The sequence below is a fragment of the Miscanthus floridulus genome, chromosome 13 (assembly GCF_019320115.1).
Source record: "Miscanthus floridulus cultivar M001 chromosome 13, ASM1932011v1, whole genome shotgun sequence".
NCBI lineage: Eukaryota > Viridiplantae > Streptophyta > Magnoliopsida > Poales > Poaceae > Miscanthus > Miscanthus floridulus.
In genome coordinates, this window is record NC_089592.1 from 81,959,952 (window position 1) to 82,102,494 (window position 142,543).

The 142,543-nt window shown below is 45.1% G+C and overlaps 10 protein-coding genes, 2 long non-coding RNA genes, 2 other non-coding genes and 4 pseudogenes across 24 annotated transcripts; 9 read left to right on the forward strand and 9 right to left on the reverse strand.

Annotated features, from left to right (window-relative positions):
* Window positions 1-374: 374 nt before the first annotated feature.
* Window positions 375-16,145, forward strand: LOC136500900 (uncharacterized). 10 transcript variants are annotated; one of them, XM_066496367.1, is made up of 13 exons: window positions 375-449; window positions 553-955; window positions 1,072-1,251; window positions 13,323-13,383; window positions 13,515-13,628; window positions 14,016-14,147; window positions 14,238-14,357; window positions 14,520-14,923; window positions 15,001-15,100; window positions 15,196-15,255; window positions 15,349-15,435; window positions 15,539-15,661; window positions 15,745-16,145. In XM_066496367.1, the coding sequence occupies exons 3-13, from the start codon at window positions 1,136-1,138 to the stop codon at window positions 16,042-16,044; spliced, it is 1,617 nt and encodes a 538-aa protein (XP_066352464.1). In that variant the 5' UTR covers window positions 375-449; window positions 553-955; window positions 1,072-1,135; the 3' UTR covers window positions 16,045-16,145. The 10 variants fall into 10 exon arrangements, with proteins under 10 accessions (XP_066352464.1, XP_066352470.1, XP_066352466.1 ...); XM_066496373.1 differs by having other exon boundaries at window positions 14,529-14,923; XM_066496369.1 differs by having other exon boundaries at window positions 1,075-1,251.
* A 156-nt stretch (window positions 16,146-16,301) lies between these two features.
* LOC136500155 (uncharacterized) lies at window positions 16,302-16,973 on the forward strand. The gene has a single exon (XM_066495542.1). It carries the CDS (start codon window positions 16,302-16,304, stop codon window positions 16,971-16,973), a length of 672 nt encoding a protein of 223 aa, XP_066351639.1.
* A 970-nt stretch (window positions 16,974-17,943) lies between these two features.
* Window positions 17,944-19,410, reverse strand: LOC136501494 (transcription termination factor MTERF6, chloroplastic/mitochondrial-like). Of its 2 annotated transcripts, none has more exons than XM_066497019.1 (2): window positions 19,313-19,410; window positions 17,944-19,101 (listed from the first exon to the last, which is right to left on the reverse strand). In XM_066497019.1, exon 2 carries the CDS (start codon window positions 19,084-19,086, stop codon window positions 18,082-18,084), a length of 1,005 nt encoding a protein of 334 aa, XP_066353116.1. In that variant the 5' UTR covers window positions 19,087-19,101; window positions 19,313-19,410; the 3' UTR covers window positions 17,944-18,081. The 2 variants fall into 2 exon arrangements, with proteins under 2 accessions (XP_066353116.1, XP_066353117.1); XM_066497020.1 differs by lacking the exon at window positions 19,313-19,410 and adding an exon at window positions 19,225-19,243.
* A 241-nt stretch (window positions 19,411-19,651) lies between these two features.
* On the reverse strand, window positions 19,652-22,503 carry LOC136502282 (uncharacterized). Its single transcript, XR_010770464.1, has 3 exons — window positions 22,042-22,503; window positions 20,306-20,612; window positions 19,652-20,131 (listed from the first exon to the last, which is right to left on the reverse strand). It is a non-coding gene; the product is annotated as an uncharacterized lncRNA (long non-coding RNA).
* Window positions 22,504-57,878: 35,375 nt separating this feature from the next.
* Window positions 57,879-60,035, reverse strand: LOC136501273 (tetraketide alpha-pyrone reductase 1-like). Its single transcript, XM_066496771.1, has 5 exons — window positions 59,632-60,035; window positions 59,334-59,500; window positions 59,020-59,214; window positions 58,758-58,920; window positions 57,879-58,432 (listed from the first exon to the last, which is right to left on the reverse strand). The coding sequence occupies exons 1-5, from the start codon at window positions 59,750-59,752 to the stop codon at window positions 58,068-58,070; spliced, it is 1,011 nt and encodes a 336-aa protein (XP_066352868.1). The 5' UTR covers window positions 59,753-60,035; the 3' UTR covers window positions 57,879-58,067.
* A 107-nt stretch (window positions 60,036-60,142) lies between these two features.
* Window positions 60,143-64,058, reverse strand: LOC136501272 (uncharacterized; annotated as a pseudogene).
* Window positions 64,059-64,503: 445 nt separating this feature from the next.
* LOC136500472 (chaperone protein dnaJ 10-like) lies at window positions 64,504-69,156 on the reverse strand. Its single transcript, XM_066495822.1, has 10 exons — window positions 68,838-69,156; window positions 68,692-68,751; window positions 67,552-67,634; window positions 66,978-67,137; window positions 66,678-66,807; window positions 65,954-66,112; window positions 65,617-65,795; window positions 65,441-65,521; window positions 65,224-65,361; window positions 64,504-65,097 (listed from the first exon to the last, which is right to left on the reverse strand). The coding sequence occupies exons 1-10, from the start codon at window positions 68,922-68,924 to the stop codon at window positions 65,002-65,004; spliced, it is 1,173 nt and encodes a 390-aa protein (XP_066351919.1). The 5' UTR covers window positions 68,925-69,156; the 3' UTR covers window positions 64,504-65,001.
* A 2,267-nt stretch (window positions 69,157-71,423) lies between these two features.
* Window positions 71,424-77,304, forward strand: LOC136501178 (putative L-ascorbate peroxidase 6; annotated as a pseudogene).
* On the forward strand, window positions 71,512-73,127 carry LOC136500156 (chitinase-like protein 1). The gene is made up of 5 exons (XM_066495543.1): window positions 71,512-71,851; window positions 72,332-72,354; window positions 72,473-72,496; window positions 72,590-72,675; window positions 72,722-73,127. The coding sequence occupies exons 1-5, from the start codon at window positions 71,512-71,514 to the stop codon at window positions 73,125-73,127; spliced, it is 879 nt and encodes a 292-aa protein (XP_066351640.1).
* A 384-nt stretch (window positions 77,305-77,688) lies between the features above and the next one.
* Window positions 77,689-79,493, forward strand: LOC136501417 (uncharacterized). The gene is made up of 5 exons (XM_066496942.1): window positions 77,689-78,306; window positions 78,401-78,446; window positions 78,611-78,696; window positions 78,799-78,857; window positions 79,134-79,493. The coding sequence occupies exons 1-5, from the start codon at window positions 77,851-77,853 to the stop codon at window positions 79,237-79,239; spliced, it is 753 nt and encodes a 250-aa protein (XP_066353039.1). The 5' UTR covers window positions 77,689-77,850; the 3' UTR covers window positions 79,240-79,493.
* Window positions 79,494-79,657: 164 nt separating this feature from the next.
* On the reverse strand, window positions 79,658-79,730 carry TRNAE-CUC (transfer RNA glutamic acid (anticodon CUC)). Its single transcript has one exon. It is a non-coding gene; the product is annotated as a tRNA-Glu (tRNA).
* A 2,514-nt stretch (window positions 79,731-82,244) lies between these two features.
* Window positions 82,245-82,916, reverse strand: LOC136500157 (ethylene-responsive transcription factor ERF016-like). The gene has a single exon (XM_066495544.1). The coding sequence runs from the start codon at window positions 82,914-82,916 to the stop codon at window positions 82,245-82,247; it is 672 nt and encodes a 223-aa protein (XP_066351641.1).
* Window positions 82,917-85,061: 2,145 nt separating this feature from the next.
* Window positions 85,062-90,449, forward strand: LOC136500158 (uncharacterized). The gene is made up of 6 exons (XM_066495545.1): window positions 85,062-85,228; window positions 88,384-88,722; window positions 88,908-88,961; window positions 89,057-89,106; window positions 89,699-89,747; window positions 90,146-90,449. Exons 1-6 carry the CDS (start codon window positions 85,062-85,064, stop codon window positions 90,159-90,161), a joined length of 675 nt encoding a protein of 224 aa, XP_066351642.1. The 3' UTR covers window positions 90,162-90,449.
* A 17,978-nt stretch (window positions 90,450-108,427) lies between these two features.
* Window positions 108,428-108,982, reverse strand: LOC136500160 (ethylene-responsive transcription factor ERF015-like). The gene has a single exon (XM_066495546.1). It carries the CDS (start codon window positions 108,980-108,982, stop codon window positions 108,428-108,430), a length of 555 nt encoding a protein of 184 aa, XP_066351643.1.
* Window positions 108,983-121,107: 12,125 nt separating this feature from the next.
* Window positions 121,108-124,137, reverse strand: LOC136500161 (uncharacterized; annotated as a pseudogene).
* Window positions 124,138-140,802: 16,665 nt separating this feature from the next.
* On the forward strand, window positions 140,803-140,904 carry LOC136502387 (small nucleolar RNA Z278; annotated as a pseudogene).
* A 105-nt stretch (window positions 140,905-141,009) lies between these two features.
* On the forward strand, window positions 141,010-141,111 carry LOC136502422 (small nucleolar RNA snoR97). Its single transcript, XR_010770563.1, has one exon. It is a non-coding gene; the product is annotated as a small nucleolar RNA snoR97 (small nucleolar RNA).
* Window positions 141,112-141,598: 487 nt separating this feature from the next.
* Window positions 141,599-142,097, forward strand: LOC136500448 (uncharacterized). Its single transcript, XR_010770039.1, has 3 exons — window positions 141,599-141,750; window positions 141,830-142,003; window positions 142,081-142,097. It is a non-coding gene; the product is annotated as an uncharacterized lncRNA (long non-coding RNA).
* Window positions 142,098-142,543: the final 446 nt, after the last annotated feature.

Genomic DNA, 142,543 nt, shown 5'->3' on the forward strand with positions numbered 1-142,543 from the left:
GGTGGCCCCCGCCCGGCCGGTGCATGCTGCAGGTACTGGTAGCAACTCGCAACCTAATCGCCATCGCATCGCCAGCCACCTAATGACACCCAGCATGCAGATGCAGTCCCCTCACCTCTAGGGAGTAGGGACTCCTCCTCGCTTTCTTTCAGGCAGCAGAACGCGCGTCATGCATTACTGAGATCCGCTACGGGTCGCCGTCGTCTAGCCCTCCCGCAGGTCACGCTAGCTATTCGCTAACGGCTAACCCTCTCTCCCGGGCCTCCTCCTCACCGTCATCATCGTCATCGCGCTCGCCATTACTGTTCGGACTCAACTCTGCTGGAGCGGGCCGTTCGCCTCTCCCTGCCCTGGGGGGGGGGGGGGGGGGGGGGGGGGGGGGGGGATTAGCAGGGGCAAGGACGACGGCAGAGGGACCCGACCCCGACGACATCGTGATGGCGGAGGAGGTGCCTGCGTTTCTCTTTATTTTCTTTCTTTATTGCCTTCCTCCTTTTCTTAATCTTTTTCCCTGATGAGCGTTGAGCGAGCCCTGGGCGTATCTTCCTGCAGGTTTCATCCCCTTTCTTTTGCATTTGGCCTCGTGCGTGGGCCACCTCAGCAGTCAGCACTCACCGGCTACCTAGCGGGCAAGCGAGCTAATCCTCCACAAATATCAGTCACCTCTAGTTTAAATGCTTAATCCTCCAATCCAACCCACGCTATTGTTATCCGCCTACCGTTCGTTAGTAGGCAGGCAGCGCTAGCTAGCATCATTAGCACACCTCCTGTTCATCGTTTCCGCTGAGCTGCCTCCACCTGCGGGCTCTTGTCCGTTTGCACGATCCTCATCGCCTCACCTTGCCTTCTTCCTCTGCAATCTGCGCACCGTTCGCAGACATCCAAGCAACAATCTTCTTCTTCTTCTTCAGTTGGCAGCTCATGGCACGCATCAGCAAGAGCTCATGATATATATGTGAGTCCAGTTAATTAGCTCTTAATTAGTGTTAGATGGGGATTACATGATCTTTATCCTTATCTGAAGCTTTCCATGCACTATTTGTGTTACCAACTTAGCTTGCTTAATTCCAGCAGTGCATGCTTCTTGGACTTGAAACTTGGTGACTGAAGCACGCAGAGCTAGCATCCATCAGCCATGGAGATGGCCAACGCCGGACGGCTAGAGGCGCTCAAGGAAAGAGGCTTCCGCGACGCAGAAACACCAAATGGGGGTCACTCATCTTCGTACCTGCAACACCGACACTCAAGAAGGTTAGCATCAAGCACTCCTTCAATCAGCGTCAGCATATATTCTGTTTTTTTTTCTCTCTCTTCTTTTTTCAGCAAAAAGTGGCCATATATTCCTTCTACACAATTCAATTCCAGTGGTTTCCATTGACCTTTTTTCACTCCCTTGGTGTTACCGTTTTATCCTTATTTGATTGCACAAAATTAAAGTGGGCAGCATGGGTTTTTTTCTTATTTTTTTTTCACGACCGGGTGTGTACCCGTTTTTCATTAAGAGGAAGAGAATTTAAACCATACACAACCGAGCGCGGGGCCGTTGATTTGGCGAGCGGCCTCAAGCAACGTCTAGCTAAGAGTCCTACCTGACTACTGGATCCAAGGTTTGTGATTACATGCCCAAGGAATTTTGTGACCAATACAAATGAAGTGCGGCCAGAGGCGCGAAGCCCACCAGCGCCCAGTCTTCGCCTTCCTTGATCGCCGCTCTGACGACATCGAGAACCGAAGATAGCCCTCTACCAAAGACTCGATGGAAGCTCCTAGCATCAAGGGACCACAGAGCGTTTATCACATTCATGATGTCTTGCTTGATGATCGGCCACGCAACCTTGTAGAATAGGCCGTTAAATCCATCAGGACCCGGGGCACGGTCGGCGGGCATCTCTCTGATGGTGTCCCAGACCTCTTGCTTGGAGAAGCAGGCATCAATGCCGGACAGATCAAGATGTGGTAGCAAGTCTTCAAGCTCAATGGTGTGCTGAGACTGGCCTGATAGGTGGGGGCTTCTTCCACCTTATATGTTGTGCTCCCTCACCATTGTTGGAACCGGTGGTGACCACCGAGTTCTCGATCTTGGAGCTGGCTAACAGCCGGCCTGGCTCGTTACCACGAGCCTGCGCTTCCACAGGTCCCAGGTCCACCGGAGCTACAACATATAAGGTCTTGGGCCTTTCCAACCCAAAAGACTAGCCTGATAGGTGGGGGCTTCTTCCGCCTTATAGGTTGTGCTCCTCCACCATCGCTACATGATGTGGGACTAAACTCTAACAATCTCCCCCTTAGTCACACATCGGGGTGCCCCCGCCATATGTGTGACACTCGAGATTTTTTATTGGGTTTAGCTTTTCTGACCATGGGCTCTTGATACAAATTATTGGAACCAGTGGTGACCACCGAGTTCACGCTCTGATACCAATTGTTGGAACCGGTGGTGACCACCGAGTTCACGCTCTGATACCAATTGTTGGAACCGGTGGTGACCACCGAGCTCTTGATCTTGGAGCTGGCTAACAGCCGGCACGGCTCGTTACCACGAGCCTGCGCTCCCACAGGTCCCAGGTCCACCGGAGCTACAACATATAAGGCCTTGGACCTTTCCAACCCAAAAGACTAGCCTTATAGGTGGGGACTTCTTCCGCCTTATATGTTGTGCTCCCCCACCATCGCTACACGATGTTGGACTAAACCCTAACAACCATCGCTACACGATGTGGGACTAAACCCCAACAATCTCTCCCTTAGTCACACATCGGGGTGCCCCCGCCATATGTGACGCTCGAGATTTTTTTATCGGGTTTAGCTTTTTTTACCATGGGCTCTGATACCAATTGTTGGAACCGGTGGTGACCACCGAGTTCACGATCTTGGAGCTGGACGATCTTGGAGCTGGTTTACAGTCGGCCCGGCTGGTTACCACGAGCCTGTGCTCCCACAGGTCCCAGGTCCACCGGAGCTACAACATATAAGGCCTTTGGGCCTTACTCAACCCCAAAAGACTAGCCTGATAGGTGGGGGCTTCTTCCGCCTTATATATTGTGCCCCCACCATCGCTACACGATGTGGGACTAAACCCTAACAATCTCCCTCTTAGTCAGACATCGGGGTGCCCCCGCCATATGTGACGCTCGAGATTTTTTATCGGGTTTAGCTTTTTTTTTACCATGGTCTCTGATACCAATTGTTGGAACCGGTGGTGACCACCGAGTTCATCATCTTGGAGTTGGCTTACAGCCGGCCCGGCTCATTACCACGAGCCTACGCTCCCACAGGTCTCAGGTCCACCGGAACTACAACATATAAGATCTTTGGGCCTTACTCAACCCCAACAATCTCCTCTTTAGTCACACATCGGGGTGCCCCCGCCATATGTGATGCTTGATATTTTTTTTATCGGCTTTAGCTTTTCTAACCATGGGCTCATGATACCAATTGTTGGAATTGGTGGTGACCACTGAGTTTTCGATCTTGGAGCTGGCTAACAGCCGGCCCGGCTCGTTACCACGAGTCTGCGCTCCCATAGGTCCCAGGTCCACCGGAACTACAACATATAAGGCATTGGGCCTTTCCAACCCAAAAGACTAGCCTGATAGGTGGGGGCTTCTTCCACCTTATATGTTGTGCTCCCTCACCATCGCTACACGATGTGGAACTAAACCCCAACAGTTGGAACGGGGTCCCGAGGATGCCGTTGAAGTAGTCGTAGCTCACCCCAGACTTAGCTTCATCGCTAGAGAACCAGACACCATTATGCAAAATCGACGGGATGTGGTTCTTGCGGTTTCTGTGGCATGCCTGCAGATGGAAGAACTTGGTATTGGCGTCTCCCTCTTCTAAGAATCTCAGCATCGAACGTTGCCGTGCGATCGTTCTTGCTAAAGATGCTAGACCCAGGCTGATTAGCTTAAGCTGCTTGCGTAGCGTCTGCTCATCGTCGGATAGCAGACGGTGCTCTTGCGCCGCGTCGAACTGGGCGATGAGCTCACGTGCCATGAACAGCTGAGAGCGGACACTGCCGATGTTCTTGATACTCCAGCTCTGTAGCGCCTTGGCTGTCTTCCTCAGCTTGTGGTCGAGGACCCTGCAAGCATCGGCACCCTGCAAGTGGCAGTCCCAGGCCTGCTTGACTGCCTCCTCGAACCCATCTAGGCGCGCGCACCCAGAACGACTCAAAGCGGAACCTGGGCATAGCCCAAGGCTGAGTGCACAGTTGCAGCAACAATGGTGCATGGTCCGAGCAGTCCAAAGATAGGCATCTCAAGTGGTGGCTTGGGAACGCTTCAAGCCAAACCAAGGACGCGAACGCGCGATCAATGCGCTCAAGCGTCGGCCTTTGCCTCTCGTTAGACCAAGTGTATAGCCTGCCATGCAGGTATAGCTCCTCAAGCTGACAGTCATCAAGTAACCGACGAAAACGCCTCATGTGCCTGAGATTGAGGCGGCTGTTGTTTTTGTCAGCGGCGCGGTAAATCTGGTTGAAGTCGCCGCATATCAGGAATGGCCCCGAGGCCTGGACGCGGACCTCACGGATCTCGTCGAGGAAGGCCTGGGCGAGGACGTGGGAGCGATGGAGACCGTGACCGAAAAGGCGCGACAATTGCGATCAGTCACCACCCAGACATCACGTGATCAGGCAAGCACAATCCCGCCGGAAGCTTCCACAGAAGGCAAGCACACATAGTCAAACTCAGCTCCCATTAACAGCCTGTTCGTTTCGGCTTATACGATCGTGGATTATAAGCTGCAACGGTATTTTTCTCTCACCTTAAACCAAGCAGCAGTACTTCTGACTTATAATCCACGATTGTTTCAGCCGAAACGAACAGGCTGTAAATCAGTGGCTAAGGAGGGGGACAGTACATCGAGTTTCGTCTCTACCAAGCACAGCGCGGAGACGCGTTCTTGCGGCAAGAGCTCGCGTACGACAGCTCTACGCGCGCGCATGTTCAGCCCTCGTACATTCCAGACAAAGACGTTCTGACTTAACATGATAAACTATTGTAGCGACAGGGGGGACAAGGGTTCACTGGGTGGCGCAAACGGCACCGAGTGCCCGCTGCTTCCTGCCCGGGAACAACACCTTCATCGCTTGACGCTTGGACGACGAGAGCGGTAGCTGAAACGCGGTCTGGAACTCGTCAAAGGATGCTTCATCTGGGAGCTCCGTCTCGACCTCGAAGCCCAGCTTCTTCATCATGACCTTCCTAGCTTTTGCCTCAGGTTTCTCAGCTCTGAATCTGCTCTTGGCGGCCAAACGGGCACTCCTCTTGGGTATCCAGTCCTCATCGTCGCTGGTCGTCATGGCTTTGGTTGAGCGCAGGCGTGGCGTCGATAGTATGGGCTGCTGGAGTGGCTTCTTGCAGGAGGCGATGAACTCCTCTATCGACGAGACGACCGGAGCACGGCGACGGATGGCCTCATCGTTTTCAGAGAGGCCGGGGCAGGGATCTGTAAGGAAGAATTGCCAGTAACTCGAATGTATGCCAGAACGGAAAAGTCTGTTCGCGCGATGGCCGGATTCAGAAAAATGAAACTAGGTTTACTGTTTTCTCTCCATGACCCCTCTTCCTCTCTTCCTGGATTCTATATACAACAATGACTCATACTCGCCACATTGGGCCAGTGAATCTTGTACTGGGCCGTCGCAGCCTCCTGGGCCTGTTGTCCGGAGCGGCTTCCTCTTCAGACCCGGACACGCCTTCTTCTCCTGTCAGTGGCATCGGCATTGGCAGGTTGCTGACATTCCCCCCATCTTCAGAACCTGCATGCCCCCATGCTGGTGCTCTTGGAAATTGTTGGCGAAGTTGCTCAAGCGGCTCCCAAGTAGACAACTCCGGAGGTGAATTGGACCACTGGATCAGGCCTTGCGCCACCGGCCGAGATCCAGCTGTCCAGCGGCGTTGCAGCACCCGGAGCGGAAACTGGTACTACTGCAAATCCGAAGGAAGCGATGGAGATACCTGCTGGTTGCCAGGAGACGAACGCAGCTGTGATACGTGAAAGACCGGATGAACAGCAGCACCTGGTGGAAGGAGCAGTTTATATGCAACAGTGCCAATCTTTTGGATAACTGGAAAGGGGCCAAAAAACTTGAATGACAGCTTGTTGTTAGAGCGGTGAAACAGAGATGACTGAATGTAAGGTTGAAGCTTCAAGAACACCAGATCACCCACAGAGAATTGACGCTCAGAACGGCCTTTGTCAGCTTGGCGCTTCATGCGAGCCTGGGCACGGAGCAAGTGTTGCTTGACGACAGTATGCATGAGGTTGCGATCAGCCATCCACTTGTGAAGTTCAGGAATTGGAGCTACCTCATCCAAGTTGATTGACAACAGCCGAGGAGGAAAGCCATACAATACCTCAAATGGGGAACGACCCAGTGCTGAATGGGGTGATGTATTATACCAGAATTCAGCGAGGGATAGCCAGCGGCTCCACTGAGCTGGGCAAGTGTGCACAAAGCAGCGAAGAAATGTTTCGACGCACTGGTTGACACGCTCGGTCTGGCCGTCCGTCTGAGGATGGTACGCGGAGCTGAACTGCAGCTCAGAACCGGTTGCCTTGAACAGACACTTCCAGAAGTTGCTTGTAAAGATGCGGTCACGGTCTGAGACAATGGCGCGAGGAAGGCCGTGAAGTCGGTACACTTGGTCCATGAAAAGCTTGGCGACCGAAGCTGCTGTGAAGGGATGACGTAGGGGGATAAAGTGTGCAAACTTGGAGAATTTATCCACCACTACTAAGATGGCATTGAAGGAACCAGATGGAGGCAAGCCTTCTATGAAATCCATTGTGATCACTTCCCAGGAGACAGATGGCACTGGAAGTGGCTGCAAGAGACCTGGGTAGCGTGATCTGTCTGGCTTTGCTTGCAAACACACGGCACATGACTGAACATAGGACCAAATATCAGATTTCATACCAGGCCAGAAGAACAAAGCCTTGATTTTACTGTATGTTGCTGGTGCTCCTGAGTGCCCACCCAAAGGGCTGCTATGCAGTGCCTTCATGATTTTAAGTTGCATTGGCTTATTAGAACCGAGCCACAAGCGTTTCTTGTATCGGATGACGCCTTGGACCAAAGAAAAGGGTGGGTGGCTTTCTGGGCTAGCAGCCAATTGAGATAACAAGGTCATAGCAGCTGGATCAGCAGAGTATCCACGGACGACTTCTTGGAGCCAAGTGTTGGAAACTGAAGACATAGCATAACTCTGGAGTGTGGGCACTCGGCGGGATAGAGCATCCGCCGCGCCGTTCTCGGAGCCTTTCTTGTACAAAATCTTATACTGTAACCCTAGCAGCTTGGAGAAGACCTTCTGTTGCCATGCCGTATGGAGCCTCTGTTCGTTGAGATGTACTAAACTGCGATGATCAGTATGGATGAAAAACTCACCCTGAAGCAAATAGTGACGCCACTGTTCGACAGCCAACAAGATTGCAAGATACTCCTTCTCATAGACTGACAACCCTTGGTTCCTGGGACTTAGAGCCTTGCTGATGAATGCTATTGGGTGCCCATTCTGCTGTAAAACCGCGCCAATCCCTGTACCTGAAGCATCGGTCTCAATGTGGAAAGGTAAGTTGAAATCAGGCAAGGCCAATATAGGTGCAGAACAGAGTGCCTATTTAAGGACCGAGAAGGCAGATTCGTGGTTTGTGGTCCAGACGAACAACTGATCCTTCTTCAGGAGATCGGTTAGCGGCTTGGCAATAATGCTGAAGTGTCGCACAAACTTGCGGTAATAGCCGGCAAGGCCCAGAAAACCACGGAGCTCCCTAACGGAAGACGGAACAGGCCATTCGAGGACTGCTTGCACCTTTGCTGGGTCTGTGGACAGACCTTGGCTGCTGATGATATGACCCAAGTAAGAGATTGATTCCCGGGCGAAGGTACACTTTGAAAGCTTGAGCTTCCACTGATCAGCGCGTAACCACTGAAAAACTTGACGCAGGTGATGAACATGGGCTTCAAAAGTTGGGCTGTAGACGAGGATATCGTCGAAGAAAACCAACACAAAGCGACGTAAACCCGGAGCCAAAGTACCATTCATGGCACTTTGAAATGTGCCTGGAGCACCAGTAAGCCCGAACGCCATGACTCTGAACTCATACTGACCCAAGTGAGTCTGGAAGGCGGTCTTGAACTCTTCACCGGGCTGCAAAAGGATTTGATGAAAACCAGCTCGAAGATCCAATGTGGAGAACCATTTAGCGTGAGCGAGCTCATCCATCAACTGGTCAAACACTGGCACCGGAAACTTAGACTTTCTTGTCAGCGTATTGAGATGCCTGAAGTCAACACAAAAGCGGTAGGAGCCATCTTTCTTTTTGACCAGCAGGACCGGTGAGGAGAAAGAGCTGGAGCTCGGCTGGATGAGTCCTTGTGACAACATTTCCTGAACCTGGGCTTCAATTTCATCTTTCAATTTGGGTGGGTAGCGATAGGGTCTGATGAAAACAGGTTGAGCACCAGGCAAGAGAGGAATTTCATGGTTGCAAGCACGGGAAGGAGGGAGAGAAGTTGGTGGATGGAACAAGTCGGAAAACTCGTCAATTAACTGACTGATCGGAGCTGGAACAGAGACGGCATTATGTTCTGAGGACGAAACCGGCTCTGACTGTTCAAGTTGCAAAAGCAGCTGGTCTGGTTCATCAGGAAGGACACCTTGTAACACCTGAGTATGGCCCTGGTATGGAATTGCCAACCACTTCAAGGCCCAGTGAACTTGCATTGGGCTGTAAGATTCGAGCCAATCCATGCCCAGAATGGCGTCAAAATTACCCAACTGCAGAACCCTGAAATCAGTGTGAAAGGTGCAGGAGCCCACTGCCCACTGAACTTGTCGAAGCAGCAGAGAACTCTGTAAAACACCTCCACCAGCAACTTGCACACAGCTAGAAATAGAGACTGAATCCAGGTGATTTAACTGCACAGCTGTAGTGTCACTGATAAATGAGGAGGAGCTCCCTGAATCCACCAAAATGCGCACTGGAATACCTGACATGGATCCCAACAGCTGGATAGTACGAGCAGCAGGAACCCCAGACACCGCTGACTTAGATATGGCGAGAAACACTTGCTCAGGTGGTTGATCCTCAGATGTTGCAGCAGCTGGTACCACCTCCGGATCCAATGATTCCCAAAGAGCTTCGACCGCATGCAAGACCTCTGGTGAGCACCGGTGATCCTTACTCCACTTGGCGTTGCACTTATAGCATAAGCCCAGGGCTCGACGATAGGCTTTGACAGCAGCCAGAGCACCAGGTGCCGAAGAAGTGGCAGAGGGATCGGCAGTTGCAGGCTTGACCACGGGCTTGTCGACACGAGGCGGAGGTGGAGGTAGCGGCAGCGCGGTTCGTGGTTTCGGAGACCACTCAACCGGAGCCGACGAACGGAACGACGACTGGACACCCGAGTGGGCCCCGACCTCCTCCTGCACAAGAGCCATGCAAATAGCAGCATCGAGTGTTTGGGGCCTGGAAACCAGGATCATAGCTTTGAGGTCGGGCCGAAGGCCATCGACAAATCGCATGGTATAAAAGAGGGGATCAGTAGAAGCTGAATAGGATTTGAGGCGATCGATTAAGACAGAGAAACGCTCGACATAATCCGACACCGTAGAAGTTTGTTTGATGTGGAATAATTGGCGAATTAAGGCTTCCTTCTGATCGCGATCGAAGCGATCGTGCAAGGCTTGACAGAAGGATGTCCAAGTGGCCGTAGCTGGAGTGTTTTCGATGGATTCATACCAGCCGGCAGCGGCACCTTCCACATACATGGTGGCGACGCCAACCCAAAGGGAGGGATCTACGGCGTACATAGTGAAATATCGTTCACAGCGAGAGCGCCAGAGGCGTGGGTTTTCGCCATCGAACTTAGAAAATGGAAGTTTAGGGAGGCGTCCCGTTGGATGTTGCATGTCAGTGGTGGCCTGAGGAGTTGGGTGGCGAGGAGTAAAAAGTGGCGGACGCGGAGGGATGTATAATGGAGGGGGACGCGGTGGATGAGGAGAAGGATGTGGGTGTGGAGGATGGTGTGGAGAAGGATACGGTGGAGCTGGTGGCCGGTGCGGAAGCGGAGGTGTCGAGCGCGGATGAAGGGAAGGAGGAGGGGGAGGGGGAGGCGGAGGTTCTGTGTGCTTACCCATGACCGGGACATGAGTCCAGACCGCCCCGGTCCCGAACCCACCATCCCGGAGAGACGCTGCATCGCCGTGCCCATTGGGCGCAGAGGACGAAGAGGCGAGCACAGGGGGCCACTGAGGCAAAACGTCGAACACCTTGGAGTCGCGACCTTGGGTCATCTTCTGCATCTCGAGCCGCAGGTCGTCGACGAGTGCCTCCATCTCCGGGCGCCAAATACCGAGATCCGTGGCAGCGACCTCGAGGGCGGTGACGCGGTCGTCGCGCTCGTCGGTGGTGGGGTCGACCCGGACGGCCTCCAAATCAGCGACGCGCCGGCCGATGGTGTACGCCGTGTCGGCGGCCGCGAGCTCGATGGAATCGAGGCGTTTGTCGACGGCGGAGTCGCGGGTGGTGCGGGCGAGCTCGAGATCAGCGAAACGCCGCTCCCATTGCTCGTTGTGCTCGTCAAAACGGCGCCCGAACTCCTCCTTGGACTTCTGGATCTCCTCCAGAACCAACTTGAGAGTCGGATCCATGGCTCCCAGAGAGCGTTGCAGACGGGTAAAATGGGGATGAGGAGGATCGAAGGCCAGGACGCGAACAAGAATCTGATACCAAATGTAAGGAAGAATTGCCAGTAACTCGAATGTATGCCAGAACGGAAAAGTCTGTCCGCGCGATGGCCGGATTCAGAAAAATGAAACTAGGTTTACTGTTTTCTCTCCATGACCCCTCTTCCTCTCTTCCTGGATTCTATATACAACAATGACTCATACTCGCCACATTGGGCCGGTGAATCTTGTACTGGGCCGTCGCAGCCTCCTGGGCCTGTTGTCCGGAGCGGCTTCCTCTTCAGACCCGGACACGCCTTCTTCTCCTGTCAGTGGCATCGGCATTGGCAGGTTGCTGACAGGATCTGTGGCTTCGACTCCTGCCGGCGCAGAGGCCAGCAGCTAGTCCCCATGTAGGTCGGCCCATCAGCAAAGCTCGGCGAAGGCGGCCCAGAACTGAGGGCCTCCTCAGTGCCCGAAAGGCAAATATCGACTTCGTGGACGAGGGTGGAGTGGTCCATCATGCCCGGTGCACTGGGCTCAAAGAGAAACGAGGGCCCATCGTCTTCTCCAGCAGCGTAGCAGAGGAGCGGCCCATGATGAGATCAGGGTCGCCATCAAGCATCCTCCCCACGACGCCCCGATGCCCACTCCATGAGGTATGGGCAGGCTTCCTCGGGTCACGGTCGAACGAGTGGACCGAAGTGTCAGATAAGCTGGCAGCAGCTTTCGGCGTGGCGTAGAGGCCCACGGCCAGCGACATGCCCTTGGGTGCGTCAACGGCAGGAACCGCGGGCTCAACGACTAAGTGCTCCGGCGTTGGAGGCTGGCAAATCGGCGGGACGGACGGCGCTCTACCCGTTGACGCTGAACGGGCCGAGGCCGTGTCCGCTGGTGAGGCGCGACTCGGGGAGGAGCGACGCTGATGGGTGCCCCGCCTCCGACTGGGCAACCGACCAGGCGAACGTCCCCGTTTGCCCTCCCAAGCGCCAGCCGCCGGCGGCGATGGGCAGTCGCGCGCCTGTTAACCAGCATCGTTGTAGTTGAAGCACCTGGACTGAGACTTACAGTCCGCCTTGACATGGTCACTGGCGAGGCAGTTGAAGTATTTTCCCACCAAGTTGGCCAGCACCGGCCGTCGCGGAGCCGCGGCACGACGCCAACGACGGCGGCTCTGCACAGGCCTAAACCCCTCCACGTCCGGCTCCACAGACAAGCGTGGGGGATGGACGACAATGGACGCCAAGCGACGCTGCGCCGGGGAAGAAGGGCGCGGGGAACGGCGCGCATCACCCATGAAGTCCCCACGGCGCGGACGGCGACGATGACGGCGGTGCTGGCGCCGCGGCCGGGCGGCCCCCTTCCCGCGGTCCGACGGGGGTTGGGCCTCGGCGTCGCTGAAGGAAGCTTCCGAGTCCGAGAAGTGCAGCCTCGCCCCGGACCCGCCTGGGGAAGCGATGAAAGGTTCGGCGTCAGGGTCGAGGGAGCTCACCTGAAGCACAAGGGCAGCATGGGCGGCCGCCTCAAGCGGCAGTAGTTCAAAGGGAACGGGTCCCTCCGCGCGACGGGAGGACTCCTCCGCCTCGACCTCATCCGCCCAGGAGAGGCGGGAGCACGAGGCGGGGTCCATGGGAGCCGGCGCACAGGCGGGGAGGGTTGGGGTGGAGGGTTGGTGGGTGGACGCCGAGGCCGGAGTGGCCACCGGCGGTGGAGGCTGGTGGACGCCGGGGCCGGAGTCCTACATCAAACCTCTGGTGCTCTGCTCACTTGCAGCAAGGCGATGGAGCTCACTGGCTACAATGCTAATCTAGGTTGATGCTCCTTTTTTTCTTATTTCGTCCACTCTTTATAAAAATATAAGGAAATGCTATACAACACAAAACATACATGGATTTTTTTTTATCTCTCGCCCTCTCTCTTTCTCACCGGTGACCACCGGCGCGCCGGCAACCGGCGAGCCTCCCCGCGCCCGCGCCGGCCATGGAAGTGGCGGTTGCAGCGGCGCCCGCGCCCGCGCTGGCCATGGCAGCGGCGGCGGCGGCGGCAGATCTGTGATTTGTCCTTCCATAGAAAAAAAAAATCTGTGATCTGTGATCTGTGGAGGCTGGAGGCTGAAGGTAGAAAAAGGGTGGAGGCTGTTGGATCTTAATCCTACGGTGCAAAAAAATTCATGTGTTGAAATTGCATAAAACACGTGGCTGTGGAGTAGATACACTCAAAAATAAACTTTTTTTTTCTTTTTTTTTCAATGGACCCATTTCAAGTGTTTCCTTGTGTTACAGTGCTCTGTCATTGTCTTCAGTTCACCAGATAACTTCACTTCAGGTGATATGTACTGCGAGTAATGCTGAAAGTTTCTGTTCTAGGCTTACTTGCAGCCAGAGCGCTCTTCCCTTTTCTGACAGTGAATAATAAAGAATCTAGAATAGCAATACAAACAGTTCAGTTGTACTTCCAAAATCATTTTCCAGCACCGTATCTGTTGGCTACTATGTTTCTGGTCTCCTTTGACTGAAAAAGAAAGGATCCATCTCTGCCTGAAAAACTATTCAGTTTCAGTAGCCTGCCTACCCAAGCTTTCAATTACACTGCAATTCTCTGATTCAGTGTCTTTCTAACCTCAACCAATCGTTGTATTTTCAGTGCTATGATCACATATGTAAATGTTCCTGACGTGTCACCGCGACTCTCCGATCACATACCTGTGGGTAATCTAATTTGTCTTTGGTTCTTGCTCATACTTGTCCTGTTCATCAGACAGTACATGTAAAGATTTCTCCAGCTGCAATTCTTGCTCATACTTGTCCTTTTCCACACCATTTCATGATTGTGCAGGCAGTCAATCGCAGCAAGATGTCCGACAGAAGATATTCACTCAACCTCCCTGAACAATTGCCCGAGCATCGCATCATCACAACTGCAGAGAGAGCTGAAAGAAGTATTTCAAAGGTTAGTTCTGGACACTTAACAAAATTAGTTCATGATCTCGAGGGCCTAGTTGTTTCCAAAAGCTGAATAAAAGCTGTTACAATGCAGGTCTTCCGTCCATACTTTATGAATCACGTTCCTGTTCTTAATAGTTTAGTATATCTATCCCTGATGCCAACAGAATGATGCTTTATCATATCTAGGGAGAAGTGACAAAAGTCATGAGTTATCATTATGCTTCTTTTTTTCTTAATGATGTACTACTAGTACGTGCTATAGTCAGAAACTGTGTCTCCATTCCAAATTTTGAACAGCAATTAACAAGAAAGAGAGAGAGAATAGTACAGATCCAAGTACGAATTAATTACGCCTTTTATTTATTGATCCCTGATTTTGTTTTGAATGCAGTCAGTTGCAGATTTGGCCTGGGAGATAGCTGTCCTTGAGGAGGAAGTTGTTCGCAAGGAACTGCACCTGCTGTCCTTGTACAGAGCAGCATTCGATCAGTACCTCGGTGTCTCTCCTCGTGCGTCCGCTCAGGTACAAAACTTGTCACCTGAAAATGGAACACATCAATGTTCAGATGTCATGCTGCATGCTAACGAAACAGTTATGTTATGATCAAATCAGGTGGAGCAGGAATCGCACCGTCAACACAGCAAAAGGACTACTGACGAAGGCACCCTTCGCCTGAAAAACATCAAGGAGTCTGCATCCTACAACCTGCCAACACTCTCAGATTCTAAACATGTATGAACAGCATCTCTTATCTTCGACCCATCTTTCCAGTATTTACCATCCACTTAGAAAGATCCCACAAACGACACCCCATGCCCTTTTAGGTCTGTTTTTAGTAGCTGGTTCTTCACAACAGAACAGAAAGCATCTGACACAATTCTGATGTTGCTGAAGCATACACAGGAGCTGTCAAGATCATCTTCAGGGCGGTCTAGCCTGGCCAACTTCTTGAGCGCTTCGATCGCTGAATATGTGCCCAAGATCTCGTGCAAGCTTTCAGAGGACATACTAAGGTGCATTTCTGCTGTCTACTGCAAACTTGCAAGCAGGCCATTACAAGAGGCGAATTCTGAGACGGCATCCACACCTTCTTTCTCATCTGCATCGAGTTCTTTTTCTCTCAAGTACCCGGTCGATGGTTGGAGCCCTCGATGCTATTACAATGTCGATGCAACCTCAGATATATATGCTTCATCTTATGGGAATAATGGGCAGTACAGTGGGATGATAATTTTCCCAAAGATACATATAGATGAAGACAAATTTGATTATGCCTCTAAAATGCTCGATACTATCAGGTAAGCAACCATGCAAAAAAGATTAGAACATAGGAAGGGGGAAATGCTTGATTTATAGGTGCTATCTTGTATCCCAGATCGCTGATAAAACGGCTGGAGAAGATTGATCCTACAAAGATGGCACATGAAGAGCAACTCTGTTTCTGGATTAACATCCACAATGCTTTGGTTATGCATGTAAGTTCAATATTGTTAACAACTGACAACTTAAAGAATATTCAACTTGAGCCTCAGCATGATGCATAACTAACTACCCTTCTGAAATATTGCAGGCTTTCATGGCCTATGGATTACAGGAAAAACGAATGAAAAGCACTGACTTGATTTTGAAGGTATAGTTACCATACTTTTAACAAATAGTCATTTAATAATCACACGGGAATCACGTATGAATTTCTCTGACAGTGTTGAGCAATTTGTTCCAGGCTGCATATAATGTGGGTGGACATTCAGTAAATTCCCAAATTATTCAGAACTCAATTCTAGGATGTCAATCCCACCGCCCTTCACTGGTATAGCACTTGTCTATATAGAAATCAGCAGTCAGGATTTAAACAAATGAAAAAAAAAGTTTCGCATCTAATCACTAACATATTGATGGGCATGAAATTACAGTGGGTTCGCACACTATTTACACCAATGAAAAAATCAGGGAGCTCCATACATCCATATGCGCTTCGTTATTCAGAGCCAATTGCTCACTTTGCTCTTTCGACCGGAGCATTTTCAGATCCACCTGTAAGTTCCACAGCTCTTGCCAGTTTTCCAACATTCCAACCATATGTTTCTTGAGTTATAATTACTGTTAATGATCTATGCAGGTAAGGCTGTACACAGTCAAGAAATTATACCATCAACTGGAGCAAGCCAGAAGCGAGTTCATTCAAGCAAATGTTATGGTCCGGAAGCAGACCATCTTCCTACCCAAAGTTCTCCACTTCTATGCAAAGGATGCTTCCCTAGAGTTGCCTGACCTTGTTGACATAGTATGCGAGAGCATGCCTGAGCTACAGCGAAAAGAGATCAGACAATATCTTAGGAGGAGGATTGACAAGTGTGTTGAGTGGTTGCCCTACAAATCTTCTTTCAGATACACTGTGCACAGGAGTTTGGCTGAGTAGGCACTCTTTTCCTCTATATATGTGCTTGTATGTAAGTGAGGAGCCAAGATTCTAAGAACAATCTGTTGTTGCATGTGTAAAACTGTAAATAGGTAATTGTGATAGGCTAACATATTCCTAATACTAGAAGTAACGACGAGAGCCCCCGCGTCGCTCCCCCACGCGGGCGACACGGGCGGCCGCGCCCTCCCAAACCCTAGCAGCCACCCCTTCCCTCCCCTCCCCCTGCCACGCCGCCGCCGGAGCTGGCCGCCGGCATGGCCACGCGGCTCGCCGGGATGGCAGTGGCGGGGCTCCCCCTCTCCTCGCGATTTGGTGGCGCTGGTCACAGCGGGGCGGCGGCTCTCCTCCCATACGGGCTGCGTGGAGCCCGGCGGGGGCGTCCGCCGCGGCTGTTGGCGGCGCCGGCTGGTGTCCGGCTGGCGCGTGGGGACGGCGGCGGATCCCATTCTCCCTCGCCCGTCCCTTCCTCCTGTCTTGGCGGCGGCGGCGGCGTTGGCCCGGTTCGCTGGATCCAGTCCTGGGCGGCTGGATCCGGTGCCCATGCGGCCGGATTTGGAGCTCCGGCACCTGGATCCGGCTCCCTCTCGAAGGGCTGGAGAGGGCGGTGCCTGGCCAAGGCGGAGGCGGCGGCGGCGACGGCAAAGGGTGTCGGCACCGGTGCTCTATTGCCGGTTCTGATGCCGCTGGGCAGGGGGCGGCGCCCACGGGGGTGGGGCACGTGTCTGGTGGTGGCTGACGTCGGGTCGCAGCGTCGGCAGCACGTGCCAAGAGCCGGCGACTGCGGCCGCCTGAAGGCGTTGGTCGTGCGGCGGTGTTTCGCGAGCAGCGGAGTCAGGTCCGGCTCCAAGTTGCCCGGCCGGAGGGGGGTGACGGCCGACGCAGCTGTGCGGCTGCTGCGTGCAGCCGGCACGTCGAGGCCCCTCTGAAGGGGTTACTGTGGAGCGGCAGGACAACGGTGATGGCAGTGAGGGATGGCTAGGGGCCTTGCTTCTTGGCCCGACGTTCGTGCTTGAGGACTCCTTAGGCGAAAGCCTAGCGACGGCGACACCTGTGGGTGCCGCTTTCCCTGTTGGGGGCGTCGTGTACCCCCTCTAGCACTATCATCCAAGGGTGAAAGCCCGGTCCACTTTGGACGTGCGACGGTGGCGCCATCGGCGTTGCTACCTTCCTGAAGGCGTCGCGTTTGGATTTCGTCGTGGCCTCGATGTCTCCTCGGTGATTGTTCTTCGCTTCTTGGCGCCTCGACGATGCGTGGAGGCAGGTCTTGCTGCGAGAAGTCGAAGCTGCTGCGTCAGGGACGTGGCTCGGCAACGATGACACGCGGCGAGCCCCCACCTTCATCGTAGGCTGGGGTCTGCTAGGGGTCGGCAAGCGCTGGAGGCGAGGCGTGTGGCCGTGATTGGAAGTCAGAGCTGCTCTTTGCGGGGTGTTTGAGCTTGGCAACGATGACCCGTTGCGGCCTCTTGCTTCGGGCTCGTTGGTGGGTGGCTTGTGTGTGGACTGCCATGAGAGGTCGGAGCTGCTGGCGTTTCAGCCATGCTCGGCAACGATGACCCATGGTAGTGTGCCGTGTTAGTGCTCAGCTGCGTCGTGTGGGTTGGTTAGCCTATCGGGTGCGCTTTTTGTCATCCCGTTGGCTAGCCCTCTTGTACATAAATTCTTTCTGTCTTAATTGAGCGGCAGAGCTCCTGCCTTTGTTTCAAAAAAAAAATTGTGATAGTTCTTTCTTAGAGAGGAAAATTATAGCTTATCTTAAATCCAGTTTGTGCTTTACCACACTACTGCAAATTTGTGGATTTCAGTTGAGTGTACCGACAGAACGAAACCCACATGCTTTCATTTTGCTTGCTCTCAGAAAAAATAGAGATTATATATACTCAAGGTCAAGGATACCAGTTGAAACTTGAAAGAGGACCTTGCATTATCAATTATCATTGCCCAAATATTCAAGAACAATACAACCTGATGGTACAAACGAAAAGATTCACCTGAGAATAAAACATACTACATTGGAACTAGAGACAAGATGAGTACCTAAACTGCAGTAACCAAACCGAATTTCATGGCAAACTTCTTCTGGTTACAGTCTAGCATCTCGCTGAGACTGCAACTCGAGTTCATCTGCTTGAGCACCTTGTGACGGTACTCCAGGCTCCTCTTGAGGCCATGGCGAAAGAACTGGGGATAATCTACCACCTCGCCCATGTCCCGTCCCATTTCTTCGACCAGGAACTTCATCCTTGGCTCCAGGCAATGTTTGACGCTCTTGATGAGAACAGGAGGGTATCCAGCTACCAATGCCGTAACCTGATTCCTGCTGAATCCACAGCTCTGCAGGAACGCTAAATTGGGCCGCAGAATCTTATCCACGTCTCGCGACAATATATCTGGGAAGCTCATGATCACCCTTTTGAGATCTTGCCCCTGTAACCCGACTGCCGACTTGAGGAACTCGGCAGTGGGACGCAGCCGCTTGTCGACGCTGTACCCCATGATGTACGGCTCCTTGGTGAGGATCTTGCCGATCATGCCTTCCTTGTCGATGCCGAGGCCGGCAAGAAAGTCGACGGTCTGCGAGAACTTGGCCTCGATGCTGTAGCTGATGAGGCGCGGGTTGACCATGAGCAGCTTGGCGAGCTGCTTCTCGGAGACGCCGAGCGTCTGGAAGAAGGCGAGGAGCGGGCAGAGCTTCTCCTCGACGCTGTGGAACAGTATCTGGGGGAACTTGGCGATGGCCTGCGCCACCTCTCCGGGCCTGGCCTGCAGCGTGGCGAGGCACTGCACCGTGGGCACGAGCTTGCCGTCCACGGACAGGGTCAGCACCTTGGGGCACTTGGCCACCACGTGCCGCAGCTTCCGCCGCTCCATCTTGACGCCCGTCAGGAGGTAGTCCCAGACGCCCGAGGCCTCGCCGGCGTCGAGGCTGTGCAGGTTCCTGCACCGCCTGGACATGCGCGCCACCGCGTCGTCGTCGAACCCGTTCTCCCGCAACCAATGCGTCAGGCTCTTCCCGCTGCCATCGCTGACGCCGCTGGCCATCGCGACCTTCTCCCCCTGTCGAAAGACCGAAACTCTGTCTGAGATTCAGACGCCACACGATGGCATGGCGCAATAACAAGAAACGAGAGAGGCGAATCGTCGAACAACACGCGCGCGCGCATGAGAGTGGTCGCCTACAACATCAGCGGCATGAATTCTGCGCACAGAATTGGGAACGAGATGCAGCACGTACGCAATGGTAGACGAAGGTAACAACAGCAATCACCTTGGTCTTGCACCAGGCCGGCGGCAGAGAGAAGATGAGGGATGCGGACGCGTAGCCAAGGAAGGAGGAGGGGAGGATCCGAGGATAAGAGAAGATGAAGAGTGGCATCAGCTAAACTGACGCTGCTTATCTGTTGCATTGCCCAACCAACCAGAAGCTGCACATCCTTAAGGCCCAATGGCAAAATAGGCCCACAAGAACCATGGGCCAACCCATGGCTACTGCTGTAATCACACTTTTGCAAATCCCCCTCCCACCTCTCCCCCGCAGTTGGTTTGCACGGTTTGCACAGAGAGGTTGATTTGCACTAGATATGTTCCCTTAATACAGGGACTAGAATAAAAAAACAATGGTACGATAATTTAAATTTGAACATACGTCGTACTATTAAAAAAATGTTACTTAAATATAATCTTCGCAACACTCCATTTATAACCCACATCGTCAATAATATTACATGAGTTATCACGAAACATGGACTTAAAGTATAATTCAAGTTTTGATGCCGATCACCTAAAGCGCGGCCCGAGCAACGGCCACTGTCAAAGTCAACAGACATACACAACTTTAGTGCCACCTCATCACCATAACTCACGAAAACACAACCTAAGGACAAAGCTACAAGCCTACAATGTACCTTCGGATTTCTTAGAATAATAACTCACAAAGACGAATGCAACAACTTAAACATAGGCAGATCACTCACAAAGACCGAATGCTACAACTTTACAACCAGTCCGATTTGATTTGCATGAGTTGCAGTGCTTCGAAGACATCACTCCGAGCCACAGTTTCTGAAAATCTAATCGTTGCCAAGGCCTGAAAAGGAGGTCAAAACAAGACACAAGTGCTGGAGGGAGATTTATATTTTCTGCTGGAGTTCTCATATCGCACCTTCCCCCAAATGGTTAAAGCCAATTGCCATTGTGAACTGATGTAATTTTCTTCATTATCCCTTAGCAAAAAAAAATATATATTCATATCAAAATTTACCATGCTGGATTTGCAGCAGCCAGAGTTGGCAATTCTAACTGTTTTCTGCGCCATTGCCTCATGAGTAGTTGTCGTGTCTAAGTCTTCCATCTTGTCAAATTCATCTATAGCAAAAACGCCCATATCTGCCAGCACTTGGAACCCAAGAGTTTGTGCTATGAGATAAATAATTAGCAAGATTGCTCAAAGTGCAAGAAATTTACTATTTTGCTTTACTTTTCTAGTCAGCTCTCCTCTTATCTGAACGAACAGTCAGAGAATGAGGAATGTGGCCTTTTTGGTGCTCTGCTAACTTTTGAAGCATCACCTGCAAGACAAAGTAGCTGTTTTATGGAAGTTTGGATCCAAAATTGTTGGAGCATGCACAAATCCTTCAGATATCTAAGAAGGAGTAAAGTTCATATCCAGTACTCAAACTTGCGGCGGTATGTCATTCCGGTCCTTAAACTTAGAAAGTGTGTCATTTCGATCCTTAAACTTATTTGGATCTCATATTCGTCCAAACGAGTAGGGATCTGTACCCGTATGTAGAGACAAGACTTGATTGCTTGAAATAAAAGGTTAGTGGGGCTATAAACAAAATTCTCCAGACACATAAATTAGACAAAATATTTACGAACTTCTCGAGGGGTTATTTTGAAAAAAATCGTCTTCTTCCTCGTTAGCCATTCCACGCGAGCTCATCCCGTCGTGGCGTCGTCAATGTCGCCGCGGCTGCCAGGCAGGCGCAGGCGAGAGCCACCGCAGCCTAGGCACGCGGGCGAGCCGCCTCCGGCACTTCTGCACAGGCACATGCGCGACAGTAGCAGACGCCTCCACCGCGACGCCCTGCTGGCCAAGTTCACCGACGACGTGATGCTCCCGGCGGGCCTGCTCCACCTCCACTTCCACACGACTACTTGGGCGCCGGGTGCGACGCCACCATCAAGCTCAAATCCCACAATGGCACTGCGCACGCGACGCCGACCCAAACTCCACGGTGCCGTACGAGGCCACCAGGACGAACTGCCACCGCCGCACATGCGTGCGGGCGTGCAGCCGCTTCGGTCGCATAGGTGCGCCGTGCACGAGCGAGCCCCTACTTCCGCCGCACAAGCACATGGGCGCGCCGCTGCGCAGGCGTGCGGGCCAGCCGCGGTCACCGCCGCACAGGCGCGCGGTCGTCGCCGCACATCCCCGCCGCGGATGCACAAGCGCGTGGGCGAGGCGCCGCCACCGCCACCGCCACCGCCACCGCATACACGCGCAGGTTAGCCGCCGTCGCCGCTGCACAGGCGTGAGCCGCCACCGTCGCCACACAAACGAACAACAGTCGTCGCGCGTGGAGGAAACAGCACGCCGACGAGCTAACCATGGCCATGAGAGAGGTGAGAGCTGAGAGATAGAGCTGACACGTGGACCCAGACTCGTTTGGACGAATATGAGACCCAAACAAAGTTTAAGAAGTGGAATGATATATTTTTTGAGTTGAAGGACCGGGATGACACATGTCTACAAGTTTAAGGACAAGTCATGGATTTTACTCTATAAGAAACCTTACAAGAAACTTTTTTTCCAAAAAGATAAAAGAGGCTAAGGTCATTAGCACAAATGAAGGGGTATTTCAATCTGGAGTGATGGTTTTTGATCCAACAGCTAACGGCGATCTAATGGTTCCATTCCTAGGCCAGTGACACGTAGTGACAATAGCACAACTGATTAAAATATTGCTATTTGACCAATGAACAAATACTTACTTTGTGGTCATTAATCACCACAATTGTAGGTTCTCTGTTTTTTTTTCCGGTAACAAAGTCAAATGCAGATTAATGTGGCACCTTTCATGAGTGTCTAGACTTGCCGCTGCTCTCGACCCCAGATCCATCTCTGCCGTGTTTCCTGTATGTGAATGCCTCAAAGACAGAAGGAAGAAGGAAGATCACTGATCATGCTGATAATCGAATCAGAGGCCGCATCAATTATTTCACAATTTAGAAAAAAAAAACACTTCCTTTTCTCACAATCAGTTTTCGAGCCTTGATCTTTAATAGTATCTTATTGCTACAAACATAGGGTCAAGCGCACAACATGGCTTCAAACGGAGGAATTGCCAGCCCAAATAGAGAACTGTTTGATAGAGGGCTGTGAATAAACGTGTCTGGGCATGTACAGACACAAAGAGTCCAAATGTCCAATTAGCTTTTCTGGATAAAAAACAGTGCAGACTATTCCCTCCAAGTAGTTCAAATTACTACGAAAGTAAGAAAACAACACATAAGTGCTCACAAAGAAAATGTTCGGAGTCATTAAGTTGTCAGAATAACACTATAAAACTATGGATTGAAGCACCGTGTGCATAAACCACCGTAGAGATGGCAAGCAGTAGCAATGAGAAGCGCAGTATCTGTTCTGGCCTCTGATGAAAATCAATCAACATTCAAAATCACACCAAGAATATAATCAAAGTCTGCACCCACTCCTATGGAGCTAACTTCAGAGAGATCACAGAACCATTCCAACAGTGATATGATTCACCCTAGTTCAGGCCAAATCCACATGACTGCACCAAAATCACACTCTGAGCTGACCCAAGTTAGAAGCTCCCACTACCTAAACAATAAACCAACCCTCACGGCCTCACCTAGCTGGGCCAGCTCAGCACACGAATAGGGAGCAAATCAAAGGAGAAGCGTGTGCACACCTACCAGGCATTGAGCGTGTGCTGGAATTACCGTTTAGAACCTCCCACTCCCTTAAACACATAAAGCCTGTTCGTTTGGCTGTGGCTTGTCGTAAATGATCATAAATTTCTAGCCGGAATAGTATTTTTCTCTCACACAAACCAGCCAGCGGTACTTCTTCACGAACCAGCGACGATACGAACCAGCCAACCCTCCAGCTGCGGCATTTCACCGAACACCCGCCGCACCCGCCAGGAAGTCCGGAAGAAAAATGAGAGAGTTTCCTACCTCCTTGCCAAAGCCGAAGATGCGGTGCATGACGGGCACAACGCCCTGAAATGCAATACCTTGCGTATCAGCGGCAGTAGAGCCTATTGTGGTTGGCTGCTTTTTGACATGGAATCCACGTATATGCACACTTCTTGTCAGACAAAGGACCACTTGAATGCGTGTACGTCCGGCTCAACACGCTCAGCTCATTTTCTTTGGTTCAGCTGTGAATTGGAGCTCGGCTCATTCAGCTCTATGGACATGCTCGTCTCTCTCTTGTCCCTGTAGTTGTAGTAGTACCGTGTGGCCTTAAATATCCTTGCAGGCTCTACCATTCTACTACTACCGTGTCCAAGAAGCCACACTCGGTCCTCTTGCTCGTGTTTTCCTCTTATTTCGAACTCCCAGCCATGAGCAAGACACTAACTCTTCCTGCTTCCAGCGATTGATCTGAGACTTCCCGTTCTAGTGGTCGTGGCCACCGCTTTAGGCATCCTTTGCTTCGATGTGCTTGTGGTGATCTGGCTGTCATTTTACATGCTGGCACACCTCGCAACCAAGGACGCCGGTTCATTAAGTGTTCTAAGCATATAATAGATCTTCACCTCATGCATTCAGTATCTTTTTCCTATTTTTTTGTTTTTTGATTATGCTTTTTTAAGGACAATGGTTGTGCTTTTTGGATCTAGGACGACCTCCTTGAGGGTTATGTCAACATTCGGTTGTCTCAAGCTGATATGGTTCATCAGAACATAGTTTTTGGTCTTAGATCTAAGATTGAAGCCAAGGCTGTCCTTTTGGCCGAAGCAATGGAAGAGCTTGCAGCTGCCAGAAGCAGTAGTCGTCATAGGCTTTTTTTTCTTTTCTGTTCTTTGTTTCGTTGTTTGCTGGATCCTAGCCAAATCATTCAACTGAGCTGTACTCCGTTGTTTGTAACTGCAGTAATTTCTTAGTAGTTCATGTAGCACTTGTAACTTTATGAACACCTGCTTCTGGCAGTTACAAACAAACTACTAAGAAATTACTGCAGTTACAAACAACGGAGTACAGCTCAGTTGAATGATTTGGCTAGGATCCAGCAAACAACAAAACAAAGAATAGAAAAGAAAAAAAGCCTACGACGACTACTGCTTCTAGCAGCTACAAGCTCTTCCATTGCTTCAGCCAAAAGGACAGCCTTGGCTTTGAAAGCATCTAGGTCCCTTATTGGGTTTCGGTGATTAATGACAATATGAGATTACTGTGAATAACGTGTGTTTTGCAGATGCAATTAAGTTAGGTCATGGTAATGACAATTGATTGGGCAATCATGGTTGCCATGCCCCTACGATAGGAATCGTTTCGGTTTTCAAAGGATGGACGATAAGGTTAAGGATAGACTAGTTCTAAGTGTCGTTTGGAGTTGAATAGACACTTAGAGTAGTTTAGGACTTTGTTTTTCCTTTGGCCGTACTATTAAGGGGGTATGGACGGGTTGCTTGACCTAGGTGAGTCTAGTGGGTTAGGTGTGGTGCACACTTGTCAAATCTAGCACTAGGTAGATCCTAAAAACCCTTAGATCAATTGGAGCGAACTTCATTCACATATGATTACGAGTTGGAAGTGAATGGAGGGTCAAATGCTGACCGGACGCTGGTTCCGGTGTGATCGGACGCTGGCTCAGAGTCCGGTCAGTTCATTTGATCAAGGTGAAGTCGTCTGGTGCGACCGGCTGCTGAGAGGTGAGTGACCGGACGCTGGGTGCCAGCGTCCGGTCGACTTCAGTAAGGTTCCAGAGAGGGAAAATCGTGACCGGATGCGTCCGGTCACAACTTAAACACTTGGTGGCGGGGAGAACTGACCGGAGCGTCCGGTCACCCAGCAGAGGCACATAACGGTTCATTTTGAGTGAGGGGTTATAAATACTTTCTCTATTCAGTCAAGGGATCACTTTTGCTCATTCCAACAGCTGAGAAACACCCTTGAGAGTGCCAAGAAGAGCAAGGTCCTAGTGAGGTGATTGAGATTTGAGAATCCAAGAGAGAGACCTTATTAGTGAAAGCAAGAGTAGCGAAGTGTGCATCCACCCTTCTCATTAGGCTTGTCGTGGCCAAGTGAGAGTTTATGCTTGTTAGTATTGGTGATCTCCATCACCTAGATGGCTTGGTGGTGATTGGGAGCTTGGTGATCATCCGACGGAGCTTGTGGATGACCCAACTCAAGTTGTGAGCGGTTGTGCGTGATTCACCGCGACGGAGTATCAAAGAATCAACCCGTAGAGAGCACTTGATCCTTGCGCGGATCAAGGGGGAACTACACCCTTGCGCGGGTGCTCCAATGAGGACTAGTGGGGAGTGGCGACTCTCCGATACCTCAGCAAAACATCGCCGCGTTCCTCCTTCTCTATTTACTTTAAGCATTTACTTTGAGCAATTCAATTCTTGTCTTTACATTCATAGAATTGTCATGCTAGAATAGGATTGGAACATAGGTTGCTAACTTTTGTGCGGTACAATAATAGAAACACATTCTAGGCACAAGGGATGAAGTGGGCTAACCGTAGGGTTTAATTATTGCAAAGAATTTTAGAATTAGCCCAATTCACCCCTCCTCTTGGGCATCTTGATCCTTTCAATTGGTATCGGAGCCTCGTGCTCTCGAATTAGACTTAACCGTCTAGAGAAAGATGTCTCACGGGGATGGTCCTCCTCTTATCTTTGAGGGGGATGATTTTCCTTATTGGAAAATCCGTATGGAGGCATACTTAGAAGCTCTATATGTTGGAATACTTAGAGTCGCCTCACAAGGATTCCCAAAACCTCAGGATCCCACGCACCTTCAAGGAGATGAAGTGAACTACGAAAAATAGAATGCAAAGGCTCGAAACACCATCTTTAGAGGCATTTGCAAAGATGTGTTCAATCGCGTGCGGAACCACAAGGACGCCCATGCACTATGGTCGGATGTTTGTGTGCTCCATGAGGGAACACAGAGCGAGTGTGAGGAACACTATCATCTTGTCATAAGAAAGCTTAATTCTTTTGAGATGTTTTCTAAAGAGAGTGCTAATGAAATGTACTCACGCTTGAATGTTCTTGTAGATGAAGTCAATGGGCTTGGACTCACTCAAATGCAACCATCCAATGTTGTAAGAAAAATATTGAGTGTCCTCCCCATTGATAAATATGGGCATATTGTGCCCGTGCTTCATCAAGGTGATCTTTTCACCGCTACACCAACGCAAATCTTGGGAAAGATCAATGCTCATGAGATATACATGCACATCACACCACAAGATGGCTCATCCTCTACCAAGAAGAAATAAAAATACTTAGCATTCAAGGCTAGCCAAGAGAAGGACAAAGCAAGAATTGAGTATGAGAGCTCAAGTGATGATGAAGTTGATGATGCAAGTCTTGCTCTCATGGTGAGAAGAACCACCATGATGCTAAAGAAGCTCAACAAGAATGGCATCAAGTTCGATGGCAAAAAAAAGAAGTTCTTCACTAGCTCTAGAAGGAAGCCAATCTCTGAGATGGATTGCTACAATTATGGAGAACTTGGTCATCTAGCACATCAATGCACAAAGCCTAAGAAAGACAAGTACAAGAATAAGAACAAGGACAAGAAAGATGACTCAAGTGATGAAGATGAAAAGAAGAAAAACAAGCCATATAAGAAGAAAGATGGCAAGAAGAAGGACTTCCACAAGAAGAAGAAAAATGGGAAGGCATACATTGTCGGTGATTGGCTCACGGACATTGATTCATCTAGTTGCTCATCCGATGATGATAGTGATAATGAGAAGGTGGCCGCAATTGTGATTGACTCTACATCATCTTCACCGACACCATCACCATCATCCTCTACACACCTATGCCTTATGGCCAAGGGTGAATGAAAGGTATCAAATGATGATGATAGTAGTGGTGATGATCATGCTAACAAAGATGATAGTGATAATGATAGTGATGATGATGAATATGAATCACCTTCTTATGATGATCTTGTTAAATTGCTAAATCAATATACTAAGATCATTAGAAAGACTAGAGCTAAGAATGACAAGCTAGAAGCTAAGAATAATTCTCTTTTAACTAAATATGATATAGTCGAAAAGGCTAGTGTTGAGCTTAGAGAAGAAAATGAAGCTATGTCATCCAAACTCAAGGAGCTCAAATCTTCTAAGAAAGAGCTTAAAGATAAACATGATAAACTTGAGGGCATGCATAAAGAGCTCATCACTAGCCACAATGTGCTAAAAGAAAAATATACAACTCTCAAGATCAATCATGATAATCTTAATATTGCTCAAGAATTTCTATCTAATGAGCTACATGATGCTACTAACAATGTTGTTAAGATTGATATAGCTACATCATGTGATGATTTAATTGTTGAGAGCATTGAACAAGGATCTAGTGGCAAAGGCAAACAAGTGGTTGAAACCGACAACTATGATGAGTATGTCAAGCTCAAGCATGATAATTGTCAGGTTCATAAACCCGGGGTCCCTCGGGGACCGGCTTCCACGCCAAGGCTCAGCCTAAGAGTCTAAATACAATAGGCCGGAAGGACCGCCCAGTCGCTGACCAGAAGGTCTGGACCAAAAGGAGCGGCGCCCGCTCGTCGACCCCTTTGGCCCACCACTCTGATTGGAGCACTCGCTTCGGCCTCCAGACGTCTCTAGATGCCCTCTCCGATCGGAAGGCCTGGCCCAAAGTGATACTTCTGACTCTGACCCCGTGTCTCTCTGACCGGGGCTCATGAGAACCCTGCTCATGGCTCTTCTCCGACCGGTACACTTAGAGCCGACTGGAGCCATCCGACCGGGGACACCCGCTCGGTAGGAACTAGGAGACATGTAGAGAAAAGCAAGGCAAGGTTCACAAGTCAAAACATATCCGCTCGGTAGGCAAGGAGTAGTAGGATGCCCCATGTAGGTCATGCCAACTCCATCACAAACGATGGACCCAGATTTTACTTGAACATATCCGATAAGAGCTCCTCGAAGCCGTCACTCGAGCCATCAAGACGGGAACGCTACTATGTTTCTTGTCTGAACGACGGAAGACTGGTTTCGCCTCGCCCGACCCCCGAGGGCTAGGCTCTGCCTTGCCCAACCCCCGATGGCTAGGCTCCACCTCGCCCGACGACCAAGGTCCTCGTCCGCCTCGCTCGACGAACGAGGGCAGACTCCGCCTCGCCCGACGAGTACACCCTGCGCCTTCATAAAGATGAGCACAGGGTACGACATGACATTCGAGTCAAATGCAGCACCAAGGACCATGCCCTGCGCCGCTGTAGGAAAGTACCGCCAGGGTACGATAGGATGGGCGCTTTAGACCATTCCGGCATGGCAGAGTCCGAATAGTGTTGTAGGCACCGCCTTCAGCCCTCGGACACGGAACTTGACATAGACATACGATAACCACTATGGTCCAGGAAGAGACTCGCGCCCTCTACAGTGACGGATGTACTGTCACCACGCCATCCGCTCCCCACAGGGCCACAGGTCAACACCCTTGTCCGACACGCCGCCCGGAGGGGCAGGACGGGATGTGGCCACTTGCTGATCTGGTAAGGGCATGGCATCGCTAGCACACGGGCACCCAGTGAATGTGCCAATCCCTAACACCGTCTGGCCGTGTCAGCAAGGCTGGCTCAGCGGAAAAGGAGGGCCCAACACCTTCGAAGGGGCTTCTTGGCCTCTGGTTTTTCTCCCATCTGTAACCCCTGCTCCCCCTTGATCTATAAAAGGGAGGGCAGGGCCCCCCACTAAGGGGATCGACTCTTGACAGATAAGTTGAACACACAACGCTTCACACACAGTTGAGCAGCGACCAAGCTCTCGGCGACCTTTTCGATCATTCCATCAAAGACTTGGGACTCGTCCCTCTCTCGACCATTTGTACCCCCTACTAAGAACCATTTTTGGTATTAATAACACGAGCAGCAGCAGCAAACTGGACGTAGGGACGTTCAGCCCGAACTAGTATAAACCTCGTGTCCTTTAGTGCACCATCCGGGCCTAACGCGCAACAATCATAAATTTACTAGATGGTGTTTGTTCAAAACACCAATAGTTGGCGCGCCAGGTAGGGGCCTTTGCGCGTTCCAAATCAGGACTCGGATGGCTAACCATGCAATCAGCTGGGTCCCGGGCGCACACGTGCGTTTCGGCGACCTGGACTTCATCGTCACGGTGGGAGGAGAGTTGGTGTTGGCCCATCTCACTATCCAACCTCTCCCCTCCATCAGCTCTAGCTACCAGAGGCTTGAGGGCCAGCCCAGCGTCTCCCTTGGACCCCAGCCATCTAGGGAGGCCCCACGCTGCCTCACCCTCTCTTCAGAATGCTCCACACAGAGTGCCTCAATGGCATTTCCGTTCGGTCTCCGCAATGCCGCGACGACCGTAAGCCACTTTGTGGCCCAGCGCGCGATCTCATCCCCCACGAACAACGAGTTTGTGGGGATGATCGAAAGCGTCACAGAATCCCTCCACGGCCTCCTCACGGAGGGACCGAGGTCAGACTCTGGCTCTGACTCTGGTAGGGGGAGCCATCATCCCTCCTGGGAATGCTCCATGGCGGAAACCTCCGAGGAACACGTCGAAAGCGCCTCCAAGGAGGAGGTCACCCCGGCAGGCAACCTTGGCGACGGAACTGAAGGGGGAGCAGCGGCCCCACCTTACGTAGGGGTGGAGCAGCTAAGAGCCTAAAAGCGGGAAATAGATGAGGCCGGACAATAGCTTGTTCGGGAGTACGTGGAGATCGACGAGGAGATCAAGCGCCGCAGAGATGGTGGGCACGCACGCGCTACGGCCCGCGACGTAAACCGAAGGATCATCGCCGATGGTGAAACCCTTCCTCACTTCGTTCGAGCAAGCCAGAACATCGCTGCCGCAATAGCCCTACTTCATGGCCTTCTAGAGGCCACGATGCCTGAGGATCGTTGGGTCCACCATGAGATTCGCACGCTACTTGAGCGTGCGGTAGCGCAGCAGGCGGAGAGCTCACTGTCTCGGTGACGCGAGCCCGACACCAGCCAGCATACCCCCTCGGTGCGTGCCGCTAGGGACGCATCGGTCCACCAAGCGCCGCAAGGCGACGGGCAGCGCACTGCTATCCCGGTACATCAACGTTTCGGCCATAACCGTGACGTGCGCAGCACCATCGACGCCCGCAGGTGCGCCTACGGCGACCTAGGGGAAGGAGCCCACCATGGCTATCATCCTTGATGTGGCGGATGCTACGACAGCGGCAAGGACCGGAGCCCGAGCCCCGGCCTGCCAGGCCCTCAGGCCTTTGGCCGGCACATCCTCAACGCTACGTTCCCACCAAGGTATCGACCACCTACCAACATCCCTAAGTACTCCGAGGAGACAAACCCCGGGCTTTGGCTTGAAGACTATTGGCTTGCCTATCAAGCCGGTGGTGTGGATAATGACAACTTCATTATCCGCAACCTTCCACTATTCCTCACCGATTCGGCACGAGCGTGGTTGGAGCACCTTCCGTTCGACGCCATCCAGGGTTGGGCGGACCTAAGGGAGATCTTTGTGGGGAACTTCCAGGACACGTATAAATGTCTTGGGAACCCCTAGGACCTCAAGAAATGTCGCCAGAAGGCCAGCAAAACCCTCCACGGGTACATCCGGTGCTTCTCCCGACAGTGTAACGAGCTCCCTAACGTCGCCGACGCCGACATGATAGGAGCCTTCCTGTCCGGGACAACCTGCGAGTCTTTGGTTCACAAGCTAGGACACAAGGGCACACGGACCACCAAGGAACTCCTAGACATCGCCACCAGCCACGCCTCAGGAGAAGAGGTGGTCGGAGCAATCTTTGACCGTTCCAACGGCAAGGTGAGGCGGGACGAGGACGCCGGCAAAGGCGCCTCCAACCGTTCCGCTAAAAGAAAGAATAAGAAGCAATGATGCGACGACTCGCTCATGGCCGCTGCCGACCACAAGGGTGGTCGGAAGCCTATGAAGGGCACTCTGAATCACTTTGAAAAAATGCTCAAAGGGCCATGCCCAAACCACGCCTTTCCCGTAAAACACCTGCTCAAGGACTGTGGCCTCATGCGGAAGTTCTTGGCCAGAAGCGCCAATAAGGGAGAGCAGGGGAAGGAGCCTGCTCCCACTGCCGATGACGCCGAGGAAAAGGACGACAACTTTCCAATGCCAGACGGCTGCCTCATGATCTTTGGAGGATCAATGGCCTATGACTCCAAACGTCGTCAGAAGGTCGCACGCTGCCAAGTCTACATGGCCCAACCGGCCATACCTCTTTTTCTCCGGTGGTCGGAGTCCGCCATAACTTTTGATCAGACCGACCATCCAGACACCATCTCGCACCCGGGAAGGTATCCGCTTGTCGTCGACCCGATCGTCGGCCCAAAGCACCTCACCAAAGTTCTAATGGACGGAGGCAGCGGCCTCAACATCATGTATGCAAAGACACTCGTCGTAATGGGCGTCAACCGAACGCACCTCCGCCTAATCCGAGCACCTTTCCACGGCATCGTCCCCGGAAAGCAGGCCATGCCACTCGGACAGATCGATCTGCCCGTTACCTTTGGGGATCAGTTCAATTTCAGGACTGAGACCCTCACCTTCGAGGTAGTAGGGTTCCCCGGAACCTTCCACGCCATCCATGCTATGCGAAGTTCATGGCCATCCCCAACTACACATACCTCAAGCTGAAGATGCCAGGCCCACACGGGGTCATCACCGTCGGCACCTCCTTCTAGCGGGCCTACGAGTGCGAGGTCGAGTGCTGCGGCCACGCCACAGCAATCGTCGCCTCCGGGGAACTCGCCGCCCTCAAGGAGGAGGTCGCCGAAGAAGCGCCCAACGCGAAGAAATCAATCCGGTCGTTCAAATTGGCAGAGGGCTCCAAGGAGGTCCTCATAGACCCCAGCAGCTCCGAGGGTAAAATGGTACGCATTGGTACCACGCTCTCCTCAAAATAGGAAAGCGCGCTCGTCGACTTCCTCCACGACAACAAAGACATCTTTGCATGGAAATCCTTGGATATGCCAGGCATCCCGAGGGAGGTTGCCGAGCATACCTTGAAAATCCACCTAGGTTCCAAGCCGGTGAAGCAACGCCTATGCCGCTTCGACGAGGAAAAGCGCAGGGCCATCGATGAAGAGATAGCAAAACTGTTGGCCATCGGATTCATCAGGGAAGTACACCACCCAGAGTGGTTAGCAAATCCTATTCTTGTACGAAAGAAGAGCGGAAAATGGAGGATGTGTGTCGACTAAATGAGTCTCAACAAGGCATGCCCAAAGGACCTGTTTCCTTTACCATGCATAGACCAAATAGTCGACTCTACCTCTGGGTGCGAAACCCTCTGCTTCCTTAACGCGTACTCTGGCTACCACCAAATCGCGATGAAAGAGTCCAACCAACTCACGATGTCTTTTATCACCCGCTTCGGATCATTCTGCTACATCTCAATGCCGTTTGGTTTGAAGAACGTTGGGGCAACTTACCAGCGCTGTATGCTCAACTGCTTCGGGGACTTCATCGGGCGGACCGTTGAGGCCTACGTCAACATCATCATAGTTAAGTCCAAATAGGCTGGCCACCTTGTCGCCGATCTTGAACAAACCTTTGCGAAACTCTGGGCAAATGGCATCAAACTCAATCCTGAGAAGTGTGTTTTCGGGGTCCCGAGGGGCATGCTGCTCGGCTTCATCATCTCCGAGCGTGGCATCAAAGCCAACCCAGAGAAAATCTCAGCCATCACAAGGATGGGCCCGATCCAGAACATAAAGGGGGTTCAGTGGATCGCAGGGTGCCTCGCCGCCCTCAGCCGATTCATCTCGCACCTCGGCAAATGAGGACTCCCCCTTTATCGACTCCTGAAGAAAGCTGACCACTTCGAGTGGACAGTCAAGGCCTAGGAGGCGCTTGACATGGTCAAGCTACTTCTAACAAAACCCTCGGTCCTAGTTCCTCCGAGCAACGGAGAATCCCTCCTGCTGTACATAGCGGCCACCACGCAAGTGGTCAGCGCTGCCTTGGTGGTAGAGCGGGAAGAAGAGGGACATGCTCTTAAGGTGTAGCGCCCTGTGTACTTCATCAACGAGGTACTATCCGACTCTAAAACCCACTACTCTCAAATCCAGAAACTCCTATACGCCATCCTCATCACAAAGAGGAAGCTATGCCATTACTTCGAGTCACACCCTGTGACTGTTGTAACATCATTCCCCCTCAGTGAGGTCATCCATAGCCAGGATGCCACGAGAAGAACAACGAAGTGGGCACTCGAGCTGATGGATCAAGGCATCGCGTATGCCCCCCGAACAGCGATCAAGTCCTAGGTGCTGGCTGACTTCATCGTGGAGTGGACCGAGGTCCAGATGCCACCGGCGGTCATCGATCAAGAGTACTGGACGATGTACTTTGATGGGTCGCTAATGAAGAAGGGCGCTGGCGCGGGGCTAGTCTTCGTATCACCCCTTGGGGTCCGCATGAGGTACATGGTTCGGCTCCATTTTCCCTTATAAAATAATGTGGCCGAATATGAGGCACTCGTCAACGGCCTACGCATCGCCATCGAGTTGGGCATCCGACGCCTCGACATTCGACGTGACTCTCAGCTGGTCGTTAACCAAGTCATGAAGGAGTCCAGCTGCCACAACGCCAAGATGGCTATGTACTACCAAGAAGTCCGACGGCTGGAGGACAAGTTTGACAGCCTCGAACTTAATCATGTCTCGAGGCGCCTCAACGAGGCGGCCGATGCACTCATGAAGGCGGCGTCCGATCGACAGCCGGTGCCAATGGGCGTCTTCACCAGCGACCAACACAAACCCTCGGTGCGCTACGAAGGGTTAGAATGGGCCAAAGATGGCCCGTCTAATCCGGCCCCGAGGGCTGACCCACTGACTGCTCCATCTGACCTCGAGGTCATGGAGCTTGAAGATGATCTAGCTGCAGAGCCCGACCCTCTAGACGATTGGAGAACGCCCTACCTCGACTACCTCCTCCGCGACACACTACCGACAGACAAGACGGAAGCTCGACGGCTCGCACATTGCGCCAAGTCTTTCATTCTTGTAGAGGGTGAACTCTACAGACGGAGCCACACCGAGATCCTACAGCTCTGCATCCCTAGCAAACAGGGAAGACTTCTGCTGAGCGACATCCACAGTGGGGTCTGCGGTCACCATGCCGTGCCGAGGACCTTGGTTGGAAATGCATTCCAATAGGGCTTCTACTGGCCTACTGCAGTAGCCGACGCCGAGCAAATTGTACGCACCTGCGAAGGTTGCTAGTACTATGCTCGGCAGACTCACCTCCCAGCCCAGGCACTCCCGATGATCCCCATCATGTGGCCCTTCACGGTCTGGGGGCTCGACCTGGTTGGGCCACTCAAAAAGGCGCCTGGGGGCTTCATCCACCTGCTTGTCACTGTAGACAAGTTTACGAAATGGATCGAAGCTCGACCGATCTCCACGATCAAATCCGAGCAAGCTGTGTTGTTCTTCCTCAACATCATCCATCGCTTTGGAGTACCAAACTCCATCATCACAGACAATGCCACACAGTTCACCGGTAGGAAATTCATTCGATTCTGCGATGAACAACACATCTGAATCGATTGGGCGGTCGTCGCGCACACCCAGATGAACAGGTAGGTCGAGCACGCAAATGACATGCTCGTACAGGGCCTCAAGCCTAGGATCTTCAACCGATTGAGCAAGTTCAGCGTGCGCTGGGTCACCGAGCTCCCGGCGATGCTCTAGAGCCTAAGGACAACTCCCAACCGGGCCACCGGCTACACACCTTTCTTCATGGTCTACGGTTCCGAGGCCGTTCTCCAATGGACCTCGACTATGGAGCACCAAGAATCAGAGCATACGACAAACAGAGAGCCGAGGCATCCCACCAAGACGCCATGGACCAACTAGACGAAGCCCACGACATCGCCCTCCTCCGTTCGGCCAAGTACCAGCAGGCGTTGCGACGGTACCATAGCCGACGGGTGCGGGACCGAGCCTTCAACATCAAGGACCTTGTCCTCCGCCTCGTGCAGAGCAACAAGGACCACCACAAGCTCTCCCCACCCTGGGAGGGGCTGTACGTCGTTGTGGAAGTACTCCGCCCAGGCGCCTACAAGTTGAAAACCATCAACGGCGAGGTCTTCACCAATGCCTGGAACATTGAGCAGCTACGTCATTTTTACCCTTAAATAAAAGCATACTTTTCCTTATCAGTTTTTGTCTTTACAAATCCCCGATCTTTAGTGACATCCGACCCCTACAAATTGCGAGGGGTCGGACCTCACTCAGGGGCTGATACAAATGATACAAGTATGTTTATCTTGCAAACACTTCATGTGTTACCTTTGCAAACATTCTCTAAGTTTTCCACTCTTCCCGTAACAAGTCCTAAGGGCTAGGATTTCGGGAACCAATTCTGAGTACAACTGGTAGGACTACGGGAAACCCACGCCCCAGCGGCTATGACCTCCTTGTTCACCAGCGTGATCAGAACTATTTCACCCGCACTCTTAGCCTTTACAACCTGAGCCATGGGAAGGGTTGGAGGGCACCGAAACCTCTTCGACAAAGAGAGGAAGCTGAAAAGACTGTTTGCCGTAACAAAAGATGAAAATTTGTTCATTCTTTGCACAAATTCACCACTTACAAAGTGATTTGATCATGAAAAGGACTAATGTACTCTTAAATTCAAAGGACTGTTCACTCAGGGGCTCCCCCACAAACTTATTCAATTACAGTCTCTACCTAGCTTTACTATGAGTACTACTGTGGTCGCCACGCCGCGCTCTTCATCGGCGACGTCCTACCGCTCTGCGGGATCCTCGAAGGTGCCGTCATCTGCAACGTCGAGCACCATGCCGGCGACTGTGGTGCCCCTCCGCCGGGGCATCTAGGGACTACACCATCATCATCGGCCACAACCCCGACAACGGCGTCTGGGTGGGGGGTGCCTCCCACCGAAGGAAGGCCGCAACACATGATGGCAAAGCCGACGATGTTCGACACCCTCCAGCGCTCCTCCTCCTTCGGCAGCAGCAGCTCCTCCTCAGCACAGGTGACCCGCACCATCTCATCTACGTTGGATGACCTCCAGCTTGACATCGCGCTCCAGATTCACGAACAGATCTGTGAGTTCTTCTCTCCCTGGCATTACCCTCTCTTACTTATGAACTGCTGCATTTGGTGGAAAGGAAGGAGAAGAGGTGGTGGCTTAGAGGCTGGCGAAGAGTTGGGACGAGAACTCCCCATCCAGGGGGAGCCCAATGGGCCTCCTGGGTCAATCGGGTGGCCCAGGCAAAACAACAAATGAACGGCCGCTGAAAGATAAGCACCTCTGTTTACTTACTTTGAGTGTTAATTTCTTTACCGAGCCTCTGACCCTAGCAACAGCAAAGGCACGGACATTGCTCGGGGGCTGCCGAGGGTGTCTATTTGTTTATACACCCTCTTCGCCCAACCCCTCCTTACGTTTAAAAAACCGGAAGCATGGTGTGTGGGTATAAAACTTTGAATACAACTGGACGAGCCACCAGACCCTACGCCTCGGTGGCTACGGTGTTTTTTGTTCACCAGCATAAATCGAACTCATAGGTCCCCGCACCACAAACCTCGGCTCCTGCCTTCCCGAGAAGGGTTTGGAGGGGTCCCCCTGCAGAACCTCCTTCGAGGAGAAGCTGTCAGGTCGACTAAATCAATCGAGCGGCTCGAATCACCGCCGGGAGACAAAAATGAAAAATAGCGATGCTTATGCAGGTTACGCCAACCTTGTTGCAAACATCGGGCCCGAACCCCGCACGGACACATCTGGTAGGAGCTTCCCATCGCTCATATCACCAAGGTAACATTACCAAATCCCACTTTCGTTTCAATTAAGTCATGCACTAAATCCATACGTCCAAACGTAGCATATGCAAATCCCTGCATCTCAACGCTTCATGTCGCATCATGAAGCGACAGTCGCCTCATTCAATATGAGCGGCGACCGACTGAGGTTCAAAGGCCGACCCACGAAGGGCTCGAGGCCGCCTCGCGTCAAACAGAGCCAGGGGAGAAAAACAGAGACGAGCCCCAGCGGCCTTGCCCGACCCCACTCAGAAGCGGACAGGGACGTCTTGACCTTTCTCGTTCGATTCTAACCCCAAGCCAAACCCACAGAATCTCCATCAAGGAGAGGCCAACTGGCCACCTGAGCCCAATGAATGGCTCGGGCATCTACCGGGAGGTGGGTTAAGAAGTAGTGGAATGCCACATAAGGGCTCTGCCGACCCCATCAACGAATGATGGATCCGGATTCCACATGAACATACCCGTTAGCGAGCTCATTGAGCGCGACACTCGAGCCATCGAGGCAAGTATCGTCAACTCAGCCCCTCCAGTTGTGGAAACCGAAGATGGGGTAATGCACGAAAACATGGCCGACCCCTATCAGACCCTAAGGGGCTCAGGGGCTCGAGCCGCTCGATCCAAGATCGAGAGACCGAGGTTTGAAGGCTAACCCATGAAGGGTTCGGGGCTGCCTCGCGTCGAACAAGAGCCAGGGGAGAAAACGCAGATGAGCCTCAGTGGCCTTTGGCCAACCCGCATTGAGGCGGATAGGGTCATCTCAACCTTCTAGTTCAATCTAGCCCCTAGCCGAGCCCATAGAAACCCCATTGAGGGGGAATCTGTTGGAAGGCGGGGCAAGGAGTAACGGAATGCCACCCGAGGGCTTTGCCGACTCTGTCGCAAAGCGATGGGATCAGATTCTGTCCGAACATCCCCGTTAGCAAGCTCATGAAGCACGTCACTCGAGCCATCGAGGCAAGTGACATCGCCTTAACACCTCCAGTTGCGAAAAACTACGGACGGGGCGACAGACACAAGACGAACCGACCCTTGACCGAATTCCCACCATGCGTGGGGGCTCGGGGAAGGCCGAACCAGTGGTAAGACCAAACACACGCCCACTAGAATAACACTCCCCAGACGGTTCTGCCCGAACCACCTAGGGGCTTAGGGGCTACACCCGCGGGTGCGCTCGCGTGCACCCACCGACAAAACAGAAAACCTCCCCTGATGACACAAAAAACCCCCCAGACGGTTCTACCCAAACCGCCCGGGGGCTCAGGGGCAACACTCGTGGGTGCGCTCACGCACACCCGTCGGCAAGACAAAAATCCCCCAAACAATTCGACCCGAATCGCCTGGGGGCTCGGGGGCTTCTGTCGGGTTCATAAACCCGGGGTCCCTCAGGGACCGGCTTCCACGCTAAGGCTCGGCCCAAGAGTCTAAATACAACAGGCCAGAAGGATGGCCCAGTCGCCGACCAGAAGGTCTAGACCAAAAGGAGCGGTGCCCGCTCGTCGACCCCTTCGGCCCACCACTCCGATCGGAGCACTCGCTTCGGCCTCCAGATGCCTTCGGACGCCCTCTCCGATCGGAAGGCCTGGCCCAAAGCGATACTTCCGACTCTGACCCCGCGTCTCTTTGACCAGGGCTCATGGGAACCCTACTCACCGCTCTTCTCTAACCGGCACACTCAGAGCCGACTGGAGCCATCCGACCGGGGATGCCCGCTCGGTAGGAACCAGGAGACGTGCGGAGAAAAGCAAGGCAAGGCTCACAAGTCAAAACATATCTGCTTAGTAGGCAAGGAGTAGTAGGATGCCCCATGCGGGTCATGCCAACTCCATCACGAATGATGGACCTAGATTTCACTCGAACATATCCGATAAGAGCTCCCCGAACCCGTCACTCGAGCCATCGAGACGGGAACGCTGCTACGTTTCTTGTCTGAACGACGGAAGACTGGTTTCGCCTCACCCGACCCCCGAGGGCTAGGCTCCACCTCGCCCGACGGCCAAGGGCCTCCTCCACCTCGCCCGACGGCCGAGGGCAGACTCTGTCTCGCTCGACGAGTACACCCTGCGCCTTCTTAAAGATGAGCACAGGGTACAACATGACATTTGAGTCAAACGCAGCACCAAGGACCATGCCGTACGCTGCAGCAGGAAAGTACCGCCAGGGTACGACAGGATGGGCGCTTTAGACCATTCTGGCATGGCAGAGTCCGAATAGTGTTGTAGGCGCCGCCTTCAGCCCATGGACACGGAACCTGACATAAACATACGACAACCACTACGGTCCAGGAAGAGACTTGCGCCCTCTACAGTGACGGACGTACTGTCACCGCGCCATCCACTCCCCACTGGGCCATAGGTCAACACCCTTGTCCGACACGCCGCCCAGAGGGTCGGGATGGGACATGGCCACTTGCTGATCCGGTAAAAGCATGGCGTCACCAGGACACGGGCACCCGATGAACGTGCCAATCCCTGACACCGTCTGGCCATGTCCGCAAGGCTGGCTCAGCGGAAAAGGAGGGCCCAACACCTTCGAAGGGGCTTCTTGGCCTTTGGTTTTTCTCCCATCTGTATCCCCTACTCCCCCCTTGATCTATAAAAGGGAGGGCAGGGCCCCCCACTAAGGGGATCGACTCTTGATAGATAAGTTGAACACACAATACTTCACACACAGCTGAGCAGTGACCAAGCTCTCGGCGACCTTTTCGATCATTTTATCAGAGACTTGGGACTCATCCCTCTCTCGACTATTTGTACCCCTACTACGAACCATTTTCGGTATTAATAACATGAGCAGCAGCAGCAAACTGGACGTAGGGACGTTCAGCCCGAACTAGTATAAACCTCGTGTCCTTTAGTGCACCATCCGAGCCTAACGTGTAACAATCATAAATTTACTAGCCGGTGTTTGTTCGAAACACCGACAATAATGAAAAGCTAAAGAAAGATCTTGAAGAGCTCAAAACCACCAACACTATAGTGCTAGAAACTCTTGACCATGATGGTGATTTGATTCTTCAAAATGAGAAGCTTAAAGAAGAGAACAAGAAACATAAGGAAGAGAAAAACAATGATGCACTCAAGGAAGAGAACAAGAAGCTCAAATTGGAGAAAGAGCATCTCAAGATTGGATTGAGAAAGTTCATAAGAGGCAAGCATCTTCAAAGTGAGCTACTAATGAACACCGTCATGAAGATGGATAGAAGCGGCATTGGGTACTTGGCAAACCAAGAGAAGAAGGCTCAAGCTCAACAACAACAACACAAATCAAAGCCAAAGCCAAAGAGATGTTTTGAGTGTGGACAAGAAGGCCACTTTGCCCATGAGTGTCAAACTCTACCACCACAACCCTTGCCCAAGCATGCTAGACCCTTTGCTTTCAATGCTCATTACATGCTTAGAAAGGACTCTAGTGGAAAGATGAAAGTTATGTTCTTAGGACCTCCCAATAAGAATAGGCCTAAGAAAATTTATGTTGCAAAGTCACTTGTTGAGAAAGTCAAAAGCCATCAACAAGTTTGGGTTCCTAAAGCTTGATCTCTTGTGTGTAGGTGAACTACAAGACCGGTGGAAGTCATTGGGTAATTGATAGTGGTTGCACACAACATATGACCGATGATCCTCGTATGTTCACCTCACTAGATGAAGAAGTAGATAGACAAGAAAGAATCATATTTGAAGATAATTTAAAGGACAAAGTTAAAGGATTGGGCAAAGTGGCAAATATCAAATGATCATTCAATCTCAAATGTGCTATATGTTGCTTCATTGAGCTTCAACTTGCTATCCGTTGGACAATTGTGTGATCTTAGCTTTCAATGCCTATTTACCGAGAAGGAAGTAGTTGTATCCAAGAAAGATGATGATCAAGTGATATTTAAGGGATATAGATACAACAACCTATATCTAGTGGACTTCACATATGAAGATGCTAATTTAAAGACTTGCATATTCACTAAAACAATACTTGGGTGGCTATGGCATAGAAGACTTGCTCATATTGGGATGTGCTCACTCAAGAAGCTAATGAAGAATGATTTGGTGAGAGGGTTGAAGGATGTGAAGTTTGAGAAGGACAAGCTTTGTAGTGCATGTCATGCCGGCAAACAAGTTGCAAATACTCATCCTACAAAAGCTTTCATGTCAACAACAAGAGTGCTAGAGCTCCTTCACATGGACTTATTTGGACCAACAACATACAAGAGTTTGGGAGAAAATCTTTATTGTCTTGTGATTGTTGATGACTACTCTAGATACACATGGGTATTCTTCCTTCATGACAAATCCAAAGTTGCATCATGCTTCAAGAAGTTTGCCAAGAGAGCACAAAATGAGTTTGAAGTGAAGCTCAAGAAGATTAAAAGTGATAATGGCAAAGAGTTTGACAACACAAACATAGAAGCCTATTGTGATGAAGTTGGAATCAAGCATGAGGTCTCCACAACATATACTCCTCAACAAAATGGTGTAGTTGAGAGAAAGAACCGAACATTGATCATACTAGCAAGAACAATGCTTGATGAGTACAACACTCTCGAAGCTCTATGGGAGGAAGCTATCAACACTGCATGCTATGCATCCAACCGCCCATTCCTTCAAAAGTTTCTTAGCAAGACACCTTATGAGTTGCTCAATAGGAAGAAGCCGAACGTCTCCTTCTTTAGGGTGTTTGGTTGCAAATGCTACATCTACAAGAAGCGGCAACACCTAGGGAAGTTTCAAAGATGTTGTGATATTGGTTTTCTTGTTGGTTACTCATCAAAGTCCAAAGCATATAGAGTATTTAATCATGCCACCGGCTTGGTTGAAGAAACATATGATGTGGAGTTTGATGAATCTAACGGCTCCCAAGGAGCATATGAGAATCTTGATGATGTAGGTGATGAACCATTGAGGGAGGCCATGAAGAATATTCTGGTTGGAGACATTAATCCTAATGATGATGAAGATGATGTATAAGTGATCAATCCACCTTCTTCATCAAATGTGCCACAAGATAGTGAAAAAGATGGGAGAGTAGAAAATAAAGATACTCATGTCTCCTATGAGCAAATGGTGATACAAGCACAAGATGTTGATGCTCCACAACCTCCCCCTCAAGTGGTTGATAGAAGAAATACACCTCTACTACAAGCTCATCCACAAGATCTCATCATAGGGAATCCATCAAAGGGAGTAATGACTCGCTCTCAAAAGCTTGCTTCGTTTATTGAACATCACTCTTTTGTCTCTTGCTTTGAGCCTACTAAGGTAGAAAAAGCTCTTCAAGATCCGGATTGGATAAATGTCATGCATGAAGAGTTGAACAACTTCACCCGAAATGAAGTTTAAACCCTTGAAGAGCGATCACAAGGTGCAAGAGTCATTGGAACAAAGTGGGTGTTCCGCAACAAGAAAGATGATCAAGGCGTTGTTGTGAGGAACAAGGCAAGACTAGTTGCAAAGGGGTTCTCTCAAGTTGAAGGCTTGGATTTTGGAGAGACCTTTGCACCGGTTGCAAGACTAGAAGCCATTCGTATCCTCCTTGCATATGCATCACATCATGAAATGAAACTATATCAAATGGATGTGAAAATTGCATTTTTAAATGGCTTTATTAATGAACTAGTCTATGTTGATCAACCTCCTGGGTTTGAAGACCCTAGATATCCTAATCATGTTTATAGGTTATCCAAGGCGCTATATGGGCTTAACCAAGCCCCAAGAGCTTGGTATGAGCGTCTTTGGGACTTCCTCATTGAGAAGGGCTTCACTATTGGGAAGGTCGACACCACGCTATTCACCAAGAAGCTTGATGGATATATCTTCATTTGTCAAGTGTATGTTGATGATATCATATTTAGATCATCAAATGAAGATTCTTGCAAAGAGTTTGGTGAATTGATGTCGAAGGAGTTCGAGATGTCAATGATTGGAGAGTTTACATTCTTTCTTAGTTTTCAAGTCAAGCAAATGAGAGAAGGGATTTTCATCTCTTAAGAGAAATATACTAATGATCTTCTCAAGAGATTCAAAATGGATGAATGTAAGCCAATCAAGACACCAATGCCAACTAATGGACATCTCACCTAGATGAAGGAGGTAACATGGTTGATCAAACTCTCTACCACTCTATGATTGGTAGCTTGTTATATTTAACCGCATCTAGGCTCGACATCATGTTTAGTGTGTGTATGTGTGCTAGATTTTAAGCTAATCCTAAGGAAGCTCATTTAATTGTCGTTAAAAGAATCCTTAGATATCTTAAGCACACACCAAGCATTGGCCTTTGGTATCTCAAAGGAGCTATATTTGAATTAGTTGGCTATTCTGATTTAGATTATGCCGGTTGTAAAGTTGATAGAAAAAGCACATCCAGAGGGTGCCATTTGCTTGGTAGATCACTTGTGTCTTGGTCCTCCAAGAAACAAAATAGTGTGGCTTTGTCCACCGCTGAAGCAGAATACATTGCCACGGGTGCTTGTTGTGCACAAATACTTTACATGAAGCAAACTTTGCTAGACTATGGTGTAGTTCTAGAAAAAGTACCTCTTTTGTGTGACAATGAGAGTGCGGTAAAACTTGTAAATAATCCGGTTCAATACTCTCGCACCAAGCACATAGATATCCACCATCACTTTCTTAGAGATCATGTTGCTAAGAATGATATTTCATTAGAAGGTCTAAGGACCGAGGATTAATTGGCGGACATCTTCACTAAACCGCTAGATGAGGCAATATTTTGTCGGTTGAGGAATGAGCTCAATGTGCTTGATTTTAGCAACTTCACTAGAAAATGAGCTTGTGTTGTCCCTTGCATTGCATTGTAATATACATCATGTTTACTTTGTGGTAATGCACTTAGAGCTTGTCTAACATGGTTAAGATAACCGCCGAAAAGCGTATGAAGAAGCTTAACCTTGGATCAAACTCGACAAGCAACTAGAATTACTTTCAAGTATTGCATTGCATATGCATGAATGTTGTTTTGTCGTTTCTCTTCAATCACCCTTTTATTGCCTATTTTTTAAAAAAGAATTATAGCCTAAGGCAAAATATTTTGAAAATTTTGAGGGTTTGAGAGAGGTCACTCACATCAGTCCTAATTGGTGTTTATTTGGATCTTATTGAAGCTGGGACTTGATTGGGAACAGGCAGCTCGAAAGACTTTGAAGAATTGCTAAAAAGGAGTGACCGGACGCTGGACTGGACTCTGCTCCCCTGTGTCTGGTTAGTTCACAGGTGGTGAACCGTTGCTACGTAGGAGTGACCGGACGCTAGAATAGTGTTCTCCCTGTGTCCGGTCAGAGGGTGATCCTGCGTCCGATCAAAGCGAAGAAGACGAAGATAGGATCGACCGGACTCTGGCTGCGTCCGGTCAGTTGTGATCGGACATGTCTAGTTGCAGCTCCATAGGATTTGGACCTCTCTGGAGTCGATCGGACTCTAGGTGGCAGCATCCAATCATTGCCACCGGAGCGTCCGATCAATAGTAATCGTGTGGGATCCGGATTCTTCTCTATTTCAACTGTCGTACCGCCATGACCTAATCTCCATCCCACCATGCCATCATCGCCCGCATTGTGCCCTAGCCACACCTCCATAGCTCATCGTGCCACCTTGCTCCCTTGCCCGCGCCGCTGTGACCTCGCCCCGTGCTCACGCCCGTGCCCACACCGCTCCCGCATTGCCGCACCACACCGCCACCGCAGTCGCCGCACCCTCTCCCATGTCGTCATGCCTGCACCGGAGCCATGCCACAACACCAACCGCCTGTAGCTCTCCAGCGTCGCCTTTTGTGCCTACTTCACCGCAACAGCGTCTCCAATGCCCACATTGCATCCTTGTCGGAGACCCCGATTCACCGTGCAGTGCAAACCCTAACCGTTTTCGATCCGATGGTTCCCCGATTCGTTCCTCTTCTCGTCGATTCACCAGTTCATTAGGTAGCAATCCATCATCTCTAATTTCATACCTATTGCTTGCTTCTTAGGGTTTCGTATCTCTAGATATATTGTAATTATTCATATATCCGATCTATTCTAACGTGCAGCGAGTCAGTGTTTCTGAGGTCACATTGACAGTTGTCAGTCAACTCGAGGCCAAGCTCATGAGGCTCATGAGTATGGATCGAGGCCAAGCCTCGGAAGTGACAGTTGGCAGTTGTTTCTTGTTAGTGGCAGTTGCTCTTTTCAGATCCATCAATGGCTCATGTCAAGAATGACGGAGGTGGTCTAGGTGATGAGGATCCGAGGCCCTGCCTCGCTTGCCTTCTGATGTGAAAGGCAAGGTGACGAAGAAGAACATGTCGAAGAAGCAGAAGTTTGTAGATGCTAATACAGCGAGAGCAGCCGCCACAGAGCGTGCAGAGAGAGGAGGTGCTAGGATTGGAGTTCAGATTGGAGATCAGCTTTCACCAGCACAGAGGACAGCTATAGAGCAAGTTGAGCATCATCATGGTGGTCCAGTTGGGACTGTCATGCTTGAGGGATGGCATGTTGCTTTGGAGGAGACTCAGACTCAGAGGGAGCCAGCAGAGCAGTCAGAGGGCACCCAATAGGCAGAGCAGACAGAGAAGACAGAGCAGGCATCTTGGCCACAGCTTCACCGCTCTAGTCGTACCCGTACCCAGGTGACACCGAGGACAGAGACATAGGGGAGGGGTTCTCATCTGCCTCCCAGACCATAGGGTCCACCTCCAATGACTCATCTAGGCTTAAGGGTCGCCACGGCCAAGCAGGTGCAGCAGCTCTGATTTGTGCAGTTTAAGGAGTGGTTCCTGCCTAGGAGGGATGAGCGTGCATCAGAGGGGTTCTATACACCACTGCAGAAGGACTTCTACAATGCATATCTTAACAGTAGGGTGGCCTTTAGATCTTAGCGAGTTTGTTCTATAGAGGCCATTGTAGCAGCTGCAGGAGAGTAGATCCGTCCACACCTTTCTTACCTGCCAGGGTTGACATATTTACTTGGATGGACAAGAAGATATGTTCCATCTTGGGTTCGTCAGTTCTATGTTTCACTGTATATTGACCCGGGCCATAGGTTCATACACTTTGCCTTCGAAGGCCATGACTACAGGCTGATGAGCTTTAGGGTCTGAGAGATTCTTAGATTACAGGATTCACCCATCTGGATTCACGAGGTTTGCTATGGGCATACAGAGCCTCCTAGACACCCTCAAGGCGGTCTTGTGCCTCCTTCAGATCTGGTCCGACAGTGCTTCATAGAGCTATTTGGTGAGGGGTCAAGCAGGACACCTAGGGATCTTACTCCTACAGCGAGACTGCTAGATGCTATCATGAGGAGGACCCTGCTACCGAGGATGGGATATCGTGAGGGATTGACTCATATTCAGTTGTGGCTACTGAACGCCCTAATGTAGCAGACTGTCTTTGATGTATGGGATGTCATTCTTTCAGAGATGGAGGATACCCTAGCAGAGGGATTTAGAGGACACAAGCAGCTACTATACGCTCACTAGATTACATTTCTGATTCATAGGGCAGTTATAGTGAGGCCTCCAGATATGTTGGTAGATTATTCTGGTGCTACTACCGAGTTCCCTGCATATAACTTGACCCAGATGCTCCGTCACACCAGGCCGAGGGCACCTAGCCAGCCGAGCCATCGCCCAGAGGTGCTAGAGACTGTAGCCCAGTAGGATGAGACTATCAGGGGTATTGCAGCTACAGAGAAGGAGCAGTTAGATGCTCAGTAGGAGGGTATGGTCGAGAGCGACCCTAGTGATAGTACTGATGATGACTACAAGGACATCCCTCAGATACCTGCACGATGACATGACCATAAGGTCGGTAGTTCCGGTTCAGCTCCACCTGCACCACAGACAGACCCCGCTCTACTTGCTATCCTTGAGTGGATGAGACAGGACTAGGCTCGCCAGGCCCAGGAGACAGCAGCTACTTTTGCACAATTTTAGGCCAGATAGGATGGGTTTTAGCGTCAGCAGCGGGCTATACAACAGCAGCAGCAGGCCATGCAGCAGCAGCTCCTCTTGCAACAATAGTTACTTGGGTTATGTAGCATGTCGTCTCTGCTATTAGAGCTCCACTACCATAGCTTACTCCCTAGCTTGGTCAGCCTGCCACCACTTCACAGACTCCAGTTATACAATCCAGTGGGCTTTAGAGTCAGGGACAACCAACGCCATAGTTTCCTTCACCTATAGAGCTGGTGTCCCAGTGGTTTTCCTCGCCAGTGCCAGCCCTACAGTTCACACCTCTTCAGACGGGCTTCACACCAGCTCAGACTTCCTCGCTGCTTGTGCTAGATATCTCAGTCTCCAAGAGCCTTGGTGCGACATTCAGTGAGTTGACATGGCAGCCTACTCCACCATATCTATATGTTCTTGGCCCTTCCACAGTTGCTCCTATTATGGGGACTACAGAGATGCTCCCTTCGTTAGTTGCATCATCAGAGCCGCCTGCTACAATCATACCTACAGAGTCATAGGCCACACCAGTCCCTGATCCGACCCAGATCGCTTCAGCGTCGCTTCCAGCTACAGAGGGTCAGACTGCTTAGAGCTTAGGATCAGATGATGATGGCACATAGTTCTAGCTCGCTCCTCGCACCTTAGCGCCCGACTCGTCCGCTGCAGCCCCACCGACCGACCCTTAGGTTTTGATGTTTGACGCCAAAGAAGGAGAGGGATCGAGTATGTTAGACTTAGGGGGAGCGATTCATTTAGAGGGAGTCTATCTATTATATTTGGTTTTTATGTGTGATACACTATTATGCATTCATGTATTTACTTTCATGCGTCGAACTATTTTTATGTGATAGTGATATCTACGTGATCGTGATATTTATGTGATATGTGACATGTGTGCTCTCTACTTTGAATTATTTATATGTCATATCACTTGTGTTATGCTTATTTGTTTTGTTTCCACATTTTTACTCCGATGCAAATGAGCTTTATTACTTGTACTCATGCTTATTTCATATCTATTGAGTACATCATGTTGGCTTGGGTCATATAAGCTTGCCTAACTCTTTTGTTCTTATTGTCAAAAGCTTATATGAACCAAGCATATTGAAAACCCCATCTCTTTCACATACTCGAGGTTGTATTGTCATCAATCACCAAAAAGGGGGAGATTGAAAGCATCTAGGCCCCTTGTTGGGTTTCGATGATTAATGACAATACGAGATTACTATGACTAACATGTGTTTTGTAGATGCAATTAAGTTAGGTTATGGTAATGGCAATTGATTGGGCAATCATGGTTGTCATGCCCCTACGATGAAAATCATTTTGATTTTCAAAGGATGGACGACAAGGTTAAGGATGGACTAGTTCTAAATGTCGTTTAGAGTTGAAGAGACACTTAGAGTAGTTTAGAACTTTGTTTTTCCTTTGGCCATACTATTAAGGGGGTATGGACAGGTAGCTTGACCTAGGTGAGTCTAGTGGGTTATGTGTGGTGCACACTTGTCAAATCTAGCACTAGGTAGCTCCTAAAAAGCCCTTAGATCAATTGGAGTGAACTTCATTCACATATGATTGCGAGTTGGAAGTGAATGGAGAGTCAAATGCTGACCGGACGCTGGTTCTGGTGTGACCGGACACTGGCTCAGAGTCCGATCAGTTCATTTGATCAAGGTGAAGTCGTATGGTGCGACCGGACGCTAAGAGGTGAGTGACAGGACGACTCCAGTAAGGTTCTAGAGAGGGAAAATCGTGACCGAACGCTGTCCAGCGTTTGGTCACAACTTAAACACTCGGTGGCGGGAAGAACTGACCGGAGCGTCCGGTCACCCCGCAGAGGCACATAACGGTTCATTTTGAATGAAGGGTTATAAATACTTCCTCTATTCACTAAAGGGATCACTTTTGCTTATTCCAACAGCTGAGAAACACCCTTGAGAGTGCCAAGAAGAGCAAGGTCCTAGTGAGGTGATTGAGATTTGAGATTCCAAAAGAGAGACCTCATTAGTGAAAGCAAGAGTAGCAAAGTGTGCATCCACCCTTCTCATTAGTCTTGTCGTGGTTAAGTGAGAGTTCGTGCTTGATACTCTTGGTGATCGTCATCACCTAAACGGCTTGGTGGTGATTGGGAGCTTGGTGATCATCCGGCGGAGCTTGTGGATGACCCAACTCAAGTTGTGAGCGGTTGTGGGTGATTCACCGCGATGGAGTGTCAAAGAATCAACCCGTAGAGAGCACTTGATCCTTGCGCGGATCAAGAGGGAGGTACACCCTTACGCGGGTGCTCCAACGAGGACTAGTGGGGAGTGGCGACTCTCCGATACCTCGGCAAAACATCGCCGCGTTACTCCTTCTCTATTTACTTTAAGCATTTACTTTGAGCAATTCAATTCTTGTCTTTACATTCATAGAATTGTCATGCTAGAGTAGGATTGGAACATAGGTTGCTAAACTTTTGTGCGGTAGAACAATAGAAACATTTTCTAGGCATAAGGGGTGAAGTGAGCTAACCGTAAGATTTAATTATTGCAAAGAATTTTTGAATTAGCCCAATTCACCCTCCTCTTGAGCATCTTGATCCTTTCAGGCTCCAATCTCAGATCTAAGACCAAAAACTATGTTCTGATGAACCATATCAGCTTGAGACAACCGAATGTTGACATAATCCTCAAGGAGGTCGTCCCAGATCCAAAGCGCACAACCATTGTCCTGAAAAAAAAACATCAAAAACCAAAAAATAGGAAAATAGATACCGAATGCATGAGGTGAAGATCTATTAAATGCTTAGAACATTTAATGAATCGGCGTCCTTGGTTGCGAGGTGTGCCAGCATGTAAAACGACAGCCAGATCACCACAAAGCACATCGAAACAAAGGATGCCTAAAGCGGTGGCCACGACCACTAGAACGAGAAGTCTCCTGAAAGCGGGAAGAGCTGGTGTCTGACTCATGGCTGGGAGTTCGAAATAAAAGGAAAAAGGAAAACACGAGCAGGACAGAGTGTGGCTTCTTGAACACGGGAGCAGTAGAATGGTAGAGCCTGCAAGGATATTTAAGGCCACACGATACTACTGCAACTATATGGTGAGTGTGAACATGCTGAACGAGCCGAGCCGAGCCAAAGCAAACGAGCCAAGCGCCCTAAGCCGGCTGCATGCATGTGCTCCACTGCCCGCGAAAAATGACATGCACATGGGTCCATAATAAAAAAAAAAGCCAATCAGGAGCTCGGAAATAAACTCCACGAGCGCTGTTTTTTCACTCTGCACAACGCCCCTGCATTCATCGCTCTCCCATGCGGCGGCGATGACGATAAGCGCCCCTGGACCGAGCAAGCGAGAAGCGGCCGGCGCAGCTAGAGGCACCCCGACACTGTGAGCCTGCTAACCATCTCGTGGTGGGGATTCCATCATGTGTGGCAGAAAACCAAGTGCACAAGCATCGTTCGCTCGATCTTTTGGTAAGCAGGAGAAGGGCGAGTCGATTCCAGTTCCTAGAAGAGAGAGAGGCACCTGGCGAGGTCGGCGCTCGAGGGCAAGGTGTGGAGCCGCGACACTCTGTAGAAGAGGGCCTGGAGAGGAGACCACCGGCGGCGACCTCTAGCTTGGCGTGCGCTGCCGCCGGCCAGCCGGAGGGGCCGTGCGCGCCGCTGGCATGGGGAGGTGGCTGAGCGCCGCTAGCCGGGGAAGGGTGCCGAGCGTTCGAGGGGAGGGGGCGAGGGGCACGGAGCGCCGGGGGTCACGGCGTCAGTCGCTGTTTGGTACTGCCCGGGTAGACGCTGGCGGCGGCATCCGGAGGGAGGGGGTGCAGAAAGGAGGGAGGGGTCGCGCGTGAGATTCAGGAGGCGTCGCGGGACACGGGCCCGCCTGTCGGCACGCGAAGGTTTTACCTGGGTGCTACGGAGTGGCAGGACGAAGAGCGGGTACAGCCGGACATTTGCCGCTTTTTAGTTGCAGAGAAGAAACAGAGATACAGGGTGAGATAGGAAAAAGGAAATAGATGATTAAGATATAATATTTTCTATCTCTATCTCTATCGAAACGAGCCCGAAAATGGTTGTTCAATCCAATCTGGTAGTCTTGTTCATCAATTCTAATGAAATAAAGAAATGTAAGCTGTACCTGAACTGAACCTCTCTTTTCTAAAAAATGTTTACTATTTTTCTATTGGCTGCATGAACTTTTACATTCAGACAGCCCAAGATAGATAAGAGCAAATACAATAAGGTGATATAAACGAGCCGTAAACTTACAAGCAGCTATGGCTCAGGCTAAAAAAAACTATATAAGAGAATGAGATAGACCGTGTATTAATGGTGTGGTCCGAGACGTAACTATCATATAATAAGTCTTGACAACATCACAACAGCCACACATGTGGAAGAATTCGTCTCATTGAGGATCCAGAACATCCAACTGCAGCTTAAGATGCAAGATTTTATAGTATGAAAGTGGACAACCGATGGTCAATACTTCACTCGCTCCGCTTACGGATTCAGTTCAAAGGTTCATAAGGGAGATACCAGCTGAACCTACTTTCGAAAGCGCACGCAGAAAATAAATGAATTTTTTTTCACTAGGACTATCATACAAGGCAAAATTCTTACGGCGGACAACATGCAATTAAGGGGATGACCGCATCACGAAAACGCATTATGTGCAACGGATCATTGTAAATGAGCCTACATTATGCTTGCTCTGCCCTTTTGCCAAATTGGTTTGGAACCAAGTCTTGACTTGGGGGCACTTTGATGTGCAGCTGATCTACCATGATATTACCCTAGTGGGAGGCAGCAACTCGATAGTCATCTACATATTATGGAACCTATGAAAAGAAAGAAACTGTAGGATCTTCGAGAAGAGTTTCCAAATCATTGACCAAGTTGCATAAAAAACTAGAGAGGACATTGACATGAGAGAGAGCGCTCTTTCGCCATTTTGGGGGTAGCAGATCCCTTTGATATCCCGTGTGTATTTTTGGAGCCTGGTGTGTGCCCCAGCTGGTATTTGTTTTGAGTCTGTCTACTGACCATTCAGCCCTTGTTTAGTTGGCCGAATCCGGCGCCGCCGGATTCACTGTACGCCATTGTAGCATTCGTTTGTATTTGGTAATAATTGTCCAATTGTTGACTAATTAGGCTCAAAATGTTCGTTTCGCAAAGTACAACCTAACTGTGCAATTAGTTTTTGATTTCGTCTACATTTAGTAATCCATGCATGTACCACAAGTTTGATGTGACGGAGAATCTTCTTTTTGCATAGTGCTAAAGTTGGGAGTTGGGAGCAACTAAACAAGGCCTCAGTTGTTCTATTGTTTCTAAACAACCGGTTATTCCAACAGCCCAAAACAACCGGATTCTGTACAATGAGCAATTTGGTTGTTTTGAAGCTTCCTAATAACTGGTTATTCTATAGACCTAAAACAACCAAAAAAAGAAAACACACAAATTGATATATAGACTAGATAAAAATAGAAAAAAAACACTCAAAATCAAACAAAAGGGGAAATTCTATTTTCATCATGAATGCAATATATCGCAGAAAAAATATAAGAAAACAATTAACAGGGATTTGCCATGATGATTGGTTACCAGTACATAAACAAAAGATAACAATTCAAAAAAAATTACAATAATATATATGCCTAATTCAGACTGTTCTGATCAGTAAACTCAAGCCTGTTGGCTGAAAAGTTCTGGGACTAAGACTAAAACTCAACATATCTGTTATATGGTGCCATATATATGCAATCATAACAAGATCAAAACTGAAAAAGCACTAAACTGATGTGATGCCAAAAAATAAATTCCAAACTCGAGCAGCTAATTAGCAAAGAAGAAATCAAACAACAAAGACGCAAAAACGTTACGTTTATCTTGCCAAAACATAACTCACGTAAGTACTTGGAGTGCTGGGAGAGCTCCATCTTCTTGATCTGCAGATGCACCTGCACAAAGGCACAAAAAACGTTAAAAAATGGAACTGCTACTTGTCAACCTACACAAAAAAAAAGTCTCAAAACATCACCAAAAGACAGATAAACAAAACTTCAAGGCAACAGGAAACAGGTACCAAAAATAGGTATTTTTAAAAGAATCAGCGCCAAAAAAACAACTATTTTCGAGAAACTCTCAATCTTACACTCACAAAGAGAAACAACATGAACCAGATTTTGATACTGCAAACATTCTGACTTTAACCAAAGTGATTCAGCCCATCACAAGATATCTAGATGCAAGATACATTCTAAAATCCATGTTAAGGAAAAAATATGACTGATGGATATATGAATTTTTCAGAAGAGCAACAAGCAGACTGATAGGGGACTGCACAAAAAACAGAGTGTGTGAGAGAAAACATACCACTACTTGAATTAGATCAATAGCTAATAAAGAAGACATAAAACCTATAACACAAACAAGACTGAAACTCAGTCAACTACTACTTTGCAACAAATTCTAAATGTAGATTGTAGTATCTTGAAAGTGACATTGCACAGGAAATGAAAACCACACTCATCTCAGTCAGCTACTACTACGAATTTTCTAAAACTCACTGAACCACAATAAACTGAGTTGCAAAGAAATTAACCAAAGCTATAGACTAAGGATCAATATGAAAATATAGTATGAAAATGACATGGCTCACAAACTGAATACACATTGACTTGCTAGGAGTGACAATGCAAAACCTGTAAGATAGACTGAGGTATTGTCTCTGCAATACCAAAATACCACTGCTACTATTGCCGAACTACAACTAGTTCCACTCACTGAATCAAGCAATCAGGCTGCATTGCTTCAGACCAAGGCAACCTACAGCTGCTGCACGAATTTACTAAAACTTAGTAACTGAAACATGATGGAGCTGAGTTACTTAAACTAAAACTAGGATACTGAAAAAAATAAAGACTGCCTTGGTGCAATTAAAGATAAAAAAATAACTAAAACTCAACTAAAAACAATCCTGAACTTGAAACTAAAGTAGAACTAGAAACCTGAAATTATAAAACTAAAAAAAAACTGAACTGATAACAATCCTGAACCTAAAACCGAAATGAAAAAAATAATGTAGTAGATATGGGCACAACCATAATAAACCTGAGACTCAAATACTGAATCTGAGAACCTAGATTCTACATGATTGAACCTGAACTTAAACTACAACATAGAGACCTGAACTTCGGCTACACAAAAAAACTAAAATTTAATTCACTGAAACTCTAATGCAGGTTACAAAACTAAACTGAACCTCACAAACATGACTGAAACTGATAACTAAAAATAAATAAAGAGACAGAGGCAGAGGAAAAACTACTGGACTTGAACTGAACAAAAACTAGAAATAGGTTCTACTAAATTTAACCTGAAAATAAAACTGAACTAAAACTGAAAATAGATTCTACTTAACTGAACCTAGATTTAACACTGAATCACAAGAAAACTGAAATACATAACAGCCAAACTCTAATGCAGTTCAATGAAATTCGATGGTACTCGACCTAAATTCTAAAAAAACTGGACCTGAAGTAGAACTGACAATTAATTCTATTGGACTTGAACTGAATTTATAACGAAAAATAGACTATACTAAACTTAACCTGAACTTGAACAAAACTAAAACTAAAAAATAGATTATACTAAATTGAACTAACTTAAATTTATAATGTAGTTAAAGTGATGCAACGACAAACTGAACTAATTAAACAAAATTCAGAAAATGAAAACTATGAAGATAAACTAAACTAACTGCTAAAATCTTGAAAAGTGAAAATTGAAACAATTTTCAGAACAAAAATTCACACAACGAAGTTGAACCATAGCTGCAAACGAAAGCCTAAGCCAGCTTGTAAATTGAACTGTACCCAACCAAATAGATCATAGTCTAGTGTAACGAACTGCGCTTTACTGGAACCAAGTGAAGCAAATAGCATGACTCAGCAAACTTCTGCACCATCACCACCACAACAGAAAAGGCATGTTGCACGCCTTGCGTGGCTCACATTAGATGAAACTAGCCTAAACTTGCACATCTGAGTATTACTAGGTACATTCAAGTTACACAATATCTATACTTCCCAAACAGCCGAAAACAGACACTAGCCATACACATATGAAACCTATGTCAAGTATATAACTCAATCTCACACCACAAATTTAAATCATAGATTATTGTAGCTTGGTTAATAGTTCACCAATACAGCCGGCATATGCAGATGTAGTCACTAGGTTTCATCAGCTCTACGCAAATACATATGTAGATGGATATATATATATATAGCAAGCAAAACAATCCCATGAGCGCAGCCATCAAATCGCACCAAAAAAGATAGGTGCGGATGATGCACCTTTTATTACAAGCATCTGGTCTGGTACCTCTCAAACGGGGCTGGGCTGAGGTGTAAGATTGCTGACAGCCAGACACACACACTTGTAGACACACGGGAACTAGCTAATTTAGTGCGGCCACGTGCATGCACACGACAGCTAATCAAAACTCTGAGATTTAGTGCAGCCTCAACTAATTAAAATCTAAGCAAACTAATTCAAACGAAGATATCAGCCATGCGCCAGACATCCCAGTTACAGAAGAAATATGAATTTTCAAGAGCTCTAAAAATTATTTAATGCATGCAACATGCAAAACCGAAACCTTGAAATCTTAGTGACTCAGACTGTTTCTTAACTACGTGTTAGTTTAAGGAGTTAATTAAACATTAACTGAATTTGTTCAGGGACAAACAATAATTTATTTTCTCCCTTATGCTCATTTATTTTCTATAAGAATGTAGAAAACAACAATTTATTTGCACAAGCCAAAAAAATGTACATCAGTAGTAGAAATGATACCTTGGATTTGCAAAACACAACAAATTGCTCCAACAAATTTATATTTGTAGTAGAAATGAAGGCCTAAAAAATAGAGGAACACATATAAATAAAAAAAAATTATATAACTACTGCTGATGTACGATGCACACTTACAGGTTCATGTCCTTCGTGACCATGTTCTGCTCGAGTACTTTCATCTACAACACGAAAACATTTGCTCCTAGCAGCCATGATTACCTAAAAATGACAAAAAAAATCAATATATACTATCAAAATTCTCTAACAGTAGCAAAACATATCATCTACCTCTACATCCACCCAATAATCTGAGCCAAAACATCTACAAAAGAAAACGACAAAACAATGAATCAACTATACAGCCTACCATATTTGTAAAACAAAGCTCAAGAGAGCACACATACACATGGAAAGAAAGAGCACAAGCGTAATTCTCCGGTTGACGGTAGCATTAAATTTATCGAAAACGACAGTGGAATGACGGTAGAGATTCAGATAACTCTCACATGTAGCATTCAGGTATCAGGTATCTCAAACTTAACAATACATCAGGTAACTAAAACTTAACGGTACATCAGATAACATTCAGATGTCAGGTATCATGTAACTAACTGGAATTTAACTGAAACTAAACAGATAAATGCAGTAACTAGTAGCATTCAAGTATCAGGTAGCATCACAAAAATCAGGTACATAAAAAAAATCAGGTAGTTCACATTTAGAAAAAAAACTCTGAAATGAACACTATAACTGAAAATAAATTAGCACTAAAAAATTAACTAAAAATGAACAATGAAACTAAAATCACATAAAGGGATAAGAGGCAATTATCATCATAGAAAAACAACATGCAGCTAAAAAATGTCTACTACAAAAATTATTCTGCAATGAGCATTACAGCGGGACATAAACTCATAATTAATTTTGTAGAACCGAGCTCTTCTCACAAATGAAACTGCCTTAAAAATCAACACCACATTTCCACTATAAAAAACAATTATAAACACCAATCTGCATCGAAAAAACAAAGATACAATCAACAACAATAACGTATCATTTACCTCTGCATCAATCCAATCATTCAAATCCCTCGAACCATTCAAACCACAAATCATGTGAACAACAATCACATGACAATGAACCAACAAACAATCGTCAACTCCTAAAAGCTATACAGACTACCCTACAGAGACAACACCATCCATCAATGAATCAAAAAATGGGGCAAAAAACCTAAGCACAAACTGAAGAACACGGGAACTCGGATCCCGCATCACCTAAGGGGAAAACCCTAGACAACGAACAACACAACACAAAAATCGCATACGAGCGGACACACAAACCAAATCTGAAACGAGTACAAAGGCATTAAACATCAACGCACATTGAATAAGGCAACAAACAAACCCAAGCATCGATGGAACATATCGCAAAGAAGGGGGAAGGAAGAACTTAGCTCGCGAAACCCTAGAAACCGCAGCTCGCCGTGCCAGGGAGCGGCGCCAGGCCCTAAGCGCCCTGCACAGGCGGCCAGGGTCGGCGCGCCACGCGGGGGATCCACGCCGACGGCCGGTCGCCCAGGTGGAACCGCCACACGCAGAGCAGCACCAGGCCGCCATCGGGGCTGGCCAGGGCCACACCCACCTGCGCGAACCGGACGCCCTCCACGCGGGCGCACACGGCCTCATAGCGGGCGTCGAGCGTGCCGTAGGCCGTTGAGCGTGCCGGGAGTCGACGGGAGGAAGCCGAAATGAAATGAGAATGGGAAAAGGGGGAAACGGACGACACAAAATCAGGCGTGGTTCCCGAAAAATCAAACAGTACAAAAAAAAAACGGGACCCACATGTCATAGAAACAAACAACCAAACACCAAGATCAGACGTCCCGAAAACGCGCCACGAGACAACAATCGACGGCCCAAAAATCGGTTAGAACGTAAACAAAAAACAACCGGGCAAGATATAGCAATTATGTTTGTTTTTTTCCTTCAAATTGTGTATAAACTCTTTTTTCTGTGTTAATTGAAAGGCAAGGCTTCTGCCACCTCAAAAAAAGAAGAAAAACTATCATGTAAGTGGACCTTCATATATTAGTTATTATAGGTGACAGTGCACTAGCGTTCAGCTAAATTATTAGCCATGGTCTATGAGCAGAGTACGAATCAAAAGCTTTCCACAAGCGACTGACAAACTTTTCAGATCAAAGGCTACGCGCGCCGGCGTCCTTGGCGGCGGGGAGATGGCCATGGCCTCTGAGCGAGTCGACGGCGTCGTCGAACATCTCCTCGACGCCCTTGAGATCGGCCAGCCCCAGCGCGCGGGCCTTGGACGTGTCGAAGCCGTACGACTGCTCGCCGTAGACGCTGGGCAGGCTCCTCGGGATCGGGTACGCCGGGAACCGCCGCGCGAGCAGCGCGACGAGGTCGCCGCAGCCTAGCACCGCCGCGTTGCAGATGTACCTCCCGTGGGCGCCCGCGGACTCGTACGCCAGGATGTGGCACCTCGCCACGTCGTCGATGTGGACGTACCCCATCCTCCCGTACACCGTGAACTTCGCTGTCTCTCCTGCAACCACAGCAGCAGCGTGCGTCTCATTGGTCACCCTTTCTTTCATAAACCTTGCATGCCGCAAATCGACCTTTGCATGCATATTGTTTACAAAAAAAGTTCAGTCCGGCAATCCCGTGCCGTAGTTGTTCTTAGAAAACAGTGTTTCACCTGTTCCTGTTCATGTTCTTTCTTTAACTATTTATAAATTTATCCAGTATGCCCCTTAAAGAAAACAGTGTTTCATTGGTATTCTGATAAGGATATATATGAGGCTGATGAGGGTTTTTTTTTCTCTAAAAAAGACTGATGAGGGTTCTGTCCTGACAGAAATTTTGCATACCTTGGAATAAGCCGAGGACATCAGAAGCAGTGGGGCTGAGCTCAGGAGACAGATTAGGTCCGATAACGAAGGTTGGAAGAACAGTCACAAGGTCGATCCTGTGCTCTTTGGCGAACTCCCAGGCCGCCTTCTCGGCGAGGATCTTTGCAACGGCATACCATATCTAAGGGAGCAGCACATTGGCACGATCCAAATTACTCGTCTGAGAAAATCACCGCACAAGATCATAGCCTGAGTTTAGATTTGATAACCTTACGCTCACCTGGAGACTTTCGCAGTACTCAATGGAGCTCCATGACGTTTCATCCAGCAACACGTTAGGGGGCAGGTCGGCTTCATCCTTGATCCTCACGGTCGCCGACGAAGATGTCAGGACAACCCTCCTGAGGGATGGATTCTTCTTGCATGAACGTAGCACGTTCAGAGTGCCGTTTATTGCTGAATCAAGCATTTCCTCCTGCAAAGTGGCATCGTCATATTTCAGTTGCTATTTGTTCAGATTTTCTGAAGCTGAAAACATGAGAAACCTTCAGTTTCTAACAAAAATGGAGTGGTCAGAATTGCTGTTTCGCATGCCTTGGAATCAGATTTAGTGATGACAGGCGATGCAGTGTGGAAGACGCCCTCACAAGCCATCACAGCGTCGTCAAAGCTCCCTTCCTCCAAGAGGTCAGCTCTCACAAGCTGCAGCCTTTCCTTTGCGCCTTCCAAATTCCAGAGGTGTCCTACTTTCTTGTCATTCCCTATCAAGACATCAAACAAGTTACCTTGCTTTCAGTAGAGATTTATTTGACAAGTAATAAAAATGGACATAAACCGTTACCAGGTATTACTAATAGATTAATTCAGACCAGCACAATAAGATGAAACTGACCTGGGTCTCTGACTGTTCCGAGGACATGGTACCCAGACTCAAGAAGCCGCTTGACGAGCCAGGAGGCGATGAAACCAGCCGCCCCAGTGACACAGACTTTACCCTTAGCAGCGCTAGCCATTCTCTCAGACTCCAGGTGCTCCTGTGATTTGATCCAAGGTAGTTTATATTTATATTATGCACATTGAAGTACCCAGTATGGCTAGTGTGTCACCCCTTTTTGGTGACTCAGTTGGGCAGGTGGAGAGTTGGCTTGGTCATGTGAGGCTCACAGCTTCTGCACTCCACTGGATTAAACCACTCCCATCCTACAAAAGTTCACAGCTTAGAAAGGCATGAATTACCAACCTACTTGTATTGCAGGAACCTTCTTCCTTCCTACTGAGACGCTGCTTTACCAAAACTTTCTTAAACATGTGTAATTTCATCAGTTCAAGTTACTGGTTAGTGGTTAGTTTATTCCAATGGCAACTGTCCCTAACAGAATGAGGCAATGCACAAGAAGTTTCATTCCTGGACATTTTATTCTGATTACATCCTTTTTCTCGAAACAAAAATCTGATTACATACTGGTTGATGATGGCATGTCACTGCAATTCAATCAAAACTGTCACAACAAAAAAATTACAGTCTTAATGTACACAAAAAATGCCTAGGGAAACTAAATTCCTACAGAGCATGCAAAATGTATGTTGTACAGTTGATCTTCCCTAGGATCCCTACTCTAGTTCGGAGTAGATTCCAAATGCTGGGAGTTAAAGAGGGGCCGTTGAGGAGGGTATCCTGGAAGGAGAGAGTTTCACACTAGCACAGATCTTCCCCTCAATATGCGCAGGTACAGGTAGGACTTGGATCACAGTGCAACAGGCAGACCTGGTAGTGTGCAAATCCACTGTCCAATTTCACTTCTGAGGAGATAGGCCGAATGAAGAAGCAATTTCTGCCAAGTGCTGCCCTGTTGAATTTGTTATGAATGCTATAGGGACTACAGGCTGAAACATGAACTCATCGTCCTCCACCTGGAGGTCATAGCATGTTTTGAGTTCCATTGCTTTAGATTCTGTAGCTTCAGCTTCTTTACGTAGTATCTCAACTTCATCAGTATCATCTGTTTCAGTTGCAGCAGTCAATTCTGCTCTAGCAGCAGCACAATCTAACCGGAGTCTTTTGTAACTTGTCAATGCTGACTCTTTTTCTTTAAGTACAATAAGCCCTTCGCATTCCTGTATCTTGTCTGTTGTTGCTACAATGTCCTTTTCTATTATCTCTAGATCAGTAGCAGCTTTCTCCAACTTACCATGCAGTTCGTCCTTTTCGGAATTAAGAGCTTTTGCCTCTGCAGCTATCCTTCCTGCTTCCTTAAAGTTTCTTGCAGCAGCCGCAACTTTCTTTTCAGCCTCTAACTCAGGGCCCCTTTTGTCAATGAAGCTCAATTTCTGCTTAAATGAATCCATTTCTTGCTGTATGCTTGTTCTCCTTGACGATACCTCCTGCAAGACAAAATCAAGTATAAAATATTTAGAATAGCTTACATCCAAAACAAAACATGAAGCTCAGTATTTAAATAATACAAATATTAAAAAAATAAAAGAATAGTTGGTGTACCTGAAGAGTAGTTCTTGCATCTGTAATTTTTTGCCTAAGCATTTGAATATCTTGCAAAAATTCCTCCTCCATTTTTAGCAACCCAATTCTATCCTCTCTTGACTTCAAAATCGATGATGCAAGCTTTCTTCTTATTTCAACTGATTGTTGGCAAGTTTTTGCTTCAGAGGAACAAGCACCAATAATTTCCCTCAACTCTGAATCTTTTTGCTCTGTTAAAGAAATGAACTTGTCAATTTCATTCTTTTTCAACACAAGTTCTTCAGTCTCTAGATCCACTTTACTTTGGGCTTCCTTCAAGGAATTGAGCTTCAAGTCAATATCTGACTGAGAGCCATGGAATCTGGAGACCACTGAACTGATTCTTTCTTGAACTTCATGGATCCGGGCATTGTTTTCAGCTATCTCTGCTTCTTTCAACCTCACCAACTCTAGAAGCTCAGCTAACTCCTTAGCAAGGATTTCTCCTTTTTTACTAAGTGTATCTTGCTCCAGTTTGTCTTCTTCAACCAAATGCTCTATTGACCCTTCCAACCCAGAACGTGCTTCTAAAACCAACTGTGTTTCAACTTCAATTTCTAACTTCTTTGTTTCTAGTAACTCCATTGATGTTTGCCACCCTTCTATTTCTTTCGAGGATAATTCTTGTGCTTGCTTGCTCTCCGAATTAGCATGCTCAATGGCATCCTAAGAAAGGTAGAGTTTTACGAATTAAGATAAAAGAGTAGAAGCCATTGCAATTATACCATAAGAAATAGCAATTGTTTGTTGTTTAAGTTTGTATCGTAGATCATCTTATCTTGCATCGACTTTTAACTATGGTTTTGGGCACTAGATGGTTCCAACAAGTTACATAACAGGAAGAAAAGATATATTGGACAAAGCTATGTGATGCAGACCTAATTCAGAAACTTAAGCAACAACCAGTCGCATGTAAAATAGTAAAATGTATCCTTTTCAATCATAGAGGATAGCTCACTTTTGTAGCCTGTAGTCAAAAGGTTGGAATATTATCTTGCTTGAAACTTCTTGCCAATAATTACATAGTAAACATAGTGGATGATTATTCCTTGAGCATTAACAAAAATTGCATCAATACTACACACATAATATGATAGGACGTTCCATAATTTACACGTTCTATCTTGTGTTGAAATTAGCCCCTCACTAGATCATGTCTATAAGTGTTCTTCAAACAAAGAAAAGATTACACCAAGATTGTATTACAAGGTAAAAATTGTAAAGATGGTATATAAGTAGCAAGAATTCATATTTGAGAGTGGAAATTCAGATGCCTATGTGTTTTCTTTAATGTTTGAGCAATGGTTGTTTGGAGCTACAATTCTATGCCAAGTTAAAACAATACTGACAAAGATAATTTACCTTTGCAAATTGCTTCAGAAGGGCAGCAGCTTCCTCCTCGGCAGCAATACGAGACTCAAGCACCTCCTGCAGCTCCGAATCCACTGAACCATAGTCAAGCTCAGCATCACGCAGCGCCGTCAACAGCCGATCCTTCTCCTTCTCGAGCGCAGCGAGGGAGTCACTGATCCTCTCTGCCCTCTCAAAGTCCTCGGCCTCACAGGCCTCCTCCAGCTCCCTCTCCAAATCCTTGTGCCTGGATGCCACGGAGGCCGCCTCCTCCGCCACCTTCCTCCGCCGGCCAGCCAGAAGCCTCCTCTTGGCAGCCACGGCAGCAGCCCTCTGCTGGATGGAGTCCAGCTTGCCGGAGATTTGGGATCTGAGGAGAGCCAGCCTCTCCTCGATCCCAAAGGCTGCAACTCCAGCATCTTCGTTCTCTTTCCCATCATCGTCCTCCTCCTTTGCCGCCTCCTCTACACGCGGCGGTGAATTGGTATCCACATACACCGCCTCCGCGTGCGCCTCGTAGCCGTTGGCATAGACATCGACTTGCTGATCAGGGAGCTGATCGATGGTACGAGTAGCGGCCGGATGCGGCGAAGCGTCCAGGAAGGCGATACTGCTAGCGGAGATCGCAGCAGCTGCTGCGGAGGCACGAACCGTGGCAGGAGGGGAAGGCGGCGCGGGCTGCGGCGAGCGGCCGTACCCGATGCGCACGGCCCTCTTCTTCTTCCGTAGCGAAGAGGAGGACGGCTGCCGGGAGAGCGCCGCAGCAGTGGCTTGCGGCGCGGGCGACGGCGCGGGGGGCAAGCGGCGCGTGGCCCCGATCCTCGCCTTGCGGGGGCGGCGGCTGCTCCAGCGAGAGCGGCTCCTGCGGGGCGAGGAGGGTGAGATCGGAGAAGAGGTCCTCGTCGAGCGGCGGTGGCGCGGACAAAGCCGCGTCGGCGTCGGGGCGGGCGGCGGGTGGCAGCTCAGGGACAGGGACAGAGACAGGGGCAGGGGCAGGGGCAGGGGCAGGAGCGGGGGCTGGGGCAGGGACCGGGTCCTCGGTGGCGGCGGGTTCTGGCGCGAAGAGGACCATGCCCTCGAAGAGCGAGCTGCCGTCCTCGGCGCCTCCCCACCGATCGTCCTGGGACGCCATCGCCGCCGCCGCCTCCTCCTGACCAATCGGTGGCTGACGGATCGGGAAGAGTAAAGACGACTACAAGGTGGGCGGTGGAGTGGACTGAGCAATAATGGATGGGACGTGGGCGACGCCGCCACTGCGTGCGTTGCTAGATTAGATCATCGAGGAATAATTCGTGCGGTAATCGCCGTGATCTGGCATCCGAGTCTGTCACGGTGTTACCTTTGTCTCGTACTACCACGGAACTGCTTCGGATGCGGAGGACGATGATGAACTGCCTGCCTGCGTTGCAAGGCTTACGTGGACTGCTTCTCTTAGCCCACATTTTTTTCTGTTTTCATCTAAAACTAGTAAGGTCCCTATCAAAAAAAAAAAAAAAATAGCAAGGTCCAGATGAAATTATCTAAAATTCCTGTTTTCCACATTTTCTCCTGTGAAAATAAACTGATTCATCTAAAACTCATATATGATTTCTATGAAATTTCTACGTTACAAAAGACCTTACTAATTTTGTGCTAGAATTTTGGTACAACCGGGGGAATCGTCCTTGTTTGCTTGGAAACAGCAAACTCTGCTAGTCCATGCCAGGAATTTCATTCTTTGCTTCCTGTGTAGGATCATCAGGTATCATAAGCATCCGTTGTCAGAACTGGACGGTGTTTCATTTCATACAAACAGAGAAGGCCTCTTTACATGAAGTTCCAAATTCTAGCAGGGGAAAAAAATTGCTTGAATTTCAGGTGGAACTTCAATCGGTGAGATTCCGAAGGTAATCCTCATTTTCAAGGCCCTGGCCCCTGGCTATAATAATATAGTAATAGTAAAGGATCTTACAACAATTGCAATAATCCACTGAATACTTTCCACGCATTTGTGCGAAAGCCTGAACAAACTTGTTTCATGAAAACCCTAGCCCCATTAACACCGACTCCTGAATGATGGAAAACAATGGCTAGAACTTCATTTCATTTCCCATGGATGCAAATGTAACCACTGTTTATGCTAAAATAGAACGAGTCGACAACAGAATAATGGGCATCATAACATGTACACCTACAGCTGCATCGGTCAACAAAAAGCAAAACACACCTGTACACAAGACACGGCTGCTATCGACAGTCTATGCATACACGACCAAAATAATAGGGAGTGCAGAGGACACCTGACGGACTCCTGTGTTTCCTCTACTTCAGGTTCAAACTGCGCATCATGCAAATGATCTAGTATTACAGGCAATGTTAAACATAGCCAATAGGACAAGCAGATTTCATCTCGACTCATGGGATTCGATCCCTCTGTGCGCCAGGTGGAGCAGCTGGCATTGGGAACGGACAATAGACTCCGTTAACATGAGGTGCCTCCACATATGGGCTCTAGAAAACAGAAGAAAGCAAGTCAGTGGCTTGCATGAGAAAGAGTCAGAAAGCTTTTCCAAGATATCAATAACTTGATGGTGTTACAATGGCAAAGCAATCGTGTTTACGAAGAGGAGCTGTTACCGGGACAGGAGGCTGATTAGGAGTGAACGGTGCCTCCCTCTTTGGGGATGAGTCAGGGGAGCTGCCATCATTGTCGTCCATGTTGTCTATATTCTTCACTTGTGATGTTTCCCCCTCACTAGGGTTGAGCTTAACCCGCTAAGTGGAGCAAGAATAAAACTCAGATACTGGAAACGTCAACGGCTTTATTGCTATACAAACAGAAATTGAGCAATACCTGAAAAATTCTTCCTAAAGTTTTTAAGCCTTTAGCACGAAGGCGCAATTCCTCCTTCCTGGCACTACTGTCTTGAAGTACCTGGTATTGGTAGTGTTAGAAATCTACAGCTACACTAGCCATGTTAATAAAGTACTAATGGCTGCAAAGGGAAAGGTGCAGTTGTTGGGACAGACCATTTGACAGACATGGGATAATGTGGCTTCTATGTCAGCAACGTTAAGCTTCCACAAGGAATCAACCATGACTTTCTTGTGGTTTTCCATGTACATTTCAAGTTCTGCCTCTGTGTACTGGCCCTCGGCACTCATATACTTCCTCAAGTCCTCTTGCAACTGCATAAGAGCTATTGCACCTGCCAAATAAGGAAACAACAATGTGTCAAAAACTAAGGAGACAACAAAATTCATGAAAAACATAGCACATCAACATAGATGATGCCAAAAACTGCATTATATGCTTCCAAAATTTTCAGACAAAAGTCCAGTTAAACAATGATTAGTTCTACGTTACCTGTGGCAGCTGTTACTTGGGATTTGATAAAATGCCCTTTGTCTCTGAACCATTCAGCAATAAATGGAACCCCCAAAAACATCGCTTTCTTTCCAAGTTCTTTTGCAGCTTGCCTTGAATATACATAGCCAATAGTGTTCAACATAACAATTCCATATGCTGCCATATAAGCAAAACAGAACCAAAAGAGGGAAAAACTTCAGTTAACAGAGCACAAATTCTTACCTGGAAAGAACAGATTAAAAGAGTAGCCTGAAGTGAACAAAGATTGAGTGCATACTGATAACACTAAACAACAGGTTTGGCCAAAAAAATATTTCCCGTAGGATAATGACACTATCATAAACTTCAGGGATAAGGAAGAATGGCATATCTGCCAGCTGTGATCTTATGTACACCTTTTACTTCAGATAAGAGGTCGGTTTCAAACCTTATTTTCAGTTATTAGTTAAGAGGGCATTAAGAAATTCGAATGTGCTTCTCGTGCTTCTATTTTCTGCTTCATTTAGGCGAATAAACTCAATAAGTGGTTGTTTTAAGAGTGATGTCAAATGCAGTAATACTTGTCAAGATATTTAACTATCTATTGAACCATATGATAAATAAAAGAGACAAGAAAAACTTATTCAATACCATACGCCAACTAAGAAAACAGACAGCATGGGATTAAAAGGAAAAACATATTTGGCATTGAGCGACAGAAGGGATTCGTAACGGCTAAAACCTGCATTGCTAAGTTTGGACACCTCTGCTTCAGCATGCTGGATGAATTCTTCCTTATTTCCTTGAACATAAGTGTTTAGCAGGTTTTTCAGTGTCTCTGCAAGTTTTTCTTCCCGTTCCTTTTGAACAGCCTGCAGTTTTAGTTTTCCATTCAGCATGATATTATTGCAGAAAGAGTATGAAATGCAAAAGAAAAAAGAAAAACATGGATGGGATATTGACCAACCAACAACCATGATGATATTAAGTTATTAACCAACTATCTCGAAGTTTATATAACAATCCTGCTAAAGGAACATACCTGCATTCTCTCTTGCAGCTTTCTTGCATCAATCTGCTCATCTTCACCAAAATTATCTAGTGAAGCCATTGATGCCATTGCCAGTTGACCAATGTAATTCTCAAAAAGCTCACTACCAAATAGAATTGCAAAAATTGCTGCTGGATCAATAATTCCTTCCCTGTCAAATGTTGAAACCATGTGAGTAGGGATTTTGCTCTCTTATAAGATTATCTGCAGCATGAGTGAAATCACCGGTTAACCCAACAAAATCCCATCTTCGGTGGGAGAACATTATTTGCTCCAAAAAAGTTCCAAATACGATATCCATGATGGTTAATCATGAATCCTGACTCTATGAGCTTAACACCCTCCCCTTTTGGTACAGCCTCTGCTTCCTACTCAAAAGATGCAGCAGGATCATGCCATTTGGTAGCACTCCGAAGCAGTGCCAAAAAAGAGAAGGCCTTGGACTGGTTTGGAACAACATGAAATAGTTTGATTCACATAGGAATAGGAAAATTTTCCCATGCTCCAACAAGCCCTAGTTCCTTTGACAAGCGGCAGCATGTAATTTATTTGTAATTGAACATACGTTGAGATGCCGTCTTTCCCATGTGAGTCATAAGCTTGGCGCTGTGTGGGATCACTGAGAACTTGGTATGCTTCTCCTAGTTCCTGTTATGAAAATTCTATTGAGAACTAAATAGTATGCAAAGTAATGCCACGTAATGGTATCAAATCGTATTTTAAGACTGGCCATGAAGAATCATATAAGGTATATATAGCCATTCAGTAGCAACGCGCAACATGTTCATTAGTGATGTAGAAGTGTTTTCACTGTAAGCATGCATCTATGTCACATATTCAGATAGAGGGAGAGAGAGTCACATATCACAGTTTGTCAGTATATAATATCATCAGAATCACAAGTAAAATGTCATCATAATTGTCCCTGCACACAATCACAGACACCATACTAGTGAAATAGCCTAGCTCAATGCAACAAGTAAAGAGCATTCAACCTACATTGAGGATGTTAACTTTGGATAAAGGAGTTTGTTGCGGAATTGAGAAATTCACGTCTCAAGTATGAGCAATCCTATTTCTAAAAACAAGACAAATGAAAAGTCTCAACGTGACCTTTCTTTTTAAAATGACATTATGATACATGTATAATGTCTCCATTCTTAAAGCAGCAGCCAGATATTTTGTAGGCTACAAAGAAGAATGACTATCTAAATGTGCATTACAAAATGATATGGAGCAACTCTTCAGTATAAAACACTAAAACAGTAACGGAATGCGTCATATATGTCAGAATTAGATTTTGTTCACTCGTCAAAATTGTTGTTTAAGAACTAGATTCCTATTAATCATACTTCATGTAATAGATTGTTTTGACTATCCTGTTAGCAATATTAAGGTATCATTGAAGTGAACAGTCGTTCAATAGCAAAGTACTAAGTCTAGCCACCTAATAAAACCCATTTAAACCAGTAAACCCGGCAGTTAGCACTGCCTAAACTTTTTGGGCATTGGCGTCGAGCAATAAGTCCCTAATCTGATTGAATCGAGGATTCTACACTACAGACAGAGTAGCTAGCAGCAGCATCTCTTAGCTGAGCCATTGAATCGAGGATTGTACACTACAGGCAGAGTAGCTCGCAGCAACATCTGTAAGCTGAGCAAAGCATAGATACCACAAGCTGAGAAATGGCAAAAACAGCTATACCTGGAACTTCTCCGCGGCCTGCGGATCATTCGGGTTCTTATCGGGGTGGACCAGCCTCGCCTGCACAGCCACAACCAGCAGCAGCGACAGGAATCAGATCAAACGCCCGCGGCAGAGCAAGCGGGAGCGAGGAGCCGGCCACTTACCTTGACGTAGTACGCCTTCTTGATCTCGGACTCGGTGGCGGACGGGTCCACGCCCAACACGTCGTAGTAGCGCGTATCCTTCACCATTTTGGCTCCCTCTGCTCAAGCTTCGATCTCCCCTCCGACTCCCCCCCGGATCAGGCTCCAGGTGGGAGCGGATCCGTCCGGGTATCCGGTTGGTGGAGAGGTGACGGGGTGCGCCAGGCGGTGGGATCCGGTGGCGGTGGCGGCGGCGGCGGTGGGGGCGCCGGGGTCGGGGGAGAAGCCGGCTTTTGAGGTCCGGCCACGCACACAGCGCGTCGACTAGACTTTTTCTAAAGTTTTCAGGGAGAATTTTGTCAATTGCCACGCGCACAGGCCGTTGGCCAAGTTGCCAAGTTAGACTGGGACCCGCCCGTGACTGTAGTCCAACGACGAAATCCATATCTTCCCACATTTGCATTTTGCTAAAACTAAATAGTCCTTAATGACAGCTCAAAAATAAACTATAATTCAAGCCTACAGCTCAAAAGGAACAATTTGATGTTAGGTACTTTATCATATTAGTAGGACACAACATGTCAACATTAACATAGGAATTAGTATTTAATACTGCAATAACAAAAGTAGTGACTTCTCCAAGCTAAAACTAGCATTTTGTAGGTGGGATAGGGCTTCAGACTTTGGATTAACAGAAACCCCACAATATTCCAAACCTAAAAAATGGTTCTAAACCCGCCATTTCGATCCTGATTTTATGGCGATGGTAATTTTGTTGAAAACTCTACTTTTAGGGATTGTCACTCTCGTCTTTTATTAGTATATGTGCACATTAGTTTAGTGTTGATTATTGCCTGTGCTGATTACTTAAGAGAGGGGACCTAGTAAGATTTAATTAATATTACAAAGAAATTATAGCAAGTCGATACGATGTCTTATCACTAGTTTTAGTAACTTATAAAAGTTACAACAGTTTTTTTTTGCGAAGAAAGTTACAACAGGCTTAACCAAGAGGAGCACCCTAAAAAAAACCAAAGAAAGAAACCACAGCAACCCAATTTGCATCCTAATATTTACTTTATTTAAACAAATAAGTTAATGTTGTCTATTTTAGTGGGAAAACGATTGAGTTACAAGGCCCCGGCGTCGCTAGGTGAGCTGAATGAGAGAAATAAAAAAATTTTACTCTCCTTTTTTATTTTCATTATTTGGTCTCACATGTTCTTCTTTAAAATTCTCAAAAGACGTGTAAAATCATTTGACTATTTGTTCATCACTAGCAAACTATCTCTCCTTGCTCTGTCATCCACGTGGACAAGGACTGGCGTCTCGTGACATCGCCACCATTGCAGACACACTTAATGTCTTAAACATATACATATCTATCTCTATCTCTATCTCTACATGTATCTATATCTATATCTATATCTATATCTATATTTATATCTGTATATATATCTCTATCTCCAAATACTTTCTCCACTCTAGTTTATAAGACATTTTATTATATTGGTCAAGAGTCAAACTTTATAATCTTTGCTCAATAATTTGGCTAACAACTCTTAACTATTGTATACAAACTTGATAATATTATATCTATAGTAAAATTACTATCCAATAATCATAATTTTATAACTATAGAAATATAATATAATATAATTGCATGGTCGACGTATAATTTAGAAGATGGTGTCATCAAAAAGAGTACTAAAGAGCAAATGGTCTCTTCCAACCCGTTTTTTATTCTCAAAAGTATGTGGTCCAGACTCATCACAACCCAACTGCTCGTGTCCAACGATGGTACGAGATCCAACTTCAAGACATATTAGATCATGTTGTAGTCCACATTCATGTTTGCTTATCTAATACTAAAAAGCGAAGTGATTTTTTCATCTGCCTTTCTTTTATCAAAAGTGCGCTTGCATTCCATGTCGATCCGGAATCATGACCGTTCTCATGAGTTAGAACAAATCACATTTAAAAATGGTATAAAATCTAATTCCAAAACTTATTGAATTGCATTGCAACACATGATATTTTTACTAAGGCCCCTTTTGGAATGCAGGATTGAAAAAAATGACGGAGGAGGAAAAAACGCAGAAATAGAATATGAATACATATGTAAAACAGAGGAATGAAAAATATAGGAAGTTTGTAGGAATAGGTGTTTGGATGACCTGTAGGAGAAACACAGGAAACCAAACACATGAGATTTGAGTGGATGCTTTTTTTCATATGGTTTTCCTATGAAATCAAACACAGGAAAGTTTTCTATGTTTTTCCTACATGCAATTCCTCTAAACCAAAGAGCGCTATAGTGATTCAATCTATAGGAACGTGGATCCTACATTTTTCCTTTGTTTTTTCTGCAATCAAAAGAGGGCCTAAATGATAATTGTGGAAGCACTTTACTAAACGATAATTGTGGAAGCACTTCAAAATTTCGAAAAACATAAGGTACAAAATGACGAGAATTGCCCTGACCCTGAGCAACGAGTCAGTGACAGTGACAGGGTGACGGAGTGACAGCTCACCGTCTCCCTCCGCGTCGACGACTGTCGCTACCGTTTCCAGCCTCCTTTCTTCCTCCACTACCGTCTTTTTTCTCTCCCCAATTCCATTGACTCCTCGGCTCGCCGCGCCAAACAGTGTTGAGTTGGTTCGTCTGTAAGGAGAGAGACCACCCAAGACAGCGATGGCGGGGACGCGAGGGGCGCGGCATTGCTGCTTCTGCTGGCCACTTCGGCGGCGGCGGCGGTGGCGGGCGGCGAGAAGGTCTGCGACAAAGGGTGGGAGTGCAGCGGCAGCCAGTTCTGCTGCAACGAGACCATCGGCTACTTCTTCAAGGCGTACCAGTTCGAGGAGCTCTTCTCCAAGCGCGACTCCGATCTCGCCCACGCCGCTCGTTTCTGGGACGGCCTTCATCACCGCCGCCGCGCTCTTCGAGCCCCGCGGGTTCGACACTACCGGAGGCAAGGAGATGGGCATGAGGGAGGTCGCCGCCTTCCTTGGCCACGTCGGCGCCAAGACATCCTGTACTACGCTCTCTTCTTCTCTTTGCTAACCACTCTATAATTTTGCAATCCGATGCCCTGGGATCGACTGATAGATTCAGATGATTTGTTTTTTGAACTGATCGCTTGATGCAGGCGTGCTCACTAGTAGAATTCGCGATCTAGGCATTTAGCCATGTTCCTGTGCACTGAGATCTGTAGCCAGATTTATGTAGATGAGTGTAGGATTCCAGGATAACATGATTTGCTTGATATTGAATTGAGAATCTCAATTATCTGGGATTTCTCCAAAGAATTTCACAGAATACCTTCAGCACTAGGATCACAAGCACAGACAATGGAAAGTTGGAAACACATGTTTGTTTCATTTCAATTATATCTAACTGTCGAATGCAATGGCATACCCTTGATAGTTCTTTTGGTATTTGGGTCTTAGATTTGCAATCTGTTTTTTAATCCAGGAAAACGACACTATAATGGACTTTGGTTTCATCTTGGTAGGTGTGACTTATGAGGTTGGCAAGGTTGGATTTACACACTGTAGTTCTGTTTGATTGATTGGAATCTTGTGTAGATTAATCTGAATTTTGTCTGATATTGTTATTATAATACACTTAACACTGGAATGGTGTGTTCCATTAGGTGGATACAAGGAAGCGCCTGATGGTGAAACAGCTTGGGGGCTTTGCTACAACCATGAATTGAGCCCAAGCCAGAGCTATTGTGATGATAGCAACTAATTATACCCTTGTGTTGAAGGAGTTGAGTACTATGGCCGAGGTGCTCTTCCTGTTTACTGGTGAGGCTGATATGCCCTGTCTTCACTTCTGTTGGTTACGAGTTGAGTAAGTTAAGTGATTGACGATTGGCTATGTTGTTGATGTTTCCCAGGAACTACAACTACGGTATCGTTGGGAAGGGTATCAAGCAGGATTTGTTGAACCACCCAGAGCTACTGGAACAGAATGCCACACTTGCATTTGAAGCAGCCATTTGGAGGTGGATGACTCCAATGAAGAGGAAGCAGCCATCTGCTCATGATGTGTTTGTTGGTAACTGGAAACCCACCAAGAAGGACACATTATCCAAGAGGTTTCCTGGCTTTGGTGCTACCATGAACATCCTGTATGGTGATGCCATCTGTGGTAAAGGATCCACCGATAAGATGAACTTCATTATATCCCATTACCAACATTATCTCGGCTTGATGGGAGTTGGCCGTGAGTGCTCTGAAGATAACTTGGATTGTGGTGACCAGGTGGCTTTCAATCCATCATCAAAGAGTTCTGACTTCTAAGAAATATGTTTCAAAAATCCTTGAATGCTACCCTGTATATCTGGGCCCACTAATTGGCTTCCCCAGTCTATTGAGACCATATCTGTGAAACAATGCAATGCTTTTCTCTACTCTTGAAGCAGAGAGAATTAAAATCCAGTTATGTGTCAAATGTACAAATTATATTGTCTCCTCGTTGCTGCTTCTTTTCGGCTGCCATGTATATTGTTTTAGCAATAATCTTTTTGTTTGTGGCTTGCCCCCTTTTGTTTTGAGCTAGTATAGTTTAATCCGTCACTTCTAGTTGAGCTTAAAATTAGGGTCGTGGGTTGGTTTGTTTTGTGAATTCGGTCAATTGGCGGTGCGAGTTTTGGTCTTTTGGGTCATTTTGTATTTCATATTATTCTTGCAAGGCTATTTCGAGAGGCACAATTTTGGAGAACTCTTCATTCTTGTAAAATCATAAACAAAAAGACAAGGTATGTTTGTGCCACAGTGAAAAAGACATCAAAGACAGTGAAATTCCATTGTGAATTAGAGAGATAAGCAAGGGTCTTTGGAGGCATAGCTGTTGGACAAAAAAAAAATGGAGGGATAAATATCTCTGGAACACAGCTTATCCAAGTGACTTCGTGGGGACCGGAAGTTGGGAACCACACATGGATAACCAGGAACAGATAGCCTGACTAGTGGGTTGTGTCCTTTTCCTTTTTTTTCATTTCAGAGCTGTGGTAGGCTGGTAGCTGTTACTGAAAACTCAGAGAAGGCAAGCCGGGAAAGGGGATGGAGCTCACCAACATCCCCTATATTGCGTCGTCTTCGTCCTCCAGCAGTTTCTATTACAGCTACAGCGCTGTGCCTGCAGGTGATGTTAGAGAACTCTCATTCCCGTATGCATATGATGCAGTCTTGTCTGCATGGAAACAAATAACCTGAGAAATCATTATGTACAGAGGTAGAAGAGATGGGAAGCTGGTAATAAAAGCTGCTGCAGCTGGTAGTAAGCTTGCTGCTGATTCAGTATGTTCACAACTCTTTGAGCAGGAAATTGAAGATTCCATTTCAGGTACACATCGCAGTTCTTATGCTTTGTGTTTCAGTTAGAACCTCATATCACTTGGCTCCAAATCATTTTTTCTGAATCTGTAAATATTTGAATTGAAGGGCGGGTCTGGTGCAAGCGGTAGAGTCTTACCGCCTGTGACCGGAAGGTCCCGGGTTCGAGTCGCGGTCTCCTTGCATTGCACAGGCGAGGTTAAGGCTTGCCACTTACACCCTTCCCCAGACCCCGCACAGAGCGGGAGCTGTCTGCATTGGGTACGCCTGTAAATATTTGAATTACAATGGTAAACTTTTTGTTGCTTGGGCTGATGCCAGACCATGGAAATTAGTATGGTCAACTCAAAGTTTGTCTTCTCTGGTGGCTCCAGGTCCTAGATCTTCCTGGCGTATAAGAAGGAGAGACTTTGCTTATGCCATTTTACTCCCTTTTCTGATTCCTCGTATTAACATCTCTATCGCGTAAGTGCATTATTATCACTGAATTTAGCTATTCAGCTCTTAAAATTACCAACCGACATTCAAAAGAGCATCTTCTTGATATTTCAAATGGTAAATACTGTGTGAACATGGATTTAGAAGGAGAAGCATGTAATGAGCCATATTTGAAAGAAGAAGCCATACTCGAATCTAGTAAACTTGGAACAGTGATCTAGTAAAGGAAAAGATCCTTAAATCTGTTTCTTGCTCCTAAAACAAGTGTTATTTATAAGAGAAGTTATCTGGTTGATTTCACAGGGCTGAGATATCTGATGCTTCAATTATTCGAAGTGGTGTGAGGAATGTTTTAACCAAGGCCAAGGCTGCTGGTGTGCTTCGATTGGTTTTCCATGATGCAGGGACTTTCGAAATTGGTGACAAATCAGGTTAGCCTCTTAATACCATGGTTGATTTCAGGTTGATGTAGTACACTATCAAATTCTTTGGATTAAGAAAACTGATAGGTTTTTGAGTAGCATTTGTATAAGAAGACTTTCTTAATATAATGATACGCATCTCTTATGTGTGTTCGAGAAAAAAAATCATTTGTCTACGAAAATTATGTGTCATGTGCGGACGCGTGTACTCCAGGCGCAGGCGCGCCCGCGACGTACGCAGGGCGGCCGAACGCGCTGCTCGCCAGGCGCAAGCCGCGCCCACGGAGGCCCAGCAGCCACTGCGTGGCTAGAGGAGCTCAGATTTAGAAAGTAATCAAGTTATTTTCCTTGATATTAGCATCTATTTGTTACCTAAAATTAGGAGGTTTGTTTCCCTTTGATAGCAGCCGCATAGGCTATAAATATTTGTAAGTGGCACTTGAGAAATTAAGCAAGAATATTATCTCTTCCTATCTCATCTACAAGCCTGCGGTAGAGGGGCATAACCTCACCGGAGAAGACGGCCGACGGCTACGAGCTGCGTAGCCGAGGCCCGGCGCGTCGAGGGTTCGACGACCTTGACATTATGCAAAATGGTATTGCTAAGGAGATATAAAATTCTATTTGTAAAAGTAAAGAAATAACATCATTTGTGGTGCATACTTGGTAAGATTGCTACCTCACTGCTATACTAGTTCAGCAAAGAGACATATTTGCCTTTCGTCAGACTACTAATATTGATACCTTTCAGGTGGCATGAATGGCTCTATAATTTATGAAGTTGACAGACCTGAAAATACTGGGCTGAATAGATCCATAAAGGTGCCCCCCTCTCCTGGTGTGTCTTTATCTTTCCTTCAGTTGATGTCTATTTAATTGGCTCATAATTGAACAGATACTAAGAAAAGCAAAAGAAGGAATTGACAACGTTCAGAAAGGTATGTAAATTATGCCATTTGCTGGCTTGCACTTTCTTTATGAACTCCAGTTTGGGTGTATTCACATGAGTCAAATTTCCTGCTGTTTGTGCTGACAGTGTCATGGGCGGATTTGATTGTCGTGGCTGGTGCTGAGGCAGTTGCGCTCTGTGGTGGGCCTGAAATTCCAGTAAGGCTAGGAAGATCAGATTCTAGGTGAGACATCACATTTTATTTTACTCCTTCAACTTACAATTTTAAGAAAGCTATACATTCCAGAATCCAGATTGTGTTTTTGTCTTTGTATCAGTAGTTTTCTGAAGAACACCATTCTTTTTGCAGCACTGCTGATCCAACTGGTAAACTTCCTGAAGAAACATTGGATGCAACTTCCTTAAAAACATTATTCAGCAAAAAGGGCTTTTCGTGAGTTGTCCTTTTTCTCAAGTTATATATATTTTGTGAATTCCAGTTCTTAATTTTGTTCTGTTTAGTGGACCTCATCTCCTCTGACCTGGCAATATTTGAGCAGATTTTATGTTTAATCCCTCTGCCTTCTAGCCATTGCTCCATAAAGCAGGTTGTGTTAATTAGGCCCATTTCTAAAGTTATATTTGGTACATAACAGGGCACAGGAGATGGTTGTTTTATCTGGAGCACACACAATTGGAGGTAAAGGATTCGGGAAATTGTTTTCGATAACACCTATTTCAAGGTGCTCCTTGAGAAGCCGCAAACATCTTCGAGTAAGTGCATGTGCTTATCAATTGTTTCGATTCTGTTTTTCCATCTCCTTTGGATTTTCGAGACGACTTGTCCATCATAACCCATTTGATGTCTATGCTTATCAAAACTTACCGTGTGGTCTTATCGTGTTCCTTTATGAAGCTGGCATGGCAGCAATGGTTGGGCTGCGCACGGACTGGGCACTCACCGAAGATGACGAGTGCTTAAGGTAGTTTTATGAAATCTGAACTACATCGGCTTTCCTTGATGACATCTTTTCCTCGAGTACTGATTCCGTAACAAAATGTATTTAGCACGTGGCTACACGGAATTAGATGGGCCAAGAAAATGCTAAATGTTGCATACTTGAAATCTGCAGATGGATCAGGGTCTATGCAGAGGACCAAGCTAGATTTTTCGACGACTTCAGGGATGCATACATCAAGCTCGTAGACAGTGGAGCCTCGTGGAGAGCGGCTTAATTAGAACCGTCTATTTCTCTACAATGTTAATGAATTTCTCCTCTGTACCAGTGTCTCGTTTGGACCATACGAGTTGCACTGAAATTTTACCAAAGCACAAAGCATTTTGTTTGCAGAAGGTTAATTGGAAAAAAGGCTCTATTTTAGATTCATCCAACCTGTATTCTCCCCACCAATGAATCCGAATTTCTTGCACAAAACTTGTGAGACAGGAGTTTACAGCACCATGCGAACCCACTGAGAGAGGATTGAAGATTATTACTAGTGAGCTGTAGATTGTTATTGCGTTAGTCTCAAAATGAATCAATTTCTAAAATCATCATAAGTCAAAGTATTTTTAAATTTAACAAATTTTATAGAAAATGGTATAATTCATGACTTATTAGTGATACAAATTTAACGTCATAAATATTGATGTTCTTTTATATAATTTGATCAAATATAAAAGAGTTTGACTTGCAACTATATACATTTACTTAATTTGGGAGCAAGGGAGTGGTCGCCTGCTCCTTGGGGGGGGGGGGGGGGGGGGGGGGGGACTGGTTCACTCCGACAGCACAGCAATGCCAGGAGGAGCCACACATCTTTTGTCCATGTGTACAAGTACAACTGCGCTCGAAGCCTCGAACACGATAAGCTCCTACAGCCAGTGGTTGGTTTCATGCGCGGCTGAAGCTGTAGCAGCCGAGAAGCAGGCGATGGAATGAGGCTCGCCGCAGCCAAGCCTGCAGCCATCTCCCTCACCGAGCGCCAGCCGATCCCCATCCACACATGCAGCTCCAGCTCCAAGAAGAGCCGTGGAGACCGGGCATGGAGGGTCGCAGTGGCAAGCGGCGACGCCGAGGCTGACGGTGCCGAGGCTCCGACGGCGCGAGCAGGGCGGCGGGCCCGGCTGTCGGCGAGGCGGCGGGAGCGCGTCCCGCTGCCGGACGGCGTCTCCGGCGACGGCGTCGGCGAGTTCCTGCGCCACCCGGACGCCGTGGAGTCCCTCCTCAACACCGGCGAGCTCGAGAGCTTCGCGCCCGCGGGGTCCGGTCCCGGCACGTTCACCTGCGGGCTACGCCGCATCGGGCTCCTCGGATTCGAGGTCGCGCCGGTGCTCGACCTCCGCGTCGCCCCGACAAGCACCGACTGCACCATCGAGATGCTGTCGTGCAGGGTACGTGGCCGCCTCCTCAATGATTTTCTGATCCTCGTCTGCTCTTGGGATCGGAACATTCACTGATCTGAGCTTCTTCCCTGCATGTTTTCAGTTTGAGGGTTCAGAAGCACTCGAGCAGCAGAATGAATTCTTTTCAGGTAAGTTCAGGCGTCTGTTCATCACTTGTGCCACCGATTAGCCATTCTGAAAATCAAATGTTCTTCCACAATCAATGTGAATGTGATCGATTAGCGATTCTGCAAAATCTATGATGTGTTCTTTCCCCACCATTCGGATTTCTGAATCTACTAAATTTCGGCAGCGTTTATGAGTAACCATATAACGTGGAGCGACGACGCCGAGGAGCCCTGCCTAGACATCGATGTCAGCTTGGAGGTCACTCTGGAGGTATGCTTTCCATTCACTACTCGGCTGTAAGGTTTCTTATATTCTTTTTTTTTTTCAAGTTAGAATATACGAAGCTAATAGTGTGCCGATTGCAATTTACAGGTCTACACTAAGCCATTCAGCATGCTTCCACTGTCAGCAGTGGAGAAACCAGGCAACCTGTATGTATGCCTGCCTGTACATTCTTCACATTTCCATGTGTTATTTAAGAGCAAAATCTGAAAGAGAGCACCAGTGGCCACCTGAATCTTGTTAAAAACTAGTAGCTCTGAAAGACCCCCATACAGACGCTTTACCAACTGATAGTGAACTACTCAAAAAAAAAAAAAAACTGATAGTGAACATATGAAACTATGTTGGCTCATATCATAGTGTGATCAGTTTTCAGAATTGGTAATGACACTTGGATTGGACATTTGCACTGAATTCTGCTGCAGTTTGATGCAAGGCCTGCTGGACAGGCTTGTTCCCATGCTGGGAGAGCAGTTGCTGAGGGACTACCATTCCTGGGTTCAGCTTCAGCAGCAACATGAAGCGTCTTGATGAGATCGAGGCAGACCACTGGCCATCCTTCAGAGATCTGGGAAGGAGGAGTTCTGGGGATCCATGTTAGGGATGGTTCATTGCAAAATTGGTTGCTCATGTATATACAGTACAACTGTCGAAGGATTTAGCAAATCCAGATATAAAAGAATTCCTTAATCAAGATGTTTGATTTTGGTGCACCAACTGGCCATCAATTTGTGCTTGTGTGCTGTACTTCATCAGTAAATAAAAATTCTGCCGTTTTTACTTCATCAATGTATCCAATACTTCATCCAGTACATAAAAAAATACTTCATCCAGTAAATAAAAAATCTGCTGTTATTACTTCATCAGTAAGTGAAAAAGTACAGAGGCACAGCAATAACAAACTGATTCAAGTCAGCAGTACAAAAATAACAAAAGCACAATAAAAAAATTCCGTTGCCGGGACTCGAACCCGGGTCTCTCGGGTGAGAGCCGAGTATCCTAACCAGCTAGACTACAACGGATCTGTTGTAAGGTGCAAAACGGAATCCTATTTGTTTTATGCAAACAATTCTGAAAGCATGTACTACTAAATAATAATAACGGCAAAACTAACATAAATAATTCTCCGATCTAAATCCGAGTTTCTAGACAAAGAGTTTTTTCTGATATTCTTGTGCAGGTGTACGTGCAGGGTGCCAGGGTAGGATATGAATTAGTGAAATCTGACGAACATAGATTATCCGAAGAGGATAACCCGACTACTTCAAGGAGTCCAAGTGCTCAACACTTTTCAAATCCAGCCAATCTAGCTCGTACAAGCAATCTTGAAACCAGCAAGCAAGCCAAGCACCTGCATGGCGTGGATTGGTAAAGCTTGATCAGCAGACGGGCGACGCCAGTCCTGCAACTGCATGACGCTTCACGCTGCCAACAGCACAACGATCAAATTTAAACCAGACCGAATGTCATAGTTACGTGGGCTAAATTTTCTATACAATCTCACATCAACCCACCTGAACCATTACGGAATACGGACCAAATTCAAACCGGACAGGATTTCAATTTCATCCATCGGCTTAGGGCGCGGTTTTGCTGCGTCCCAGGCTCCCAGCTATATATTCTGACTCCTGACCCATCCCAACTGCCTAATATATGCAGGGTGCAAGGTACCTCAACACAAGGACCTGAACGTGGCCAAGCATCTCTAATCACAAGTCAGCATATGTGGATTCTGTTGGAGAAGTGAAGACAACCTGTTCATCTGGTGCATCCAACAAGCTCAAACTCGCAGATGGGCGTGGGCCAGCCAGACTTGCAGCTTGGGCCTCTACAAAACAGGGCCTAGATCCTGAATTCTTAATGTTTGCGTTCTTAGATTTCACATAAACTTTGTGGCAATGGTTGGTTTCCATTCATTTTATTCTTTGCTCTTCATTCCCTCCTTTCACACATTATCCCAACAAAATGGCACCCAAACAGCCCAAAATACTTGCCATATACTCCGTATGTAATACTGCCGCATGCATCGGTTAGACGCATAAAATACCGAAATGCTGCTGTGAGGCCGTTCAATCCTCCGGACGTTCCTGTTCGTAGGCCGCAACACCAGTCCAATGGCCCAGTAATCGTAGCCTCTTGTCCACAAGTCCCTAACTGTAGACTGTTGTCTCCATTTTCCAGAAAAAATCACCGCAGCTCGAGCGGACGCGCTCCGTTGCGACCGCGCTTCGCCGCGCCGCCCCGGCGTTCTCCACAGTGGCCGGGGGCCTGACGGCCAGTATCTCCACTAGTGCCTGAGCACGCCGCCCGCCTTGATCGCTCTCCATCGCGCCTCCCGACTGCTCGCCTTCCTCCCTCTCCACCGCGCCTCCGCCCCGCTATGGCCTTCTCTAGCTCGTCGGCCGGCTTCTCCACCGGAGCAGCAACAGCTCGTGCCAGACCTGCCACAGCCTCCTCCAATGGAGCAACGACAGCTCGCGCTAGCACGAGATCAGGAGCGTCACCATCCAGCGTCGCACCGACGATCCACCTGGCCCATCGCGGAAGGGGAAGCAGGGGAGGCCTATGCCTGCGCCTGCGCCTACACCCCCATCCACCTCGCATCATCGGCAGGAAGGGGAGGCCTGTGACACCGCAGTTCCCCACCAGGTTGGTTATGGCCGCGCGGCAATGCTGTGTTTCAAGTGTTTCTGGACATTTTCCAGACATGTTGCAAGCTTATGTTTTAAGTGTTTCAGTTGTTTTATATGTATGTTTCAATTGTCTCATGCGGATATTGCAAAAGCAGATCAGGATGTTGCATATGTTACAATGGTTGTACACGTATGTTGCGAGTCTCTATCCTCAATGTTTCATCTGTTTTTTTACATGTATGTTGCAAGTGTTTTAGACATATATCTTAAGTGTTTCATATATCTTCTTTTGTATGTTGCAAACACTACTAGGAATTTGCACTTATATGACGAACAACTTTCGTCACTGAAGAAGCCAAATTCGTTATAATTTCTATCTTCTTTTGTATGTTGCAAATTAATGTTGCATCTGGATGTTTCGAAAGTAGATCGGGATGTTACACATGTTGCAATGGTGTTTCAACAGTATGTCCCGAATGTTTCATCTGTTTTATACGTATGTTGCAAATGTCGTTTCATCCGGATGTTGCAAAAGTAGATTTGATGTTTAAATGTTGTAGTGGGACCCATCTGTCCACTTGCAGCTGCTAGGCCCGCGTGCATGCGTGTGGGAGTGGAGTGGCGCGAGCGGCAGGCACGAAATACGAGAGCGGGCGTAGATCGAGATGCGGCCCCGCTTGGGCGCGCATTCACAGAAAATGGAGTGGCGTGGGCCCAACGTGAAGCAGACGCAGGCGTGGGGGCAGGCGTGCGGCGGGCACAACTGGTGCGAGCGTCCGGGCGCTAGCAGTTCCCATAACATTTGCCATTTATATAACTTGCATGTTGCATCTTGCACGCTACACAATACAAAAACTTGTTTATGATTCTGAATTTCTGAATCATATTGCATAAACTGACGATCTAAATCTTATTCAAACCCACACATATAGACGCAGAAATTTGCTCTATCTTACTGCGACGACCCACTTGGCAGTTCAGAGCTTGCCAACTATCCGTGGACCGTACGTCAGTACTCTCGCCAGTCACTTCTTCGGCGTCGATGATGGAGCATAGTTTTGTTTCATCAACAGCTCTTGTCACGAGGTTCTCGCCATCCATGCCGTCCGTGTTGTCATCAAGTAGTGCAGATGCACCTTCACCGGCAGAAGAACGACCATCCGCCGCCGCTGCCACCGTCGCCGCCACCATCAGCGGTGGAAGGCGGGCGTCGACGGCGCGGGCGTGCCTCTGCGCGATGGCCTTGACGCTGGCGACGTTGAGCTGGACGCGCACCCACGCGGGGATGTCGGGGCGCGGCGCGCCGGGGTAGTTGAACCTGCGCCTCCTGGGCAGGTGCACGCCGTAGAAGCAGAAGACGGCGGCGTCGTAGGCGAGCGCCGCCTGCCTGTCGGTCTCGAAGGTGCCGATCCACAGCTTCTGGCGGGTGCCCGGCACGCGGACCTCCGCCGCCCACCGGCCCCACTGCCGTAACCTCACGCCAGTGTACTCCGACGGCTTCTGCGGCCTCCCAGCCGGCGCCGGCACTCTCCTCGCCGCCCCCCTCCGCGCCGTCCGGTTGCCGCTTGTCGTCATAGCACGTCACCTCCGCAGGCTGCAAGAAACACACAAGGCAAGTGCACGGCCGGTGTGTGACTTGTGAGGACGGGCTTTATATATAGGCGCCATGAGGATGACACGCAGCTCACTCACGAGGGTATGTACGTGAGTCGTGAGGGTGAAGAGAGACCGGCCGAGTGTATCACTGACGCCGGCCTTTGCCACCGAATAAAAACAGTAGTCAGATCAGCCGCCGCTTATGAGTTCTTTATATCTTCGATATCTATCTCTAAGAAACTGCGGCTAGCAGAGGCTGGAACTTTATTTCCTTATTAAAAAAATCTCTAAGAAAGACTCTGCAGTGTCTATATATACTGATGCATACGCGTGTAGGTCGACATGGAGGATGTGGTTTTGTTATCAGAGATATTGTTTTTTTATAACTAGATATTGTTGCATTTACGTTGCTGCATGCATGCGTGCACCGCTGATAGAGAAGAGATTAGGTGGGCATAGAAGTCCTACTAATAAACAACTTTTTAGAGGGTACTCGCTTTTAGTGTAAAGGCAAATTTATCAAAACCCGAGTCTACAAATGATTTCTACCAACCCAAATCAACTTTTAGAGGTGGCTACAAAGCCTAGTCGGCTCTAAACATCTGATCTTGCCTAGAAATAGATTACTATAGACAAGGTAGTTGTAATTTGGTCCGCCTATAAAAATAGGTACAACATAGTAAAAATCATGAGACATGACTTTTCTGAATTAAGTTAGGTGAGTATAAACTATATAAAATTTGTAGTACTCGAAGAAAATCTACAATTTTGTAGTTGGTTGGCGTTTTCAATTGAAACCATTTAAGGCACAAAAATTCTATTTTAAGTTTTCATAATTTGAAAACTACCATGATTGATAGAAGGTTCACTATCAACATATGTGTGAGATCATATTTGCATGAGATGAACAATAGACCAAAAGGTATATAATCATGCTGCCTACTTATTAGTTGCTTACCATAGTTGATCAGCCTCTCAAGTGTGGTGTCATTAAATTCTTTTTCACATGGAAACTACTATAGAAACTATGGGTTGGAAGTGATAGTTTTCACTGGTTATTTATTGCTCTCTCTCCTCTAGAAACTATCCATGGAAACTATGGGACGGGACTGCCCTTATATCTGTATATGCAAAGAGAGGGAGAGGTAACTAATTCTCAGATGGCTTGTACTAATAACAATTGTGGGTGCTCTAGGATTGCATGTACAAACATGAATGTGTGTGTGTGTGTGTGAGAGAGAGAGAGAGAGAGCATATCTCTCTACATGCAAATTAAAGAGGGGAAAGGTGACTAGGGGCATGCCTAATCACCTCGCCAGGCTAGCATGGAGCATGAAAACCTTGCTTGGCCAGGAGAGCCAATTTGGCTCTCTCAGGCAAGCAAGGCAAAACTAGCCTGCACAAGCCCTGAGGAGGTTAGGCAACATATCCAAACAAGCAAGCTTGCTCCATATCCTCGCTCATCAAGCAAGACGACACAGTCCATAAGAAACCAAGCAACCCCTAGATCGATCTCAGATGGCTTGTGCTAACAATTGTGGATGCCCTTAGAATTGCATACGCACACAAAGAAGTGTCTATTTTACACATAACATCTTACACATTGATACAAACTACAAAAACTTGTGATTTATTGCATACATATATAATAGTCTAAATCTTATTGATACCCATATAGAAGCAGACCCTAGATATGGCTTCGATATATTTGTAGTTCGCACAGCTCTTGCCAGGATCAATGGTTAGTACTCAGTGTATATAGAGGTCATGATGGGACTCAGGCATCCGGATGGACGCCGAGTCCGGACACCACCTCTGCTCACTACCGCACCCATGCGACGCAACCCCGCTTCCGCTCCCATTCGACACCGCGCCCCCGCCAGAGACGACGACGACGACGATGGTTAGGGTTCCAGTGACGGCGGCGACGACCTCCCTCTCCGGTCTCTCCCCCTCTTCTTCTCCAACTTCGGCAGGCTAAGAAGGGATTTTGGTGGTGGTGGTGGTGGAGACAGGCCGTCCAGGAGGTGGGGACGGCGGGCGAGCGACTTAGGGTCTTGGCGGCGGTGGATGCAGCCGGGCCAGATCGGGGTAGGGGCGTCGCGGCGGTGCTTGCCGGCACCCATGGCCATGGCGGCGGCGGGAGGGGGAGGGGACGAAGGAGGCCGCCACAGGCGCGATGTGCAGTGGGCGAGGAGGAAGACAACTGTCACGCGGGGAGGAAGAGGGGCGGAGGGGCAGTCAGGCACGGAGAAGAAGAGGGTAGAGAAAAGAATATGCTTTCATCAAGAGTACTTGTAACAACATTATTCTTATAAAAATCCCCCACCCAAATTATATTTGAAAAGATGAGAATTTCCACATGGTGAGCATATGGCTGTTAAGTTTACCTACCGAAAAAACTGATGACATAGCATTATAGTAATAGCTAGTTGATACTACATTTTGTATTCGTTTCATTTGGCCATAAAATATTTTCATATCAGATTATATGTTATATGCACAATGTGAAATTGACATGTGAAGAAGATGGATACTCCATCCATCCTGTGATATTGTACATCCAAAAATTCTAAGACAACTTAAGGGTTTACTCAAATGACGCATATACCCACGGATCGGATTTAAACCCAATAAAGGAGTTTCTCTTCAAATTATGATTTTCTTTTTAACAAACTCTTCCAAATCTGAGCATGGGCACAACATAGAATGCCTTATATTTGAGTACAGATTTCAGATGTCATAAGACACTTTATTTATTCCAGGACGGAGGGAGCATGTGACAAATGTTCCGTATCTTGTCTACTATTTGGAGTACTATCACTTTTAATTTTAAAGTATTTCAGACAAATTGTTGTTCTTTGACTATATATCACTATTGGCAACTGCATTTTCTATGCACCAAGAACCGTCCAGGAAATAAGGAAAATTGTTAGGGAAATTAATTATGTTGGGAACCTGATAGGCAAATCCCATCAAGGATAGATCAACAGAGAAATGAAGTTTGCAAGTGAGTTTCCTAATAGAAAGTTTATTTGTAATAATAATAATTAAGGTGATAAGAAACTGTAGCACCATTAGGTTTACAAAACCATCAGGAGCCATCATGTGAATTATTCTACAGCCTTACCATTTGGGATATTATTATTTTTTCGTATAGGTTTCTAGGAATTTCTCTATCAGTCAACCTTCAAAGAAATTGTAATATTTATATGTTGGCTTTGCACAAAATCTCTGTTGGTTTCTCCCCAAGGAATTGTATTTTCTTTAATCAAATGTTTTTTATCATTTAAATCCATTCTATTTCAGGAAATAATAGCATTAAAAAAATCATGTAACATGTTGCTGAATTCCAAGATGCATAGATATATCAAACGTTATATGCATAACTCACATTTGTAGCAATGAATTGGAAGGTCTACCAAATTACAATGCATTCAACGTGGGTCCGTGTAGCAATATTTTTGTGTTGACAAAGTACAAGTCCATCTAAAATTGTCCTACCTAAACACCCCCTTAGTTAAAAAGTTTAGAATTTCCCATCATGACCATACGAGTATCAAGTGTACCGGCACAAAAAAAGTTGATGACATAGCATATGCAGCAATAGCTTTTTGGCAAAAAAAAATTTTTGTAGGCATTTATTTTTCCATGAAGTCACTACTAGAAACAGAATCTTTGCCGAGTGCAAACTGCTTTGCCGTCGAGTGCCGCACTCGGCAAAGAATTGCACTCGGCAAAGAATTATTTGCCGAGTGCCGTGCACTCGGTAAAAAAGGGCACTCGACGAAGAACTTCTTTGCCGAGTGCCAGACTCTCGGCAAAAGCGCGGCACTCGGCATAGGCTGCCCCGCGTAACGGTGTTCGGCCACGTCCTTCTTTACCGAGTGCCTGCTGTTAGGCACTCGGCAAAGATTTTTTTTTTTGAAAAATACTTTGCCGAGTGCCCCTGACACGGCGCTCGGCAAAGATTCAATATTTTTTTTGAAATATCTTTGCAGAGTGCCTAACAGCTTCGGCACTCGGCAAAGGGAGGAATTAAAAAAATTACATTTTTTTATTTGAATTACCTTTGCCGAGTGCCCCTGTGAAGGCACTCGGCAAAGAGGAAATTTCTAAAAAAAATTAAAAAAACCTCTTTGCTGAGCGCCTTATTCTTGGCACTCGGCAAAGACCCCCTTTGCCGAGTGCCATGCCTCGGCGCTCGATAAAGTTTTTTTTTGTTTTTGGCCTCCAAATTTTTTGTGCAGCCCTTTTAAAGTACCAGGAACTCCTCGTTAGAATTTGGGGATTTTTTGTGGCTTTTTGATATATTTAGTTACTTTATTTCGTTTACTTGATTTTTTTCGAAAAATATAAATTTGAACTGCACGTGGTACGAATAATGGAATTTAATGATTCAAAAAATGATAGTCATGTTACTGAGTGTAGTGTGAGGCCGTATCTAGGAACGAACCCAAAATTTCGAACATCTTGTTTACGAAACATGACCGCGAACTTGCGTGCAAAGTGTTTTTAAATTCTATAAAAAGCAAATGAAGTATAAAAATCATGAAACTTGTTAAGATGTCGTGATATCGTATGTGGATGCTATGATAAAAATTTGAGAAAGTTTCGCGCAAGTTGTCACTTACGATGCTTACAAACCGTAGAATCTCCGAAGAAGTTTCATGATTTCGTGAAGAGACCGACGAGGTGGTAAGCATCGTACGTGACAACTTGCGCAAAACATTCTCAAATTTTTATCACAGCCTCCACATATGATATCATGACATCTTGACAAGTTTCATGATTTTCGGACTTCGTTTGCTTTTTATAGAATTTAAAAACAACTCGACCGCAAGTTCATGGTCATATTTCGTGAACAAGAGATTCGAAATTGGTGATCTGTTCCTAGATACGGCCTCACATTACACTAAATAACATGAATATCATTTTTCCATTCATTTTTTCATTATTCGAATGACTAGCAGTTATAATTTGAATTATCCAAGAAAATTCAGTTAAATAAAATAAATTAAAGAAATATAGAAAAAGTCCGAGAAACGTGCCACATTAGAACATGGAGTATTAGGTATTGTATGAGGACTACAGAAAAAGTTTAGGGGTAGAAAGAAAAAAAATAAAAACAGTTTGCCGAGTGTCTACGTTTGGCGCTCGGCAAAAGAGCCTCTTTGCCGAGTGCCAGGATGACGGGCACTCGGCAAAGAATTTTAAATTTTTTTTAAAAAAAACCCCTCTTTGCCGAGTGCCCGGCCGGGTGACACTCGACAAAGAATTTAAAAAAAATTAAAAAATACTTTACCAAGTGCCAGATCGAAGACACTCGGTAAAGATTTTTTTTTAAAAAAACTCTCTTTGCCAAGTGCCAGGTCAGATGACACTCGACAGAGAATTAATAAAAAATTAAAAAAGTACTTTGTCGAGTGCGGGGCACTCGGCAAAGCGGATTTAACCCCGCCAGCCTAGCGCACCGTAACCCTGACCCATTCACTTTTCACGGTCTCACCCCAGCCGCCGCCGCTCTGGTCCGCAGTTCCGCTTCCGCTCCCTCTCTCCCGTCATCCTCGCGCTCGAGGGATAGGCCACGGAGGTCCGCCGGCGTCCTCGCGCAAGCTGCCAGCCCCCGCGGCAGTGCTCTCTTGCTGCAGGTACAGGCCCACGTGCCGCCCTCGTCGTCTTCGCATCTTATATTCTGGTGGTCACACGGCGGCGCTGCGCTCCAAGCACCAACTGCTGATGGCCGTGGATCTGCTCCTGCAGCCGACGGCATGCCAGATTGGAGGTGAGCGGTGGGGTGCTGGGGGCTTCTAGCCGGATTAGCACCAGGCGCTCCTTGCTTCTGCTGAAGCCCACAGCGGCGGCCTCCAGATGCCCATATGCTTAAGTTTCGGTTCCCTTCTGATCGCCTTCTCAAGTTCTTAGCCTTACAACTCTTAATCGTTCCCCTCCTCCACCTTGGTCATGCAGATTCCTGAGCAACCAGACATGCTGCTACCTACCTGAGATCAAGAGATCACAGCGGTTTCTGCCATCTAGCAACTGGTCTGTTCTACCAATTTTTCTGTATGAGTTCATACGGGCTTGATTGTTTCTTGGTTTTCTCTTTTGACGAGTAGGCATTTTGACGTACATGCATTTGTGGTTCCATGTAAGTGGATCGGCAGAGGTCAGTTAATCTGCAATGAATATCGAACTGCTCTTATACTGTAGTGTAAAATTGGATCAGTTAACATGGCAAATCTGCAAGTGACCTTTGACAATATGATTGGAAAAGCAAAAATTACAACTAGGTTGCATTTCTGAAGATTTAGCTGGCAGATCTGTTTTGTGTAATTTGTGAGAATCAACAATCTTCAAAATCAGCATATAATCTCTTATTTCTTTTTCATGTATATAACACATGAATTTCATAGAATATTTTAGAGAACTGCTTCTAGACCTTTGTAACATATGTCTTACGACAGTGATGCACATCACCATCAGGTTTGAAGATTTACTATAGAATGTATTCATGTTTCTTGACTCCAGAAACTATGTGTGGTACTTGTAGCCAATGTCACTGTGCTTTGTATGTTCCAGTAAAAACCTTGAGATATTAGTTCCTATCATATTTACAAAGAATTATAGAAAATTATTTGATTTTCATTTTAGGTAGAAAGCGGACATGCTAGTCTTAACTACTTTCAAAGTTACATTTAATCAGTGCGTAGTTCTCGTCTTAACAGGACGAGCTATTAGTAACTACTAACTAATATTAGTGTGCAGAATCAATCGGCGGCATCGAACGATCCTCATGCTTCAGCAAATGTGAGTATAGTAGTTTTAGAAACTGTCTTCAACATTTCATCTAAATTGCATCAGTTTGTAGATGTACATCTTTTATAACATTGTCTGATGATACCTGCTGCTGCTTTCAACTTACTGGTGTATGATAGATTTAAATTCATGTGTAAAGTATAATGCTAGAAAATATCTTTAATGCATGATATTGGACTGTAGTTTATGAAAAAGGCATGGGCTCTCAATATACTTGTCATTTGCCCATTTGACTTATGAAAAGTGTACATGCCTATTATGATGAACTATAATTAAGTTGTTTTGGTGATGTCTTACAATCAACATCTGTCTTTGGTTCCACTTTACTATGAATGAACTTATGGTTGATTTAACTGAAATGCTTACTGATTTGTGGTCTTATTTTGTAGAACAATCTGGCTATAGAAGGCCTGAGGAGGCAGCAGTGCGGTGTGTGGAGGCAGAGGCCCAGCGGTTATCTGTAAGCGTGTTTCACCATTTTTGTAGATCATCTCTCTAGAAGAGATCTAACCAAAGACAAGAGATGTTGATGCCGAGATAGGGGAAGTGCTACCCATTTGCCTTAGAAAAGATATATAGGATAAAATACTTGTTAGCTTGATTGTGAATTGATACATACTAGTTAGCTTGATTGTGAATTGATTGTCCTCAAACTATGTGACAACAGTGGACTCGCTAATAAATGAAACTCAATGTATGTTTCTATGATTGGTATGGTGTATTATTAGTTGTACTGCATGTTAATGCAACGATAATGTGACACCAATTTGTGATGTTTGTTATATATATCTTCTGTTTGTTTGGATGGAATGTAAAAAACAAATAAAAAAGGCTGTTTTCAGTCACTTTGCCGAGTGCCATGGTCATAGCACTCGGCAAAGCTGAAAAAATGGGTGCTCGGAAAACCATTTTTCCAGCTTTGCCGAGTGCCATGACCATGGTACTCGGCAAATAATTTTTTTTTTAAAAATTCAAACTTTGCCGAGTGCCGGCCAGAGGGCACTCGGCAAAGATTTTTTTTAAAAAAATTCAAACTTTGTCGAGCACCGGCTAGGAGGCACTCGGCAAAGAATTTTTAGAAAAAAAATAAAACATCTTTGCCAAGGGCCGGATAGAGGGCACTCGGCAAAGATTTTTTTTTTTAAAAAAATAAAAAATCTTTGCCGAGTGCCTGCAGGGTTGGCACTCGGCAAAGCGACCGTCAACGGGGCTGGTGCCGTGACGGTCGCTTTTCTTTGCCGAGTGCCCCCGGGGCTCTCGGCAAAGCCTTTGCCGAGTGCCCGATAAAAGACACTCGGCAAAGAGGACTTTGCCGATCAATTTTTTTGCCATGTGTTCTTTGCTGAGTACCGCACTCGGCAAAGGCTTTGCCGAGTGCAATTTGGCCTTTGCCAAGTGCCTCAGGCACTCGGCAAAGAACCTGAATCCAGTAGTGAGTGTTTGCATATTAGAGTATATGTTACATGCACACAATGAAATTGATATGCGAAGAAGATAGATATGTGTGACAAAATTTTCAAATATTGTCTATTCTTTGGAATACTAACACTTTTACTATTTTTCATAGTTCGGTGACTATAGGTATATCCAACTTCGCCCACAATTTTTGTTAATTATTAGTTTTTTAGGAAAACTATGGCAATCAGATTGGTTGCCTAAACTTTTTTTATTGCAAAGGAGCAACATTTACGAAAACAAGGCAAAGCTTTGCAAGAGATAATTACATTAAGGAAAGGAGAGAAGCAGCAAAGCAATGAAAAACAAATTGTCAAGCTAAACAACCTAACTTACATAGAAAAGGAATTACCCCACTCATTCAACCACTCTCCATCGGAAGTTCTATGGCACTATATGACAATAATAGCAGGTCATCACGTTAAAGACAATAAATTTAGGAAATTGCTTCATCATTGTGCCTGGAAATCTTGAGTTCCTACATTTCTGAATATTCTAGAGGATGCATATATTAGAACCATGCCTCTAATCTTCATGCCTTGTTCTTGGAGGAGGTTGTCTACTGCTTGCCAGAGAGAACTCAAATCAAGGATGATGCAGCACCAAAATTCTGAACCCCCGCGGCAACTTAAAGAAGATAGAAGCAATCCTCCCGTTCTAAACAAAAAAGGGTACTGCCCCTCATGTTGAGATAACTAGTTTTAATCTCTGCACGAAATGTTTCCATATTGCAGTTGCAAAGCCATCATCTTTGTGAGCACTGAAAGCTACTAGGTAAGAATTCCTCATTTTAGGGATTTTCCTAAAACTCTTGAGTCAAGAGTTGTAGAGTAGATCAAGTTCACTGAGAAACAAGAGAATTGAAGTTCCATCAGTTCTGAGTGTGATGCAACATGGGTTATACTAGGCCTAAGAGAAAGCTGTAAGTTTCCACTGGCGATTGTGGAAAAACATGTATTAAAACAATCTGGATTGTAAAAGGCTAGGATTTTTTTGGCATCATGGATTGTAGGATTATTTGATTGTATCATCGGTTGTGCAATGTCTGTAGTACGCCAAATGTTACGAGTGTATAATTATTTTTTTTTATCCATTTTGTAGCATTATTTGTCTTACATCCAATTAAAAATGAATAAAATGATAAATTATCTAATCATCATAGACTTACATAAAAATGATACATCATCCGATGAACATAGTGCATCTAATCTAATACAAATAATACATTCAAGCATCAGCTACATATAATTCATCCAAGCAACTGAAGACCTGACCCCTAATACTAGGGTTGCAATAATTGAAAGAAGGTTAGCCAAAACAATGAAAACTGCTGTTGCGCAATGATACAGCTAACATTGCAGCCAAATTTGAACATACTCCTACACAGGTTGTGTGTTCACATGAAAAGCGCATTCATTTTGTATACATCAATCTTTCCAAATATAGATCATCCATAATGCATCCATCCATTCAAACAACTAGTAAACTTAAAGAATGGATAAACAAAGGTTTAATGAATGTAATTTAATCAATATAAGTACACAAAACCCTGAATATACTGCCATAGGATAGTGAAAATGAGGCGGTGGTCTGGTCTAGCATCGATCTAGTCTTGCCTTAGTTGAGGAGTAGGCTTCCACCGAGGTAAACTTCCTAGCGCCAGTTGAGTGCATTAGTCAGACAGGAGGGAGATGCAGGGTCGACGGGCCAGGACTGAAGGCTGTGTTTTGGATGGCGTGTGCTAGGACTGGGACATAGGCACATGTAAGGTGGTGACCCACTAGGGTAACCGCATAGGCATATGATGATAGGGAAGAAAGCTAGGCACGTGTAGACGTGAATCTATCAAGAAAGAAAACGAATGGGTACATGTTGTTTAACCAATGGCAAAGGTGAGTACATATGTATGCTTTTTTTGAGGAATCTGGAGGGGCCAAAGCCCCTACAACTTTATTAGTAAAATGGGATCAAAGATAAGAAGAAAAAAGAAGATAACTCAAGAAAAAGAAGGAAACAAAAAACATACGGCTAACCAGCCAAGCTACAAGCCTACAACAGACTCTGGATCCATTGATGAAACAAAGCGGCTACTTGGCTTTTGCTCGCAGAGATGTGAGGGTTAATTCCTCCATGAACACCCTTCTGCAAACATTGATACTTTGATGTCTTCCGTTGAAGATGATGTTGTTTCTAGCACCCCAAATCGTCCAGCACATGAGAATTACTGCATTAAAGAAGTCCCTTTGAAGATGTGTCTTCATTCTTAGAATCACCTCTGGAAAGGAGCACTGAAGTGGAAGATTTAGTCCAAGCAAGCTCCAACATTCTCTTGCAAAGGTACAAATGAGGAACAGATGATTTCAGCTTTCTTCAACTCCTTGACAGAGAACACAATTGTAGGACTCCAGAAACATGCTATTGCTTCCTCCTCAAGATGTTTCTTGTACTTAATCTGTCATGAAGCAGTAGCCAAAAGAAATACTTCAAACTTATTTGATGTCTACTTTGGTTTGGTTAGAAGTCACAGTATGGTGCAAACAAGGGGAAATAGATTGCTTATTGTTAGCAAAGGCTCGATTGTGAGAAATAAAAGATTGTGTAATCTAGTTGTTTGTTTGCACTTGTGGTTGTGAAATCACCATATTCACAATCTGTAGTGGAAACAAATAGATCCTAATCTAGCGAAGAGAGCACATATGAGCAAGGTTTTTTTTATCGGCCGATATTCACCGAAATTTCCGAAATTTCCTTTCTATCCACAGGGTCCGATAAAATTTGACATAGGCCAAATTTTTCCCTTCTTTCCTGCTCTCACACAGACAACCCAAATTCAGCCGTGCGACGGTCCCACACTATAATGTTTTATTCTTGTTTTTATCGGTGAACAAGTGATGTTTAATAGCTTAGGAATAGTTTCAAGTCAAATTCTACGAAATTTTTTTGAAACAATTTGAATTTTTTTTTTGAATTTGGTCCGATATTTCCGATATATCTTGCTTATCCTGTTTATCCATGACCTCCGATAAATTTTTATTTCCGATAATGAAAACCTTGCATATGAGACATTGAGGCATGCGGCTGGATGGTATATGGCTGGAAACTTGTGGATTTGTTCATGAGTCATGACTTTTTTTGAACTTGGATTTGTTCATGATTAGTAGCACATCCTCATATATCATCCCCTACTATTGCTTTAAATTTGAATTATTCTAGGAAACTAGATCCCAGAATTCTAATGCCCCCGTTCTCAATTTTCAAATCAAATTTCGCACGCCACTGTTGGTTTCTGCGCCTTTTTTCCTCTTAATTTCGTCCTTTCACGTTCTCTCCCAACAAAATGGCATTCACATAGCAAAGATTACTCAACATATATGATACTAGATCCCAGAATTCTAATGTCACAGTTCTCAGATTTCAAATCAAATTTCACATTCTCCCAAAGAAATAGGCATCCACATGACAAGGCAAAGAATACTCAGAAGAATCACACCGCTGTATGTATTTGTAGACATCGATTGGACACACAAACTAAAACATTATTCCCATTTTAGAACTTGTTCCATCTTACAGACATTGATATCAGCTACAGACACTTGTACTGATTTATTGACCAGACCATGGAGCCCTAAATAGACGCAGATCCATTTTTTTTTTGGAAAGAAACAGACGCAAAAGCATATATAGCAGTTCGCACTTGCCAGGATCGAATTAAGCAGAGAGCTCAGTATACTCTCCATCGGACACAAGGTACGTCACGGAATCGAGTTCAGCCTGGAAGGCCTCGATGTCAAAATCTCTAATCATCTGATCGAGCTCGTCGTCCTCGTCCAGACTGTCAGGAGGAGCAGGTCCACCTGCGCCGGCAGGAGGAGCATCCACAGGCCCCGGCGTCGCCGGCGCCACCACCAGATCATCAGGTGCAGCTGTGCTGTCCGCGTCGTCCAGCGGCGGGAGGAGCGCGTCGACTTCGCGAGCGTGCTTCTCACAGATCACCTTGACGTCGGCGACGCTGAGCTTGAGACGCTCGCTCTCAGAGATCTCCGGGCGCGGCGCGGCGGGGAAGTTGGTCTTGCGCGCCTTGGGCGCGCGCTCGCCGAAAAAGCAGAAGACGGCGGCGTCGTAGGCGATCGCCGCCTGCCTGGGGCTCGTGAAGGTGCCGATCCACACCTTCTCGCGGGTGCGCGGCATGCGGATCTCCGTCGCCCACTTGCCCGAGTGCCGAAACCTCAGGCCGGTCCACACCGATAGCTTGTGCTTCCCGGCCGCCACGCCGGGGTGCCCGCTCTTCACCCTCGCCTTCCCCTTCCCCTTCCCCTTCCGTGCCGCCGCGGCGCTGCTGATCGGCGCAAGCAACAGTTCACCGTTCTCGTTGCCGCACATACTGGCGTCACGTCAGCTCACCTGCAACTGCAAGCTGCAAGAAAACAGCACGAGGGTAGTGTGAAGGGCCGGCGAGGTCAGTGTGTGATGTGGGAAGGGAGCCGAGGGGGAGGGGGGTTTTATAGGGCGCCAGGAGCTGACACGCGGCCGCTTTGCTCGCTAACGACGAGGGTTCTCAGGGAAGAAAGCCTGGCGTTAATTGCCATGCATCTCCTTTCTATCTATAAGCAGCGAGGTGTATATGATGGTATTGATGTCTACGCAACTCATATACGCGTAGGCCGAGATGGAGGATACGCTTTTGCTAGAAGGGATACTGCTTCATTTACGTAGCACACGCATTGAATTAGAGATAGAGTATTAGGTGGGGGTGGGATGTAATTAAGTTGCATTTTAAAAAAAATCTGAAGCACAGTGTCAGTGAAGCTAAAACAGCAAGTTTTGGTCAAAAAGAAATCAAAAGTGGCAAATCTAACTTAAGTATTTTATAAAGACAAAGGAATTATTAAGTAGTACTCACAAAACCATGCATATTAGCAGTAATTAACCCAACCATATCTCTATTGGTCAGCTGAAGATTATATATATATATACAGTAACATACAGCCCTGGTCAACTCTATCAGTATGATCGTATCAAAAAAAAAAAAAAAAAAACTCTATCAGTATGACATATCTCCAGATTCCAAGGGGAAAGAACAATAATCATCAATTGCCAAAGGGCCCCACGCTAAACTTGGTGCCAATTGTCTTGAAAATTATTACTAACTACTACTCCCTCTGTTATAAATTATAAGATATTTTGATTTTTTTAGATACATGACATTTGCTACGTACTTAGATATACACTATGTCTAGATACATAAGGAAAACCTATATATCTAAAAAGCCAAAACAATAATTATTAGCTAACACTACAACTTATATATGTGGCCTTAAATTAGCATTTTTATTAATTCTTCTTATTTGTAATTTCTATTTATTTCTATGTGTAAGAGTAAACTTACATACTACTTCACTTCAATACAATTCACATTTACTTTTTGGTTGTTTTATTTATCTCCATCTTATACAAAGGGAAATAACCAGCACAACAAACATAAACCAAAAGTTTTTTTGTATTGCCAATTCTAGATATAGCTGCTAGTTGGTTGGGAACATATGTATTTTGAGATCTGCAATACCAAAAACCCACCATATATTGGCAAATTATCTACTAATAACAATATTCACGGCGTAGTGCAGAACAACAAGCACAAGCTAAACCCTGCTTCTACCTCCATTCCAAATTATAGCGCACTTTTATTTTATCCTAAGTCAAACTTCTTTAACTTTGGTTGAGGTTTTAGGAAAATATATTAACATCTACAAGTTCAAATCATGTATTATTAAAACATATTTCATCGAGAAATCAGATAAACTAATTTGATACTGTAGATATTGGTGCATTTTTTTTATAAACTTGGTAAAAAATAAACAAACAAGATTTATTAGGACCAAACCAAAGTTAGCTGTAATTTGAAACCAACGGAGTAGTTAAGATATGCTGGGTGACACAACTACAACCATTGACAAACCGTTATCAAATGACACGCAAGCAAACCTTCTTAAGTTTAGCAGTCATGTCTTCACTCCCAAAGGACTGGGATTAGACGTTATTAGTCATGTCTTCACTGAGCGCATAGCTCCCGCTCCTTGTCGTTTCTTGAACAATCATATACATTTCTTCTAAGTAGCTCCCAAAGGACTGGGATAAGACGTTATCAGTCATGTCTTTGTTGAGCGCATAGCTCCTCCTACTTGTTGTTTATCAAAACAATCATATACATTTCTTCTGAGTAGATCCCAAAGGACTGGGATAAGATGTTATCAGTCATGTCTTCATTGAGCGCATAGCTCTTGCTGCTTGTCGTTTCTTGAAACAATCATATGTATTCCTTTTGAGTAACTTTTGTTACTGGTCGTTTCTGGAAAGAAAATATGTTCCTTCCATGGTAGATACAATTGACTTCTTGCTACTTGTTTTGTTTTGGGAAAACCGATGTTGCTATTAAATGACATGTAAGCAATAAAGCAACTACTTTAGGTTTAGCGCAGGCCTTCAAAAAGGACTAACCAGTGGCACATTCATCGAGTGTGTAACTCCCTACAACTGGTTTTTTAAAGAACTATTTTTTCCTTCCATGTTACATGCAGTCCCATCCTTCCATGCTTTCTCCCTATTTTTCTCCTAACTTGAGCTCATATAAACACCCTCAACCACCACCACCACGACACACACGCACACACACCAGGCTTCATTGTGGAGTCACCCACCTCACACACAATATATCATCGTTGTCCCTCATCACTAATGTCCAATGTCGCCTTTGTTAGTAGTCCGCGAAATTAAAGTCACCCTTACTGGTACTTTCACGGTCTACCTTGGTTGCTCCTCAACTCTATCCATGCATAAGCATCATGCTATCATGATTCCCTCAGAAAAAATAAATGATATGGCTATTTTGATTTTATGACTCCATGTCAATTGCTATAATTTGTTGAATAAGCTACGTACTAGTAAACAGAAGTATAGTAAGAACTTCATTGCACACATAGTAGCAAATAATGTGGAGATTGTTGAGCTTTTCATAAATGCTTTGGTAGCAACTTCTATAGCAGTACCTTTAGGTAAATTGGTAACAACTTCACTACATAATTTCTTAATGTTGATAGAAACTTTATGTGTTCGATGTCAACTTTAATGCATGTTTAGTAGAAACTTACATGAATAATTCAATCCAACCTTACACAAAGTCTGCCACTAGTAGTTACATGTAACTTGCCAATGCAATGTACACAAATGACTCATGTAGTTGCAGATCTCATCATGGGAAAATATAATGTTGCAAATCAAATTAGTAATAGAGACACTAAATGAGAGAGTCATCGTATATTCCAAGGAGGGTGGAGTGTGATCAATTGCAAAAGGCCCCAATTAGCCAAGGGTTAATTGACATCATAACCAGTACATGAGTTAGTAACTAACAAATTGCATTAGCTAAACTTTCTTCTGTGATCAATAGTTAACACTATAAATTATAAGTGCCACATATTTGAACTTTTGCTAGCTCCTAAAAAATATTATTGGTACAAATTGTCATTTGAATAGGCCTATGCACTGTTGTTAAGGAAAAATATGGTGATAATTGATATGGTACCTTACATGTTGTGTTGAAACATAATTGGACTTAACCTTAACAACGACCAAAACTGGGGAAGTTGTCTTCTCATCTAGTGGAGAAGAGTTACATTTTTTGTCACAACTTAACTCACTATATATATTAATTGCTAATATCAATATCACTGAAGCATGAGATTAATTTTAACCTTCTACATGATGGACTTCCTAATGATGAGACTTAACTCATTGTTTATTGCCCCATGCTATATTGTTGAGGTATTCTTAGAAAGAAGAGTACTTCCCAAAACTATGTACCATATGTATATATGCGCATGTGTATTCACATAGCACACATCTTATATGAAATCCTTTTTTAATGTTCTTATATGAAATCGTTAGGGCAACAGGAGAGCAATAGTCAGTGTGTTGTCAACATGTGCATCATATTGTTCTCGTTGCCATGGTCAATACTAACAGCTCGAGTCACCAGATGCCACCATGGGTGTAGCTGCAAGGTGCACCCCGGGCAAGGTCCAGAAAACCAATGAGGCTAATGGTTTACTTTTTAGTTATGGCCTTGATGTTGGTAAATGTTAACTCGATCCACTTCAGATATAAGATGAAGAAATTAATCATATCGACATCAGATAGCCTACATGCATGCAAATGTACACGCACCTGTAGAGGGTAGTGGAGACTAAGCTAGGCACGCTGCCCCCTACCTTCCCCCATGCACTATCCACTGCGATTTTTCATCTATGCTATGCTTCACTGCTTCTCATCATTTCTACCTGACATATAAAAGTAGTGTTACTTTGTTGAATGTAAACTCAAACTGACAGGCTGGCCCTGTCTTCTCGTTTGGCACCATGCTCCGCCACTGTGTGCACATTCATTTTTTGTGCACATTTAATTTTAGAAAAGGTATGAAATAATTATACCTAGCATGGGTTAAGTCTGAACGTATACTTCTTCTTTGCCAGGCCAAGGTGGTGGATGGTTGGAAGGAACTATGGTGACAACTTTGTGTAAACTTTATGAGCAAGAATGATATGAACCTTTGCATGAATTGAACCAACCTGTTTCCTATTGAACAAATTGATGAGTGAGTGGAAGAAACTAAAGATAGAGAAAGAAACCATGCCATACTGAATAAGTTAATGAGTTAATCATAATTACATTTGATAGAAAATGCATGAAAATGTAAACATATATGTCTGTGCAATTTCTAAATTCAGAAAAATATGAGAAAATTAGACCAAGCCTAGCTAGTATTATTAACATTTATGTCTCTAGCCAGTTTTACTATGAAATATTAAAATATATATTTATAATTCATTTAATTACACTTATTTTATATCATAAATGTTAGTACTTTTTTATATAATGTTAGTCAAACTTCAAATCATTTGACTCCTCAGAAACTGATAATTGTATCCTTCTATGGACATAGAGAGTAGTATCTTAATCTTTGCATAGTTAGTTGTTGCATTGGTGGATGGACCGAATATACCATCAGCGATTAGGTTCACTACTCAGTAATTCAGAGATGTACAAAACTACACAATTTTGTTGTGCTTCACAAATTAAAGCATATACATATATTACATATCTCTAATGAATTTTTACAAGATTTTTTATAACTAATTATTCCTCAAATTAATTAGGCCATATACCATATAAGATGTGTGATTCTTTAATAACTCAAGTAGTGAGATGGCTTGATGCCAACACACACACATAACCATGCCAAAATTTCTAGTTCCATGCTTTATCTTAGTTCCTCGAGCGTACTCATCATGGGGGAGCTCTCAATGCAATATTATCAACGAAACATCCGCAACAAAGACAAAGCCCTAAAAAAAGGACCAAGAAACCTCTGCCACCATGCTCCAAAAGGCATGATCTTTTAAACCCATTAGTGGCTTGAGGAGGTTAGGTGACAACACTTCCTTTAGGCGTTTTCCATAGTGTTGCATCGCGTCCTCGTTGAGCGTCCTATCATTTCCAACAACGCCCAAATCTTTTAACACACTACATATTGTGCAAAACATGGCAATCCGATGAAGTGATGATCTATATCATAGGACTTACGTTGGTGTCTTGCTGTCATAGTCAATGATGAAGTGGGATGTATAGGATGTCATGCGAGATCTTTGCCCTCCCTAGGTGTGGCAGCCAAAGGAGATGTTACCCTATTGGTGGATCCACTGTCAACTGAGGCTTTTCTATGTTGACCTCGGTCATGGAATAGGTAGGGGCAATCTTTGATAGTTATGAGAAATATGGGTTCCCTAACTATCACTTGTGTATCAACTTCATCATTAGATGTGTCCTCCACCAAAACAACATCCTCAATGGAGGTGGCATCCGGTATAAACATCCGTTTTGTCAGTGAATAGTGGAGGTCCATGAGGGCACCTCAGTGGTGTTGTTTTCTATCATAACCCCTCCAAAGCCATTGTTTGCCCATTCTAGATTTTCTTCTTTATTAATATAATCAGTAGCTCTCCTGCTATATATGTTCGTTTCAAAGAAATCACGGGAGCAATTTTTGCAACCTACTACCTCCATTTTAAAAAGAACAATTCTTGGTATGAATCTAGATAAACATTTGTCAAGATTAATATCTAGAATTACATTCTTTTTGGGACGGAAGGGAGTAGATAGGAGAAACGGATACATGAGAATTAAAAAGTAAATGGCAGGAAATAGCATTCTTAGTAAACCCTAATGCTTCTTTTGAAAATGGCATGAGAGATGCACAATTTTTAACATGATAGTAACATCTATATATGCAACCATGTGGAACCTCAGAATATAACAACATTGGTGTTCTCAACTGATAGGAAAACCCCATATTCATGACACAAGGGATTATGCAACGGTCTCAAACGCTAAAATCCGTCAGGGAAAAACTGATTTCCTAGTAGTGCCATGTGAAAAGGCAATACTGATCAAAAGTTAGATTTCTAGTTAATAGCAATAGGCAGGGGAATTGTAAGAAATTACAATTCTTATATACAATCATACAAATCTCTTCCTCTTTGTTAACGAGAAGATGTTAAAATTTTTGGTGGTTTTGTAAAAAGGGAATAGTTTCGGCATCTACAATCGCATATAGCAAATTCTTACAAAAGTTTTGGCTTAATTGTTGATCATCGAAGTAATGGAAAGATCACACAAAAATGGAAAAAAGAGCAAAGTCTACCTATAAGTTGAAATTTTAGTGATAGAAGTTAATATATGGCCATTGAGTAGTCAAGCTATGTTGAAACATCTTAGTGATATAATAAGTTATTAGCTAGGATGCTTCTTATCTTAACATGATGAATAATAGTAATTTTTAGACTTGCACATGGTGAGTTTAAGGATTGACAATCATTCAACCACGAACTCTATAACATGCAGGTCTTGTTCATGATTTTTAGAATCCTATATAATATATATATGCTCCACTGTTTCAAGCCTGAATTCTAGGAAATTAGGCCCTGGATTTTAATTTGTTTGAATCTCATATTTCAAATATCAAATTTTGTGCCATAGCTAGGTCGGTTTTCGCACCTTTTTTTGTCAGTCTTCTGTTCCCACCTTTTACATTTTCAGGAGTGCATAATTAGCTTGCTGCAATTGGCAATTTACAGCACTAGGCCATTGATTAAAGACATAAAATTGTTCTCATATTTCAAGACTTCCATCTTGTTGTATACATCTTACACACTGACACAGACTGCAAACTTGTAATTTATAAATTTTATAACCACTAACCAGACGATGTGGTCTTCTTGTGAGACCCTCATTGCTTGACATCCATATGACTAGCTTCACACAAGGACACACATGACATGAGCTAGCCATCAGGATGATTCCAAAGATCGATGACCGATCGATTAGTACACTAGAGAGTACTATAGTGGGCAGTCGGCAGCAGTCAAGATGTCTTGTTAATAACCCATGTTGCTGTCATCCTTGCTACCATCAGTAGTAGCATGCACTTCATAATTGGCTGAATGCTCTTCTTTTGTAATTGTGTCCAAAAGTGAATCTAGTAAGTTCCCTAAAAATGACTTGCATATAAGAACAAATTCTTTTTTAATCAAATACAACATCATTTCTACTCAGCCAAATAGACCAACATATCGCACTCGCCCCTATCCAAATTTGGGGATGCAACTTTGGGTCTACTGCTTGTAGACAACTCCCAAATATATAATACATGGCAAAAGTTATGTATCTAGCTAGAAAAGCTAGAATGACTTACAATTTGGAACAAAGGGGAATAGTATCTTAATCTTTGCATAAGTTAGTTCTTGTATTATTGCTGGGCGTGGACTGAATACTGATCATCCATCAGTGATTAGGTTCAGTACTCGGTAACTCGGAGGCATACAAAACTGCACAATATTGTTGTGCTTCACAAAGTGTATACCTATATTTCATATCTTTATAACAAAATGATTTTACATGATTTTTTACAATTAATTATTCCTCAAATAATTAGATCACGTACCATTGCCTTTAATCGTTCACTAGCGTGCCCGTACGTTGCTACGGACAACTAAACTTTTGTACTAAAAACACACGGATCGCACGATAAGATAATAATACCGTGAAATTAAATACCGAAGTTAAAGTGACATTTAATCCAAAAAGCAAAGTTAGTGAAATTAACACGGTCATGGAGAGCGCGGCGTCGTAGGCTCACCAACTCTAGTGTATAGACCTTTCCACGCGTTGCAACGGGAACAAATAATGCCATAGTTTGAGCATGAACATGTGTATTGTTACAAAAAAACGATAATGAGAGCATGATGTTCGGAATATTAATATTACAAATTGAATTTTGTGCATGGCTAAAATTCTCATCGATGGTTTGCAATCATCAAGGTATGCATTTATAGTATTGTACATTTATATATATATATATATATATATATATATATATATATATATATATATATATATATATATATATAGCCGTACAACAAATGTACAATACTATGTCATATATAGAATTATATGATACTATGTCATACGGGTAAAACATCTATAAAAATCTTATGACGTACAATCTCTGTACTCATGACAACTAAATGTAAGGAAAAAGAGAAGTAGATTGAAGAACTGATGTAACCAAGATCCAGCAATTAATTTCATCTTTACGAAATAGTTTTGTGGTTTAAATTACCAGCACACAAGCTCAGGGAAGTCCACCCAACTTCTTACCGAGTAAAAAGTTCACTTCATATGTTAGAAATTGATCTGGTTATCTAATTCACTTTCAAAAAATGTCAATAGAGAACGCAGGCACCATGGAGTTGATATCAAAATACTGTCAATAAATTGGAGTAATAAACAATGCTGAGATATTTACATCTTCATCAGCACCATGCTTAATTAGTGTTTGGTGTCTGATTGGGGTCTTCTTGCATTGTCACACCATGCTGACTAGAAGCTTTTTGTTCGATTTCCTTCACATATACTACAATCATTAAACATGTCAAAATGGGGCTTGCTAACAATATAATAAAATGCAAACATAAAACATGTTAAGCATCTCAATGTGAGCACTGAAATGGTAATGTAATCACCAATATCGATATTTTTGACAACAGTTGAGAAAACAACAAGAGTTGAAGGATATTCATCAACTTCCAAAAGTCACCTATGTGGATCTAGGAGACAACAATATCAAAGACATTGAACTAGAGTAGGGTTCCAACCATGGTACAAAATAGTATTGCAAAACAAAAAAAAGAACATTATCGGACACCCTGAACTATTAGTTTGCCCTGAACACCATTGAACACTGATTAATTTATTTTTTATATCAATTTCCCATGTTACGAGAGTGGTTACCTCAAGGGAATAGATTGCATGCTCGAAATGATACACTGGCCAATATACGTTCCTGGGATACAAATATTCAGAAAATGTAATTGAAATATGGAAAGTTTACTGGATTTAGTTAGGGTTCACTTGCCTTCATGAACCACCAACCTTTTGCATATGTGAGATTGACAATGACTTAAAACTCTAGGTTAATAGGAAGTGTCAGAGTGTTGTAGGCAAGACCTGCATTACATCACTGACAATAGGAAAAGATATCACTGTTGGGTCCCAAATAGTCTATGCTAATATTTAAAAATCTGTTATTGGAAATTGCAAGAACAAAATAGGCTATATCAGCAAGGAAGCCAATACTGAAACCCTATAGTGCAATGCTGCCTCAAAGTTTGACTATGAAATTTATTTGCAGACTGTGCTGCAAGGCATCACTTGTAATAAGGAGAGTTCAGAGGTTTTAGCAGAATCATTATGTCACAAGGAACAAAAACAGAACATTTCCTTATTTTAAAGAGGACAATCTGAACTTCCATATATTGTATGTGTTTAAATCAGTCTTGAGTGTGATCTTGCAATGTTCCTGCAACCCAATTGCATCATAGAAACCTGTTGCTAAAGCTTGAATAATTGAAATCATGTTGGTTTCAGTATTTGGGTGAGGAATAACTTTATATTATATTATAATCATGCATATTTTAATGAGTTCATTGCCGGAGAACATGGGAGGAAAAAAAGGAATTATATATACAGGGAACTCAAAATAATTTATCAGCTCAGTATTCATCTCATTGGTTGTGAATTTAATAGATAGTTTGACAACATGAGAAAATGAGGACTCGATCGTTACCTGCAATTGCAGGTGGTCGCGCGGCAAGCTCCCTGTGGGAGCATGCGACATCGAAAGCCTTGACGTCGCTGCCAGTCCCACTTGTCCAGCCTCTGCCCGCCGTAGTTACTCCCGGCGCCGGTGGCAGGTCGCCGCGCTACGTATACGCGTCCGTGACGAGGCTGGGCACAGGTCGCCGCGCTCGCGCCGTGGCAGAGTCAAGGGCCAGGGTCGTTTGGTGCCCGTGCCCACGCCGCAGCCCAACCATTGCCAAGCGCTCGCGTCGTGGTCTCCCGCCAAGCGATGGCTTTGACAACTAAATTAATGGGTGGAGGAAAGATTTGGATTAGATTGAAAACCGAATTAAACCTTAGAATAAGAAAATTATTTAACTATCCTGAGTTTAGTTATCCTGTAGCAACGTACGGGCATGCTACCTAGTTGATGTATCAACTTAATGGCTAGACAGCTACTTGTTCATACTGCACACTCATTTAACCATCCTGAGTTCTATCATCTTCATAATCTTCTCAAAATTGTAAATAAGTCAAATGGCATAAACCTGGAAATCTACCATCCCTAACCCAAACCTAGAAAATGAGGACAGGTCGATGCGAGCATCTACCCTAGACAAGGAAATGTGTTTCTAGCCTGCTGACATCCAAAGCATCCATGGTGCTGGAGCGAATGATCCCTCCAGCAGCACGCATTTATTATACCCATCACGGTGCTCGACGTCAATGCAACACGTCTGACGCTTCATGAGCCTCAAGCATGCAGGCAAGCAAATGAAGGGCAGAAATGGGATGATGATGATTAGTAATTACGTGGAGGCAGTGGAGCGCGGGCTCGACGAGCTTGACGTGCTTGGTCTCGACGGCGAGGCGGAGTGGCTGCAGCACCAGCTCGTCCTGCGGCCCGTCGAGCACGCGCCCAGCCGACGCGAGCGCCTCCGTGATGACCGCGCCCTCTGCCTTAGCCCCCTTGATGCTTTCTACAACGACATGAGCCCCACGCAGAGACCACCGCAGCTCCATCATCAGCCACCACGAGATCCCAATGCGCAGGAGGAGAGGGAGGAAAGGGGCCGCACGCACGCACCGAGGTATGACTGGATGGATTGCTGCAGCGCGGTGAACTTGCCGCGGTTGGCGGCGCACTCCTTGAGCATGCCCGCGGCGCCCGCCATGGCCGTGGATCTCAGCTCCGGCCGCGGAGACGGGAGGAGGGGCGGAGTGGTTAGATCCGAGGAGGGGGAGTAGGCATGGGATGGAGAGGGCGCGAGATCTAGAGGGGCGCGAGATCTGAAGGAGGAGGAGACCGAGAGCCCCCGCTGAAGGGAGCAGGGCCACGGATCGCTCGAGGAAGGGAGCAGGCGCCGCGATCAACGTGGTGCCCCGCGGTGTTGTTTCCTTCTCGGAGGATCCGCGATCAACGCGTGGAGATAAGGGCGCACCTGGCGGCGCGACTTCCCCTCGCGGGATCATACGTCGAACGGCAGAGCGACGACCTAAACAATTGTTGCACTATTGGATGGTCTTAGTTTTGTTCTTTTTAGTTGTGGGAGAAATAGTTTGGTAACTTCACGCCAATAGCTCTTTGATGCTTACTCATCATGGGCAATTTTTGCAACCAACTTCCTCCGTCTGTATAAGAACAATTCTGGGTAAATGTTATTAAGGTTTATACCTAGAATTACATTTTTAGGATGGAAGGGAGCAGACAGGAGAAAAAACAATGGTAGGAAATAGCATTCCTAATGCTTCTTCTGAAAAATAACACAAGAGATGCATGATTCACATAACAGTAACATTTATATATATAACCATCCGGAATCTCGGACTAATTAAGCATTGGTGTTCATAACAAACAGGAAAACGTATATTCGTGACACAGGGGATATATATGCAACCGTGAACCGTCTGAAATGCTAAAATCCTGTTAGGATTTTTTTTGATTTCCTGGTAGTGCCATGTGAAAAAGAAATGGTAAAAAGTCAGGTTTGTAGTTAATATAATAGCAATAGGCGGGAAATTGTAATAAATTAAAAATCCTTATATACTGTAGCATCATGCAAGTCTCTTCCCGTTTTTAACAAAAAGATGTTGAAAATTTTTGGTAGTTTTCTAGAAAAAAAAGGGATAGTTTCGCTCTCTACAATCACGTATAGCCAACTTTTACAAAGTTTTCAGCTTAATTGCTGATCATCAGATAAAGGAAAAGAACACACAAAACTGGAAAAAAATTTATAAGTAAAGTCTATTAAGTGGAAAGATTTAATTTGGTGATAGAAGATAGTATATGGCCATTGAGTCTTCAAGATATGGTGAAACACATCTTAGAGATAGAAGTTAGCTAGAATGTTTCTTAACCTGAATAGTAATTTTTGGACCTACACACGGTGAGCTTAAAAAGGAGCTGAGTGACTATCATGGAAACTCTACCACAAAGATCTTGTTCATGATCTAATTTGTACAATCCTATATAGTATGCTCCACTGTTTCAAGCCTGAATTCGATCTAGGAGATTAATTAGGCCCTCATTTTTAATTTTTTTTTTCCAATCTCATATTTTAAATATTAAATTTCGCGCCATAGGTTGGTTTTGCGCCTTTTTTTAATTCTTCTGTTCCCTCCTTTCAAATTTTCAGTAGTACATACTTGATGCCGGCAATTGACAATTTGCAACACTGAGCCATTGATTAAACACATAAAGCAGTTTTCATTTCAAGACTTTCATCTTGTTGTATACATCTTACACACTGACAGACTGCAGATTAAACTAGTAACTTATTCATTGTATAACCAGACTATCTGGGGTCTTCTTGTGAGACCCTCATCGCTTGACATGCATATGGCTAGTAGCTTCACACAGAGACACACACGAGCTAGGCATCAGGACGATGATGCTAAAGATCGATCACCGATCGATCCATTACTACACTAGAAACTTGAAAGTATTGTATATAGTAGGCAGTCGGCAGCGGTCAAGATGTGTCTTGTTAACCCATGCAGTTGTTGCCGTTGCTACCATCAGTAGTAGCAGTTGCTTCGTTGGCAACAGCAGCAGCACCATCTGCCCCCGCCGCCGCCGCCGGTGGTGGTGGTGGTGGTGGTGAAGCTGCTGCAGGGCTGACGCCGGGCAGCGTACCGACGTAGAAGTTGGCCAAGAAGCGGGCGTGGCTCTCCGCGATGCGCTTGATGTCGGCACGGGTGAGCGTGGCGCGCACGTCCTCGCGGATTTTGGGGCGCGGCGCCGCCGGGAAGTTGAACCTGCGCGGGCTGGGTAGGCGGTGGGGGCCGTGGAAGCAGAAGAGCGCGGTGTCGTAGGCGAGCGCCGCCTCCAGGGCCTGCTCGAACCTGCCGATCCACAGCCTGGTGTGGGTGCCCGGGACGCGGATCCGCGCCGCCCACCGGCCCCGCACCCGCTCCTGCACGCCCGTCCACGTGCACCCCTGGGGATGGTTCCTACTGGCCGCCGAGTGTGCGCTGCCGCGGCGCAGCCGGTCCAGCGCCCGCCTCCTCGCCACCCAACTGCCCCGCGGCACCCGCGCCATGGTGATCACCTACAAGATGCAAGAAACCACACACAAGTGATGTGGATCGAAGAGATGGTGTGGAACTGGAATGAGGATGGCGCCAGGGGGGAGGTGGTTTTAAAGGCGCGACCAGCGGCGGAGGCGTGGCTGCCTGCGCGCGCTTGCTGACGCGGTTACGAGAGAGCCCAAGTGTATCCATGCATCGTAGCAGGTATAATCTGCAAATACTTTCATAAAATATCAAAAAAATACTCAGATTTTCTTTGGTATACTCTCATTTATTATTATGGATTATGGATGCTTCCGTAGATGACATCTACAACTATGTATCTCTTGCATCGCAGAGATACACTTCAGTTCAGATAGGCACGAGGAACAGACATCTGACACTAGGCCACTTCCAGTTTTTCTCTAAGGTTTTTTTGAATGAAACTTTTTTCCTAAGGTTATTTAGAGGTGGCTTAATCGATAGTTCTCGATCCTTTACAATTAGAGTTATACTTCTATCTAGTTCGAGTGTAAGTTCGTCATGCATCTCCTATCTATCTCCAAGCAGAGTGGTGTCTGATGATGATATTGATTTCGATCTACTGTCTAGGCCGAGATGGAGGATACGTTTTTGGTAGAAGAGATACTGTGGCATTTACATTGCATGCATTGAATTAGAGATATAATAGTATTCGGTGGATTGAGATTGTATAACTAAGTAGCATTTTTTTAAAACCAAAGCACAGTATCAGTGAAGCTAAAACTCCAGGCTTTGGTAAAAAAGAAATCAAAAGCGTGGGCAGATCTAACTTAAGTATTTTATAAGCACAAATGAATTACTAAGTAGCACTCTCAAAAAAGTCAGAAGGGGACCCAATCCCTGGGTATAGGGTAATACATCTAAGAAATTATTCCATCGAACGTACTCCCCCTGGATCTGGGAATAGCAACATGAACTAAATGTCCTGTCCAAGTCAAAGAACTTACTCCAAAAAATCCTGACAAATGATGATTTAGACAAGATTCGGCGTTTTTGAACCACGAAAGATTGGCTTCCATTTGGGTTGTAGATGTAACCAACCCCCTATTAAGGATAGCGTAGAAAGAAATAATAGAAAAAGAGCTCCAGTATAAAGATCTTTATTGGTGCGCAATCCAATTGTATACCACCACTGATAAACCCCAGAATAAGCGATATTCACTGGACCGGCAACACCTCCTCGAGTAAAGGCTTCCATGGCGGGTTGCCCAAAATGAGGATCCCAAATGGCATGAGCAATAGGTCTTACGTGTAAAGGATCCTGTATCCATGATTCAAAATTTCCTTGCCAAGCTACATGAAACAGATTTCCGGACGTCCATAGAAAGATTATTGCTAACTGCCCAAAGTGAGAAGCAAATTGTGCATATAGAAAACTCTAAAGAAAGAAAAAAAGGAGACCCATGCCATGATTTTCAAATCTTTTCTACTTAAGTAGTCTAAGTTTCTCGATGAGGATAATTAATTCGGCCATTGTGGTCGGACTGTATTATGGATTTTTGACCACATTCTCCATAGGTCCCTCTTAGATCTTCTTTCTCCAATCTTGGGTTAGGGAAGAAGGAGATATTCGCGACTACTGGCGGTTTCATTATGGGACAGCTCATGATCTTCATATCGATCTATTATCCACCTCTGCATCTATTCTTAGCTGTAATCAATCCAACCATATCTGTTGGTCAGCTAAAGATATTATACATATACACTATACAGTAACATGCAGCCTTAGTCAACTCTATCAGTATGACATGCTTCGGATTTCAAGGGGGAAAGAACAATACTAATCATCAATTGCAAAAGGGCCGCACACTTAACTTGGTGCTAATTGCCTTGAAAAGTATTCCTAACTACTAAGTGGCTATGCTAACACTACCAATTATGTGGCCTTAAATTAGCATTTCTATTAATTTCTTCTTTTTTGTAATTTATTATATTTGTTTCTATCCATTTCTATTTGTAAAGTAAACTTATATACTACTTCATTTCAATACAATTCACATTTACTTTTTGGTTGTTTTATTTATCTCCATCTTACTAAGGGAAATAACCTAGCTACACAACAAACATAAACCAAATGCTTTTGTGTATTGCCAATTCTAGATATATAAATGTAGTTGGTTGGGAACATTTGTATATATTTCAAGATTTGCAATACAAAAAACCTACCATATAGATATATTGGCAAATTATCCCTACGCGCTTGGCACGGTGAATCTGCTTGCGAGGATAGCAACCGAAGGTCCACAGAGCACGAGAGATACCAAAACTTTTCCAGCAACACGTTGGCCACCAACGGCAGCCAGCTGCCCACAGAAGCAGGCCAACACAGGCTGCCGGCCGGCCAGGGAGGCCGCGCATCACCGAAACCGTTCCAACAACAAGCTACGCACCCACGGCAGCCAGCTGCCCGCAGCAGCCCGCAGAAGCAGGCCACCGCAGGCTGCCAGCCGGCCAGGGAGGCCACGAGTCACCGAAACAGTTCCAACAACACGCTGGCTACCCAAGCCAGCCAGCTGCCCATATCAGCCCACCAAAACTTCTGCCACTTCGGTCCAACAGCGTGCCGCCACTAATGGCCGCACGCTGGCCAGCCATGGCAGCCAGCAGCCCGCTGCAGCCAGCCGAAGCTAGCCACGGCAGGCCGCCAGCCGACCACGGGCGCTGGGGGCGTGACTGACATTCGGTGGAGCCTCGTTAGCGGGTCATCGAAAAACTAGTGGTTTAACAATATTCCACGGCGTAGTGACAACAACAAGCAACAGCTAAACCCTGCTACTACCTCCGTTCCAAAATATAGCGCACTTTTACTTTGTCAAGTCAAACTTGTTTATCTTCAATCAAGATTTTAGAAAAATATGTTAACATCTACAAGTTCAAATAAATGTATTATCAAAACATATTTCATCAAAAAATTAGTGAAACTAATTTGATACTGTAGATATTGGTGTACTTTTCTATAAACTTGGTAAAAAAATAAAGAAATAAGACTTAGGGCAAAACCGAAGTTAACTTTAAAACTGAAGGAGTAGTTAAGATATGCTAGGTGACACCACTACAATCATTGACAAACCGTTATCAAATGGCACGCAAGCATGTCTCCTTAAGTTCGGGTTCAGCAGTCATGGATGTCTTTGCTCCCAAAGGACTGGGATAAGACGTTACCAGTCATGTCATCGCTGAGTTCATAGTTCTCGCTACTTGTCGTTTCTCGAAATAATCATAAACATTTCTTCTGAGTAGCTCCCAAAGGAATGGGATAAGACGTTATCAGTCATGTCTTCATTGAGCTCATAGCTCCAGCTACTTGTCATTTCTTGATACAATCATATGCATTCCTTCTGAGTAACTCTTGTTACTTCTTGTTTCTGGAAAGAAAAGATGTTCCTTCCATGGTATAGCTACAATTGACTTCTCGCTACTTGTTTTTCGTTAGAAAGACCGATGTTTCTATTGAATGACATGTAAGCAATAAAACAACTACTTTAGGTTTAGCGTAGGTCTCCAAAATGGACTAACTAGTGGCACCTTCGTCAAGTGTGTAATTCCTTACCACTGTTTTTCAAAAGAACTATTTCCTCTTCCATGTTACATGTAGTCCCATCCTTCCAAGTTTTCTCCCTAATTTCTCTCCTAACATGAGCTCATCTAAACACCCAAAACCACCACCACCACACACACACACATGCACACACACCAGCCTTCATTGTGTAGTCACCCCCACACAATATATCATCAGTGTCCCTCATCAGTCATGTCCAATGCCACCTTTGTTAGTAGTCCATTGAACTAAAGTTACCCTTAGGGTTTAGAGTTTAAGGGTTTAGGATTTAGGGTTTAAGGGTTTAGGGTTAGGGTTTTAGGGTTTAGGGTTTTAGGTGGCAAAAGCCATCTGCAACTAATGTGATGACAAACCTACCCAATAGTACAATGTTGCCAATTTTCATCACATGTACGAAAGAATCAGAAATGCACCTACATTTCCATGGTGACACACCACAGATATAAGAATGGGAACCCATTGCGTATTTGAGGTTTCGCTCCTAGCATGTTTGGTACAAATTGTTATTTTGAATAAGCCTACTACAAGGTTTCATCCCTGATGTAATGGCCTAAAAGTGTTGCAATGTACAAAAATGGTTGCAATAGACAAAATTGCAAAACAAAAAATTCGTTGGCAGGCATTGCCACAGTAACCGTGGTCTAAAGTTTGCACCACAACTCATTTTGGTGTTGCAATAGGTTTCCCCCTATTGCAACACAATCGAGTGTTGTTGCAACACCGTGTAGTGTTGTAAGCCATAGTATAAGCAACCACAGTGGGTGTTGCAATAGTAACTATTGCAACACAGCCGGTGTTGCTAGAGGTACCTGTTGCCACATATATAAATAGTGGCAATAGGTGCACTAGCAATGAAAATGGTTGTTGCAATATACCTTATTGCCATGCTTCAATAGCATTGCATTAGATGGACCCTCGATTGCCATGCTATCTCTGTGGTTGCTATAGGTGGAACCCTCTATTGCCACAACAAATATTTGTTTGCTATAGTTACCCTCTCTATTGCCACACTATCTATGTAGTTGCCATAGGTGGAACCCTCTATTGCCACGACAAATATTTGGTTGCTAGAGGTAGCCTCTCTATTGCCACACTAAACATTGCTGTTACTATAGGTGGAATCCTCTATTGCCACGATAAATGTTTGGTTGCCTCTCTATTGCCACGATCAATACTTGGATGCTATACTTGGACCCTCTATTGCCACGCTTACTATTATGTTGCGCTACAGTTTGGAGACTCTATTGCCACGCCCACTGTTTCATTGGTATGAGGTTTTTTGACACACCATTTGTTTGCTGCTGTAGCATATATTGCAACTCCAAATTATTATACCGATGGTCCATATTGCAACACGTTGTTTGGTAGCTTCAAACAATAATTGCACGCTGAACAATATATGATGAATGAAGCAAGTAGACATCCATTAAACCAAAATATGCTTTGTTCATACAAATCATTAATGAAACAATCCAATGTCAAACTTAGTCGATAACACACGCAAAACTTTAACACATAAGGTATCCGGCACACACTAGCTAGTTTGAACATATCAAAATGTAATGAGCTATGTCTAGCACTGTAACAATGGTTGGCTTGATGTTGACCGTCCCATCGCTTGTGCGCTCCACTCAAACTCTATCTTGCTCCTAGAAAAAATCATTAACATTTGTATATGCAATAGGTAAACTAAAATTGTTTTAGTTTGGCAACAGCGGCATGGACTAAACCATTTTAAAGGTAAGCAATTTGGAATCATAAATTAAAGAGTAACGGGTTTGCAAATTTGTTGATTCATTCAAAGTAAAATTATCCATTGAAAGACTATATGATCAATTTCTTTTTATTTCTCAAATGACCAACTTTTAGTTAATGAATGATCTTCGGCAATAAAAAATTCCTTCCGTGACTAACATGAGCAACAGCAAGGCAACTTCAGAACAAGCTAATAAGATATCAAGAGACAGTTGATCTTGGCCAACATGATTGTTTACAGGCTTAGCAGCAGGTGTTCATGCCAATTAAAGAAAGGAACAGTTGATATCAAGATATTTGAGATGTCAATGATGGGTGAGTTGAAGTTCTTCCTCGGATTTCAAATCAAGCAAGTGAAGGATGGAACTTTTATTAGTCAAACAAAGTACACCCATGATATGCTCAAGAAGTTTGACATGGTGAATGACAAGCCTATCAAAACTCCCATGCCAACCAATGGACATCTTGATCTCAACATTGAAGGGAAAGTCGTGGATACCAAGGTATATTGTTCCATGATTGGCTCTCTACTTTATTTGTGCGCATCTAGATATGATATTATGCTTAGTGTGTGCATGTGTGCTAGATTTCAAGCTAACCCAAAAGAGTGTCACTTGGTGGCCGTTAAGAGAATCTTGAGATATTTAGTAGACACTCCTAACCTTGGTTTGTGGTATCATACGGGCTCTAAGTTTGATCTACTTGTGTATTCGGATTCTGATTACGCCGGTTGCAAAGTAGATAAAAAAAGCACTTTGGGGACATGTCAATTCCTTGGACGATCCCTAGTGTCTTGGAGTTCTAAAAAGCAAAATTGTGTAGCCCTTTCCACTGCCGAGGCCGAGTATGTTGCGACCAGTGCATGTTGTGCCCAATTACTTTGGATGAGGCAAACTCTTCGTGATTTCGGATGTCATTTTACCAAAATCCTATTATTATGTGACAATGAGAGTGCCATTAAGCTTACAAACAATCCCGTAAGCCACTCTAGAACCAAGCACATTGGCATCCATCATCATTTCTGGAGAGACCACGAAACCAAAGGAGATATCGAAATTCGCCATGTGAGCACCGAAAAGCAACTAGCCAATATCTTCACAAAGCCCCTCGACGAGTCAAGGTTTTGTGCTTTGCATAGCGAGCTAAATATACTTGATTCTCATAACATGGTTTGAATTTTAGCATGCCTCTGTTTGATAAACTAGTATCTAGGCAAAAGAGTTGAAAATTTTCATATTGTGCATGAAAATAATTTATGAAAGGCAACTTATGTATCATGATCATGGTCTGTATTGATTATTTGTTTCTAGTCATGGTATATAAGTAGTATGTGTCCATATCTTATATAGAGAGAGTCATATAGATTGTAGCTAACTCCCACTATTTTAGGGAGTGCGGCAGTGTCACGCCTGCCGTGTGGTAGTGCCGGGCTAGGCATGTGGCAGTGCCACACTTTGAATCTCAATTGAAATTTGGCCCAAATGGTTTTACTACGGGGCCCATTTATTCTTCCTCTTATCCTCAGGACCGCAATAACTTCTTTCCCTCTCTCTTCCCCCCAATGCCGACGCCCCGCGCCTCTCTCTCATCTTGCGCCCGCACCGTCGCCATCACTTGGCCGTGCATTGCCGATCTCTGGCAGTGCCGCGGCAACTTCCAACACTCCCTCAACGTCGCTGACGACTGCTACTACCCTTGGCCCAAGCAGTTTCTTCCATCTCCTCTTCAATCCTCTTTTGAGAAGATGGAGCATAAAGATTATGACTGAAGGGGGAAAATGAAGATGAATGAGCAAAGAGACAAGGATCCACCTCTCCGTGGTCGAGGGAGGTCAACAACAGTAGGCAGTAGTGCAGCTCCAAGGGGACTTGGTGATAGGGGGAGGCATGAGCAATACATTGAAGATGAGGAGAGGTTGGAGATGACAGGTCATACCACTGATGCCATTCCTGACACCCCACAACATCTCTCTGAGTTTGATGGTAGATACATGAGAGATTTTGAGGGTAAGATCATCATGAGACCTCCAGATGACTCCTGCCAGCATGTAGTTGTCAACTATTCCAAAAGTTGGAAGCTGGTGGAAGAGGCAAGGGGGATCAATCCCTATGTAGTGCACAAGGATTTGGGCATTGATTACAAATTCTAGAATGAGTTTCATTCCAATTTTTATGCCACTGCCATTCTTGCATCTAAGAAAACCAAGATCATCAAGATGTAGTATATTGATTGGGATGAGATGCAGGAGAAGGAGGAGCCTGAGTTTGACAAGGTAATTAAAATTTGTGACAGGTTCCAACTTTCTGACATCATGGGTTTCTAGTATAATTGGAATGAGGAGGTCCTTGCATAGTTTCATGCCACATACTTCTATGAGCAGACCTCTGATGTGATTCACTAGATGACTGATGGTCGGTAGTACCGAGTCAACTTTGTCACTTTCAGCCGGATTCTTGGCTTTGGGGAGAGGAGCATAGAGGTTACACTTACATTCATGATGAGCCTCGACCTGAGATCCGCGATATCAGTTACATGTGGAGAGATAGAAGGATTGCGGATGGCAAGAGGAGTGGTCTACATGGCTTCTATTATATCCTCAACAACCTCATCGGGAACACCATCAACCCAAAGGATGGAGCAGCCTCAGATATTAATGGCTATGTGAGAAATGTGTTGGCTAGATTTGCTCTAGGTGGGGACAGGTTCAATGTCCCTAGATTCATGTGGACTGAGTTGAGATTTGCAGTGGAGGATGGGAGGAGGGGGCTGCCCTATGCCCCTTACCTCATGTTCATGATTGAGAGGGTCACTGGATTTTATTTTCTGAAGGATGGGATGCACATCGTCTATAAAATTGAGAAGACCCAGCCAGTTGCAGCTACTCAGGGAGCGGGGAGCTCTCATGCTCATGTAGATATCTCTGAATCTTCCCCCTCTAGGTCTCGTAGTGGAGGCAAGATGAAGAAGTTTGGTAAGTGGTTGAAGGCAATCTTCGGCAAGTGCACCTATGCAGCTGATAGAGCGTATGAGACACAACTTGAGCAGCGTCAATAGTGTGGACATGACTTCCACCACTTCCTCCTATTCCACCTCCTCCATAGTATGACCTTCCAAGTCTCTCCAACACAAATTCAGATGATGTGGATGATGATGATGAGGAGGAGCAGTAGGGACGTGCAGCATATTGGGATGAGACCCTAAGGGATACCGTCAGAGACCGGAGCCAAGGCGTTCCACTCATTCCACTCGCTACACCACCACTACTCACCATCAGGGCCATGCACGTATTGACTCCAATGACCATGATTGTGATGGTGGTGCCGGGACTGCTATAGGAGGTGATGATATTGATTGGACAGACATCCAGGGAGATGATGAGTAGGTGTTGATCTTTCTTCTTTTCTTCTCTTTTTGGTGCTTTATGCCAAAGGGGGAGAAAATTAGAGGGGTCAACAACTTTTCGCAGATGCTGCGCTTCATGTCCTATTTGATGAGTGTTAGTCTTCGCTAGGTGGAAAGTTTGAGAGTCGCTCAAAACTCTAAATTTTAAAATAATGCCACTATTTGACTCTTTGCGTATCAGATATGGACATGTATCGTTATGTGGATTAGAAGCCATCTATCGTTGTGTGGATTAGAAGTCATCTATCATTATGTGGGTTAGAAGTCATCTTATTGTGCTAGGTTGCATATCTTTTTTTGTCTAAGTTAGATGTGTGGTGCTCAACTCTGTCTTGCTCGTACAGTCAGGTGTGGCAGTACCGCACAATAGCAAGCACATGTCTGCATAAACTATCATTTGCATCATGTTTTACATGCCTGACACAGTATGCAGTACCCCATAAGAGCATGGATGAGGGGGAGCCCCATCACTTTCACTAAAATGTGAATCTTGGCTCCTTATGCCAATTTGAGAACTCAATTCTCTATTCACATACTTAGGGGGAGGCTCTACACCCATGGCTCAAAAATCTCAGTATTTATTTCATATCTTTTGTAAGCTCTAATTGGGTTGTCATCAATCACCAAAAAGTAGGAGATTGAAAGTGCAACTTGTTGATTCCTTTTGGACAATAATGCTCATTTCTTAGCTGCATTATCCTTCAGTGCTTTTGTAGTAATAAAACTAACTATCGTATTTGAAAGTGCAATCAAGCCCTAATTGTGGGTTTTTGTGATAATGACCATGCAATTAGAGAACTAATGAGATTTATTGAGATGACAAGCATGGAATTTATATTCAAGGATGCTACACGAAATGGAGTAGCCCCCAATTACAAATATAGATGGCTTCAAACTCAAAAGAGGTTTAAGATTCTTTTATATCTTGAATTTGAGTAGAGGAAAAGCCATACTATAAAGGGGGACACAATGCTTAAGCTAATATGTGCTACCAAGTGGTCAAACAACCACAAGCATCCTTAGATTCATAGCCAAGACAGTCTACACTTCACTATTACCCTTGCTGTCTTACATGGTGCGAGCTCCGACTCGCCCGACCCCTTAGGTGCGAGCTCCGACTCACCAAACCCCTTGGGCATGGTCTCCAATTTGTGCGACCCTTTGGTCATGGGCTCCGTCTCTTCCGACACCAACATTGCGGGCTTAGGCTCGCCCGACCCTTTGGTTGCGGGCTCCGTTTCACCCGACCCCAAGGTCACGGGCTCAGGCTTGCCCGACCCTTTGGTTGAGGGCTCCGTCTCACCCGACCCTAAGGTCATGGGCTCTGACTCACCCGACCCTTTGGTCAAGGGCTTCATCTTGCCTGACCTCTTTGGTGCAGTGTCCGTTGAGGGCTGGGGACATATATACCTTTCATTTTCTTCCCCAATGGCTATCTGTGATTTAAGTGACCGTTGGGGACTGGGGGGTATATATATCTTTCCCCTTCCTTTCTAACAGTAATGAACGAACCTGCTCTCTTCTTCCTCACTTCAGCACACCCAAAATGAACGAACCTGCTCTCTTCTTACTCACTTCAGCATGCCCAAAATAGAGTAGGAGCTCTCTCTCTCTCTCTCACTCGATTATTGACCTAAAGCCCCCAAGCAAATCCATTGATTTCTTCATCAATCCTTGAGGGAAAAGGGTCCAAAACTTAATTAGAGAGCAACTCCATTGATTCCCAAATTCTAAAGAGCACTTGGTTCATGTTTTAGCCGACGGTTGTGTTTGTTACTCTTGGAGCTTGGCTCCTAGCCGGCTAGAGCGTCGCCCGTGGAGCTTACCAACTTGTGTGGCAGCACCAAGAGGTTTGTAACCATCTCTTGAAGCTAGTAAACTCACCCCTCATCTCAAGAGTTCACTCTCTTGACTTAAGAACCAGGTAGGGTTGCACAGCCCTAAGCCTTAGTGGTATACCTCAACAACGTGGACTTAGGTAAGCCTTGGTGGCGAGCTAAACCATGGGATAAATCCTTGTGTCATCTTATGCTTGTGTTGCTACACTTGTGTTCTTATTGTTGTTGAGGTGATTTCTAGGATTGAGGCTGATCTACTTGTGTGTGGTGTTCCCACCACTTTCAGCTGTCGATCTGTGATCTACTCCCCTGCAGGAAGCTAAGAAATTTACTCGATCTAAATTTTGTTGGGTAGATTTTGAACTATGAACTAATCTCTTCTGGAGGTGCGACAGTGCCACACTCATAGAGCGGCAGTGCCATGGGTGAATTTGACTTTGGTTTGAGTTGAATTTTTAAAGGCCTATTCACCCCCTTTAGGCGTACCAGTGATCCTACATTATTCCCTCCTTTGTTTTGGGTTGTTTGTGACTTATTTGTAGCACTACTTCTAGTTGTGCGAGTAGTACTTTTACCTGCTGCTGTGGTAGCTATGAGTTGTGTTAGTGGCGGGCTTCTACCTGGTTTATCCTACGAATCAATAGTTGGAGGGAAAATGAGGTCCCATATTATGGACTATCACATGACAACATTAAACACTCTTCAGTTCTCAAACTACCTGCTGATGTGACATTTCTTCACTTTCTGTAGTTGTTACATTTCCTTCCACTCTGATCTTTATTGGCCTCCATTTAAATTTTGGTCAGAAAAATCATGAGTGGAGTTTGAAAGTACAAAAATGATGTTGTTTACATGTTCAAATTTCAGCAGATATGCATAATGTCTACACCAAAACAATGCCTTTGCAATATATGAGAAATAAACTGCTACCAGCATGGTTTGTAGCCAACTACCTGAGCCATTGATTTCAGTTCAACAAACTATCAAAATATTAAACCAGCGGGTAGGTATAGAACCTAGAGACACATAAACACATTAACTAAATCTATTGGGCAAGTTAAGATTTTACATTACTACCTGTTGTAATGATGCTTGTCCTTGTGCTGCTTGTAACATTGACATAAACTCTTGTCTAAGTGCTTCTCTATCGGCCTCTCTTGCCTTCATCATTTCTTCCATCTAACGCTTATGTTCTTCCCTTTCGGCCTCTTGAGATTCAATTCTTTCTTGTAGCTTCAAAAATGTGTCCATGAGTGCCGCATCCTGATGGACGCGATACTGGTATTCCTCAGACAATAGCTGCCTTCTAGTTGGGTACCTTGCCAAGTATCCATTAGCAAGGATCTTGGTTGATTTGCATTTTCTTGTTTCCTTGTAGGCTGACTAGAAAATCTGGTTTTGCTCCACGTAGATGATGTTTGCATCTTCATTTGTTTCCCTCTCTAAAATTTTACTGCTTGCATTATCCAAACAAAGAGAGTACAATAAAAGTAGTTAATTGAAAATGAAATTTTAGGCGTTCACTTTGCATCACTTAATAAGGTTTGTACAAACTGTATACTCACATAGACATCCCTAGATTCTTGGCTTGTCCATCGCCCATTGTTACTGTGCGTCAACATAAAAAGCTCCAAATCATTTGACTCATCACCAGCTACTAGGTCCCTCTAATTTGGCAAGAATGTAATAAATTAGCGATATTTCATCATGTAAGGAAGCATGGACATGTGCTTCTGAAGTTATTACCTACTCATAGCTACACTAAGAAAAAGACTTTGATCCTATCAGATGGTGTATCTTTACATTCTGCCGATTCTGAGAATTCTTGCTACTAATCCTCTGCACAAGTAGTTGATTCTAAAAAAATAGTGCAGTGCTCGAAACATAGCCTTTATTTCATTAAGTGCAGTTGGCAAGAATAAAATAAATGTCATCAAACCTGAAATTCTTCACTACCAAAATACAACACCAGACAGTGCCATTCAACAATGTCCAACTCTTCTGGCTTGTGCCTCATTCTCTCGTCATAGGTGGTGTACGCCCTGTACGTAGCACTAAATGTTGAGCTCCATCCTTTGTAATACTCATTTGCGATGGTCCATATCTTTTCCTATTTTCCTCGTTATCCTCAATGTCCCACTTATGCTGTTCAACATAAAACATAAATACTAGGTCACTTCTTAAATAATTTGGTAACAAAAATGTGTTCACAACCAAAAACAAATAAGAAGCTTACCATCATATCAGATGCTATTGATTTTTTTACATCTTCATGGTTATCTCTCCATGTTCTTACTCCAATGAGTGGTGCTTTTTCCTTGTAAACACTACTATTTCATCAGTAAATGTGCGTGTGTTCTCACCTGCAGCTCCTCCAAGTCTAGAGAATTGGAGTTTAAGCTTCGGACTGCCCTACTTGGATCTCTTGTGGGTGGCTACCAATCCTTTCACGACACCTCATACCTTCCTCTTTTGGGAGTCTTGTCAATCGAAATAATATACATTGCAAGTGATTAAATAAAATCACAATAAGCATTACTTACTGTTTCCTTGTGTTTTCTCACGCCGAGCATGAGATGGTAGGTTCAGAGGTGGTGTTGGATTGCTATCTTGACTTGAATTTAGTAAATCTATCTGATTCCTATGGTTGTCATATGCACCTGCAGACAATAGGTCACATGTGTAAGCTATAAATGGTTTGCGAAGGACTGATAATAATTTTGGGAAAAGTTGTTATATTAGTAATATCATCAAGTTGTCCTTGCACCCTTAACCATTCTTTGTAAGTCTTGACTGTGTCTTCCCTATATATATCTTTAAAATCTACGAAAACCATGCTGATATAAGTGATGTGGCCATTGCAATATAATATAATATAACCATTTAGAATAGGGCAACAACATAACTTACCCATGCATTGGCTCTCTTCCTTCATATTGTTAAGCCACACCTTGTAATCATCAATTGACTCATCTGTGGAGTCTTCACTAATTGATGCCATTCTTGACAATTTAATGGGTGTTATCTCTACATTTCGCTCTGTTATTTGATCCCTTGACAATACTAATCTGACCTCCCTCTCCTCCGCATTACTTGATAACATTGCATTTGCATCAACATCATATTCGATCTCGTTTAGTGTTGCTACAACATTACCACATCTCCTCTTGTAGTACAAGTAGTCCCTGGCACCATACCCCAAATTTGATTTCGTTGTTATTAAGTTACCAAATGCGATCGAATCCCTGTCTATTGTATTCTGAACAAATTCTTGTCCCCCCGGTGCCCCCTTGCAAGTGAAAGACATAGTCCATGTCTGTTCCGAGCTGTCACAGAATATAATGAGAAACATAAGCACAGGTGATGAAACAATATTTAAAGAAGGAACAACTTGAGAATGGCTTCGGGGAGGATTAACATCTTTTGGGGACAAGTGATGAAATAATGGAACACATCAGATGCATAGGAATAAGGCATTTCTTGATTCAGATAATAGCATATAGCAGTCCTCATCAAACTGATTGCTGAAAACCAGTGCATACACAAGCTGGAAGCCACAACCAGAATCTAAACATACTTGGAATAACAACTGTGCTATAACAGAAACTATTTTATGAACTTTAGCTAATACGAAAAGGCATTGCATTAACCAGCCAAAGCATGTCAGCAAAAAATATAGTCACAGCTTGCGTTTCACCTTTCCAATTTCCAGCAACATGGTTACAATAAACTATAAAATCTTTTAAAATAAACTGCAAAACCATTTAACTTAGTGCGGAAGGAATTGATTGGGCTGTTGCAGAAGCCTTGGCCTTTGCAACACTTATAGTGGAAAGCAAACATATTAGGCTATGTGTGGATTGTACTTTTGAGAAAAAAAATCAGAAAGAGCCTCTAGGGCAGGATATGATGTGCATTGTTTGGCGAATTCATGGTTCACGTAGCTACCTGAAAACATCAAAAAGTCTGTACTCTAATAGACTTTTTTTTTAAAAAAGTGTAACTTGAAACTTTTATTCAGATAGCAGATGTATTATAGTTATATTTATGAATATTAGACACTTCTTTCTACTCTGTTAGGCTCCAAAGGAATGCATCAAGCATCCAAACAGAGATGGCGAAATTAATCTCACAAGTACTACATGAGAAGAATAAAATCAAGGAGCTCTGTCAGTCAGTTAAAAAGAGAGCATGAATATAATACAACTAAGCCTATTATTAGGTTACAGTTCAGACACTTTCATACCAAGTAGACATAATCTGAACCATTTCTAAGCTGGAGCATGGTTACAAATATATGAGAAAAACTGCATAGCCAGTTGCGCTTGGGGAAGGGAGGGGATATTTTGTGCCCTTACCTATCGTCTGTCTGAGAGGAACACCGGCGGCTTTCTCGTCCTTGGCTGGCGTCACCTCCATCTTCATCGGCAAGAGGTGTCCTGGATGAAGGTGTCTGAAAAAGCGACATCGTCACCTTGGGTCTCGACATCGTGGAAGCAGGTGCGCGCGCCGATGCATGTGTTGCCGTGTTGCACGCAGGTACCGTTGCCGTTGCAGATGTGGGAAAAATTCGTGACAACATGCAACACATGGGAACATATATATATATATATATATATATATATATATATATATATATATATATATATATATATATATATATATATATATATATATATATATATATATATATATATATATATACCCATGGCCTCGAGGGCCCAATGTGGCCGCAGAGCTCGACCCCCCTTAGGACCGGGCCTGACTGGCATTCTAGGAGACGACACATCTAGGGCGCCGGCCGAAGGTTGCTGGCCAGGCGCGCCCGATCCAGATGATGATCGATCTACGGGGAGAGTCGCATGCATCTCTAACCAACATAACGTTCACATATGCTGTTGGGTTCTAGACTAAGAAAGGCCCACCAAATACTTTAGCCTATAGCAACACAAAAAAACGTGGCAATAGTAACATGATATTGCATCCATTTAGGATTATAGTTGCAATAAGTACCTAACAATTGCAATGCCATAGAAGATTATTGCAACCCCAAAAAACTGTGGCAATAGGAACATGCTACTGCAACCATTTCAGAATTCTTGTTGCAATAACCACCTAGCAATTGCAACACCACTGAAGACTATTGCAACCCAGAATAACCATGGCAATAGTTACAAGCAAAAGCAACCAAATTCAATATAGTTGCAATAACACCAAGTAATTACAACGAAAATCAATACTAATGCAACTCCAAAGCGCCATGGCAATAACGCCAACTAATCGCAACACAATTCTAAAATAGTTGCAGTAGCAGACTCCTGTTGCAACGACAAACCACACATATTGCAACACATTTAGTCCGTTGCATTATAGGCATATATTACAACCATTTTACGGAAATGTTGCAATATGACCCCCTATGGCAACCAAATTAGTGGTGTTACAATCGTGTGGCGTGGCATTAGAGGAAAATCCTTGTAGTGCTATGTAGTGTTGTGGGGGAATATGGTGGTAATTATTGATAGGATACCTTACATGTTTTGTTAAAACATTAATTGCACATAATTTTAAGTGAGCAAAACTGGGAAAGTTCATATGGTACCTTGCACGTAATAAGTTGTCATTTTTCCTAGATTGAATACCATGGAAACCCTCATCCCCTTCAGCTTCAAAGTTCAAACCCATCCATGCCGGTTATAGAGACGACAGAAAATAAGTAACATGGATATATATAGGTGAGTATCTCTACCTTTTTTATCCTGGTTGGGATAAGAGTTATTTTTAGTACTAGCTCTAGTTATTGTGTGTCGGTAGGGATGACTAATAGAGTACCTAAGTGGCATAAATTTTAATGCGGGTTAAGATATTTTTATCCATGTTCTTGTCCGTTTCAACTAGGGACCGTGGATTCTACCTTTTATATAATACATGGTTGAAACAAACAACCATCTTTTGATCTCAGATTCACTACTAGAAATATCCACTTCTATGACGAATAGATTTCGTCACTGAAGGAGCCAAATTCATCATAATTTTAGTTTTATGATGAATTTATGACGAAAACTGGTTCGTCATAGCAGTCGCGTCATTCTTGCATATCTATGACGAATCTTACAAAATCGTCATAGAAGTACCTTGATCCGTGACAAAAAATAGATCATCATAGAAATGTTTTGGCATGTGTGGCAGGGGGCTGCCCGCTGGTGGGCGCTTCTGTTGGAGATGCTTTCCACGTGTACATGCTATAGCCGGTTACATTGGAGATGGTTCAGGTACGTGTCACCTTCTTATTGCACAACGTGGTCCTCTTTATTTCTTGCATGTTTCAGGTTTTTATTGGATCACGTGTCGTTTCCCTGTTGTTCCATATGTTAGTTTTCTATTAGCACATGTGTCGTGTTGCCGTTGGATCACGTGTCACTTCTTTATTGGACCATGTGTCGTATTTTTATTGGTCCACATGTCCGTTTCTTATTTGACCATACGTCACTATGCTGTCCGTCCACGTGTCGTATTTTTATACGTCCACGTGACTTGACGATTTCCTTCAATGTGTTGGATTTTTAATAGTCCACGTGTCGTGCCCTAGCCAATTCACATGTCGTGTACTGGTTCGTCCACGTGTCGCATTTTTATTTGATCACGTGGCCTGTCCTGCTTCTACCGCGTGGATTACAATCAATTTATCATAAAAGTAATTTGAGATCATCGTTACTGCACAGACGGACTACATAACTATTTAGCCTGGCAATCAAATAACAACAATTTATATTTCACACGTCAGCAACTAACCACTGACAGAGTATCACCATATTAAACCAGCATACGAGTCCACACATCTAATCGGCATTTGAGTCCACACATCAAACCATAATGTTCACTGCATCAAGCCACAGTAGTTGAAGACTGAGAGTTACCAGAAGAGCTGAAGTGCGTGCATAGCTCATGGAGATTGTTGTACTCCTCCTATTGCCATTTCTTGTATTCCTCAAGCTCCCTTTCAGTCTTGATCGATGAGGGCAGCAGAACTTTTCTGTTCAGCAGCAAGCTATTTCTAAAGCATTTTCTTTGTCGATGTCTCTATTCTAGTGGAGTTTGTCTGGATACCAATATTCTTCAAAAAAAAGGTTGTTGCCGCTTCCCTAGGAGGGGGCCTTGCCTGGTGGACATAGAGGACCTTGCAAAAACATTAGCACTAGTAATTGGTTGCTGCCCATCAACAACATGTTCTGCTTGTATAGTTTCCATAGCTTCCTATGAAATTCAATCAGTAAACATTAGGTTATAGATAATGTAAAAGGACTTCAATTGAAAACCCAAGAGATTGATTCATAACAAGTAATGCATAGGTCTTCCTTAGTCTACTACTGATAGAGATTACATAAGCTTTAGTAGATTTTAGTAGATTTCCATAACACTAGGCTCCTGCTACGTTTCCTTTTTTATGGCAATAGCTTCAATAGATTTTAAGGGAAGCAAAAGAAGTTAATTACTACTACTACTCTTGTAGCATCACTTAGGCCTTTTTCGTACTGGTATGGAAGTCCCTGAAGACTTCTATAACATTAACATTTTCATCTGGTGGACCTTTTTCTTCTTCAAGTCCTTGATGTTGTTGTGCTGCATTCCTCTTGTTCTCCTTCTATTCACATTGCACGTGAGTTTTGGTTTATATTTATACAAAGGCAAGAGTGACAATAAAACACAACCATCACTTACAAATTTTTGCATCTAGACAACATAGGAGCGAGATCCTGTAGCCTGGTGGTACTTCACTTTTGCACGGTTTCGCTTGTTCTTCTTAGATGTTTCCTATAGCTTCATTTGTGTTAGACTACAACACAAGTAGACCATAGCAAGACTAGATAGGAAATCAAGGTTCACACACCTTGTTCTTAGCATTAGACCATATCTTGACAAGTTCACACCACTGTGCATCGTTCATGGACAAGATAGGAGAGGTCATATGGATCTGATTAGCAGGGACACCATTGAAGTATGTTCTCTTTAACCTGTAGCGTTCCTACCATACCACAGATTGCATTACATTCCGACAAGTTTTTTTTGTTGGTGAGTTGGCACCATTAACGCGTAGCCTTCCCTGCACATAGTAGTGTAAATGAAAAGTAAATCCATTAAAGTTGCTCAAAGCAGAGTTGAATGTCAAGAGGGGATACCCATACATACATTTAGCCTTTCCACAAATCTTGTGCAATAGATGACGTCGGGCTTCTCCCCCTTGTATTCTTTCCAATGCGTCAAAATTGGTACTTCCTTCCTGACTACTACACCTACCTCTGAGGCAAACTTGACAGCTTGCACTGGATCATGTGGCCTTTTGTTCTCCTTAGCAACAGAGATGCGCATCCTCACTCCTCCTAGTGATTTGCTCATTTTGTCAAGCATAATTCCACGAGTTCGAGGCCTTGGCTTCCTTGCTCTTCACGACAATGGTACTACATAGTTTTCATACATTCAGATTATTAGAAAAGTTACATGGATATCAAATAGCTAGCGTAAATTGATTGATAGGCATCTGTAAGGCAATACCAACCTAGGCAACTTTTATCGTTCTACGAGTGGGGGAGATGGGAGTTTGCTGAGAGGGCTCCTCTTCATCAGGGCTATCATCATCTGGTCATGAGGAGTCTCTCTCAGGGCTAGGTAGGGTGCCATCTCGACCAATGTCTCTAGTCAATTGATGAACTTGGAATTGATCCTTGGGTCTGGGTGTCGGTTGTGATGGAGAATTATGTTCACCTACTGTTGCTGCCTCCACCCTTTTGCTAGCCAAAGACCTTTGAGTACAAAATCCATGAGCAGCCTCTTCTGGTGGTGTTGACCTCACTCGCTTGGAGAGCCTTCACCCAAGACTCATGGCAGTGCTACCTTTTGTCCTGCTGACAGAGCCTCCTCTATGGCTTCTTCGACCTAGACACTAAAATTGGAGATACAAACTTAAGCAGCAAGCATGGCTACCTACCCCCCCGTGGCCCCCTCTCTCTCCGAACTAAATACAAGATAGAACCAACACCTCATCAATTGATAGGGGCACTAGCTCATCTTCTAAATCTGAATCTATTTCATCTGTGTCATCAAATCCCTCAACTACCTCCCCTGGTTCAGGGATATATTCCAAATCTTTACCGTGTCTACCCTTTGTGCTTGACTTTTTTGCCATTGGAGACACAAGTTTTGGGCCCACACATCATATTCCAAATTCTTCTATCTTTCTATAATTCCTTATGATTTGTGCATCCCATGCTCATTCATAAGCAGTTAGTGGTTGTTCATCTAGATTACAAAAGCATTTATTAACTAAAGCATCTACGGAATGTCAACACATCAGAGCAAGAGTATGCAAATAAGCGCCTAACTAGTAACTATAGCTTATACGAAAGTCATTAATCCAATAAAGCACATGTTAGCTACACTCAACTATAGAAAATATGTAACCCCATCGCTATCTACATATCCTTGGTTCAGCCACTGTAGTAGAACACACATCATAAAAGGAATTTGGGTATCTTCCTCCGTGTTCCCTGGCATTGCTTTGTCATCGGCACCACCGTCCTATCATCGCAATTGAGGAGCTAGTGCGGCTAGCGTTGATGAAGGGGTACCAGATGTGGCTTTAGCTAGGGATCAGATCCAGTCGATCATGATAGGTGCCAAGCTAGGTAGGGGATCCGGATCCATCTTGTACCATCGTCGAAGCGGTCCTTTTGTCGTCAGCTGATCGACTTGCTGTCGACGAATTGAAGGGGATCCATCAATGGCTAGGGTTTAGAAATGTATGAGAGAGTGTGTGTCTAGAGAGTGGAGAGGGAGTCGTGCTACTATTCTGATGGCGCCTAGGGTTCGGACTGGGTGGCAGAGGGGGTGGCTGGACAGTAGAAAGGGAGGCCATGGGACTAGGATTTGGAGCTGGAGGAGAGACGTTGTGGCTGGAGAATGGAGATGGAGGCAGAGACGGTGACTCTTTGCGCTTCTATGTGGCCATCACATTACCACAAATACCCTTGTCTAAAATCGATGGCATGGTAAACCTATTTTTCGTGTGGAGGGCAAAAGAGAGACATCTAATTTTCAGCGCATATTGGTAGGACTGCTCGGCGCGGTGCGAAATCAAATTTTTGGGTGGGCAGACCACCCCGTCTGCTCAATAGAGAACCGAGCTGGTGCTCGGATGGTTAGCTGGGCTTGCGCTCAGGCTGCCCACCTGGGTTTGAGTGCTGATACTCGCTCGGGTGCCTCACCTAGGGGTTTATTCCCTATTAATAATTCTAGTTCCCTTGCACGGATGAGCCACCACTGTCATATCTCTTAGCCATGTACTCTTAGCCCCAGATATAGGTTGTAGATCTAACTTGCGCACTAGAGGTGTGAGTGGGTGTGCTAGGGTGTGTGCGTGTGGTGTGCATTGGTGCGTGAGTTTAGATACTACAGCTTGTACTCAAAGGTTGAGGTAATAAAAAAAAAGACCAGAATTTTGGGCGGCCTTAGTTGTTGCCTTTTTTGGTTTTTCATAATATAAATAAACATAAAACTAAAAGAGGATAATAATAAACAATTAAAAGATCCATGAATTTGACACCTAAAAATTACCAAAAAAAGAAAAAATAAACCTACTCGCTACAGCTTATTACGCTGCAACTGGTGATTTTTTTGAGTGTGTGACTGCATCTACGACTGTTTGAACTAAGGCCTATAATTAGGAAGCAAGGGGAAGGCACGCCCAGGGATGGAAAACCCTAAAAAAACTAAATGGGATATTCAAATATATCCCCATGAATTTCTCACCCTGAAAAAAGTAGTCATGGATTATAAGGTGCTTTGACTTTCCAGAGAAGACAAAAAATTAAAGCATCCTCCTCCTGGCTAGCGCTCTTGTGATTCGCCGACTCGCTAGTACTTTGGATCATCCTCCTCGTAGGAGTCACAATTGGTGCTGTAGGATTCCAACGAGATCAAATATACAGCGGCCAGACTTTCTCGTTCGCAGTAAAATTCAACAGCAAAATGACCCTATTGGTTGGTTTTGCCTACAGGTTTCTTTCTGGTTCTCTTTCTGATCTGTAGTATGGTAAACATGCATAACAGAATTCATCCGATGAAGTCTCGTGTCGATGTAATGCCTAACGGAGGAGCCACATAGCTATTCAAATTTTATAGCACAAGTAAGAAAGTCCAGACACATCTTACGTTCTACTAGAATATTCCCAACACATCTAGTATTAGAAACTGCTCGATCAACCCCTAGAATCTAGGATGACATTTACTTGAAGCCATCTAAGGTCCTCTACATTCGAAGCGATTCACTTTAGATTCCATCTCATAACTATTCCCCTATTCATCCCACAGCTATTTAACAACATGTTCCCTTTAGATCGTCCTTGCTCCAACTCCAAACCAATTCAAATCATAGCTACAAACTAAGCCACTAGACCCATGAGCTCCACTAGAGATCCTGCTGCCTAGTTTTCCACTTTCAAACACAGCGTCAAGTGTAGAACGATGTCGAAGAACATCTTCACCCTCAAGGATCCATCTGGCGGGAGCATCCTTGAAGAATCGTTCTCTATGACACTAGAATGCACAGTGACCAAGACCCTCAAAGCCAACGGTCACTGGCAGCTGGTGTACCTCCTGTACGAAGGAGGCAGTGCCACTAGGATCTTGAAGGCGAATCAAGCCATGGGCATCCCCAGTGACTAGGAAGGTGTCCGTGATGTCCTCCGTGGCTTGATGAGGACATTCACTCGGCTGCAGCAACTCGACCTCACCGATGAGCAGTGGGAGGACATCCTTCCCGAGCCTAAGGTTCCAGAACTCGTGGCCCTGGCGTGCGAGGCCTGCCGGGATGGCTGCATCGTCCACGCCACGCTAGAGCTTCGGGTCGACGAATAGTTGAAGTTCATCGCGTAAGAGGCGCTCTTGATGCTCTATGCGGTGGCGGAGGTAGAGGCGGAGGTGACTCCAGCAGGGTGTTAGGACTGCAGCATCTGCCTAGAAGATTAAACATCTAATCCTACAACCAACCTTACTTTGGAAATGCCTGGCTATGGCCACGCATTCGACCGTAAGTGCATCACCAAGTGGTTCACCTGGAGATCCACCTGCCCAATGTGCCGATGAGATTTGTCTATGTATCTTGACCTAGCAGTGCATAGATTCCTCTCGCACTTCACCGAAGAGGATTATTGATTAAGCTCATTGTTTTATGTTGTATAAAATACTTATTACACATCATACTCCTCTATATATATTTGGTCAAAATTCAGAATCTTTGAGTAAATCTCTGCTCTGTTGCTCTTACCGCCGTGATCTCATTCGCAACTCCGCTTGTTTTATTTCCTACCTTCCCAGAGCTCTCCCATTCCCTCTGCAGATCTAAACCACGAGGAACGTGCGGTTGCCTTCTCATATATGTGCTCAACACATAAAATACATGACTTCGTGCCATCAGGCCAGACACCCAAGGTAACAAAAAAAAACAAACAGAAACCAACTAAGGAAACTTCATCCACTATAGCATCTTCACTGTCCGAGGCGTTCAAAAAAATGGCAAGCGGACTTTCTTGTTTGTTCAGTAATATTTCAACACCAATGTCTCTTCTTTTCTACATTAGATTAAGGCCAGACTTGCTCCTTTGTTCAAGGTTCTAGCAAGTTTAACAAAGTTTGACACAGACATGCAAATAACACAACATACTATATTAGCAAGGGTGCCTACTATATGAGCTCAACACATACACTACATGACTTCATGCTATCCCATATATTAAAGCCAGTCATGTCTACTACTACTACTAGTACTACTGATATAGGACAACAAATAGTACCTAGAGCACACAAAATCTCAATGTCATCGAATCGGTTTGGTCTTGCTGTGATAGTTGAGGTCATAAGGTCTTCCGATCAAGTTGAGATGGTGAACCATCTTGAAAATTACACAATCTCCACTGACATCGACACTGTAGTTAGAGAGCCGACATGCATCTGCAACAGTGCTACAAAGCACAAATATTTCTCTAGAATCATGGTCTTCAACAACTCTGGTAATACGATGTTGCCCAACAACCGCATGAACAACAGCTTCAACGATTAGGCATCGCACAGCTCGGTCATGTACATGATGCCCCCAAGTCACAAGCAACATGTTCTGTTCTCCTGGCTCCACACCTAGCTGCCAAAACACATTGTTTGTTGTAGAGTACACATTTGTGGTATGGTAAGTCGTTGCCATCTGTAAACATGATTTCGGTTAGAACAAATGACAATCAAGGAAAGGGGGGAAGCAATGAGGTTAGCAGACATAATAATAAGTTCATACAAATAGTATGGTTTGATATGAAGCACATTACCTTTATCCAGATCCTAAAACCACCAGGGAACATGATTGGGAAAATGCAAACGGGTGAAGGAAGGGGGGACCAAGTAGATTGATGTAATGCTATCGGACGAGGGAAGGGGGACGCTCCTTTCATATAGACCTTGCATGGTTGACGAGAGTTAAGTGAATGCGGCAAGAAAGCTGGATACAAGAAGGAATCGAGAAAAGGAGCTTTTGACCACCATGATATGCTTGAGACTTGAATGCCTGGTGCGGTTGGGATGGGTATTTTCTTTACTTTTTTTACTCCAATCCAAGCAGTCACAATAGTCGAGGGGTAGACTGGCTACTACGACATTCAAAACTGACGATCCTTTATACTGTGTCCTACGAGATCAAATATATAGCAGCCAGACTTTCTTGCATTCGTAGTAAAATTCAACAGCTATGTCTCATCCATTATGCATTAGATCTAAGGCATATTTGTTGAGATGAACTCCTCGATGCAAGATTCTTGCAAGTTCAACAAATTTTATTGAAGACTACTGATACATGTTTGGTTCTTGCAAGATCAAAGCCAGTCATTACTACTAGTACTACTGATACGTGTTTGGTTCAACAAACCAAGGCACAAAGCAACCCTTGCGCGGTTGCGATGAGTGAATTGAATGCATGAGGAAAGCCTCTGCAGGTATTTCACTCCAAGCATTCAAAGCAGTTGAGGGGTAGACTGAAGAGTGAAGATGAGTTGCTCTTTCTTCTATAAGCAATTTCTCCTACTTGGTTTTGCAGAGCAGCAGCTAGCTAGAGAGGGCTACATGGTTTCATAGGCCTTGATCATCTACACTCGCTCGACTGTGGCTAAAGATGCCACTTCAAATCCAACTACCTTACTAGTACTTCATGCATGCAGCCACAGCCAGTGTAGCTATTCTTTGTAGCACAACTGATCTGGCAAAAGTTCTAGTCATAGCTCAGTAGCAGAGTAAAATGTCTGGGCTGGTCAAATTTACACGACTCAGATTATGAGGCGTGCATACGATTTACTAGAAATAGGTAAACATCATTTTGTTAATACTGTACGAAGTACTTGTCTATATATATTTGGTCAACAGAGTTTAACCCACCTAATACAAAGTTCAACAAAAGTCCATTTACATGGATATTATTACAACAAGATAAACTAAACAACATCACAATTGTCTCCAGTGAATATTGAAAACACAAATCAGAACATCAGTGTTATGAGATACTTAAACATCACACCTATTTCAGAAATAGAGAACAAGGGCATATCTCTAATGCCATAGATACTAAACGTTAACATCATCTGACCATGTTGCTACTCTTTAGTTAAAAGGAACTGCACAAACTCCACCAATCTCTAGATCGTTCGGACAGATTGTAAGATAACGGATACGATGAGAAAATACTTCTACACCATGGAACTCATAGCAGTATGAAAGCAAAGTCTAGAGATAGGCATTTGAACAAACCACAACAAACACATAGGGTCCTAGATGATCCTCAGCAAGACGGTAGTTTCGATGGTCAAGAACTTGATGAACAACTACAGAAGCAATGTACCACCTACTGTAAAAGATAGAATGCACTGTAAGCACTACAACCCTTGTTTGTAGGCCATGGCGAACACAGAGCTCGCGGAAGACGTAGCGATACACAGACATGTCACAAGAATGATCATAGTTATCCATGATCTATGTAAAAAAGAAAATAATATGCAGAAAAAAACAAAAAACAAAGATGCCCAGTAGTAGGGTGGAGGACAAAATCTTTGGGATGGAACTGAAGCAGGAGCTCTAGGGAGCCTTTCTCTCATCCCTTGTCTCTGCTATTATATAGTAGTTCGCGCCTTCATGGGTCATGGGATCGACCACCCCACGACCCACGCGCGTGCGGCTGCACGCCCACGACCCCATATATACGGCGCAAGAGTTGACACGATTTGTATTTTGTTGTTTCATCAAAACTATGATTTGGCCTGTCAAGATTTCTTTAGTATCAGACAGTCTTAGGCCGTGTTGAACTTGCAGGAACCATGCAGCGAGGAGTTCATCTCAACAAGTATCGCCTTAGATCTAATGCATAACAGATGAGACATAGCTGTTGAATTTTACTACGAATGCAAGAAAGTTCGGCCGCTATATATTTGATCTCGTAGGACACAGTATAAAGGGTCGTCAATTTTGAATGTCGTAGCAACCAGTCTGGCCCTCGACTATTGTGACTGCTTGGATTGGAGTCAAATACAAGTATAGAAAAGACCCATCATAACCGCACCAGTGATTCAAGTCTCAAGTGGTCATTTTGTTCAAAAGCTCCTTTTCTCAAGTATGAAGTCATGTTAATCATCTGTAGTTAGAACTATTATGTATTGGTAGTAGTTGGATGACATTGAGTAGTGGGATTGCACTGCTCTCCTCTTATTTGCATGTATTAGATAAAATTTATTGAACTTGCAAGAACCATGCAGCAATGAGTTCATATGAGCAAGTCTCGTTTTTCATCGTTTTCTTGTGATGCTTGTTACTGTGTCATTTACAATTTAAAGTTTGGGCCCTATTTTTAAATCTAGGTCGACGCGTAGGATTGTCCGGCCACTGAGAAACAACACGGGCCGGACTTTAGTGCAACATGCAATGTGACATACATCGAATGAAACTTTGTTTACTCCTCTGCTAATTTTCCAGGAACAAGGGAACATGGAGCCCCTGAACAAGCACCATGCAAACTTGAAGCACCCCAATTGAGTATGGAGCCCCTAAACAGGAGAGAACTAGATGATTACAGATCTTTTGTTAACACAAGATTTGCTATGATTCACTTTCCTGAGACACGTTTACACGGACGCCTAGAACTCGAGCGAGACGTCGTTTGGTTCCTTGAGAAAGAACCACCGTATTGGACGATTCACTTCCCCGAGACACGTTTACATGGTATATGCGATCCTTCAAGAATTACATCTATCAATATCTATATCTATATCTATATCTATACTTATATTAATATATAAAAAATTATAAATAAATTATTTATACCTATATCTTTATTTAATATTAAAAATTCTTCCACCTCTTTCTTCACCGTCTATCTCTAAACTATTATGGTTATTATATAATAGTCCATATCTATATCTATATCTATATCTATATCTATATATACTAATACAATATAATAATATTAAAGATTGACTTCCATATCTCACTTTTTTCCCTATTGTCGGACTATCACTCCTGTTTAGCTCTCGGTCACCTTTCCTACTTTGAGTTTGGAGCTACAAAATCTTCTTTGGCATTGCACTTACTCATGTTGTGGCCTTCTGCACGAGTCCATTTACGTGTGGCTCACCTTCCACCCCTATTAAAAATTGAGTCAATCTCCTGTCAATTTTCTATATAGAATTAATCATTTATTACACTAAAATTTATTAGGGGCATTGGGATTTATTTGATTTAAGGTTGGCTAAGCCCAATCGAACCCAACAAAAATAACAAGCTCATTATCATTAGCATGAGCACTGCACAATACATTATACATCCCGTTGCATTCTATGCATGTTTGCTAGTCTATGTACGTAATATTAAAGAGTGAAAAAATGTTCTTCCATTCTTTTACTTCCAAAATGCCCTCATGCCGGGTGTCCCGTATGATTCGAACTCATAACCTATACTTTGTACGAGTTAGAATAACTCACGTTTACCTTGCCTTCTCCTTGGCGGTACCCGACTAGATAGAAATTTACAATGGTCTGCCTCGTCACCATTGAAGTCTTATCTGCATCTGCGCATGGGATACACCACATCTATCTATATCTATATCTGTATCTATATCTATATTAAAATAATATATAAAAAATTATAAATAAACCATTTATACCTATATATCTTTATTTAATATTAAAAAAATTCTTTCACCTCGCTCTTACTCTTTCTTCGCCATCTATCTCTACATTATTATAGATATTATATAATAGTACATATCTATATCTATATCTACTAATACAAATATAATAACATTAAAGATCGAATTTTTTCTACCATATCTCACTTTTTCCCCTGTTGTCCGACTATCACTCCTCTTTGTCTCTCGGTCACCTTTCCTACTTTGAGTTTGGAGCTACAAAATCTTCTTTGGCGTTGCACCCACTCATGTAATGCCATGGCTGCACGAGTCCATTTACGTGTGGCTCGCCTTCCACCCCTATATAAATTGAGTCAATCTTCTATCAATTTTTCATATAGGATTAATCATTTATTGCACTAACATTTATATTAGGGACATTGGGATTTATTTGATTTAAGGTTGGCCAAGCCCAATCAAACCCAACAAAAATAACAAGTTTATTATCATTGGCACGAGCAGCACACAATAAATTTTGTCCCGTTGCATCATATATATGTGCATGTTTGCTGGTCTATATTACCCAATATTAAAGAGCAAAAAATTCTTCTTCCATCTATTTTTACTTCCCAAAATGTCCTCGCGCCCTCCATGTCCCGTACTCACAACCTCTACTTCATATGAGTTAGAATAAGTCGTGTCCAGCGATGATCCGAAGTCCGATTCTATAAGATGTATTGGGTTCCATTGCAATGTATAGGTACATTTGCTAGTAATATTAAAAAGCAAAAATTTCTCTCCCCAAATTTTTGTTCTTCACTCTATTCCTTAGCCCATTTGTCGTTCCGCTCCATTGGGTAGACGAGTCTTGGCCGATTTTACTAGGATTAGTAGTATACAAATTAAGGATAAGAGTCTTAATTGGTTATTGTCTGGTTTGTAATCCAAACTCATGACTTGTTAAAGGCAAGCTATCATAATTTTAATGCTAAATTATAGAAATTATTATTAACATATATGACTGCAAATAGATATATTGTAAAAAATATATTTCAGGATAAAGATAATGATACTTATTATATGATAAATATTATTATATTTTATATATATCTTCTCGGATTTTATATTATTTGACGTTTATTTTAGATTATATATATTTTTTTAAGATAGTATCAACGTGATCAAAGGCCGCTACTAGTACCGTCAGTGCGTCACTCAACTTGCCAGTTGAGTAGCCTACTTATTAATCTAGCAATATCCGTTTTTTTTTGCGACAAGCAATATCCGAATTGTGATGGCGCTGTTGAGATGCTTGCCTTTCATCGTTATTCTATTTACTATTACCTTTATTTATTCAATAAACTACTTTACACAGCTAATTGCGATACAAAAAGACAGATAAATTACACAAGCACATGCAGTGCGAAAGGGAACTAGGCACGTACTACCGGAGACTGTGTAGTTACCGAGTGCCCAGATAATTACCGAGTGTCAAAAGTCGGGACACTCGGAAAACATTTTATTACCGAGTGCCAACACTCGGAAAACATAAACACCCGGTAGTAGACATCTTTACCGAGTCCGAACACTCGGTAACCTCAAACACTCGGTAGAACTACAATTTTACCGAAGGGGCGCACTCGGTAAAAAGAGACACTCGGTATTGAGCTGCCACGTCTCATAGTGTACCAACCGTGCGCTAAACGGCGTCACGGCATGACATGTTTGCCGAGTGTAGAAGTATTTGCACTCGGTAATAATAAAGTTTTACCGAGTGTAAGTTCACAACACTCGGTAAACACTATCTTTTACCGAGTGTAAGTTCACAACACTCGGTAAACACTATCTTTTACCGAGTGTACTGGAGCAACACTCGGTAAAATTCAACCAAATTTCTTGTTTGTTCCCTTCATTCTTTTCCCTCTATCCACATATGATATTGAGTTTTTTACCTGTGTGCCATTATAAAATATTGAAATGACCTGTGTACCATTGAAATTTGAAAAGGTTCTCCAATACCCTCTTTGAAATTTCTTTTGCTCTGTATACCACTTCCGTCAGCTTGCCGTTCAATTCTAACGGAGGTGGCTACGAACCAGAGTAAAAATTACCTTTTTTACCTGTGTGCCATTATAAAAGTTCAAAATGACCTGTGTACCATTGAAAAAACGAAATTGCTTGTTTGAGGCCCTAAATGAATTCAAATCAAAAAGTGGTCAACTACAAAGTTTCATAACTTTTTGAGATCTACAATTTTCATTTAGTAAGTTTTTCCATCCGAGGTCGTTTGAAAAATTTGAATTTTAAATTGGAGAGATTCAAACGTAGTTTTGCATGATAAGATGATTTCAAATCAAAAAGTTGTCAACTACATAGTTTCATGTAACTCTGAAAGTAGTCAACTACATAGTTTCATGTAACTCTGAAACTATGTAGTTGACAACTTTTTGATTTGAAATCATCTTATCATGCAAAACTACGTTTGAATCTCTCAAATTTAAAATTCAAATTTTTCAAACGACCTCGGATGGAAAAACTTACTAAATGAAAATTGTAGATCTCAAAAAGTTATGAAACTTTGTAGTTGACCACTTTTTGATTTGAATTCATTTAGGGCCTCAAACAAGCAATTTCGGGGCATGAAATAATTGGCATTTTTTCATTTTTGTTTTGCATGAAATAATGGAGACTTTTACCGAGTGTGACCTAAAACACTCGGTAAAGATTAGCCACGGCCCACCTGCCTGCCATGCTTATGTTTACCGAGTGCCGTAGATCGGGGCACTCGGTAAACATGTACCAGGGCTGCGGTGCTTGAGTTTACCGAGTGTCGTACATCTAGGCACTCGGTAAACAGAAGCATTCAACAAGCCGTTTCTCCCTCAAATCGTTTCCTACTTTCACACACACACCGCACACGCCTCCCCACCGCCGCGGCCGCCTCCTCCCCTCCACCACCGCCGCCACCGGGCGGTCCCCCACAGCCGCCGCCACCGGAGAGACGGAGAGAGAGAGAGACGGAGAGAGAGACAGCGGCACCGGCGCACCGGACGACGATCCCCTCCGCCGACGCCGCCCCGTGCTCCCTCCTTCGCTCCCGTTCCCGCGAGGTGGGGTGGGGTGGGCCCCAGCAGCAGCGGCGACGGCGAGCACTCTCTCCCCTCCCCTGACCGCGGCCTCCCCTTCCGTACGTGCTCCCGCCGCACCGGTGGCGACAAGGGACCCCTGCCTGCTCCCGTCGACGCCAGGTACCTGCCCTGTTGCCCACCTCTCCCCTCCGTCTGGTGGCGCCGTGATGCAACTAGTATTAGTAGATGGCTGCAAACATCATGGCGCCGTGATGCTTTTCATTTGATTGAGTGTCCTTTTTTTCTAAGTAGGTCATGATTTGTTCAACCTGAATGTAAGGAACCTTTGTTTACAACTACATGACACAACTGATATATGTTCACCACTAAGGCCTGATTTGAGTCTACAGCTAGCCATAGGAACTCCTAAGTACTTAATGGGCCATTTACCAATTGCACAGTTGAACATATTGGAAAATTCTAGGCTTTTAGTGTCATCTTGACTTATCTAATGACCTCACTCTTAGAGAAGTTAATTTTCAGACCAGACATCTTCTCATAAAGGTAAAGAAGAAGTTTGAGATGAGCAGCTTGCTCTTTATCATCTTGGACGCACAGAATCATGTCATCATCATACCGAAGAACTGCTACCCCATTTTCAATATATTCAGGAACCAACCCCTTAATCAGATTATTACTTTGAGCAAGAGAAATCATTTTAGCCAAAGTATCAGCAGCTATGTTGAAAAGGAAGGGAGACAGGGGATCCCCTTGTCTAACCCCTCTACCAGATTTAAAATAACTTCCATTAGAATTATTCACCTTGACACTAACAGTGCCAGAGCTCATTACTAACTTAATCGAGTCACACCATTTAACACCAAAACCTCTTTGCTTGAGACATTCAAAAAGGAAGTCTCAATTCTGTTTGTCAGTCTTTCTCAAAGTCCAACTTGAGAATTTTTCTTGGTGCAAACCTTGCATCCCATTGGCCACTCATGAAGTCGTCCAGTGTTTGGAGTCTGCAATCGGCTCAAGTTCCTGCGTAGCTCCTACTTGGAGCTGCTGCACCCGCATGACAAGACTGGGCGGTGTCCAAATGCATTTGCAGTTTAGTAATAGTATTGTAGTTTAGTTATTTCTCTCAAATAATTATACTGGGTAAATCGGAACCGAGTTTAACTATCCTTGCACTAGTGCTTTCTGATTTGTGTTGAGGCTGAAAAACTCGAAGAGTGTGTGTTGTCATCAGCTTCGGCTCTGTACTGTGAGCTGGGAGTTAAATAACAGCACAAGATTGTTTACTTCTGTGGGTTTAAGCCACATATTTTGCCTTTTCGTTGCAACATAATTATTTTTTCAGCCTTCAGAACAAGGAAGTTAGCTACTTATATGTCAGACTAATTCATCTGTCTGATGTACAACCTCTGTAGTTTTGGCTGCCTTTGCATGTAGCTCACGCCCTCTATTGACTAGTTGTATTTATAACAGGACTGACCAAATTGATTTGAGCTTGTATAGAAATCATTGGAATTATTTGCTAGGTTGGCCTGGTTAGTGGCTACTGTTAGAACCAAAACACAGGTTTGGGGCTAAATTTCAGATTTCATTAGCCATGCCACAACTATGGCAGGGTTGGGATACATATAGGATAGCTTGCTTGAGCCTTAAGAAAGCTTGCTTGAGCCTTAAGAAAGCTACAGCATATTAATTGTATATTAGTGACTGTATTTGCTTGTAGGATTACTACACCTTGGCGGAGGGAGTACGTAGGGAGGATGCGGATGACGTGGTGAACAGAGTCTGTGTTCACCGAGTGCAGGACCTCTTCTACGAGACAAAGCTCCTGTGCAGAAGAATTTACCATGCCCGCAGAGGAAACAGAGTCACCAGAGCGCAGGCAGTGCACCTGCCCCTAACTAAGGAGCAATACTTGACGGTAAACATGAGATTACATCGTCTGTGATTAATTGCACTGAAATTGATTTATGATTTGTCATGTGCTCGTGTACGTGCAGGTGCCTCCTGCTTGGTGTGCGGGGATGGACAACTGCTGGGAGGCCATTGTGGACACGTGGTTGAGTGAGGAGTACGAGCAATATCACGCCGTACGCTCACGTTGCCGTGCGATGATGCAGGGTTCCTCGCACAAACAAGGGCCCACTACCCTCAAGGAATATGCAGCCAGATATGTACGCGGATTTCATTTCGTTGTTGCTACGCTAACTTCTGAATGCATAATATCTTATTGTTGTGCTTCTTCCTGCAGACGCGGTTCCACCCCGGTCAGGAGTGCGCCTCGTTCAAGGCATATGCCTTGGCACACAAGGGCAAGGCAAAGGACCCCGACCTCGTCTACAACCCGGAGGACCTGCCCGAGGCATACAGTAACCTGAGCGTGCACAGTCGCCTCAGCGAGTACACGGCGATGGCGAGAGAGATCCATGGGCCAGAATTTGATCCGAGCACCGCTGACCTCGAGGGTGACATCGTCATGAGGTTGGGACCAGGTAAGCCACACGGGAGGTACTATATGGGCAACAGCACCATAGACACGGCCAACACTCAGACACTCGCCCAGATTAGAGCCCGGAGCACGAGTTCGAGCCCGGCCATACGCCCACGCTCACAGCCCCAGGTGGTAGCACTCCAGGTTAGTTCTGTTGCATTCGTTGTCCATTCATTTTCTACCTGTTCTTTATTTGCATTCTAACTATGTGATAAATAATTGT

Coding starts and splice junctions, on each gene's coding strand:
- LOC136500900 (XM_066496367.1), top strand. CDS start 1,136: ATGGAGATGGCCAACGCCGGACGGCTAGAGGCGCTCAAGGAAAGAGGC. Junction 1,252..13,322: donor CAACACCGACACTCAAGAAG/GTTAGCATCAAG, acceptor TTGTATTTTCAG/TGCTATGATCACATATGTAA. Junction 13,629..14,015: donor CTGAAAGAAGTATTTCAAAG/GTTAGTTCTGGA, acceptor TTTTGAATGCAG/TCAGTTGCAGATTTGGCCTG.
- LOC136500155 (XM_066495542.1), top strand. CDS start 16,302: ATGGCCACGCGGCTCGCCGGGATGGCAGTGGCGGGGCTCCCCCTCTCC.
- LOC136501494 (XM_066497019.1), bottom strand. CDS start 19,086: ATGGCCAGCGGCGTCAGCGATGGCAGCGGGAAGAGCCTGACGCATTGG.
- LOC136501273 (XM_066496771.1), bottom strand. CDS start 59,752: ATGGCTAGCGCTGCTAAGGGTAAAGTCTGTGTCACTGGGGCGGCTGGT. Junction 59,215..59,333: donor TCACTAAATCTGATTCCAAG/GCATGCGAAACA, acceptor GCCACTTTGCAG/GAGGAAATGCTTGATTCAGC. Junction 58,921..59,019: donor AGTACTGCGAAAGTCTCCAG/GTGAGCGTAAGG, acceptor CTGCTCCCTTAG/ATATGGTATGCCGTTGCAAA.
- LOC136500472 (XM_066495822.1), bottom strand. CDS start 68,924: ATGGTGAAGGATACGCGCTACTACGACGTGTTGGGCGTGGACCCGTCC. Junction 66,808..66,977: donor AGCTGCAAGAGAGAATGCAG/GTATGTTCCTTT, acceptor CTAAAACTGCAG/GCTGTTCAAAAGGAACGGGA. Junction 65,098..65,223: donor CTAATCAGCCTCCTGTCCCG/GTAACAGCTCCT, acceptor TCTGTTTTCTAG/AGCCCATATGTGGAGGCACC.
- LOC136500156 (XM_066495543.1), top strand. CDS start 71,512: ATGGCGGGGACGCGAGGGGCGCGGCATTGCTGCTTCTGCTGGCCACTT. Junction 72,355..72,472: donor TGACTTATGAGGTTGGCAAG/GTTGGATTTACA, acceptor GTGTTCCATTAG/GTGGATACAAGGAAGCGCCT. Junction 72,497..72,589: donor ATACAAGGAAGCGCCTGATG/GTGAAACAGCTT, acceptor CTTGTGTTGAAG/GAGTTGAGTACTATGGCCGA.
- LOC136501417 (XM_066496942.1), top strand. CDS start 77,851: ATGAGGCTCGCCGCAGCCAAGCCTGCAGCCATCTCCCTCACCGAGCGC. Junction 78,307..78,400: donor TCGAGATGCTGTCGTGCAGG/GTACGTGGCCGC, acceptor GCATGTTTTCAG/TTTGAGGGTTCAGAAGCACT. Junction 78,697..78,798: donor GCTTGGAGGTCACTCTGGAG/GTATGCTTTCCA, acceptor TGCAATTTACAG/GTCTACACTAAGCCATTCAG.
- LOC136500157 (XM_066495544.1), bottom strand. CDS start 82,916: ATGACGACAAGCGGCAACCGGACGGCGCGGAGGGGGGCGGCGAGGAGA.
- LOC136500158 (XM_066495545.1), top strand. CDS start 85,062: ATGGCCATGGCGGCGGCGGGAGGGGGAGGGGACGAAGGAGGCCGCCAC. Junction 88,723..88,907: donor GACGGCATGCCAGATTGGAG/GTGAGCGGTGGG, acceptor TTGGTCATGCAG/ATTCCTGAGCAACCAGACAT. Junction 89,107..89,698: donor ATGTAAGTGGATCGGCAGAG/GTCAGTTAATCT, acceptor AACTAATATTAG/TGTGCAGAATCAATCGGCGG.
- LOC136500160 (XM_066495546.1), bottom strand. CDS start 108,982: ATGGCGCGGGTGCCGCGGGGCAGTTGGGTGGCGAGGAGGCGGGCGCTG.